General features: G+C 39.3%; 3 protein-coding genes across 4 annotated transcripts; all 3 read right to left on the bottom strand.

The window, feature by feature from the left end:
* Nucleotides 1-13,733: 13,733 nt before the first annotated feature.
* On the bottom strand, nucleotides 13,734-20,522 carry PSMA4 (proteasome 20S subunit alpha 4). Its single transcript, XM_036844438.1, has 9 exons — nucleotides 20,396-20,522; nucleotides 18,948-18,974; nucleotides 18,680-18,722; nucleotides 18,234-18,396; nucleotides 16,882-16,959; nucleotides 16,471-16,559; nucleotides 15,878-16,008; nucleotides 15,265-15,388; nucleotides 13,734-14,154 (listed from the first exon to the last, which is right to left on the bottom strand). Exons 2-9 carry the CDS (start codon nucleotides 18,948-18,950, stop codon nucleotides 13,976-13,978), a joined length of 810 nt encoding a protein of 269 aa, XP_036700333.1. The 5' UTR covers nucleotides 18,951-18,974; nucleotides 20,396-20,522; the 3' UTR covers nucleotides 13,734-13,975.
* A 3,381-nt stretch (nucleotides 20,523-23,903) lies between these two features.
* Nucleotides 23,904-48,989, bottom strand: HYKK (hydroxylysine kinase). 2 transcript variants are annotated; one of them, XM_036844042.1, is made up of 5 exons: nucleotides 48,609-48,988; nucleotides 44,460-44,810; nucleotides 43,412-43,551; nucleotides 34,524-34,707; nucleotides 23,904-26,670 (listed from the first exon to the last, which is right to left on the bottom strand). In XM_036844042.1, the coding sequence occupies exons 2-5, from the start codon at nucleotides 44,803-44,805 to the stop codon at nucleotides 26,210-26,212; spliced, it is 1,131 nt and encodes a 376-aa protein (XP_036699937.1). In that variant the 5' UTR covers nucleotides 44,806-44,810; nucleotides 48,609-48,988; the 3' UTR covers nucleotides 23,904-26,209. The 2 variants fall into 2 exon arrangements, with proteins under 2 accessions (XP_036699937.1, XP_036699938.1); XM_036844043.1 differs by lacking the exon at nucleotides 23,904-26,670 and adding an exon at nucleotides 30,180-31,503 and having other exon boundaries at nucleotides 48,609-48,989.
* Nucleotides 48,990-51,881: 2,892 nt separating this feature from the next.
* Nucleotides 51,882-108,261, bottom strand: IREB2 (iron responsive element binding protein 2). The gene is given in 23 exon segments (XM_036842485.1): nucleotides 51,882-55,012; nucleotides 55,727-55,747; nucleotides 55,749-55,913; nucleotides 58,697-58,819; nucleotides 58,905-59,052; nucleotides 62,342-62,484; nucleotides 62,581-62,685; nucleotides 64,336-64,460; nucleotides 64,770-64,926; nucleotides 65,306-65,390; nucleotides 66,575-66,710; nucleotides 67,501-67,660; nucleotides 68,738-68,854; nucleotides 70,887-70,987; nucleotides 72,926-73,097; nucleotides 75,573-75,712; nucleotides 76,546-76,729; nucleotides 77,228-77,297; nucleotides 79,647-79,865; nucleotides 80,766-80,903; nucleotides 82,317-82,482; nucleotides 106,202-106,291; nucleotides 108,145-108,261. Coding segments are annotated over 23 exon segments (2,895 nt in total). The 5' UTR covers nucleotides 108,164-108,261; the 3' UTR covers nucleotides 51,882-54,901.
* Nucleotides 108,262-129,421: the final 21,160 nt, after the last annotated feature.

Raw genomic sequence — 129,421 nt, 5'->3', positions numbered from 1 at the left:
CAACAGGAGAAGCCCCTGCAATAAGAAGCCCACCCACTGCAACGAAGAGTAGTAGCCCCTGCTCACCGCAACTAGAGAAAGCCCGCGCACAGCAACGAAGACCCAATGTAGCCAAAAATAAACAAATAAATAAATAATTTTTAAAAAATGATTAAAGGGGTAAAATTATTTAAAAAAAATAACCACGAGAACAACAGTTATTTACATAATCTGTGAAAAAAATAATACTCGTTGTTACTGTTCTTAAGTGAAAGGCAAAGTGTGTAATTTGTTGGGCACTTTAAAATCCAAGCAAATAATTATAGAATATAATGTATGCATCTTGGATGGTTTTTTCTAGAATGATACACCAATTACTCTCGGTTGCTGGATATGGTGGCAGCACCTGACTCTGATAACAGGCGTTTTCACACTGCTAGGAAACGCTGGCTGATCAAATGACAATGGAAACTGGTGCTGTTGCTGTGGCCACCACCTACAAAGGTTCCCTAAAGTAGCATCTGTCTACCAACTTTCTGAGATTTGACCAAAGGGACTGTCATACAGTCTACAGTGCACCCATATCCCAGACATCACATTTCCTCTGAAGATTATGGAATTTTTGTTAAACTTTCCTGCCTTCACCCATCCTACTCCTCCCTTTCCCTGAATATCCAAACCCACCCTTTCTTCAAGACCCATTTCAAATGCCGCTTGCCCCTTGAAGCCTAGCCTGGTTCCCCCACCAGACACAGCCTCTCCCTTCTCTGAACTTCCAGAACACTTTTATTTCTCTCACAGCACTTACCACGTTCCATCTTTTGGTCCATTTCTCTATACATATTATGTCCTCTACTAGATAATGAGGTCCTAGGCTTAGAGTCTATGTCTTATTCATCTTTATAATACCCACTAGCCAGTCAGTGCCTTGCCATAGAAAGTGGAATATAACAATTATCATATTAACCTTGCTAGGTAGTGGGAGAATATAATGCTCTAAGCACTTTTTAATATACTAGCACATTTAAACTCCAGCAGTATTAGAAGTGTGGTACTTTTATTACCCTTGTTTTGTTTTGACCTCTCCTTCTCACTGCTCTTGGCAGGTTCCTCTTCTTTCACCCAGACTCCACATGTTGGGAATTCCACAGGCTGAAATCTGGGACCTATCTCTTTCTCTGTACACTCTGCCCCTGCCTCCACCCTACTCCCCCCACTTCTGTGATCTTATCCATTTCCCTGGCTTTAAATACCTTCCACATACTGGCAATGACCAGATTCACACTCAGGTGCTAATCTCAACTCTGTGTCTCTGTGTATGTGACATCATCGTCACTTGGACATGTCAGTTAATTATGTCCCAAAACATTTTGTCCTCTTAGTCTCCCCATCTCAATCCATGGTACCACCATCCAACTAATTATTCAAGCGAAAAACCAGGAGGTCATCATTGGTTCTACCCTCTGCTTCACCATCCAACTAATTATTCAAGCGAAAAACCTGGAGGTCATCATTGGTTCTACCCTCTGCTTCACCCACCAAGTCTAATTCAACCTTAAGTGCTGTTTACCTTGAATCTATCTGGAATCCATATCTTAATCCTCCTCTCCTACTACTATAGTCAAGTCCATGCTTATCTCTAGCTTAGACTCCACGTGCACTCTCCAGCACATTCTGAGGGAAGCCTGAGTGATCGTCTTAAAACAGAAACAAAATCCCAAGTCCTTGCCACCCGTTAGAGTGGCCCCTGCTGCCTGCATTGACATTCCCCCCCCCCACACACACACACCCCGTGTTCCTGGGTCACTGGCCCCTTTCAGTCTCTGGAACCAGCCAGCATGGTCCTGCCTCGACATGAACTGCTCCCTCTGCCTGCCCTATTCTCTCCCCAGCCCTCCTCCTCCCCTGCTTTGCCTAATTCCTACTCCTCCTTCAGGACTGAGCTTATTTGTCACCTCTTGAGAGACAAACCAACCTAAGCTGGGTCTTCCACTCCCTCTGCCTATTACTCTGTATGACTGTGCCCTGTCCCCTCCCCTCACCACATTTGTCACAATTTTTAATGACATAATTTTAGTGTGCCTGATTTTCCCTATAGAAAATTAGCTCCAGATGGGCAACAGCTGTGTGTGTTATCCACCGGTGGGTGCCCAGTATATGGAGCACACAGTTGATGCTCAAAATGTTTGTTGGATGAATAAATGAATGTTAAGTAGTTTGCCCAAGATCTCTGAGCTAGCGAGGTAGAAAATGGTGAGCAGGGATTCAAACCCAGGTGGCCTGACTTCAAACTAAACTGAATCTCTCTCTGTAGACCCCATCCCTAATCTTTAAACCAGAGCCTTAAAAGCTGCCTTGCAGGACATAAAGCTGGTAAAGCAAGCACTCAGCTGCAGGGCCCAAGTGTTCAATAGCTGGCAGCTATTATTATTTGTGTGGCAGTTATTCTCTGATGTGCTTTTGCACTTACGAAACCCTTAAGCAAAGGGGAGTTGGTGCTTTGGAGTTAAAAAAGAGCACATGAGAAGGGAATTAGGGGGCCAAATAAATAAGAGGAATCAAAAATAAACATTGTCGTTTGCAAGTGGTATGACCTAATGAGTTGGCTTTTATATCAATGTTGTTGTTGACTTTTCTTTTTTATAACGGGGTCAACTGAGCTAAATTCAGAGCTAGGCAGATTCTCTGAATCTTCCATTCAGCATTTCCATTATGGCTTGGTGATAAATTCTGCTGTGAGACTTGGAGAGCCAAACTGAAAAGGTAATTAAAGATAAAAATGGATGCTGTCAATTTTACTGTTGAAGTTAAATGCATTTTCACAGATTAAAGGAAAAAAAGCAAGTATTGATAGGATATTAAAATCCAATTCTTCAAAAGAAATGATATAAAAATAAAAGGCCCCTTTCAGGGGCTATTTCAATGGCTGTGATCAAAATGTAAAAGAGCAGACATATTTTAATGCAGAGAGCTTTAAAAGAAAATTAATTGGCCACATTTTTATTAGATTGTAATAGCTAAATAGCACATAAAATCAAATATCACAAAAAGTATAAACAATGGGGCTTCCCTGGTGGCGCAGTGGTTGAGAGTCTGCCTGCCAATGCAGGGGACACGGGTTCCAGCCCTGGTCTGGGAAGATCCCGCGTGCCGCGGAGCAGCTGGGCCCGTGATCCACAATTACTGAGCCTGCGCGTCTGGAGCCTGTGCTCCACAACAAGAGAGGCCGCGACAGTGAGAGGCCCGTGCACCGCGATGAAGAGTGGCCCCCGCTTGCCGCAACTAGAGAGGGCCCTCGCTCAGAAACGAAGACCCAACACAGCCATAAATAAATTAATTAATTAATTAAAAAAAAAAAGTATAAACCATGTATAAAACTGAGCTGTCTCAATAGAATTTAATAATAGCATATATGCGTATATATATACACCACAATGTCACAGACCCAATTACCAATAGAAAAACACAAGAGAACAAAGAAATGGCAGTTCATTACAAAACAAAATAAATTATAATGTGTCCTGAACAAATACCAGCTCTTGTTATAAATGAAGATACTGTTTTCCACCTTAAGAAAGTACACTGTAATATCCCATGCCCTCTAAATGTTGAAAACTTTTATATCTGGAAGTGATGAATCATATCATGGAAGAATTTTTTTAAAGACAAATATGAACAATACTCTATTGTGTACTTGTAACTTGCAAAAGGATAGATCTTAAATCTTCTCCACACACACACACAAAATGGTAACTATGTAGAGGTAATGGATATGTTAATTAGCTTGATTGTGGTGATCATTTCACAATTATATGTATATTAAACATCAAATTTGTATACATCAATGACAGCTCCATAAAGCTGCTAAAATATAATTTCTACAGTAAAAAAACCACAAATATGGATTTCTATAGATAAATTCCTTCAGCAGATTTGCAATTACTATGCAAAAGCTCAATATTTGTGTATTAGATCAACACAATTTATTAGAAATATGTAAATATTGATTGCATTAAATGAAATGTTCTTCATAGGTGACATACTATTATACGTTTTAAAAAGAAACTTATGCCCTTACTTAATGACCACAAAACACAATTGCAAATGTTTGACTCTGTGCAAAAGGTAGAATTTAAATATTCTTATCAAATATACAGCCTATATCTCACTCTCTTTCTATTCTAGAAATGAGAGGCATTTATAGACACTGCCACATATACCAAAAATAAATCCAAAGGACAAATTATACTGTAGGTATAGACCACAAATGCTCCAGAAATTTGTAGCTATGCACCAGGAGAATTGTCCTCTTAGAATTTAATTCATTGATTGCCAATTTAATTGTCTCTAGACTATTCCCACCTCAATCAAGGGATATTAAGAAATTATGATCCTCAAAAGCACTCAAAAAATTCAAAATTAAATATATTTCTCTTCCATTTGTAATTTGTAAGCTGCCATGTAATGCGTTTAGGGATGTGAGGATAAATTAAAACCAAAATGGAGCTGTTTCTCTACTATGTTTGGGACTTTGCTCTAATTATCTGCTCCTCTAATTTATTTAGCAAGGTTCACTTTCTCATCTAGCTAGTGATTACTAATTGATGTCAAGTTTTCTATATGCATAAGAAGCAAGACCAGATGAGCAACCTTTTAGCAATACAAAAAACTTCCTCTGAAAGTTAATGTATGGCACTGATTGTTCCAGAGAATCGATTTTCTTTAACCTAATTCTAAGCCACCTGATCCAAGTCTCTCAAATTGGAAATCATTTGGTAATTTCCAGTTCCACAGCTGTCTCACACGAGACACAATCTCTCCTTGCTCTTCTATAACACGCCTGATTAATAATCTTATTTATTTTCTGCTTTCCTCCCCTAGACAGTAAGTTCCGTGAAAGCAGAGACATTACCTATCTTGTTCACTGTATCATCCTGAGAACTTGACAAATAGCTGATTCTCAAATAATTGTTGAATGAATAGCTAGGAGGTGACAGAGCAAGGATTCACACTGGTGTTTATCTGACATCAAAGACCAAAGACTGCACTCCCCAATATGTCAAGAACTTTCTGTATTTCCCAATCTACTATCTCACAGAGTGTTGGAGAGATCAAATGGGCATCAAAAGCACAAGCGGGCTTCCCTGGTGGCGCGGTGGCTGAGAATCTGCCTGCCAATGCAGGGGACACGGGTTCGAGCCCTGGTCTGGGAAGATCCCACATGCCGCGGAGCAGCTGGGCCCGTGAGCCACAATTACTGAGCCTGCGCGTCTGGAGCCTGTGCCCCGCAATAAGAGAGGCCGCGACAGTGAGAGGCCCGCGCACCGCGATGAAGAGTGGCCCCCGCTTGCCGCAACTAGAGAAAGCCCTCGCACAGAAACGAAGACCCAACACAGCCAAAAATAAATAAATAAATAAATAAATTGAAAAAACCACCAAAAAACTGCTTTGTTTAAAAAAAAAAAAAGCACAACAAGCAATTTCAACTCTGCTTCACCAGTGACTGAGAAGATCTGATGTAACCAAGGATCAAATATATCCTTTTCCTTACAGATGACTTCAAGTATTCTTTAGTTTTCAACAAGTTGAAAACACTCTAGAAGTTAAGGGGAAAAGGGCTGGAGAGGGACAAGTGTGGGAGGCTCCCATAGAAGCCCAGGCCAGGGATGACAGCAATGGCTTGCACTGCAGTGGTGGCACTGGAGCTGTGTGACTTGGCACAAGTGACTCACCTCTTCTGAGCTTTGGTTTTCTCAGCTACATAAATAGAAAGTTTGCCTCTAAATCACTGGGCACATTGTAGGCCCTCAGTGCTACAATTATACTAAATGTTTTACAAGGTTATGGTGAGAATTAGCACTGATAAATATACAGTAACTGACACATTTGTGTACTCAACAAATGATAGCTTCTATTCTGTTGTATTGAGAAACAGGGTGTTCTAAGGCTGCAAAATGCTTTAGAAGAGCAATGAAAAGGAAAAAACGTATTTTAAATTCTCCTTTAAGACTATTTTAAAATAGTTTTTCTACCTACTGTATACCTCAGGGAACTCTACTCAGTGCTCTGTGGTGACCAAACTGAGAAGGAAATCCAAAAAAGAGGGGATATATGTATACATATAGCTGATTCACTTTGCTTTACAGTATAAACTAACACAACATTGTAAAGCAACTATACTCCAATAAAAATTAATTTAAAAATAAATAAATAAACCTCACATTAAACCTAAAATAAATAAATAAATAAAATAGCTTTTCTGTAATTTGCCAGAGTCTACCAGTACACTTATTCTGCAGCTAAACTGGGCCAGTGAAATAAGTTAACAGTGGCTAACTCTGGGCAAGATAGTAAGGGCAATTATTATTTAATTGTTTGTGTATTTTCCAAAGTGAGCATGTACTGCTTTTGTGATCGGGAAAAGCAAGTTGTTAGATTGTTTAGGACTCAGAAGACAATTTACCCCGGATTCTCTCGTTCTGTATTCTCTCAAAGTAATTCGGTCTGACTTTTTCAGAGACTCTTATTATATAAGGCTGTTGGGTACAGAATCAAAGACGTGGCCTTTCCTAGTGTTAGGCATAAAGGAACTTAGAGAAGACATTCTTCCTGCCAGGATGAAAGGATGCCAAAATCCTCTCCAACTGTGAGACCCACTTCAAGGATAACAAATGAATTCATATATGTACATTTACTCAAGGGGTCAATCCAGTTCCCATTTTTATTGGGCTCTTACAGGAGAAAATAGGGGAAAGTACTCCTTTTAAAATCTGAATTGTTAATATGAATGTATAGTATAAAGATGGATTAAAAATTAACCAAGATATGACCCATCAATTCCACTACTAGGTATATAGAGAAAGAGAAATTAAAACACATGTCCACACAGAAACATATACATGAGTATTCAAAGCAGCAATACTCATAATAACCAAAAAACAGAAACAACCCTAATGTCCCCAAACTGATGAATAGATAAAATGTGGTATAATCACACAATGGAATATTATTCAGTAATAAAAGGAGATGAATTCATGCTATTATTTCTCTCATTTAGTAAACAAAGAAATGAAATACCAATACACACTACAACGTGGATGAACCTTGAAAACATTACACTAAGTGAAAGGGGCCAGTCACAGAGGACCACATAGTATATGATTCCATTTATATGAAATTCCCAGAATAGGCAACTCTGTATAGACAGAAAGTAGATTAGTGGTTGTGTAGGGCTGAGGAGGGACCTGGGGGTGATGGCAAATTGGTACAAGATTTCTTTCCCAGATGATGAAAATGTTCTAAGATTGTGGTGATAGTCGTACGACTCTGTGACTATACTAAAAGTCATTGACGTGGAGCCTTTAAGTGAGTGAATTGTATGGTCTATGAATTATATCTCAATAAGGCTGTTACCAAAAAATTAATAAGTAAATAAACCAAGAAAGGCAAATAACTATCTTATTTCATGTCATTCTGAATTCATTCATTTTCTTTTTCCTCCATTAATCAGTTCATTAGAAATATTTTAAATTCAACTATTTTGTGAAGATATGAGTTCTGGAAAGGAAAGGTAACATCGGAAGAATTATCAGAAGTTATTTAAAGCAGCTATAAGATGGTCTTTCTCTCTTTTTCTTCTCCAGTTGAGTCATACCTTCAAACTTTTTCTTTGAAAGTTTAGGGAAGACTCATTTTTTTTTAATACTGGAAAAAAAATCAGGCTTTCTTCCTCCCCCCAAATATCTTGGACAAATCACATCTGTTTAAAATTTATTCTTGTATTTATTGGTTTTGCAAAAGAAGGCATCGTCTTACACAGTATTTATAATTAAAAGCAAATCATTTGTTTAAAAAAAGGGCAGTTTGCAAAAAAATGGTTTTGGTCTTTTATAATTCTCATTAAAACAATATCTAGCCAAAAAAAAAAAGAATGGACAATTCCCAATTAGCCTGAACAATGGAATTAAAGTTGCATGATTAACTTAAATAGTGTCTTTTAAAAATAGATACCAATTGTATATTTAAAAGTGCGCATGATAGGGGCTTCCCTGGTGGCACAGTGGTTAAGAATCTGCCGGCCAATGCAGGGGACACGGGTTCGAGCCCTGGTCTGGGAAGTTCCCACATGCCATGGAGCAACTATGCCCATGCACCACAACTACAAAGCCTGCGCTCTAGAGCCTGTGTGCCACAACTACTGAGCCCACACGCCACAACTACTGAAGCCCAAGTGCCTAGAGCCCATGCTCCACAACAAGAAAAGTCACCACAATGAGAAGACTGCACACCGCAACGAAGAGTAGCCCCCGCTCACCACAACTAGAGAAAGCCCGCGTGCAGCAACGAAGACCCAATGTGGCCAAAAATAAAATAAAATAAAATAAATTAAATTCAAACAATAAATAAATAAAATTGTGCATGATAGAAGTGATAAAACCACAAATTTACTAGAAGTATGTTATAGACTTTGGCATGGGGAATATCTTTATATGCATGATACTAGCAACAAGAACTATAAATGATAGTTTTGCCTGCATAAACACAAAAAGCCTTCAGTATACCTGCATCAAAAATGAATTTTTTAGAAGTTAAATGCTCTGATAGAAAACTGAGCAAAGGAGATGGACAGTGCACAAAAGAATACAAATGAACACTATCTGGAAGAAAAAGAAAAATAAAGCATTTGACGTGGTTTTACTCACTGTGTAATGTGCAATATTGTTTGCAGAATTCTTCCCTCCCAGGGATATTGGTTTTAAGCCAAAACAGCAATAAGAAAAAAGACGTTAGGAAATTTTAAGAGTAGTTCATCATATTCACTTAATGTCTTTTTAAATTAGATTGTAACTACTTATCTGAGTTAGAGACCCTAGTCATCCTCTACTCCCTCTCTCTCATCCCTCACTGTGTGGGAGCCTCCCTCCTCTCTGTTCTTAGACCCTCATCCTTCCTTGCCTGACTATTTCGGTAGCCTCCTATCTGGTTTCCCTGCCTTATGTCTCTTCCTACTTAATCCATCTTCTGGACTCCAAGAGTTAGAGTGTTAATTGTTTCTCTCATTTACTTAAGAATCTCAGCAGCCTCTGCATTGTATCGAGCACAAACTCCAAGATCTGTGAAGCTGTCTTCTCTCCTTAGCGTACGTGTCCAACCTCATCTCTTGTTCCTCTTCTCCCCCTAACGAGCTATGCTCTAGCTCTGCTCAGCGACAGATTTTCCATAAAAATGTGAAGCTTTCCCACTGCCAGGCCTTTACACAAGCAGTTCCTTCTGCCTTTACTCCCTAACCTCAGTGTACAGCCACCTGGAGTCTAGCACATCCTCCACATTGTTAAGTAGTTGATGACAGCCCTGCCTTTCCTGCAAGACTGCACATTAAGAACTGAGGATGAGGGGAGGGGTAAATTGGGTATTTGAGATTAACATATACACACTACTATATATAAAACTGATAAACGTCAAGGACCTAGTGTATAGCACAGGGAATTATATTCAATGCCTTGTAATAACCTATAATGGAAAAGAATCTGAAATAGAATATATGTATATATGTAACTGAATCACTTTGCTGTACACGTGAATCATTATAAATCAACCGTACTTCAATTAAAAAAAAAAAAGAATTGAGGACATGTCTTACTCATCCATGAATCCACATCACCTAAAATTACCAGGAACATGGTAAATATAAAGAAATAAAGAAATGAATCCACTTTCTGATTTTTTTCCAGAATGTAGAATATTTTTTCACTGCTAAAACAAATACTTTCATGGAACTTTCAAAGTGCTGGACTGTAGAAATTCCATAGTCTTATTTTCTGATTAAGAAAAACACCAGCAATAAAATTATATGGAGGAACATGATTTTTTCCCACGATTTATTTTTAAAAACGTGATTTGTAACTCACCAAAATGAAATCAACTCAAGATTTTGATTTTAAAGTTTGACTCAATATTTGAAACTTTTAGCCTTTTGGTTTCCTATTTTTTTCTGTTAAGGTGCTCTTGTACCCGTAGTGCCCCTGTGAGAACCCACAAGTTTTGCCCAGGTGAGAGGATGAAATGCCTGCTGTAGGTGGAGGAGTGCCCCTGTTCAGATGAGGATTGCTAAGCTTACATTTGGGATGCGTCATCAGGAACCAGAGGGGTCTGCAATCTAGGGCTAAAAATACACCACAGAACAGAGGAAAAAGAAGCTGGGTGAGAATCTAGGCTAGCAGTCAGCCCGAGAGCAGGAAAAAACCCAGTTATAGAAAAGCCCCTGCTGCAACCCCACCTTCTACTTTTCCCCCACAGTATGAAATTATTTCAACAAAAGGGTGAATATGTCAAAATTTGCCCATCTTTTGGGTGAAGTTCTGAAGACTTGCTTCTAATGTGGTGGTAAAATATGCTAAGCTGTCTTACCCACTACAGTCTTTGAAGTTGTCACAACTTTAAGCACGTGTTGAAAGGGTGATCAGAATATGGAAAATCCACCAGTTCTACTGACCTGGATGGAAAAGAGGTGTATTTTAGGATTTCACTCCACCATATCAAGAGCCACTATTCATTCCTTCATCAATATTTATTTGTTGCCTAATAGGTACCAGTTTCTGTTCTAGGTACTGGAACATAGCTGTTGAATGAAACAAAGTCCTTGCTCTGGAAGCTTATATTCCAGTGGGGTAGACAGACAGTAAACAGGCCAGGTGGTGTTGAGTGCTATGGAGGAAACTCAGCAGGGAGAAGGAGAACGTGAGTGTGTGGGGAATAGACTGCTCTTCTGTAGGAAGTAGCCAAATAAGGTGACATTGAAAGAGAGACCTGCACGAGATGAGTGGGCCATACTGATGTTCCCAGGGGAAGAGTATTCCCAAGTCAGAGGGAATGGCAAGTGCAAAGACCCTGGGATGGAAGAGGGCTTGGTATTTCAAGGAACAAGGGGGCTCATCTGATGAACACAGAGTGAGGAAGGGAGCACAAGGTGGAAGGGAAGGCAGCAGAGGGGCCAGAGTATGGGGCACCTTGTAAACCAGTGTAAAGAATCTGGCTTTTACTGAGCAAGAAGGGAAGCCATTGGAGAGTTTCGACCAAACCAGTAGCACAATCTTACATTTCGAAAGGCTGCTGTGTTGAGAATTGGCTGAAGGGAAGGAAGCAGATGGAGGCTGTAGCAATAGTCCAAGTGAGAGAGAATGGTGGCATGAATCAGTGTACCTGCAGTGGTAAATGGTTGGATTCCAGATACATTCTGGAGATAAAGCCAACAGGATTTATCAGTTCACTTCTCCATCTACCTCTACTTCCGTGCATAGCGAGACTGAAAGGTCATTTTACGACATAGTCAACCCTCATTATGTACAGATTCTGCATTTGCAAGTTTGCCTTTAACCCCAAAACCAATACTCACAGTGCTCTCCTGGTCACTGTGGACACGCACAGAGCCATGGACATATTTGTTGCCTGATGTCCATTTTCCCAGCTGAAGTCAAACAAGGGGCCACTCTGCCTTCTTGCTTCAGCTCATACTGTAAACAAGTGTTCTTTTGGTCATTTTTGTGCTATGCTTTTTGAATTTTTGTGTTTTGTTGGTGATCTCACTTTTTAAAATGTCCCTTCAGTATAGTGCTCGCTAGTGTTCCTAAACACAAGGCGGCTGTGATGTGCCTTACATAGAAAACATATGCGTTAGATAAGCTTCATTTAGGTATGAGTTAAAGTGCTGTTGGCCATGAGTTCAATATTAATTAAGTACCAACGTACATTAAATGTCTCTAAACAGAAACACACATAAAACAAGGTTATGTATTGATCTGTTGATGAAAGTGTTGTAACCAGAGGCTAAAGGAACCTAACCTGTTATTTCACTAGGAGCAATGGCTCAGAATTTGCTAATTCAGCGTTCATGCTGACTTTACAGAACATGGCTACCACAAACAAGAATCAACTGTATAAAGAGAAATTTAGAAGATTCAAAAAGCACTATGTCAAAGGGGCTTGGAAATAGCTTGAACACCACCACGTGCAGAAAACTCCAAGACACTGCTATTCCTTAAGAGCACTTAATGAGGGATTAGGCTGGGACCCCGTATCTGATTGACAACACTGCTACGGCTCAATGCACTGGTTCTCATCCCTGGCTGTCCATTAGATCACCCGGGGAGATTTGGAGCAATGGTAATGCCAGGGTCCACTGCAGAGATTGCTTTAATTGGTATGGGGTATAGCCTGGGTACAAAGAAATTTAAAAGCTTTTCAGATGATTCCAATATGCAGCAAAGCACTTCTCAAACTTCAGCATGAATTAGAAACACATGCAGAGCTTGGTAAAACAGACTGCTGGGCTCTATGCCAAGATATTTATTCAGGAGGCCTGGGATGGGACGCTAGAATTTGCATTTCTAGCAAACACCCAGGTGACGCTCCACAGACCACACTTTTAAGTAGCACTGCCCTACAGCACTTCCATCAGAGGGTTCTATTCTAAGTGACAGCATCCTAAGCAAAGCTCAGCGATGGAGCTCCCTTTGGCCAAACTGAACTATTCTCATCTTTTGGTTCCTTTTCCCCTGTGGCCTTAGTTTCTCTTGCATAACCTTCCACATAGCTTGGGCTGCCGACTGGGAAGAGCTGGTCCTAATGCAAAATCCTCAGTATTCTTTCCTCACCATCCTCACATCAAGCCTGGCTTGGCTCAGTCCACACGTTCATTCTCAAACCCATCCCTGGAGACAGACATGGTAATCTGGCCAGACTGAGTGATGTGCTCACCTTTGTGAAAGGAGTGGGATTATCTGATTGACAGACCTACCAGGACCACCTGGAGTAGAGGGGCAGAAAACCAGAGTGGAAAACCCGTAGCTTACAGGAATGATGAGCTCAAGGCAGTGGTCACCTCTCGGGGGTAGAGGGAAACAGAGAAGAATGAGACCTGAAAGGGACACACAGGGGGCTTCAAAAGTACTGATTAATTTGTTTCTGAAGCTGGGTAGTGGATACACAGGGCTTTCATTTTAATTCTACCTTTCACGTTTTACTATGTTTGCACATATGTATGTGCATACACACACACACACACAACTTTTAAGTCCAGTATGAACATCCATCAATATCAAAGGCTGGCAAACGACTCTTATTTCACTAGATAGACTTCTGATAGGGTAGTATCAGATGAGACCTAAAAGAAGGACAGCTCTCCGTTTTGCTCAAATTGGGCTACAGGTTCTCCAAGACGGTAGGGGAACAACGAATAGAAAATCTTCACTGCACAGTTCCCATCTTTCTCTTTTTATGATGTTTACATTTCTGTCCATTTTAACATCTTATTTAAAAGTAACTGGGACTTCCCTGGTGGCGCAGTGGTTAAGGATCCGCCTGCCAATGCAGGGGACATGGGTTCGATCCCTGGTCCGGGAAGATCCCACATGCTGCAGAGCAACTAAGTCTGTGTGCCACAACTACTGAGCCTGCGCTCTAGAGCCGCGAGCCACAACTACTGAGCCCATGGGTCACAACTACTGAAGCCTGTGCCTAGAGCCCGTGCTCTGCAACAAGAGAAGCCACCGCAATGAGAAGCCCATGCACCGCAATGAAAAGTAGCCCCGGCTCGGCGGCAACGAGAGAAAGCCCACGCGCAGCAATGAAGACGCAACGCAGCCAAAAAAAAAGTAACTGCAAGAGCAGCCACAGTACACATAAAGCGTGAAAAGACCACAGCCCTATTAATCCTGCTATCTTTAACAGTTATTGCTAGAGAATTTTTTCTTTCACCATTTCCATTCTTTCCAAGTTTTATTCAAAAAAAAAAAAAAAAAAAAAAAAAGAGGGGGAGGGTGATTAAGATGTCCATAAAGAGTAATCATCATTACAATATTCACCTGGACAGCAATAACAAGGACCCGATCAGTTGGGTACCATCCTATTTTCCCACTAGACAAGTTAAAAAAAAAAGTCAAAGCTTTCTCAATGTGGAAGAATAGGACCGCTTTTACACTGAAATGGTGCCCCAAATGAGTTATAAAATCCCTGATTTTTGTCTCCTATTTATCCTTTTCTTTCTGTCTTTTTCTTTCTTCTCACGCTCAGCTTTCGCTTCTTCTTCCTCATGTTTTTTGATCAACTGTTCCACTTCCTTTTGTTTGAGAACTCTGATGACTGTCTTTCCATTCTCTCTTGTTAGTGTGGCAATTTCCACTAGAAGCAAACACACACACTTGTAATACAGGCAGCCATACATAGCCAACACACTTAATAAGCAACCAGTTTAATCTCTTCATACCATTTGAGCCTTAGTACACCACTTTCCAAGTTTTCTGCTTAATATAGTCATGGATACTTTCATGGAAACAAAATACCTTCAATATTGTAATGTTTTTATGAATATTTTTACTTTAATATCATCTTTATCTTCACCCATACTAACTTTCTGAGCTGCTGTTCTGTTACTTTTTTGGAAAAAGTACAACCAGCCAATTGCTCTAGCTGGCCTGACCAGAAGGAACCAGTTTCCTTGTTAGAACTCTGAAGGCTCAGCCAAATCTTTAACCAGTACTTACACTTATTTTTCATGAACTTTTTCAAATCTCTTTTCAAAACAAAGGCATGAAAGCAGCTCCCATGAATATGGATGAGAAAAGCAGACTAATGCCAAAAGGAGAAATTTTGAGAAGGGAAAATTGAGTAGTGCCTCCTTGAAATTAGGTAGAAGTAGACAAGAGGACAATCTGCAAGTAAATGGCATTTTTTAAAGCAACACCAGGAGCTAAGTTACCCTAAACTAAATCAATACATTAATTTACTATGATTTTTGAAAAACATTATTTACAATATTGTTTTATATGGTCATATAACTTTAGCTAAATAAAGCATTTATAATTGCAAACATGGGCTTAACATAAGAGATCAGTAGATTCAGAAGAACAGAGGGTACAACTCATGCAAATGTTATACCTCTCATAAAGTACCCCAAACATATATAACCATATAATTACTTTCATATTCTTTCTTATATGTACACATGAGCATAGATATCATTGTCAAGAAGTCGATAAGATAAAATAGCATAGATCAGATTTAACTATGAATATTGAGAACATTCAGGCTCAAGTCCTTAAGCTTGTTATGTAGTGTGGGATGGTGGCTCCAGAACTCGTCAGTGTTGACCTTGGTCAAGTCTTAGGAAATAGCTGTAAGGTCACCTAACTTATAAGGCTGCTGTTTCAGTGCACTATGATAACATGTTAAAGGCCTACTCAATCAATTCCCTCACTAAGCAAACAAATTAGAGGAGTGGACATAAATTACCTTTTTCAGCAGAGAGCTTACTAACATCCATGGTCTTATTGAGGACTTTGATAGCTAAAGCAAGAGCTGACTTCAAAGTCATTTCTCCTTCTTTGTAATCTTGTTTTAACATCGACACAGCTGCCTATAAAACATAAGGAAGAATCAACATAGAGAATTTCCTTAAAATTTTTGCGTTTTTTAGGAACATGAATAATGCCTGAATTATTACTGGCATTATAACCAACATAAACAATTTTGATGGCAGGAAGGGTTGACATGGGATAGGGGTGCGAAGGAGGGATGTTGATGATCTATGAATGAATCCCAGGTATCCATGATAGAATTCAGGGGGTCTGTGAACTAGTATGTGGGAGACTGGGGAACTAGATCTTATTTTCACAACTTCTAACTGAAAATTAGCACTTCCTTTCATTATTACTGTAGGCAATAAACCCTAGCAGTATTAGTAGTACCTGTGACTTCATCACCAATAGAAATCACAGATATTTTCATATCACATTAAGGCTGTTGCAGCTACCTTAAAATGTTGTTTACACTCATCACTACTTTAAAAAACTATGGCAGTTACTAGACCCTTTGCTACATTCTATAGCAACACAAAAATACTCACAGCGCTATTATTTCCAATGCATGTAGCTTTCCATCCTCCATAATTTCCGCTAGGGTCACTCTGATAGAGCTGAAAGCCATAGTGCTTATCCCAGCCAATGTAAAGCAATGAAACACCAAAGGGACGTTTTCCTTTAACAGAGAAAAAAAAAGCCAAACATACCAACAATCTAAATTTAGTATCACTATGGTTACTTGAGCTCAGTGGCTAACCCCTTTTCTGTGAAGTTAAGCATTCATAAACTGTTCTGTGTTCTGGCCACCATAGATAAGCTCCATCAAAAATTCCACTTTTGTTTCTAGGATTTGGATGCAGCCAGGAGAGGGAATAAAGACAAAGAGGACCAGTGCTAAATTTCATCATTATGTAAAAAGCAATTTGTTTCCTGATTTGAAAATGTTATTTTGGCCTTTCAATAGTCTATTAATAAAATGTTTGATAGTCCACATAGTGAAAGCCAGTTAGTTCATGAAGTGAGAATGTATGAAAAGTGTCTACTTATTTCATTTTCCAATTTCATTTTACCATCTCAAAAGGTTATTACTCATAAAACGTTTTATCTTTTGGGAATAAAATTTCCAAAAGTTCAGTACCTCCAAACTGTGTATAAGCTTGTTTGATATCACACAGTGCTGTGACCAACTGCTCACAAGGAATTGGCTCCTGATACTGCAACAAATACCTAGGATAAAGAAACTGGCATATGAATAGTTTTCTCTAAAACACTCTATATACACACTCTAAGCAAAATACCCTCTGAAAAGAAATCTCTGCCATGGGGTCAACATAATAGTCACTTATAAATAATCTAAAGGGGAGAGTAGAGGGCATGGCAACATCTTAATAATCATACAGTAACTAATATTTTACAAGTTTGGTTAAAGAAAAAACCACTGTAATTGCAATTAATAGGTTTTTAATGACTTTAATCTTTACAAAAATGAGTTCTTAGAAACATCGAAACTAATTTTACATATCATCAATTATCTTATTTATGACCATACCTTTGAGCAATGAGCCTCAGTTCATTAGTCAGAACATTAGCATCAGAAGTTATGCCTGCCACACTGCAGGCCATATCCCTTGAGGAAAAGAAAGACATTTATCTGTAAGCAGGGAAGATGTTTACCAGGGGTATTTTACAAGTTTTAGAAAGTACTAAGCTCTATTAGAAATTCACCATGCTTCCTCTCAGCTGCTACACCCTTCAGACAAAACCTATGTGTGTTTTATCTTTGTAGGAAACTTTCAACTTGATGTCATTCAACACATAAGATAAACAAATGCACACTTTAGTTCTTCACAACAGATCTATTTACCATCACCACCTGTGAACAGGGCAAGAGAATAAACACTAGGAAGCTAGGGTAAATCCCAAGAAGATTCAACCACGAAGAAGAAAAAGGTTTTGCGAGACAGAGACAGACTACCGCACGCTCTTGGGTAGTAAGTACTCTCACCTCCTAAGGCCTAACTTGATGGGGGTGAGGGTGAGGGGACCCGAAGGGCAGGATATTTTATGAGCCTGCCTAGAAGCGCAGGGGCTAGGCTTACAGGGAGTATGCATTTCCTTCCTCTAGCCCCCGTTCCCTGAAAGCTGCCCCGGCTCTACTACAGCCTCGACACCCTCTGCACTGGCACTGGCCTAATCAAGCCTGCAAGCTGCTGAGGGGCCCAACACTGACTCTGTGGAGGGATGACACTTTCTTGGGTGAGTGTATCAAAAAGGCCCTATAACCAGAATTCACCTGGCTCACCACTGAAGGGAAGTCTCCAATGAGCAAATCCAGCTCTCTGCTAGCTGCAAAGCCCTGAAACACCCCAACTGTAACAGAAACTTCACTAAGTGTACAGGGCTTGTCTAAACTTTTCCCAGACCTTCAGGAGGCCTGTTCTTTGGTAAGAACAGTATAATTCAAAATAATTCCTGAATAACCATTATAAACAATACCTTGAGGGCCTCCTATATGCCAAACACTGTGCTAGTTTATCTCATTCATTTTATTTTATTTCATTAAACTGCCACAACCACTCTAGTAGGCTCTGAAGCCCAGAGAAGTTAAACAATGGGTGTGAAGTCACAGCTTGCATCGGTGGAGCCCAGATTTAACCCAAAGCTGTGTGACTACCAAGCTTGTACTCTTATCACTATACAACGCTGTTTCTCCACTAAGTACTTGACCCTGCACTTAAAAAGAATAACATATGGTCCTGGGTCTCAAGGAAGTTTCAAGCAAATAAGTTAAAAGGAAAAAATTTCAGAAGTAAAAACAGAACAAACTGTTCAATTCTATCATGTCACGTGGAATAGCCCTCCGAAAATATGATGAGATGTTTTCCCTAAGATTTCACTTACTCATTCAGTTTATAAATTTTTTCAGAAAAAAAGACTTCATCAAGAAGCTTGTGGATGTTACGTCTCTCTGCTGCAAGCAGAACACCATCATTTGCTAAAATTCCCAAACAGGTGCCTGCGTGTCCTATAGCTTCCATGGCATATTCAACTTGGTACAAGCGACCTACAAGACAAAAGCAGTAAAAACCAAGACTCTCTTCCTTGTTCTTGCACAACTGGTTCAAGAGAAATCAGCAACAACACTGGAGGGCTACAAACAAGAGTCCCACTTTTACTCATAGTCCTATGATGTACATAATCAACCTGGTGATCATCACTTCAAACTACACAAAGGATGAACAACTTAGTATTAAAAAAAGTTTGCAGATTCCCCACCCACCCCTAAAATTCAAACACTTAAAAAAAATTTTTTTTATTTGAGACAGACCAAACAATTTATATTTTACCTTCTGGAGAAAATATAGTGGTCCTGGAGTCATATCTTCGAGACTGCAAAGGAAAAACATACAAGTGATTCCTACCCACTTTTAGTAAGCCAACTCCTGTAAACCCACAAATCATTTTACAGAACACATCCTGGTATACAAAATTCAGAGAGTGGGAGGAAACTGGTAAGACATCATTCCATTTCAATTTTCTCATGCAAGTCTGTAAGCTGAGTACAAGCAATACAATTTATCAGGCAATAGCTTACTGGCATGTGTATTAACTCACCATGTTTTCTGAACTTTATGATAATTCCTGTAAAAAGAAAATAGGATGATTAGTAAAACGAAACTTACAATTTAAAAAGCATTTCTTGACTTGAAAAAAAAATGTTTTCTTCACTCTCTTCATTCAGCCAACATTTACGGTGCACCAGGCACTATGCTAAATGCTGGAATGCCAGCATGGGTAAGAGCAATCCCTTTCCTAAAGAGCATACAGTCTGGTGGCCAGGTGAGGGAGGAAGACACAGAAGGACAATTATAAAGCAATGTGGAAACAGAGGCACTAAGAATAGAGTGGGAAGAGGTTTGGAGAAAATCAAGAAAGTATTTTTTGCAAAACACATACAGAAAATGAGCCCAAATTAGAGATGGGAGAGGCAGAAATAAGGCTGATAACATTTAGGTCTAAGAGGAAGAACAGGGGAAGAAAGAAGGGAAAGGCATCAGGCAGAGGAGAAACCTTGAGCAAAAGGCACTGAGGCAGGATAGCTTAATGGGCGAGAGAAATTGCTTAAGTTAAAAAAAATATGAAAAAACGAAAGAACTAAGCAAGTATCCAGACCATGTAGAGCTTTGAATGCCAAGCTAAGAGGATTAGGCTTTCTCCAGAGACTGATACGGGGTCCTGAACTATCAAGGGGAGGAGCGGGATGGTAATCTTTGGCATCATTACTATTACTGCAAAAGACAACACTGGGGCTCAGCGTGATTTGGTGGAAAAGCCAAACTTCGGCCTCCAGAGCCAATTTTCCCAAATTCTAGAATATCGGTAATTAAAAATGGAAAGATAAGTAGGGATCAGGTCCCGAAGGCCCGCGTGCCCAGGTAAAAACTATGAATTCTATCTCTTAAGCAATGGGGCTCCAAAGAATGATGCTGGGCCAAAAAGCCACAGGAGCTGACCGGCATTTTAGAAAGATCGCTCTGGCTGGTGAAGACTGGGGCAGGGTAACCAGTTATGAGGCTGCTGCAACACGCAGGTGAAAGGTAAGGCTAGCCCTGAGCAGAGAGCCAGGAAAGCACAGAGAGGAGACGGCCGGGGCTTCTGATTCGCGAGAGAACACAACTTTCTCATCTCCACGCCAGACACAGGACAACGGCCCGAGGCGAGTTCACCTGCACCTCCTTTCCCGCAGGTTTACTTTCACTACGGACTCTCATAGTGACGGAGGCAGCCCTACAACTCTGTCCTGCCCACCGGCCCCGCGCCCGCCCCGCCGCTCGAGCGTCCCCAGCCCCGTGGTGCCTGCTCAGTGCAGAAAAGCCCGACGGCGGCCGTCCGGAGTCAGTCCCGCGGCCGGTCCATCACCAAGGAGCCGGTGCAGAGTCATCATGTCCACGGTTCCTCGGCGGCCGCTGCAGGCCGGGACCAGCTCTGCCGCGACGCTCAGGATCCCCGCCCGCGGGGAGAGCGGCCAAGCTTCCGCGAGTGCGCAAGGGGCAAAGGCTCACCGAGGGGAGACGCTGAAGAGCCTACACGGAGCTCTTTCTCCGCGAGAGAAAATCCACCACCACTGCCTGAGTATCCGCTGCTAATATGGCCCCCGCGCGTGCGCAGAGCCACCGCGGGGGGGCGGGGCAGCCGAGGACGCGGAACTCCTTCTGGGGGGCGGAGCGAGCGCCGGTTGTCCTCGTGGGAGCTGGGGAATCGAGGTTCGGAGGCACTGGCAGGGATCCTCAGCCCGATGAGGGGGCACTAGAACACGGGGAGCGGGGCAGGAAGACCCTGGCCAAGGAGGAAGTGGAATTATAGCTCATGTCCCTTTTCCACTGTTTGCGCTTTATTTTCACTTTCGCTTTCTATTCAGCACTAAGCCATAGGCCCAGGAGAGCACTGGTGTGGGACCGCCTGTTAATTTCCTGCCTTTCCTGCCCTGTTCTCAAAACGGACCCAAGCACGTCAGACGTTACCGTTCACTCTGCCTCTTATCATCTCCCTTCTTGAATCTGTCTTCCACTTTTATTGCTGATACATGCCTTTTGGGGCATATAAAGCATATTATGATGGGGTTTACACCTTTCGGAGAACTTTCACCTTAGTCTCCTCCTCTGTCTTTAACCTCGTTAGAAAGGATTCCCCTGACCAACCTAGTTAAAGCAATACCCTACCATCACCGTACACACACCGTTATCTTCTATACAGAAATTGTCATGTTTATTTATGTGTTCATTATCCATCTCTCCTTTCCACTCTTTTTTCCATCTGGCTTCAGTCTCTACGCAAACTATCTACTATTCATGTTTTAAGTTTCTTCGAGCTAGACGCTTGACTAGGTCTGAATTGATGTGTAGTCATTTGCTCATAGTCTCCTCCAAGAAGAGGTCCACAGGGTAGGGACTTCGTCCTCTTCATGTTGGGCAAAAAATTATTATTGAGGGATCTGAGCTTTGAAAAGGAGGTAACCTGGGAATGAGTTGTGGTTTGAGGTCTCTCCTTTCATTTCTGCTTCCCAGGCACACAGGGAGGTGAGCCAAGGCAAAATGGCAAGGGCCACACCCAGACAGGTGGTGTTCTGAAAGCATCCTTAGGTGGCAGTGTAACTTATGGAAGCTCTCTGAGGATCCCTGCCACCTTAGTTCATTCTGACGAATTGAGCATTAAGAGTTTTAAATGAGAGGTAGAATTTATTAGGTCAAAAGAAGAGGGATCAGTTGAGATAAAAGAGCAGAAGTAAAAATGAGTTTAACAAGTTTGGGTGACAGAGTAGCTCAGTCTGGCTAGAGCGAAGACGTCAATGAAGGGAGGAAAGGAGGAAAGGCATTTTAGGCCAAACTGTAGAATGCCTTCAATGCCAGAATTTTTTCTCTGTAGGTGGTGGGAAAAGAGGATTAAAGTGATGTTTTAGGATGATGAAGCCTCATGATCTCCCATCCCACATGTTCCTCCTACAATGTGGCATGGATGCTTCCCATTGAGAGGTTTTGTGTCCCCTTCCCCTGAATCTGGGTGGGCCTGTGACTGCAACGGAAGTAACATCATATGACTTCCAAACGCAGGTCATAAAAAATAAATTTGTCTTGTTCTCTTGGGAAGGTGTTTCTTGGAACCCTGGCACCATGCCATGAGCGAGCAGAGACCAAATGGAGAGATATTCCACCAACAGCCCGGATGAGGTTCCAGCATGACTGGCCAGATTTGTGAGTGAGGATTCCTCTAGATGATTTTAGTCCCCCATCATTGAATCTCCCCCCCAGCACTGAGGTCTTCCCAGCTGAGGCCCCAGGCATTGTGGAGTGGAGACAAGCTGTCCCAGGGCCTGTCTGAATTCGTGACCTGAAGAATCCATAAGATATAAAAAATTGAGCTTTTAATCTACTATGTTTTTGGTTAAATTGTCACACAGCAATGTATTGTAATGAGAGTTTTTATCTGGCCCTAATATGAAGGCTGTAAGGTGGAGAGATGAAGGATAATAACGCCAGAAAGTAAAGTTCTGTTGCAGTCTAGAGGGGATAAAAACCCGGACAGAAAAAGATACTTGCAAGAGTAGAGTCTTTGCTGGAGGTATGGTATTGATTCCCAAATCTAGAACTGGTTTTCCTCCTCATTGGTGGAAAGAACCAAAGACCAGCACTTGTAGGCGTGCGTTCATTCTAACAGTTCATCAGACGGTTCTCTATTAAGGCTGTGCTAGGGGCCTGGCACCAAGCTAGGTTCTGAAGATAATGAAATAAATATTATTCAATTTATGCCACCAAAGAGTTTATAAACTACATTGACCTGATTGATTGGAGATAAGCTAGGGCAAACACCAAATAGTAAAATATCAATGCAAGGCAGCCCATATTCAAATATCTAAAGAGTTGGTCAGCAATATTTGCATTAAGATAATTCAGTGGAAGAGAATCCATGTTAGCAGGAGGAGCAAGCAAGCAGGAAATCTGTAGAGTTTCATGGTATAAGAAAATGAACACTGGTCTGGGAGTGAAATGCAAGTTTTAGTTCATTTTTCTAGTCCCCAGTTTCCTGAATGGTCAAGCCAGATAAAAATCACAACCCCTTAAATTTGAGAAGCATAAGTGATTTCCTGTGAATGATCTCATTTGATCCTCCTAACACAGGTGTGTATGTGAGCCCATAGGGAGGAGAGGAGGGGAGGGGAGAAAGGAGGAGAGGAGGAAGTGGTATGGGTCCCTGGCTCTCTTGGAGCAAATTGCTTCAACTTTTTAAGCATCTATTTCCTTATCTGAAAATGGGGATTAATCACAACAGTACTATTTACACTCCCACCAACAGTGCAGGAGGGATCCCTTTTCACCACACCCTTTCCAGCATTTATTGTTTCTAGATTTTTTGATAATGGTCATTCTCACTGGTGTGAGGTGATAACCTCATTGTAGTTTTGATTTGCATTTCTCTGATAATTAGTGACGTTGAGCATCTTTTCACGTGCCTCTTGGCCATCTGTATGTCTTCCTTGGCGAAATGTCTATTTAGGCCTTCCGCCCATTTTTTAATTGGATTTTTTGTTTTTTTGATATTGAGCTCCGTGAGCTGTTTGTATATTTTGGAGATTAATCCTTTGTCTGTTGTTTCATTCACAAATATTTTCTCCCATTCTGAGGGTTGTCTTTTTGGCTTGTTTATGGTTTCCTTTGCTGTGCAGAAGCTTTTAAGTTTACTTAAGTCCCATATATACACTACCAAATGTAAAATAGTTAGCTAGTGGGAAGCAGCAGCATAGCACAGGGAGATCAGCTTGGTGCTTTGCGATGACCTAGAAGGGTGGGATAGGGAGGATGGGAGGGAGGCTCAAGAGGGAGGGGATATGGGGACATATGATTCACTTTGGTGTACAACAGAAACTAACACAGTATTGTGAAGCAATTATACTCCAATAAAGATCTATTAAAAAATCATAACAGTACTTTTCTCACAGGTTTTTTTGTGGAGATTAAATGAGATAATGCATGTAAAGTCCTGTGATATAATATGAAATATATGTTTGGTCTTTGTCCCCGGTTCTGGCACAAAGCTTCTAAAACTCCTGTAATTTCTTGAGCAGTAGGGGAGAGAGGAGCGTCTTTTTTATTCATAATAAGACCCTTTCAGCTACATATGAATTTATGCTAATGAAGTGAGTCTTGGAGGATGGGGGCTGATTATTAGAGGAACCAACCAAGTGACTAGAGGGCTGGAACTTCAGTCTCACCCCCCACCTTCTGGGGAGGGGAGATGATTTGATCAACCAGGGGTCAATGATCTGATTAACCGAAGCCAGCATAAAAGCCCTAACCAAAGAGGTTGAAGAGCTTCTGGCTTGGTGAGCAGATCTACATGCCAGGAGCATGGTGCACCCCCAACTCCACAGAGACAGAAGCTTCTGTGCTCAGGACCCTTCTGGATCTCACCTTACGTATTTCTTCCTCTGTCTGTTCATTTATTATCATACCCTTAAAATAAACTAATAAACATAAGTAAGCATTTCCCCGAGTTCTTTGGGCTGTACTTGCAAATTATAGAACCTGAGGAGGGGGTCATGGGAACCCCCAACTTACAGCCAGTTGGTCAGAAGTACAACCTAGGACTTGAGGCTGGCATCTGAAGTGGAGGCAGTTTTGTGGGACTGAGCCCTTAACCTGGGGGTCTGCTCTAGCTCCAAACAGTTAGTGTCAGGATTGTTTAATGCGAAGGAAAACTCCACATGTTTAGCGTCAGAAGTGTTGTGAGAATAGAGAGAGTTTTCTTTTAAATACTTAGTGCTCAATAAATATTTGTTTTTATTATATATTGTTAAACAGTAAGGCAGGAAGGACAGGGATTTGATCATCGTTTACTGATCTAAAATTCTGATTCCTAAGAATCAGATCACTGATTGGATATGAGAGAGGCAAAAAGAAAACTTCTCCAATATTTTGGGTTTGGGTAACCTGGTTCATTCATTTAGTAAGTATTTATTAAGTCTTTTCTATGTGCCAAGCCCTGTGCTAAGAACTTTGCATTAATTTCTAAGAAATCCTCACAACTAACTCTATGAGGTACCACAGGCACTATAAGATAGGTACTACTTCACCTTTACAGATAAGGAAATTGAGGTGCAGAGAAGTTAAAGGTGAATATAAGAATGATACAAGAAAATTCAGAGAGAGACCTAGTTTGGGGAGTATAGATAGCTCTATAGGTAGGTCATTAGATGGAGAGATACAGAATCAATGTGTTCTCATTTATATTGAAAGAGATAACTACTGAGAAGGTGTTTGAATGGCCAGGGTTCTAGACTTGAGTCATCTGTAGAGAATGGAGGGTTAAAATGACAAGAAGTAAACAGCTATTTACTATATCATACTAAGGGGGACATGAAGAGAAATCAGTGAAGGAAATACAGTGGTATGATTAAAGTCAAGTACATGTGAGCTATGTTCTTCAATATTACATATTCATACGAAAAGAAACATAAATTGTAGAGAATTTAAAAATATCCGCTTAGGGTCTTTCTTAGTATCGATGTGAAAACTATTTCAGTACTTCAGGAGTCAGTGGCCTTGCCTGGGTGTGTTATTTGCTTCCTTGCAGTTCCAGTGAGTTCTGGCATCTATCTGTGGAGTTACAGTTTCAACTGCTCTCTCAAACAAGTTAAAGGTTTCTCTTATGAATACCATCTGTGTTTCCTCCTAAGGCATTATGTGTGCCTTATTTTCTCCAGCCTTTCTTCTAGGATACATTAATTTTGTAAATATTTTTAAAGACCATGGGAAAGGCACTATACCGGGTGTAAGAAGGGATGAAAGACAAAAAAAGTTTTACATAGTTTTTGCCCTCAAATAGCTCTTAGGCTAGATGACTACACAGCCATCATCCATGATACCAAGTGACGTGCCATACAGAAGACAGGGTACAATGGGATTCTGGACAACAAAGAGATGGGAGAAGGCTTCATAGAGTTGGTGATATGTTAACTAGGTCTGCGTGTTACATCCACTTATTTAAAATATGTGAATATGTCTATACATATATATTCCTTTCAAAGTTTAAAAAAATCATTGATCTCAGGGCTGCAACAGACCTTGAGAGATTATCTGATTCAGAATATCACTCTACACATTTGATACACAAGGCAAGTGAGACCCATAGAAAGACATGCTTGTTCATGTAGTACTTTCTTAGGTTTAAAAAATGGTCATGAAATTGCTAGAAGACCTTAGTGGTTTCATGTGCATTGCAATGTTTCATCAATTCATCTTTAACTATGCAGGGAAACCCTTTATGGAATTAGATTTGGTCCTATTGGTTTTTAATTACCCAAGTTAGTGTGAATTTTTATCTGGTCACGTGGAGATCCCAGATTCATAGGACTTGGCAGTTTCAAACCAGATTTCTTCTACAGCTTTCTGGCCCATGTCAAACATTTGCTGCAAGTGCTTCCACCCAGTTTTTGCAGTAATCATGAGATACTCTTCGTTCTCTGGGTATAGCTGGCAAGAGTGTGCAGCTAAGACAAGTGACTGACAAAAACGACTGCATACAAGTAGAAACAAAGCACCCCTCTCCACAGGTGTCAGTGGGACTACACTTTCAAACCCTGCAAGGACATGACCTCCTACTTGTATAGGAGTCTTGCTTTCAATCATCATGTACATGATGGTGATTGCCACTTCAAACACATAGTAGCCATAGCTCATGTCATCAAAATCTAAAATCCCAGACACTTGATATACAGCATCTCCAAAGGCTGACTTGCTGGACTCTATTAAAATGTTATGGTCGTTAAGATCTCCATGATTGATACCTGAAAGGAGAAAAATCAAGCCAAGTAAAAACAGTTGTTCAATACCCTAGTTCATTCTCTTTCCTTTTCTCTTCCTCAGGTATGGACATTCAGATAATTTGATAAGCCGTCAGAGATAAAGAGCTAATCCCTCTTTTTCTTGAAATAAAATAATTTCCTCTGAAAAGGATAAAAGCAGTTAATTTTGGTGGTTGTTTTTTGCTTTTGCTTCTCATCAATACAAGGCCAGAAGATGGAGACTGTAGTCATTGTGAACACCTGATTTTGGCTATGAGCCAAGTAAAGGGAAAATAACTGTATACACACACATACACACACACCTACGTGTGTGTGTGTGTGTGTGTGTGTGTATTCATATTATTATAAGAAGCAAAGGGTCCTGGAATGAACCAGATGTGCCTTATTTTAACCTAGGATTTCTAAAAGAAATTTCTGATGACAAGGTAATTCCGAATGTCCCCAGTCTTTTGATTACTGGAAAAGGTGATGTTATTTTAAGTCAGTACCACTCGAAGTGGGGGGCCTGTGGCTAGTGCTGGCCCACAAACTGTTATTAGTCTGCATGAAATAAAAACAGAAATTGAGACTGTTTAGATAATTTCATAGTGATTTTTCATCAAAGAGTATGACAGGGGCCTTATCTCATTAACAGTGTAGGCCAGTTTGGGTGTTGTCAAATGTGCATGGTAAGTCATATGTGGTGTGAGCCGTGAACTAATCTTGAACAGTAGGGCCATGTATCAGGCTGCAGTGGGTTGGGAGAAAAATCCAAACTTTTACCATGGATAGTTTGAGAAGCACTGATTTAAACTACTGAGTGAGGGGACTTCCCTGGTGGTGCAGTGGTTAAGAATCCACTTGCCAATGCAGGGGACACGGGTTTGAGCCCTGGTCCAGGAAGATCCCACATGCCACGGAGCAACTAAGTCCGTGCGCCACAACTACTGAGCCTGTGCCACAACTACTGAAGCCTGCATGCCTAGAGCTCATGCTCCACAACAAGAGAAGCCACCGCAATGAGAAGCCCACACACTGCAATGAAGAGTAGCCCCTGCTCGCCGCAACTAGAGAAAGCCTGCGTGCAGCAACAAATACCCAACGCAGCCAAAAATAAATAAATAAATAAATGTATTTAATAAATAAATAAATAAACCTCTGAGTGAGGATTAGGAGGAGATGGGGATGTCCATGCCTACTGAAGCAGTGAGTCATGTACTTTATAATAAGTACATGATATAAAGTCCACAATATTAGCTTCTAAATATAATGCTGATTTCTTCTATATGAGTTAGTATTGTGTAATTCATGTTAAATGATATGGCACAGTTGGTGGCCTGTAAAAGCAATGAATATTACTGTAAACTACATGCTTCTGATATTGGGGTTCATCATACAATTGATGCCATGTCATAGTTTCACTGGCAATATTTTTTCTTCCTAGAGGTTCACAAAGTAATTGGATATCTTGTACAGTCAAATGGCGTTTTAGAATCAATGAAATGTTACTTCACTAATGCAATCTGTACATGCAAGAACCTCTCTTATTTTGTTGCTTCTCTTCACATGTCCAATGGCCTATTAAGAAATGATACAGCAACTTAATGCTTGGAATAAAATGACAAAATTTGTTGAATTTGAGAATTAACAAAAGAAAAGAAAGAGTTCTGATCCAGATGGCAGAGTGAATTCATTCTTTGATAACCCCAATATACATAGCAATGATAAAAGTAAAAAGAGTAAACAATAAATATACAGCCAGCCTCAAAACAAAGATAGATTTATACACTAAAAACAGAATAGAAATGCCAAGCACAAGCAGGGCAGTGAGCAGGAATAAAGCCACAGGTTTGTCTATTGTGTTCCAGATCAGCAGTGTGCTTTCCCCCTTTGGGAGAAGGAACTTAAAATGCTACCTGCTGGTTGGGAAACAGACTCACCACATGAAGCTGGAGGCAGTGATGAGGGCTTCCCAACTCTTAAAAGGATGACAAAATCTGCTACAACCCACTGTTTAGACTACTGCAGGTCCAAAGAGGCAGAAGGACAAAATATAGCCTTGAAACCAAATGCCAAACCAGGCTGCTGTGTGACTATATTCTGTGCCTGATCATTGTAGTTACTGAAGTCTTTGGTTCAGTGTCTATAGTCAGTTTCTTGTTCTTGCTCATGGTACCTTATTTCCCTGTGTGCTGATATAGAGTATGTTCTCTGGCCACAAGGCAGTTACTCTAGAAAAATAATCAAGAAGAACTTCTAAAACTGAAAAACACAATGAAAAAATTAAAAACACAATGGTTGGGTTTAAGAGTTTAGACATAGCTAAAGAGAGAATCGATAAACTAGAAAATTGTTGAAAATGCAGCACGGGCAGAGAAAAAGATTAACACACACACACACACACACACACACACGAGAAGGTAATATACATAGAGGATTCAGTGAGAAGGTCTAACATGAGCTTAATTGGAGTCTCAAAAGGAGAAGAAAGAAAGGTGCAGAGGCAAGAATTTTCCATAAACGATGAAAGACCATGTCCACACACAGATTTGAGAAACCTGAGTAGATCAAGAAAGAAAATTATTATTATTATTATTATTTTTTAATAAATTTATTTATTTATTTAGTTTTGGCTGTGTTGGGTCTTCGTTTCTGTGTGAGGGCTTTCTCCAGTTGCGGCGAGCGAGGGCCACTCTTCATCGCGGTGCGCGGGCCTCTCACTGTCACGGCCTCTCTTGTTGCGGAGCACAGGCTCCAGACACGCAGGCTCAGTAGTTGTGGCTCACGGGCTCAGTTGCTCCGCGGCATGTGGGATCTTCCCAGACCAGGGCTCGAACCCGTGTCCCCTGCATTGGCAGGCAGATTCTTAACCACTGCGCCACCAGGGAAGCCCCCAGAAAATTATTTTAAGAAAACATCTGAAAAGCATCCCAAAGGAGAAAAAGACAAAAGCAACAGACTGACAGCTGGCCTCTCAGCAGCAATGGAAGCTAGAAGACAGTGGAATTCTAAAATTCTAAACCCATGAAATCTAAAATTCTATAGGCTGTGAAAACCTCCTTCAGGAACGAAGACAAAATAAAAAACATTTTCAGACAAAATCAGAGAGAGTTCACCATTAGAGAACTGCATTAAAGGAAATTCAGAAGGTTGTATTTCAGGCAGGAATAAAATAACTCCAGACAGAAGGTTTGGGGTGCTGGAAGATTAAAAGGGAACATATAAGTAAATCTAAATAAACTAGACTCTAAAACAAAAATAATAATGTCTTTTGTGGTAAAAATATAGAATTAAAGTTTACTAAAACAGCAGCATATGAGTCAGGAAAGAGATAAATGGAATGAAAGTATTTTAAGGTCCTTGTATTGTCTTGAATAATATCAGACTTTGATAAGTTAAAGTCGCATGTTAGAATTCCTAAGGTAATCATTCAAAGAATAGAGAGTATATAATTTTCAAACTGCTGGAGAGAGAGAAAAAAAAAAAGACAAAAATAATTAGCACAAAAACAATTCACTCAAAAGAAGGGGGAAAAGGAAAAGAAAAAATGGAAAAGAGAAAAAATCAAGAGAACAAAATATGATGGGATAGCTATATAATGTCAGATGGAGTAGACATTAAGGCAGAAAACAATGGCAGAGATAAAGAAGGCTACTTTATGTTGATAAAAGATACAATTTCCTAGTAAGACAACAATTCAAATTTTATATGCATGTTGCCTTGAAATATATAAAGCAAAATTTGACAGAAATACAAATAAAAATAGACAATCCACAATCAGACTGGGAGATTTTAAATATACTTTTCTTAATAATTATTAGAACAAGCAGACAAAAAGATAACTCAATAGTATAGAAAACTTAAACAACATGATTAACAAATTTGACCTACTGGACATATACATAACTCTGTACCCAGCATCTACTGAATAAATTCTTTTTAGCACACAGGGAACATTTTTAAAAAATTACCAAATGCTTCATTATAAAGTAAATCAACAAATTTCAGAGTAATGAACTCATATAGAGCTGCTCTGTCCCACATAATAGCCACTTGCCATAAGTTACCATTTAAATTCATTAAGATTAAATAAAATAAAAAAATCCAATTCCTTAGTTGCACTAGTCATTCAAGTGCTCAGTAGCCACACAAAAGCTAGTGTGTTAGACATCACAAATACAGAACATTTCCATCGAAGAAAATTCTACTCGACAGCACGGATACAAAATATGTTCTCTGACCATAATGCAATTACAGTAGAAGTCAACAGTAAAAGGATAATCAAAAATTTCATCATATATATCTTTTATTGATCTATATCAATGGAGAGGTAGACCAATGTTCACGGATTATCTTACTCAATCTTATAATATAAATATATATACCCATTTTCTCCAAATGTGTATATAGATTCAATTCTAGCCAAAATCTAGCCAAAATCTCAACAAAATTTGTCTTTAAACATGACATGCTGATTCCAAAATTGATATGGAAATGTAAAGGACCAAAAATACTCAAGACCCTCTTATAGAAGAACAAGAAGGTGGGAGGACATGTTCTACCAGATATGAAGACTTTAAAAGTTAAAGAAATTAAGATACTACGGTAATCTTTAGGGATGCTCAAAAATATTCCAGTTATCTTCCTTCTAGGAACATGCTGGGTTGCAATTCCCTGCTTCCCCAAAAGCTGTATGCAGCCGTGCAGCTTTTTTTGGTCACTTACATATGAACAGAAATGATATCACTTCAGGGCAGAAGCTTTAAGATCCAGTGTACAATTTACTACATTTTCTTTCCCCATAGCAACATTCCAGTTGGTGAAAGTTCCATCAGTCTAAATCCCAAAGTGAGAAAACACAGAGCCCTAGTCAATCCATGATAGACCTGCAGCTTGAGTTGGAACTAAACCTTTGTTATTACAGTCCACAAGAATTTGGGGGTTATTTGTTACTGCAGCATGACCTAGCCTAGCTGATACACAGTGTGGTATGGGTGCAGAGACTGACAAATAGACCAATAGAGTAAAATAGAGTCCAAAGACATATTTGACTTACAACAGAGGTAGTACTGGAAAACAAAAGGAAAAACATGGCTTTTCAATAAATGTTGGTGAGAAAATTTATCAGCCATAAGAAAAATTCACACCATATATAAAAATAAATTCCAGATGGATTATAGGCCTATTATGAAAGGCAAAAAACTAAAACTTTAGGAAGATAATATAGGGTAGTATCTCATGACCACAGGTAGGGAAAAATTTTTTCAGAAAACACTAACCTTGAGGTAAGAGATTGATATATTTGAAACCAATAAATTAAGGATTATTCATCAAAACATATCATGAAGAGAGTGAAAAGACAAGCCACAGAATGGAACAAAATATCTGTAACACATATAACCAACCAGGGGCTTGTATCCAGAAAATATTTTGAACTTCTAAAGTCAATGAGAAAAAAATCCCAAGAGAAAAACAAGCAAAAGACTTGAAAAGGCACTTCACAAAAGAATATATCCAAATGGCCAATAATTGGGAAATGTATATTAAAACCACAATAAGCAACCATTACACACACATCAGATTGGCAAAAATTAAAGTCTGATAGTACCAAGGTTGTAGAGGAATATAAATTTTATTCTCTGCTAGTAGTGGTACAAAGTCATACAACCACCTTGGCATTAATAATGCCACCTTGTTTGGCATTATCTCTGAAGCTGAAAATGGACATGAACTATGACTTAGCAATCCTACCCCTGAGCTCATGAAGTCATATACCCAAAGAACTCATGAACATGTATACCAAGAGACACAAGAATATTCACAGAGCACTGTTCTTAACAGACCAAAACTGGAAAGAACTCAAATATCTTTGAAGAGTAGAATAGCTAAAGTGTGGTATATTTATGAATCGCATACTCTACAGTAATAAAAGTTAAAATAAGCTATAGCCACATGCAACAACGTGGATAATCTTACAGAAGTAATATTAAGAAAAAAAAAAAAAAGGGAAGACACAAGTGAATATATACTGCAGGGAGGCAGATGGGACAGGGAGACCAGTTAGGAGGCTACAGCAATAATCCATTTGAGAAATGATGGTATTTTGGACCAAGTGGTGGTAGTAAATGTGGGGAACAGGGTTAGAAGTAGGGTATTCTTTGAAGTTAGAACTGATAGAATTTGACTGGATGTGAAGTGTGGGAGAAAGAACAAAGTCAAGCTGATGACTTGTAAGTTTTTGGTCAGATAAACTAAGCGAATGGTGGGTACTATTTTAACAGGATGAAGATGACTGGGAGGGGGAAACAGGTTTGAGGGGGAAAAAAATCAACTCCTTTTTTTTTTTTTTTTTAACCATATTGTGTTTACACAAAGTAAGTGCTATTGGATTGAACTGTGCCCGCTCACACCCCCACAACGAGTTTCCTGCAAATCATATGTTGAAGCCCTAACCCTCAGTGCAATGGTATTGGGAGATGAGGCCTTTGGGAAATAATTAGGTTTAGGGGAGGTCCTGAGGGTGGAGCCTTCATGATGGGATTAGTATCTTCATGAGAAGAGATACTGGAGAGCTTGCTGGCTCTCTCTCCACCATGTGAGGAGGACACAGAGAGAAGAGAGTCCTTACTAGAACCTGACCGTGCTGGCACCCTGATCTCAGACATCTAGTCTCCAGAGCTATGAGAAACACATTTCTGTTGTTTAAGCCACCCAGTCGTTTGTGTTTTTTTAATGGCAGCCTAAGCTGACTATTACAGAAAGCAGAGGACAAAAAGGATGTGCAAAGACTATCCTTGGCTTTGCTAGAAATGCCTCCTCAGTTCCTTGCCTTTTGACCAGTACTTCATTCTGGGTCAGAAGGTTTGTTACACACTAAAGAAATTGTTGGGCTTCCCTGGTGGCGCAGTGGTTGAGAATCTGCCTGCCAATGCAGGGGACACGGGTTCGAGCCCTGGTCTGGGAAGATCCCACATGCCACGGAGCAACTAGGCCCGTGAGCCACAATTACTGAGCCTGCACGTCTGGAGCCTGTGCTCTGCAACAAGAGAGGCCGCAACAGTGAGAGGCCCGCGCACCATGATGAAGAGTGGCCCCCACTTGCCGCAACTAGAGAAAGCCCTCGCACAGAAACGAAGACCCAACACAGCCATAAATAAATAAATAAATAAATAAACCCAAAAAGTTTAAAAAAAAAAAAATTGTTGTGCATGTGCATAAGGAGTTATGCCCTAGCATGCTCATTGCAGCATCATTTATACAGAAAAAAAAAAGGAACCAACTAAAATTCCATTAACAAGAGGATAGACCCAAAAATATTACATTAAAATAAATTATGGAACACACACACACACACACACACACACACACACAATGGAATATTATTCAGCAGTTTAAAGCTAACCAACTAAATGAACTAGAACTACACATATTAAATGGATCAATCTGAAAAACAATGTTGAATAAAAAAGCAGGTTGTAGAATGATAATATACAGTGTGATGCCATTTATCTAAAGTTTGAAAGCATGCAAAATACTACTGTAGGTAATTTATGAATACATATAATTTATGAATTCATAAATATAATTTATGAATTACTACATATGTAGTAATATTAAACATGTATGCAAATTTAGTAGGGAGAGGAGAGGTAGAATCATGTAAAGTTTAGAGGGGGCTTCAAATGTAGCAATTTTAAGGGAAGTGAAAGTATTATTCTTTAAAAGCAACAGGAGCAAATCTGACAAAGTTTTAAGATTTGATAAAGCTAAGTTGTACCTCCATACTTTGCTGATGGTTTGAAATTTGACAATTTAAAAATCAAGAAAAATACTGATTTGAATGGGGGAATACTCACATTCTCGAAAATGACTTAATTTGGTCATTACTTCATCCTTGAACAGCTGAACAACCTGTTCAACCATCTCTCGATTCCGATTCTGGCCCAAGGCATACAGGTATTTCTCCAAAAGAGGAACATTTTTCAGATTCCAGATGAAGTTCTCCCGATGAAGACTACTTAACTTTGGGTGATGGAATTTCTAAATCAAAAGCAAAGAACCTCTTAGACTCTTAACAGCACAACCACTATGGAGAGGTCCGCACCCTCCAAAGGGTGGGCTGGGTGTGCCTTAGGGAAAGAGCTGGCATTCTCTCATGGTCACTGACTTGCTCCATTTACCTTAATCCACAAAGTGGTAATAACATCATATTTCTAGAGGATCTCATAGTTTTGAGAACACATTCCCATCTTCCCCGATCCTCACAACTGGGCAAAGACAGGTGTCACTATCTGCAGCCTACCAAAGGAATGGAGGCAGCTCTAAAGAACTCTGCACTGGGCCCCCTGCTCCCTCTCTGACTTCATCTTCAACAACTTTTTTTCACTCTCCTCTAACCACACTGACACTGGCCTCCCTGCTGTTCAAGGAACGTGCCAGGCACGTTCCCACCCTTTTACGTTTGCTGTTTCCTCCTCCTGGGGACCCCAGGAATCCGTATGGCTAATGCCCTCGTTTCTACCAGGTCTTTACTCAAACATCAACTTCTGGGGGAGGACTCCTTGACCACTCCATCTAAAATTTCAGCCCTCTCTCCAATATTTCATATCCCTCCTCTCTGCTTATTTTTTCTTTGTAAGCACTTGGCACAAAATGCTGTCTAACAGTCACCATGATTCCCTTACTTACCTTGCTATCCTTGCTAGAACGTAAGCTCCATGAGGGTCAGGAGCTTGTTTTGGGCCTGTTTTGTTCACTACTGTATCCCCACATCTAGAACAGTGCCTGGCACATAGAAGGCACTGCTCAAGCAATATCTGTTGAATAAATGAATGTTTTTAGCATAGAAAATTCTAGAATTGGAAAGGCCTTTAGATGTTGACCACTCTATCTAAAGTTCTAAATGACTTTGACCATCATTGCACAAATGAAGAGAAGTTCAGAGAAGGATGATGAGTTGCCACTATGGGGCTGAGGAAGGACCCGGGTCTGCAGACTCCAGTCCAGACCTCTTTCACACAGTGAGTGCCTGAAGGGGTCTTGGTGTCCACCCAGTGGAGTGGCTTTCAAATTTTTTTGACCATGACTTGCAGTAAGAAATATGTTTTACATTGCAACCTGGTATACAGGTAACACACACCTAGGGGAAAAATGTTTCTGTTAACAATACTTACACCCTTACATGTGCTGTATTCTGAGATTTTTCACTTTATTCTATTTCTTTAAAAATGTTCCTCTAAATTGATTTTAACACCCACTCTCATGACCTGGAGTTTGAAAACCTCCCCCTGATGCTCCTGTTACCATTATCATGTCCTTGCTAAGTGGTCATGTAGCCTCTGTTTGAATACTTCCTGCAGGAGGTACTTTTTACCCTTATTGAGATGGCTCTGTGTTCTCTCTTTTGCAGAGCTAAAATCTGCCTCTCCCATAGTGTCTATGCAATGGGTTCCAACTGTGACCTCTGGGGCCACGGGAACAGGATTAGTTCTCTCCCACATGACTGTCCTCCTGATATCTGAAGACAGCACTTCTGCCCCTCAGTCTCTTCTGTAGAGTAAACCTTTCTAGTTCCTTCAGTTGTTCCTCACATGACATGGTTTTGAATCTCCTGACCATCTGCTGTGTTAAATGTCACTGTGGATCACAAAAATACTCTGCATAGAAAGCACTGAAAATAGTTAGGAGTTGTGACTTCTGGGGAGTAGGACTGGAAAGGAACTAACAATGAAAATGATGGTAGAGAGAAAAATGGTTCATTTTACACCTTTCAGTACTGCTTCAGTACTGATATTTTTACCATGTGCATATATTACTTTTATTTTTAAAGAAGGAAAAATATAACACTCTTGTTGGGTTTGCAATGGAGCAACTGTCCATTCAGGGAAGGCTCCGAGTCAGTTTCTAAAATGGTAGCACTGTTACCCCGTGCATCCCACTCTGGTATGGAGTAGTGGGAAGAATACTTGGGATCTGGACTTGGAATCAGACAGATCTGGGTTTCAACTGGCTTTATCACTTAATATCTCAGATCTTAGTTTCCTTAACAGTAAGATCAGGTATCAATACAAACCTCACAGGGAATGTAAATTGGTGTAGCCACTATGGAAAACAGCATGGAGGTTCCTCAAAAAACTAGAGTTGCCATATGATCTAGCAATCCCACTCCGGGTCATATACCCAGACAAAACTATAATTTGAAAAGATACATACACCCCTTTGTTCATAGCAGCACTATTTACAATAGCCAACCTAAATGCAACCTAAAGCCAACCTAGGAAGTAACTTAAATGTCCATCAACAGATGAATGGATAAAGAAGATGTGATACATGTATACAATGGAATATTACTCAGCCATAAAAAGAATGAAATAATGCCATTTGCAGCAACATGAATGGACCTAGATATTATCATATTAAGTGAAGTAAGTCAGAAAGAGAAAGACAAATACCATACGATATTACTTACATGTGAATCTAAAATATGACACAAGTGAACTTATCTATGAAACATTAACAGACTCACAGATAGAGAGGACAGACTTGTGGTTGTCAAGCGAAGGGGGGGTGGGGGAGGGAAGGACTGGGAGTTTGGGATTAGCAGATGCAAACTATTATATACAGGACAGATAAACAGCAAGGTCCCGCTGTATAGCACAGGGAACTATATTCAATATCCTGTAATAAACCATAATGGAAAAGAATATGAAAAAGAATATATATATATACACAAGTATAACTGAATCACTTTATTATACAGCAGAAATTAATACAACATTGTAAATCAACTATACTTCAAAAAAATAAAATTTAAAAAATACCAACCTCATAGTCATCTGTTGATAAACTAAGACATGAAATAAAGATTTCATACATAATAGGTTCTAAATAAATGTTTATTGAATGTGAACCTTGCAGCTTATGTGCCTGGCTTCTCTGGCCTTTCCATCCTTTGGCTCCTTAGCACACCAACCTGAGTTTCTGATACGTTAATCATTACCCTTTATTAGCCTATCTAAGCCTACCTCTTTTCAGCTTCCTCACTCTACCTCTCACAGCAATTCCCATTTCTCAAGCACCTTGTTTTCTCTGCTATGAAGCTCTGACCACACTCATACTCATAAGCCCACCCTATATTTTCTTCTTTCTTATACTTAAATGAATCTCCTAAGATTGACCTCCAGCCCATTTGTGAACCAAGCAGCAACCAAATTCCAGTACAGATCAGTTGGTCCCTTCACTTGTGAACACTCAATTCTGGCAACAACCAGAACTGCGTTGGACTCTGGGCTCCTTGTACTCTGGGTCCCCCAGGCCTGCCCAGCCACTGGAAGCTTCAATGGCCCAGCCACATCCCCAGCAGAGCAGTCACAGCCTCTGCCACACCCCTGGGATTAAAATTCTGCACCTGTGTGGTATCTTGTGCAGACTCCGTGGTTCCTAGTGCTTATACAGAAATTAAAAACTTACCACCTGCAAAGGCATGGGGGGAGGTTAGGTGAGGGGATGAACAATGGGAATAAAGCATGATAAAATGCATTATAATACCTAGTGAGGAATGCTTCTCTTGGTTTCCTCTATAACTCCCCTGTCCCCTGCGAGACAACTTAAGATAAGTTGCACAGCAGAGCGGCAGATGGTTAACTACACAGCAGAACTCACTGTCAGCAATAATGTGGTGCTATCTCCCCCTGAGAACTGTATTTTCCATTTCAGAATTTAGCAGCAAAAGTTGAAACCTCAATGGCAATGGGCATATTAATAAAGGCCACAGGTAGTGTAGAAGGAAAGATCAGTAATAAAGAAGTCTTCTGTAACAGACACTCATCTCAACAGCTCATTTTGTAGATTGGATTCTGAGGATGGTAGAGAGACTTTCCTGAGCCTTCCAATCCGTTCAAAGGTCTTTCTAAATAAAAGTAATATATGAAGAAAATTTCCTAAATGTACACTTAATTAGGAGAGCCTACCTCAATCCAAATTATATTAATGTTCAGAAATTGATGTTTTTAATGGATGTCCACAAATGGATTTGCCCCAAATTAATTGAAAACTATTATGACAGAAATGCTTAAACATTTACTAACCAAACCCTCAGTAAATATCTATTGAATAAACAAATAGAGTGCAAGGTGAAATGGTAATTATTGTCAACATAGAGAAAAGTCTTTCAGTTGACAAACATTTACTGAGCACTAACTATGGGATAGTGTGGTCTCAGACTCACAGAATGTATAGTTTAGTGACTCATTTTGGGGTGATGGGATTACTATTAACTTAAAATTTTTTTGTATGTTTATCTGACTTTCTTTAATGAGTCACTGAAAGGGCTTTTAATCAGAAAAGAGAGTTATTTCTATTTGGGGATAAAAAGGTAAATAAATACTAAATATTTTGAGTGTAATATAGATTTCAGTTTCTGGCCAAGAGGGAGTAACAGGGTTTACCCTCCTGGTTGAAATAGTTACAACACTGGACAAAATATATAAAACAATAGTTTTAAAGTTACTAGACATCAGGCAATGAAGGACAGGGATCCCTGAGAGATGGAGAACAAACGAGGTGAGTTTGTTTCGGATTTTGGCCTTGATAGAGGTGGAAGTGCAGGGAGGGAAGACCCAGGCAGAGCCCAGGGAACTCTCTGAGTTGAGGAGGCAGAGCATCTAGGAAGACCAAAGCTGCTAGAGTTTGCAGGATAGATGACCAGAAAACAGTTTGCTACAGAGAGAGAGAGAGCACTCTAGAGATCGGCAGAATGTTCCCTTTGAGAATCTGGCAGATCAGTGTATGAGTATGAGGAAGCTACTCAATGCTGGGGAAAGAACCACCTGAAAGGATTAGAGGGAATAGTACTTGGATACACAGGGTCAGAAATAGCGCCTGTTCCCACCAATCATACTCATAGTTCATGGGACATTGGGTAGAGAACTCAGAAGGGTCTTGCATTAATAGCGGGAAATAATTGTCCCTAGACTAAACCCAGCCCTGGTCCCACCCAGCAAGTATTGAAAGCAAGACACAAAAGCACCAAACTGCTTCAACTGCATCCACTCAAGGAAGCTCAATGAACACCAAGCACAAGAAACATGACCAAAACTATACCAAGACACATCATGATCAAATTGCTCAAAAGTAGAGATAGAGAAAATCTTAAGGACACACACACCCACACAGAGGACATATTACATTTAGAGGAACCATCTGACAGCAGATTTCTTGTCAGAAACAATGCAGGAGAAGAAAGTAGTGCAATGTGTTTAAAGCACGTTGGAAAAGACAGTCAACCTAGAAGTTTATGTCCAATGAAAATATCTTTCAAAAATGAAGGTGAAACAAAGACATAAGAAAGCTGAAAAAATTCATTACCAGCAGCCCCACACTGCAAGAAATATTAAAGGAAGTCCTTTAGGTAGAAGGAAATAATACGGATCTACAAAAAGTATGAAGAGCACTGGAAAAGGTAACCATATAGGCAAATATATCATTTTTTCCTAATTAAATCTCTTTAGAAGATAATTGAAAGTTTAAACAAAAATAATAACAATGTATAAGTAAAAGGTATGACAACAATAGAATAAGGACAGGAAGGAAGAAACAGAAGTATACTATGTCAGGTGCATATACCATACATGAAGTGATATAACTTGAAGATAGACTGTGATGTTAAAGATGTATTCTATAAACCCTAAAGTAACCACTAAAATAAACAGAGTTATAGCTATAAGCCAACAAAGGAGATTAAATGAAATCACAAAAAATACACGGACCAAAAGAAGGCAGAAAAAAAAGCAAATTCGAGAATAAAGAATAGATGTGACAAATAGAAAACAAATAACAAGATGATAGGCTTAAACCTAACCATATAAAAAATCATATTAAATGTAAATGGTCTAAACATCCCAACTGGAGGTCACAGATTATCAGATTGGATAAAAAAGCAAGAGTCATGTATATGCTGCCTACAAGAAATACACTTCTACTATAAAGTAGCAAAGAATTTTTCCCTCGTTCCCAGAAGACTATAAATATCAAGTCTATGAAGGTAGAGAGAATTTAAAAAATCTCCTAAAGCTTATTGTTAAAGTGTTCTCAGCCCTGTCTCATCTCTCACTTAACTCTCCTTAAGGCTCTACCTTACTCTTTTCTCTAAAGCACCAACCAGATAGGAAAAAAAATTGTGGACAGAATCAGGGAGTGGGAGCAGGCAGGCTGATCCCACCGGGTACTAATGGAGCACATGTGAAATGCGTAGAGGCTGATCTGCTTTCCTGTACGGCAGGAAGCCTCAGCTTCCACAGATCTCAACACTTTCTAGACCCCATCTCTGATATTTTCCCCCTTCCCCTCCCTCTGGTCCTTTGTTCCAGGCTGTGGAGGCAACCACTTGATTGCTACCAGAGGAGAGCCCTGCCTACTTTAGAATGGAGTTGTGTCCCAGCAGACCCAGGCTACAGTCTATGTCCTGCTCAGTCCTTTCCTCTCTCACACCCTTAACATTAAATCAGTCACCAAATTTGGTTGGCTCTGTCTCTTAAATATATCTTGAACCTTTTCTTGGTTCAAGCCCTCAATCAGCTTTTTCCTGATTACTGCATTAGCTTCCTAGATGCATTCCCTGCCTCCATTCTGGCTTTCTGCCAATCTACCTATCATATTGGCCCTCAGAGGGCTATAAATTAGAATTTCTTTTTCCTGTTTAAAAACCCTCCAAGTCTCCCTGCTGAGCAAGCAAATAAGACAAAATTCAAACTCCTTAGTGTCATATATGATAACATATTTTATAATCTGACTCCACCTTATGTTTCCAACTTTATCCCCTGTCTCTCTCAGGTTTAACCCCTATACTCCAGCCACAGTGAATTATTCAGAGGTTCTAGAACATAGTCATTGTACTGCCATGAGTTTTTCATGCTCTTTCCTTTCACTGAGCACCCTTCCTCCTTTTCTCTGACTGACTGATGGATTTGAAACTTTTAAGAACTAGCTCAAAAGTTTTTTTTTAGTTAAAAATTTTTTTTTATGAAGCCCTCCTTGAATACCTACTATGTGTTTGACATTGCTAGACATGAAGGATAAAAGACGAGTAATTAAGATGTAGACCAATTTCTTAAGAAGGTCATTTCTTCTTATGTAGCATATGTAACAGGAAGCACAAGCAACAAAATTACAACATCATACATGATAGACTGTTACCCTCATGGCTCCCTATGAACAATGCCTCCTGGTGTGCATGCCCTTGTGCAGCTTCTCCCGGTTGACTTTGGGATTAGACATGTCACTTGTTTTGGCCAATGGAATATGAGCTAGCATGATTCAAGCAGAGGCTTGATAAGCATTTGTACACTGGGGCTTGTCCTCTTGGCACTCTCTCTTGGAAGCCAGCAGCTGTGTTGTAAGGATGTTCAAGGCCATCCTGGAGGATGAGACACCAGGTGAAGAGAAGAGGACACATGGAGAGGATCTGAAGCACTGCAGCTGAACTCCCAGCTGAATATAGCTGCATGAGTGACCCCAATTAACACCAAGAAGAGCAGAGAGGCCAGTCAACCCACAGAATCATATGGGTTGACAAGATGTACAAGTTCCGATGAAGCAAAGAGAAGGAAGTGATCCTCTTCGTACAGCCTGGGAAGAGAAAGAAGGGTCCAGGGAAGATTTCACAGAGGAGGTGGTGCCTGAGCTGTGTGTTGAAGGATAAGTAGGAATTTTGCAGAGCAGGGGAAAAGGTATTACTGGTTGAGAAGATGGCATATGCAAAGGCGCAGATGCATGAAACAGAAAGGCACATTCAGGGAATGACGGAAAGTTCTATTCTGGTGGTAAGAGAAGCATGAAAGGGGAGACATGGACAATGAGACTGAGCAGGGGAGAGGCAGGGATGAGGCCACACAGTGCCTTGTCTGAAAGGAACGTGGAGGACCTTGGCCTTTACTTTGAAGTCAGTGAGAGGCCACTGAAAGGTTTTAACTATAGAACTGACATAGTCAGATCTGTAATTTTAAAAAGTAACTCTGAACTGGTATAAAGAATACATTGAAGGAGAAAAACACCTGAATGCAGGGAGGGATAGTCAAGGCAGGAATGGAAAGAAGAAGATGGACTGTAGAGACATTTGAGAGGTAGACTGGCTAGGATTTAGTGAGTAATTGGAAGTGTTTTACTCATATAAACTGTGGTTTGCTTTTTCAAGAAAGTGTCTATCTGTCCCCCTGGAGCACACTCCTCTAGGACAGGAGAGTCTTTACCTTTCCCGCAGTGCCTGCCATAGAAGAGGTACTTAGTGAACATTTGTTGATTAAATGAAGATGTTTCGGTAGGTCTGGAAAAATATTTGTCAAACAAGGTACCATTTCTATAGGACCACAACATCCTTAACACAAGTCATTTCAATCCATTTGTAACACAGCTATTGCTTCATATAGAGGTCTGGCTACGTCTTATCTGGATGAAAACTTCAGGATTTAATTTGTGAATGCAGACTGTTTTCAGTGAGCAGCATAAAGAATACCATGGATTTCTAAAGATGTAGGTAATCTTGCTAATACACTAGTAAAGTACAGACCTGGGCAGAAAGAAATCTTTTACTGTCATAAAATGTATGCATCTACTACACTATTTCCTTCCTAACACATGTTAAGAGGCGCCATATAAAAAGAGAGTCTGACCCTAGGTGTATTTAAAATAAAATAAATCAAAACCAACAAATAAAAAATTCTTATAAGCAAAATAAAACCTCAAATCTTACCTCCAGTGTTTTATCCAATTTGGCAGCTACCCTTCCAATTTCATATAATAGCTGGGGGCTGATGGGAATCTCAGCTATAGGTCTTCCTGGGAGATAAGTCAGCAGCCTCACCAAGTAGCTTTTGATTTCAGAGCCGCTATCTAGATGGATGGAAGTATATATCCTGTCAATTATTCTTGGAAAAAAAAAAAAGAGTAGAAGCTATTCTGCCTTTCCAATTACTATTGCAAAGAATAATACAGAACAAGAGAAAAAACACGCTAACCTAGGACAAGTCAGCAGGATTCTGTGAAGCAGGGCCGAATGGATCAAGCAAGCAGGTACAACAGACAGACATTAGAACATTGGGACCAGCCATTTACATACTAACATAACTGTGGCCCCAAGTCTGCTGGCCTTAGCTCTAAACATAAATCACCAGCTCTGGTAAGTGAAGGCCTAAAAAACATTTTTTATAAATTTAAAATCGAGGAAGGTATGATAAAGAAATGAGTGTTTCAGAATCACAGGCTTCTTTAGGGACAAACTGCTGCTTGGAGAACTCTATTAGATACACCTTAAAAAAAAAAAAGATACATCTTAGCATTTAGAATTGAGAGGAACCAAGTTTCACAGATGAGGGTTCCTTAAGAATTTAAGTTGTGCACCCAAGGTCACATGTACAGTAATTACAGAGCTGGGATCTAAAATTCCTGATTCTGTGTTCTTTCTACAAGATCACAGCACTGAAATATACAGCTGATCTGATGAATAAAAATATTTAATTATTTTCCTAATTAAAAATAAAAGTTCCCTTAGTTTCCACATGTCTCCTTAGTTGTTCATCCATCAGATCCTTCCCAGGCAGAAGAGTTACACCAGACCCAGGCTCTAACCACTTCTGAATCACAGCCCCAGTCTCTACTTGGGTGATGCTGTGGCTTCTCCCAACTGCTGAAAAAGTGACCCTGTCTACACTTGGAATGACGTACCTGTTCTTGATATTTCTACTTGTAGCCAAAATGCAGTAATGCACATGGACAGGTGACGACCAGTGGTAGTCTCGTACCTACTGACATGAGAGAGGTTATGTTGTCTCCTTTAGTACGACACACGGAGGCCGTTGGAAATCCAGCCGCTCTCAGAAATATGATGATGTGACTCTGCACTTCAATCAGGTCTGGAGTTTTGCTTGACTCGCTGTTGCTTATTTTGAGGACATACTCGTTTGGGCCATCTGTAGTGTCTTTGGTTCTTGAAATGCATACATGAAAGTTTTGGTCATCATAGCTAGGAAGTGGCTGGATCTTGGAAACTTTTAATCCAAATACCGATTCCACTAATGCAGAGGCTTGTACCTCACTGAAAGTGGGTTTGGTAAGAGCCTGTGATTGCTGACCATCTCCAGTTGACATTATTTCTAAGGAAAAAAAAACCCCAAACAAATAAACTAGAAAGGGGACATATAATGAATATACTTATTTAAAATATTTTTCTTAAGACAGACCAATAATGTTTCCCAGTACTGATTCTGTACTTCTCTTGATTATGAATTTTCACTCATAAAGTTAAAAAAATCAAATGAGTGTATGAGATAAAAAAGCAGTGAATAAAAATTCCTGTACCATAAATGATTTCTAAACTCACCTCGCAAGCAAAAGGTATGTTTCCAGGGACAGAATGAAGACCAGGAAAGCACCTTGGTATCACCAATTCCTCCACCCCTCCCAGTACCATGAACTTCATTTAAAGGGGGAAGTTAGGTCCTGAGAGGTTAAGTGTCTTGCCCAAAGTTATATATAAAGTTACAGTGAGAACTCAGCGCTCTAGACTCCTAATCCATAATTATGTACTTTGGAGTACATTACCATCAGTTTTGGTTTAAAATATAAATTCAAATACAGTGATCTTACTTTTCTGTGTTAAATTATAAAGGTCATCATCTAGCTTATTGCACATACTTTGAAGGGTGTACTGATGTGCAAAGCATCACGTGAAGTGCTGTGGGAGACAGGAAATGCACTTAGAGGGCTCTGAAAAGTCAACTCAGAGTCACAGATATCCCAAATAATAAAAAAACATAAAAGCTGTTCAAAACAAGTTATAAGGCAGTAAGTGATAAACTGATAGAATGCCAAAGAAAACACTGAATTGAGTATAAACCTGAAATGACTGAATTATCACTGAAGTGACTGAGTTTACCTTAAATTGTAAAGAATAAAATTTCTACTGTTAAGCAGAATAGGGGCTTAAAATAAAAATTAAGGTTGCTTACAAAAAGTAAAGGTGCTTCTGAGTTTATGACCTATGAAATTAATATCTACAAAAACTGTGGTAGAAATTCAGGGGAGACAGAAATTACTACAGCCTAAGGATATTCTTGAGAAGATGGATTTGAATTGAGTTAGTAAATATGAGTTGGATATATAGGATGGGGGAGACTGTTTTCTTCCCCTTGATAATGCCACCCTCTGCTGCACATACTTGGCATATTTTCTGAGCACATATATATATAGAAGGCAATGTAAGGCTTCTGAATATCCTTTAGGACCCAAATATTTAAGATCCTTGCAATCTCGCTTCCCCCTTTTCCCAAAATAGTTTTATTCCAATCTTTCCTTCATAGTAAATTGTAAATAATTAATAACATCTTGGGGATGGGTTGCATTTTAGGGTGCAATTTAGATTGCTGTTCAAAGGATGTAATGTTATATAAAAAGAATCTCATAAACAGCTCTTGTTGATAGAAATCAGAACAGCTGTTGCTTCTGGCAAGAAGGTGGCATGAGGGAACAACTTTCTGGGAGGCAAATGTTCTGTATCTTGACTAGGCTTTGGTTACATGGGTGTAAACATTTGTCAAAACTTAGCTTAAAACTTAGGTCAGAGTAAGATCTGTGAATGTCACTGTATATAAATTTTACCTTAAAAAAAAAAAGGCTTTGTGAGAGACTGGCTAGGACAGGTGGTGGGGTGGGTCTTAGGACTTTCTCACAGCTCCCCAAATCAGAGCATATGCCTGTTAATGTCTAATCACTTCAGATCTATGACAGCCAAAGTCCAACTTATTCCAGTGAAGGGAAAGGGATAAAATTCAGGGAGGTACACTAGGGCTCTCCTATATGACCCCCTCCCTGACTCAGCCCCAAGACTATAGCCTGATGACTCAAGTGATAAGAGTATAAACCCCAAATGCCAGTCCCCTCCCCATCCCTCCTTGCCTGATCCTCCTAACCTAAGTGATTCCTCCTGCCTCTAAACTTGCATAGCCCCTTGTGCCACTGTAGGTTTCCACCACCTGTTATAGTTATTGCATTCTTGCCAATTGCTTCTCATGTCTGCTTTCTGACCAGTGCATTTGCTTTCAGAAGCAAATTAAGTCGTTCAGATTTTGTTTACTAAAGACATGTGACAAAGTCTAAATGGGGTTTGAAACCATCTTTGCACCTGAAACTTCTGGGAACCAATATATCCCGTCACATTGTATATGGGCTTAAGACTTCACATGGGATTTTAACATTCCTTCTGGAGATTTATAAACAGGTGTAAGGCCCATATTCAGAATGTAATATGAACTAAAGCTTTAAATTCAAGATGAAATCCTGGAGTAATTTTTCAAATCCTAAAGCATTAAAGTTGTCAGGATAATTCTGAATTTGATATGAATTATAAATACTTAAAGTTGGAAGGACCCTTAGAGGCAGTTAGTGAAGGCCAATCTGCCTTCCAGTCTAGAAAATGTTTCTATAACATTCTTGAATGGGGTTTGTTAAGCCTCTACATGAAGCGCCCTTGTTTTCTAAAGCAATGTAAAGCAATGTTGGCAGCTCTAGCCATCAAAAGACAGCCTGGTGTAAGAAAAAGTTGTGCTGGTTAAGTGTATTTTACCACAATTTTTTTTTAAATGAAGAAAAGAGTTGCTCTGCTGGGAGAAATAAAACATATTTTATACCTAGCCTCTGAAATTTTGGACTATTCACATCTCCTCTAAAAGGGAGTTGGACTAGGTCATCCCTAAAAATCCCTTCTAGTGCTAACATTCTCTTTCTAAAGTTCTTTCTTTTTGAGCTTAAATTTGCCTTTTTTTCTCTGTCTACAAAGACTCCAAATTATGGAACTAATGACACAGATCACGTCAGCTGCTGTAAGTAAGTAAATACAGAGAAATATGTTAGGAGATGTCAGTCTTAACCAAATGTCTTTTGTATGGGTGAAGGGGGCAAAGAAGGGACCTCAAATCCTGTAGGTAGTTGATCTGTATTTCCTGCCAACAGTGTTTCACTTGGCTTCTGAGAAAGCACTCAGCAAGCAAATGTTTTCCAACTCCAGGGCTTATGCCAGAATCTCGAAACCTTTGTCCTACAACCAGGGGAGCTGGACCTTAAACTCTGCACTTTGTGTAAAGTATGCCAGAAAAGAAACAGGAGTCATTCTTGATTCCCCTCCCTCACTCTCAAAGTGTTACCAAGTCTAGTAAATTCTACCTTAGCATGTCTTCCAAATTGCCCTTCTTGACCTGCAATTCTTTCTATGTCCTTCCAAGGTTGGAGAGCAAGGATTATACCCAGTAAATCTCTGTATCCCCAGCCCAGACTCTAGCCCAGAGTCTTATTAAATATCAGAGGAACTAACGAAAGGAGGGTTGCCTTTACTCAATAGGCTTATGGGGCCGTTTACCCTCAAAGGGGATCAGGAAACAGGCAGGGAAACTAGAATTTGTAGTCTTTCAGACAACAACAACGGGTGCTGTGAGTGTCTTCCTTCTGGGTGAGAGGGAAAGAGTGGTGGGCGAGCGGGCTGCAGAAGAGTCAGGAAAATAAGGGAGGAGGAGGACGCACAAGTTCAGAGCGTTATTACGTTAGTGAGGTCCAGTCGAGCCCTAGAAATTGTTCCCACCAGACACCTGGCCGTGAGTGCCAGGCGCCGTACCTCCCCTCTGTCAGGGTCTCCACACAGGTCTGGCAGGGTTGGACCAGATGGCTTCTCGGGTCCCTCGCCCCAATTCTGGGATCTCAACCCAGCCCTTCTGGGTTACAGGTGCGATCCAGGGAGGAAGGTGACTTGCGCATCACCTACGCAGCGAGTCTGACGTGGATCAAGGACGGGAGAAGCCCGAGGCTCATGACTCCTGGCCCGACTTGCAGCAAGCCTCCCTGCTCTCTGGGCCAGCCTCCCAGAGGGTTCTGGGGTTCGTCTCTGCTTTCCCCACCCAGCTCACCCGCAACGACCCGAGGTCCTGAGGTGACTCCCGCTCTCCAGCAGCCAGGGACTCTAGCCGCAGTCCTGCGCTCTACATCGGAGGTCTCGCCTGACTCACAGCTCCTGGGTCCGCCCGTCGTCCGGGACCGAGAGTCCTGACTTCTGATTGGCTCCTCGAGATCCCACCGCCGCCAATCAGCGCAGACTCTTGGAAGGCGAGGCCCGTCCAGGCCGACCTGGGCTATTTCAGCCCCGTCCCCGGCCTGCCTAAGAGGCTGCGAACAGAAATTCCGAGATCGGGTTTCGGATGGTCTTTCTGCAATCCTGCCCCGCCTTCTCTCGGTGGTCACCCCAGTCAGAACTCGGCTACCTCACTACAAAACTGGATTTCTTGTTTATGATTGGCTCTTCCAGATTCGGCCCCGCCCCTCCCTTTGGTGAGTAGCCATTTAGCAGGCTTTCAGCTCTTGAGTGGCACCTTGCAGTTCCTCCCAGTCCACGTAGCTGTGGAGGCTTCTTGGCCTTATCTCAGGATTCTAGTTGTCTGGATAGAATTCGCGTCCTCGTTTTTCTTTCCTCGCCCTCCCTTCCCTCCTGCTGGAAACACGTATCCCAGAGGCTTCGCAAGCGTGGCCGAGGTGGCCTCAAACCCATCGTGTCCCCCAAAACAGCAAGAGTTCCGCTCAGAGGACCTGGGAGTTTGGCCTGGCAGCGTTCTGCACAGGACCTAGCTCTCCCGGGATACTGGAATGTTAGAACGTGAAACTGTGTAATTTATCAGTTATGTCCACACGTTCCTTGTATTGATGGGGAAACTGAAGTCTAGAGGGCACAAAGCCTCAACCAGACCTGGTCACCCAACTTCTAGTTTAAGCTCTTGCACAGTGCCGAGTTTTCTATTCCCAAGATGTAAAGGAAGCGTGAAGGCCGCCCTAACAGGTCACCCCAGGGGCTGAGGTGACCACAGTTCAGGTCTGGTGTGATAAGTAATTCATTTACACTGAGAAATAGAACTGGTAATTGGATCAGAATCCTTATTTAGGTAGTTCAATCAGTGGATTCTCTCTCTGCAGGGAAGTGCAGAACCACATGATTATCAGGAGGCTGCCTTGGGAATCATGGCATAACAGCCAGGCTGGCTGGGTGACCTTAATTGTCAAAGGCACCTGGCTCTGATAGCCAGTTTGATATACGTCTGCAACCAAGCAGAACCTGATAGTACAGAGCACTCTCTCTACTGGAGGAGAGTTCTAGACATAACTCATGTCTGCAACTTGGTCTGTTTTTGTCCATGCACACCTCCCTCTCCCCCTGTGCCCCCGCCCAGGATACAGCACACTCTGGTTAGAGTGACCTTGATTGATTGACTTGGTGGTTTCCCAAACCGCTATCAACCACCTATTGAGAGATCGCCTCTTTTCTCCCTTTAGATATGGTTCTTAATCTGTTTCACTTCTAATTTCCAAGTAGCAGGGCTTTTTTACAGCCCTAGGGCGGTATTCTTGATGTCTCATTCCTTTAGGGTGTCAAAGACAAACTTTGATTTGGATTATCTGTAACCAGAATCTGACTCCCAATGGCCTTGTTAGGCCCCTCTGCATTCTCTTCCCTCAGGCAGGTCCTGAATTCTCTCCACCCTCTCACTATTCCACCTCTATTGATCTGGTTAATGTCTTTAAGATACACTGCTCAGTCATATTACTGGGTCTAAGAGAATGAACATTTCTAAGGCTCTTAATACATGCTACCAAATCATGTTTTTCCTCAATAATGCCAATATTGGATACCATGATAATGAAAAAAGTTCCACCAATCTGATAGACAAGAAATGTCATGTCACTGTTGTATTAACAAGTTTTTTCCTTCTCCACCTGGCCACTAGGACACTTAGGTATTGGCTCTCAAAGAGTTTAGTGATCAAAAATTGGAGTGAAACAAAATGAACAATCTGCAGAGTGAGATTATAGGTATGATTTTATATTATAAAACATCCTATAAAACATAATAGCCCACTAGTTTTATGATACAACTATATATTGCAGGTTGTTTAAAATGCTAAAAATTCAGTGCCATCATCATGTAAACACAAAATTCAGAGACAACACAACTGTCATTACACAAGCAAATTCTGTGGGGATTACATATACATCTGCTTCTGCAATAAATGTTCCGTTTTTGTATACTAAACACAAGCTTTATAATCTGATATTTTGGAAAACTTATCAGCCAAACAACTCACATCAAATTAAAACAAGCTGCAGCTAAACTAATTTATAATTAAAAAGCAAAAGTGGCATCAAGTGAAAACCATAAACTAAGAAAACACAACACTGGTGTTGCACTAGGCTTCCTCGAAAACTCTGGATATTCAAATATTCAAACTATCACCATGTGTCTGTGTTGATATTGTAAAGCAAATAAATCTTAGGATACTGAATTGGAATCCTTAGAAAACTAATAATGTACTAATTTTAGTTTATGAATACCAAATTTCAGTAGATTTCAATTACTCATTTAGGTTGCTATTCAGAGTGGGAGAAAGGGCAGATAATTTTTAGATCAGTGGGCAGCTGACCATACTTACAAAACATTACTTTAGAGGCTCATGGCCCTGGCTCCCAGCTCCAGATGACTTGCTTCAAGAGAGTGCTGATGAATAGCCAGTGGAAGGAGGAAGTAACACCACCAGCTGGTCCTAAAGCATAGAGGCTCATGAAAACATAGCACCTCCATCCTGCAACCATCAGAGAAAAGGCCTTCTTTCCTCCTGTAATACACAACTTTGTAGCATGAGATGAATTCAGTCCTAATGTTCACTTTAACATAAATTACCTCCATAAAAAAAGATCTAGAGTATGGAGGTTATGTTCAGGGGCAACTTGTGGGAGGGTTCCAACTTATTCATCAGAATGGGTTGCCTAGCACAGTCTCCCATCTCTTGAATGTTCAAGAAAACTTTGCCCAGTTAGATGTTATTTAGACAAGGGATCCTGCTTTGGGTGAGATATTAGTCTTTTCAAACTCTAAAAATGTTATTCCATGATCTCAGTACCTGTTGGAACAACCCTTGAATCAAGTTCAACTTTACTTATTGTTTCCTCGAGGCTATTCCTACTGCAAACTTTACCTTGGTTTTCATTCTCATTTTGGCAGTTATATTGGGAATAACTAATGTCTGAACATTTAAGTAACATGTTTGAAGAGAAATTTCTGGATGGTATCCTGTTTCTTTTTAAGTTATCATATTTTATTTTTCAATTACCACAAAATATTTTATAACAAGAGTCAAATATGTGATAATACAATTTTCTTTATTAAAAATAATTTACAGCATCAGTAACATATACACAATTGTCATCAACTGAACTTTGCCTCCAATATATTTCTATACAATACTTAAAATTATTGAACTTAAAACTGTTATACTGTTTTGTTGGCTTTAAATAATAGACAATGATTTATATTTACTTAAGTGAGATATATGGTTTCATAATTACATACTATGTGTAAAATTGATAGAAACATCAGCACTATCACACTTTAGGGGAAAAGTCACTAAAGAAGACTAAGTCCACCTCCTTCCCCTCTCTTTTATAACTCCAAATCAAACTAAGATAGGGTCAACACCCAGTATCTTAGCACTTTCTCCTAAACCTAAAGGCAAAAGAAAGGTGTCTTTTAATTCAACCACAGAAAAATGTCAGTCAAATAATTTCTCCTCATCCTCTCACTCAACACTGAGAAGGCGAACGCACACAACACTGTTACCGTATATGCAAAACAACTAGAATTCTGACTTAGTCTTAGCTGTACTTTTTGTCCTTTAGTACCACTGAAGTTGATTCCCAGTGAAAAACTGAGCAATTTAGCTAAAGGGAGTCTAATACCTCTCATTCAAGTGTCAGCTTGGAGATAAAACAGGAAGTAACAACTGTCATCTTGAAACTTTTTAGGTATACTAATGGCAAATTCAGTGACTGGATGACATTTTCAGCGATTAGCAACCCGAAGGCATGAAATATGGCAATGGTATGTAGCATAATGTTTCTTAAAATATAACAAAAATGCTGCTGTTGATAATGACCTTTGAAATTGTACTTTTAAATTCACAACACTAATTTGCTTCTCTAAGGGGCCTATTATACTTCCTGCCACAATATTTGTGTATTTTTTTTAGAACACAAAATTATCCAGGTATATTCAACAAAGGAGATAAGTAAAACAATAAAAACCAACAGGGGCCACATTTTTGCAAACACAGAATTTGGCTGGAGGCAGAAATACAGGTATGCTCTGGGACATACATCCATGACTCTCCTCAAAAATTGATAGCCATTGCTTACCAAGCTTTTTGGTTCATTGTATATAAGCAAGAGATTAAGAGAACCTTGATTTTGTTCCTGAAATACAAGATCTGCTTGTGTTATTTATTACTGGACTAGGTAGACTGGAAATATAAATGCTTAATTCATAGCTGGCTAGCTTTATCATCTCTTCATCTCCCAGATGTGCTGTTTATGATCATGCCCAGGCCTCTGCCCATAGGTTACATATTATATAACAGTATGGCTTAAAAATAAAACAGAATGTTTTCCCCACCACATAATCTGGATTATCATTTCTTCAAAGCCTGTAACAGATATTTTAATGTTCAACTTGTAAATTCTCCATCCCTAATTCATGTTTCATGTAAATTAAAAACATATGCACTGACAAATACACAGCATTATAAAATATCAAGAACACAATGTGATTTGAAAGTATCAAAGAAAATATTTATAAAAAATTTAAAATAAAAGGGAAATCGTTTTGCCAAACTCTAGTCCATCTAATTGTCTAAACACATATTTGCAGAATATTTTCGAAAGATTGTATGATTTGATTATGTGCAAAGTTCTCAGTGGTCTTTACCCACTGGTTTGGTAATTTCAGCATTTTAGCTTAAAACAATTCTTTATTCTGTGCAATGTGAGCTAATTCTGAATTGCAGTAACTTAACTAGGTCATATGATGATCTCCATGTGGGAAAAAAAATCACTACAATTAACCTTCTGCCTGCTAAGTTTAATTTCTTAATTTAAAAAAAAAAGGTATAGGACTTTTTGGAATTAATTATCCAACCTTTTTCTTAAAAGTTGACAAACTTCTTGTTGACATAACATTTGATGTGATAAACAGACATGCAAATAGAGAAAATACAGTATTCAGACAGCAATAACTTAAGTGTTTTATCCTGACGGTTAGCAAAAGCATACATAATTAATAGTATCATGCATCCCAGGTAAAATGATTCAAAATGACAGGAAATCGATTTAAATAATTAAGAATTAACCAACATTTAAAAAATGTTTAGGGTTGAGCAACCATATAATTTAGGGTGGATAATTTAAAAATCTAGAGGAAATCATGTTAGCGTTTAATGATTAAATAAAGTTCTCTTTAGCAACCATAAATGAGTGTGGAATTTTAGTTAATAATACCTAAAATATTAGGTTACAGGAAGTTACAGTATCACACAGAGTGAGCAAAATAATCCAACTGATATAATGCCATCTGAGGCTCGCCAGGGTCACAGTAGCAAATTACTGAAAAATTAAGGGCTGCATGTGTGATACATATTTTCACTGCCAATACACGGTGCTACGCAATCAACTGTGTTCTGTTAACAGTCCACCTTCTGGTGTGGGGGAAGCCTTGGCTGGATTGGACAGAATGATTGTGTCTGGGGCAGGTTCTACCCCTTGCAGTTAGACTGAGACTTAGGATAACCCTGGCTTATATTACAAACTAAGAATGACAACTATGTGCAACTCAATTCTGAAAAGGAACGAATATATCTGAAAATCCACGTATAAATCAGACTTCACCTTCCACAATTTTGAAGTTATCTGGCTTGTTATACTCCAATCTGCTACTCTTAAACCAACAAACAGTAGTATACAGTTTTATAGGTGCAAAACTAAACGAAAGACTTCAGGAAGGTTACTCATATAAGAATCTTTAACACAAGTTCAAATTCTGCCTTTATTTACAAAATGGTCTGATAAAATATCCCCCCATACTTACAGGCCTCTTCCACAACACACTTCACACGCTGATTTTAGCAATGTTAATAGCACCATTCGTATATTATTTAAAATCAAGAAGATTTCATTTCAGTCACTACGTTGATTCATAATCATTTACATCCATGGATGAGATAAGTGAGCATACTGGGACTATCTGCAGCTCCATGGTAAGGGTTCCTGGGTCCAGCACAAAAGGCTTTGTTTGCAGTTACCAGTTATGAAAGGTATCCATGGTGAGTAGATACTATGAGAATTTTCGTGCCACAAAGTTTAATAATCCTCCATGTTTGAACAATGTTATTTCCACATCATTTTCAAAGGAAGCAATCACGCTGAATACTTTTCCAGTGCTTGTCTTTAAACAAACAAAAACATCTCACATGAGTGGTAAAATCTACAAAGTTTTACTTAGTGGTTAAGACCATCTGTCTTCATATTCAGTGACTATACTCATATTCTGTCTGAGAAACATTTCTCCTGCTTGAAAACACCTAATATACCAAACCACAGACTTCACAGCTAAGTAGAAAAAACATGTTATTTTCGTCCCTAATTCTAAATAACAAGTATTGTATCCCTAAAACATTAAATCAAATGATTTAGATTTTGACTTACTAATTAGGGAAGTTGTTACTCATGTTCATTTTATGTTAAATTAAATATTCATTGCATATAATATTGCTACTCTTTTTCCTTTTTCTTGGTTGTAAAGTCTGTGTTACTCTAACCCTGAACACTCAATTTTGGCTTCTCCTAAAGTGGTGTAAGTGCCTGGGATAATTAGATCAGGCAGAGAGAGCTGATAATGAGGAAAAGGAAGTTAACGCGTGTAACTGCAAGTCCATGTCTTCTTTCTGGACTAAGTATACAGTGTTTTCTACTTTTCCTCGGAGAACATCAACTATATTAACATCGGTTTAAGTACAGAGAAAACAGAGCCTTCTTAAACTACAATTTGTTCACTAACTAACATTAGTATGCAATTTACAGTAATTGTTTTTCACTCAATTTACAACCATCTATTTAAATATATAGTACACAATCATATATTTGAGAATTTTAGATATACCTTTATATTTAATGTAACTCCCAGGAGACAGTTCTTCAGGAAATGTTAAAGAAAATGTTTCTCTGCCAGAGAGGCCCAAAGAATCTGCATTTTCTCCTGGAAGGAACTGAAGTGGAGCTATGCCAATTCCAATCAAATGATCTTTGTGAATTTTTTCATAACTTTCAGCCAAAACAGCTTTCACACCCTGTAACACACATGCATTTATTTCCTCCATTCATCTCTGAAAGTTGCTTACTGAGCATTTTTATAAGGGAAAAACATTCTACTACTTTTGGCTTTTCTGTAAAAACTTAAACCCAATACCCCATACTAAAGGTCAATGGTACATCAAAGTATTTAAAGAAGTCTTTTATAGGTTATTTTTCTCTAAGTAGCTCCTTAACTCCTTCTAACTGCCCCTCGGCCACTCCAGGGTTACGTACTGCCAGTGCCTACCATATAGTAAGCGCTCTCTATAACTGGGGGCGGCTGCTTTAAACTCAAAAAGGGCTCAGGAGGATTTCTGTTTAATTATGGTAGATCTAACGTATGTGTTCATCAACACTCCCTTTTAAATTGCCACTAAAATAAAAGAATAAAGAAGTGTAAACCCATAGCAACAAAGGGAATAGGATGTGCAAATTCTATAAATATTCAGAAAACAGAGACAGGTAACTGACTTAGCAGACAATGTTGAAACTACAAACTGATAAACTGAAACTAGGGTGATACCAGTAAGATTTGAGTCAATTTTGCAACAAAATAACCTAGAAAAGGCTTGAGACTCAGAGGCATGAGGTTCTCAGAACACTGGGATACTAGTTAGAAGTCTATAAAAAGCAGTAAGATCTCCAGCTCAGTTCCCACTCAAGAGAGGAGGCTATTCTCCGGACAAAATCAGCTAAAGACCCATGTTTCTCTACTTTTTTTCATTATTATCTTCCTAAGGAGTTTTAGACATTTCCCTTCTAATCACATCTTCCTCCTCATCACCCCCCCCCAAAATTTAATGTCACAAATATACTGTGTATCTGTTTATGTATGTATATGTATATCTATACTTCATACATAAAAAGAGTAAGATTTTGTTCCACCCCTTGGGAGTGCCAGCACCCTGCAGAGGATGGATGCTCTAGACTGAGGAGGAACACTAGGCTCACGGGAAGGCTGGGTGAGAATACTATCAGAAATGGGGGGAGTAAGTCTGTTTCTTCAATGGGTCTCCTTCCATGAAGAAACTGAATGGCCCAGAGAAAATATTTACAGATACTAACATATAGGGCTATCTCAATGAAAAAGGTAGCTTATCATTAGTAAGGCCGACTAACAAAACGCAGCTCACAACTACAGCTTGTAATCAGTTTTTTAATGTCCAACTGAATGGACAGCCAAGGATCAACAGCTATACGAGGAAAGCCTGCAACAACAACAAAAAAAGCTAAAAAAACTTCAGGAAAAAAAAGGGAACCTATACCTATAATTAATATTCACGATATAGACATACCTTGTTTTTATTGAGCTTTGCAGATACTATGTTTTTAACAAATTGAAGTTTTTTGGCAACTCTGTGTCAAGCAAGTCTACAGGCTCCATTTTTCCAACAGCATTTGCTCACTTCATGTGTGTGTCACATTTTGGTAATTCTTGTAATATTTCAAATGTTTTCACTATTATTTTGTTATGGTGATCTGTGACAAGTGATCTTTGATGTTACTATACGACTTGCTGAAGGCTCAGATGATGGTTAGCATTTTTTAGCAATAAAGTATTTTTTAATTAAAGTATGTATGATTTTTTAAAAATTAATTAATTAATTAATTTATTTTTGGCTGTGTTGGGTCTTAGTTTCTGTGCGAGGGCTTTCTCTAGTTGCGGCAAGTGGGGGCCACTCTTCATCGCGGTGTGGGGGCTTCTCACTATCGCGGCCTCTCTTGTTGTGGAGCACAGGCTCCAGACGCGCAGGCTCAGTAATTGTGGCTCACGGGCCTAGTTGCTCCGTGGCATGTGGGATCTTCCCAGACCAGGGCTCGAACCCGTGTCCCCTGCATTGGCAGGCAGATTCTCAACCACTGCGCCACCAGGGACGCCCTGTACAATTTTTTTTTAGATATGCTGTTGCACACTTAATAGACTGCAGTACAGTGTAAACGTAACTTTTTATATGCACTGGGAAACCAAAAAACTTGTGCAGCTCGCTTTATTGTGATAATCACTTCCTTGCAGTGGTGAAGAACTGAGACTGGAGTATCTCTGAAGTATGTTGGTACTTAAAATTATTATCTTACAAAGACGGAAGAATTAGACTTATTCCCACAACTCCTTAGAGTATTTACATTTTTAGGGGGAGGGGAATTAAAGATTCAAAACAAATGACGTTTGTATGATTATGATAGCTATGAGGGCTGTATTTTGACCAGCCTCTTCAACAACTACAATTGTAAAGAGAAGCACAGTATGAGTATGAAATGGCAGAGAGCACACGTCACAGGACTATTCTCTCCAACAGATCCCCTATTTGCTCTTCAACAAGGAAACAGTCTCAACAGAAATGTCTTCCTAGCAGACAGCCAGGGACCAATATCACCTATTTGGAAAAAGATAAAAGTAAAATGTGGCCCACTATCTCTGAGTCATTAACCTTTGATGGAGCAAATCAGAGAAAATTAAATGAAAAGGGGGCAAGTAAAACTACCAATGGGTATAAATAATTATTATTATAAAGCAATAATTTAAGACAGAATATCCTTTCCCTCTACCACATTTATTTTCACAAATAAGACTGATGTAGGTTTAATTAAATTCAGAGTATTAAAATGCAACTAGATTAGTACAACGTATTATATAAGGTCACTTAAAAAACACCCACAGATGAGATCCAAGTAGGCATAAAAAGTCTAAATGAACAAAATGAACTTTGACAGGATGTTACTGACAAAAGGGAATATTTAAAACTCTTTGAAGTTTAACATAAAATTTAAGAATCAATACCAGCAAGTATGGTCCTTTGGCAGCCCAATCTCTTGAATTTCCTGAACCATATTTCTTCCCTGCTAAAATAATCAGTGGGATGCCTTCCTTCTGGTACAGCTCTGCAGCCTCAAATACATCTAGCTGTAGATTAAAACAAACATAAGAAATTTTAATACAAATTTTGATCTAGTTAGCAACTGCCTAAATACTCTGTATACATCCTTACCGTCTGTCCTGATGGAAAATGAACTGTTTTGGGAGCTGGTTTTCCAATGAACTTATTAAAAAGCTTGATATTTGCGAAAGTGCCTCTTGTCATCACAGCATCATTACCTCTTCGGGCTCCATAAGAGTTGAATTCACGAGGGGTAAGGCTGCAACAAAGTTATGGAAGTTAGTTTTTATTTTAGATGGAAAATAATCACATTATTAAATTGTAAAACTTACTCATAAACACTTTTTTATTATGGAAAATTTCAAGCATGCACAAAAGTAGAGAAAACAGAACAGTGAATGCCCAGGAGCCTATCACTACTCTACAATAATCAATTCATGGAATCTTTGTTTCTCCTATAATCATCCTCCATTAGACTGTTTTGAAGAAAACTCAGATATCATATTTTAACTGTATACATTTCAGTATGTTTCTCTAAAAGATACAGACTTAAAAATACTACCTTGTTACAAACAAAACCCTCCGAACTTCTTAATACCAGCTAGCCAGTCAATATTCAAATGTCCCTGGTTTTCCTACTACTTTTTTAGTTGTTGGTTTGCTCCAATCAGATCCAAATATGGTTTATAAATTCATCCAGTTGATCTCAAGTCTTTTTTTTTTTTTAATGTGTGTATTTATTTATTTTTAAATTTATGGCTGTGTTGGGTCTTCGTTTCTGTGCGAGGGCTTTCTCTAGTTGTGGCAAGCAGGGGCCACTCTTCATCGCGGTGCACGGGCCTCTCACCATCGCGGCCTCTCTTGTCGCGGAGCACAGGCTCCAGACGCGCAGGCTCAGTAGTTGTGGCTCACTGGCCCAGTTGCTCCACGGCATGTGGGATCCTCCCAGACCAGGGCTCGAACCCGTGTCCCCTGCATTGGCAGGCAGATTCTCAACCACTGTGCCACCAGGGAAGCCCCCCTCAAGTCTTTTTTAATCTATATGTTCCCTCTCCTTTTTTGTCTCCTCTTATACTTTATCTAAAGAAATTAGGTCATTTGTAGTGTAGTTTCCTATATGTAGACTGCGCTCACTGCATCTCCACAGTATCATTTCATATGTTGTTCTCCCTCCTGTATTTCTTGTTAACCAGATGTCAAATCTAGTGACTTGACAAGATTTGGGTTTTTAATTTTTGCAACAATGCTGCATAGGTCATACTTCCATCAGGAGCACATGATACCCAGTTTTCTCTTTCTGGAATGCTACCAGTGATTGACCATCATTGTCTAGACTGCATTAGGGACTGCAAAATGATACTCTATTTCTCTTATTCCTTCTTCATTTTTTAGCTGGAAAACTTCTATGAAGACAAACTTTCCTTCATCAATGATTTGGTTATAATGAAATACATTCCATACAGAAAAGACTTTCTTGTTAAATAATGAGATGGTTTCCCATCATCTTCCAAAGGCAACTTGGAGTTTTTAGTTTTTCTCTTTTAATATTATTATGAACTCATGGATTTAAACATATTCATTATGTTTCAACCCATTCCAGTTATTATTCTTTATTGATGCTCAACATGTCCCATCTTTGAGCAGTGACAGATTCAAGTTGGCTCCCGAGACCTTTTGACAGAAAGCCTGGTAGTTAATTGTAGTTTGGTGGGAATTAAAACACTCTTTGGTAGTCTCTATAGCTCTTTTGCTTTTGGTATAAGACATCTAGAATCATCTTGTATATTTTCCAGGGCCAAACCTGGAATCAACCATTTCTCTAAGACGAATTGGTTGCTTGTCCTAAGAATTGGTATTTAGACACCATTATCTGTGTGCTATGGGTATTCATTGCTACAGGATTGGTTACTATATAAATGACCTTTTAGGGACAAGAGAAAACTGAGCATAAGCAGCTCAACAATCAACAACCAACTTCCATCAGTCTCTAATTTGGTCTTTTATGTAAAGACAACAAATATTCTTCTAATTTAAACATCTTATCTCAGGATGTACATTTAAACATTGTACTTCAGAATGGAGATGGTGAGGGGTTTGAGTGTCTTTAAAAATAAAATTTTTAACTGACGAAAACTACGGTATTAACTGTGCTAAGAAATCCATATCAGCAATTACAATAAATATAAAAATTGTGTATTTGAGAGAAGTGGTGGCTTTTTCTTTGGGGGGGGGGGGGGGTTGGAATCTTTGTCACAATTACGACCAAGATGGAAATCACCTTTTAAAAAATATTTGGGAGAAATAAAACTTATTTTATTTCTCACCACTATGAACAAAAGCCGTATGTAAAACAAACTGATTTATCTTCAGCAAATTACACCAAATGGAGTTGCTATTAGCAATTTCTACCAAAAAGTGTTTTAATTCCTACCAAACTACAATTAACTAGAAAATAAATTCAAACACAGATTTCACAATAGCACTAATGAGATTAAAGTAAGAGCTATGCAGTATTACATGTCAAACCAAGCTATGTAGCACTGATTTTTATAACATATTTCAATGAAGAGTCTTATCATTTGCATAGCTCAAGCATCAAAAAGCTAATCAGGCAGCAATACCACAAATTCTACCTTTAGCAAAATTTTGTCTCTGGTGTCAAAACAGTTCTTTGATAACAGAGCAACTCTACGTTATTAATCACACAGAAATGAAACAAAATCTTTCTAGTTTTGGATTTATATATCTTATGTAAATGATCTCCTTTACATTCACATTTATTATTCTTGTGAAATTTTACACTAAAGAAGCAGAAATTCACTGTCTTTTGATTTGATACAGATCAAGCCTAGCCTCACGCATGTACATTTTATAGCCCAAAATACACACATTTAAATTGTGCAGTCCAACACTGGAAGATGGTTAGAACCATCAGGCTTTGTTTGGTAGGTCAAACCAATCTGACTTTTCAACAAAGTAGCACTGAAAAAGAAAACTCCTGTTTCCAATTAGTTGTTTATTTAATGGACAAGGGCTCAATTTAAAATAGCAATTTCAGGGCTTCCCTGGTGGCGCAGTGGTTGAGAATCTGCCTGCCAATGCAGGGGACACGGGTTCGAGCCCTGGTCTGGGAAGATCCCACATGCCACAGAGCAACTGGGCCCGTGAGCCACAATTACTGAGCCTGCACGTCTGGAGCCTGTGCTCCGCAACAAGAGAGGCCGCGATGGTGAGAGGCCCGCGCACCGCGATGACGAGTGGTCCCCACTTGCCGCAACTAGAGAAAGCCCTCGCACAGAAACGAAGACTCAACACAGTCATAAATAAATAAATTCTAAAAAAAAAAAAAAAAAAAGCAATTTCAATTTCTAAAGTTACAAGCAAAAGCAGGTACAACAGGTATCCCAGTTATTGCTTAGGTCAAATACATAGACAATCAGACACCCATGATAGCATGTAATTTACTGGATAAAGGAACATGACCACTAAAAGCCTCTTAATTAATGAGAAAGATAAAACAAAAACAGCCTATAACCATGTACACATACCCTCTGTTTGTCAAATACTTAGCAGCAGGACTACTCCTAGCAATGCTTCCAGCAGGTGATATATGATCTGTCGTGACAGAGTCTCCCAGATATAATAAGACATGGGCATTTTCAATAGGCTGGAGTGCAACTGGTTCTTTGGTCTAAAAGGTAAAAAATGTTGAAGGCATTTAACTCTTCATGAGGTTTTTTAAACTTCAAACAATTTTTTAAATATCAAATAGTAAAAAAGTACTCACAAGCTTATCAAAAAATGAAGGACATCTGATATAAGTAGACTTTAAATCCCATGGAAACAAAACTGAATCTGGTACTTCTAAAGAATTCCACCGTTTATTTCCCATCTGTGAGTATGGTTTTGGTTGATAAACCAAAAGAAAGATAAAATGGAGTCAGAAAAAGAGGTTTATGAAAATGAGGAAATTAACATAGTACTTAGGTTAGAATTAAGAAAAGAAAATAGGCCTCATCCATTTGGAAAGAAAGCTAAGATACTGCATTCTATAAAATTATGACATTTTTGGACTGAACTGATAAAATTTGCTCATCGAATTCCAGCACACCAGATTTTCAGGAATGCCCTAAGAGTTAAGTTTCAATACAAACTGAATATGAAAGACTTTACAGAGCCCCAGAAAAGCTAAAGAAGTTAGAAAAATCTAAACATGTTGCTTAACTTAAACAAAACATTAAGTGTGTTTTGGGGTATACTTTTAATATTTAAGAATATTATCATGGAGAAAACCTTTTTTTTTTCCCAACATATTTGTCCTACATCACTGTATTATTAGTCCTGCCTTCAAACTATGTTCAAAATCTCACCATTACTCACCACCTCCACTGCTACCCCAAATGTTCCATGCTATTACCATTTTTTACTTTGGACTACGACATACAATAGGTCCTCCTGACTCTATCCTTCATATTACCCAACCCTCTTGCCCCAATATAGTTTCAATTCAAAGACAGTGCAATCTTTTTGATTACGACACTCCTGTTCCACACCTTCCAATGGCTCCCCATCTCACTTCAGAGTACAAGATTAAATGTTAATAATGGCCTAAAATTCCCTATGTAATCTGGACGTCATTTCCTACCACCATCCTTCTTACTTCCTATGTTCTAGTCACACTGCCTTCATTATGGTTCCCTCCTTAAGGCCTTTACACTGGTCCCTCTACCTGGTAAGCCCTGTTCTTTGTTCAGATATATGACTAACTTGTTCACCTCCTTCAAAACTTTGCTCAAATACCATGTTTTCAACTATCCTATATAAAACTGCAATCTACTCCCCAAATTTCACACAATTGGTTCTTTACCCTGTTCTGTAATTTTCTACAGCACTCATTACTTTTTAACATATTGTATAATTTACCTAATTATTCTGTCTACAGTTTACTATCTGCCTCTCCCCTTGAGAACTTTGTGTTTTCTTCACTGATATATTCCAAACAGCTAGAAGAGTGCCTGGCACATACTAGGGGCTCAATAAATATTTGTTAAGTGAATAACTATCATTTTTGCTCTCATGTTTATATTCTAAGTTCTTTTTAAAAAGTGTGAATGTATGTATTAGCTTCTAGATACACAAAAACATCTCTGGAACAATGCTTAAGAAACTGACATAACTGGTTGCCTTTGAGGAGATAAAGTAGATGGCTAAGGAATGGGTGGGAGGGAGATATCAATGTCTGCTCTTATTTCTTTTGAATTTTGAACCATTTGAATGGGAACAACAAACAAGGGCAGTTTCTATGAAGTGTGTCCATGTTCAGGATGCCAAATATAAATGTTTTTGCTATACATTTCTAATGAGTAAATAAATAAAATTCTGATACTCTTAGATACTAGAGATTCCAGATACAAAATGTCACTCATTAAAAACTGTGTATTCAAAATAATGTAATTTTAATTTTGATTCTATTCAGAAAGATACGTGAAATAAGAAACACTGCCACTTTACTAAACCTTTTAAGAACAAATGAGAGTCTTACCTCTGTCTTCTCTTTTAATGCTTTAAACATGGATAACACAACATGTTCTTCCTCTATCTGATGAACTTCTTCTTGGCTAGGCCAAATATCATGTAGGTAAATATTCCTGCCAGTAGGGTCAGTACCTGGTTAAAAATTTTTCATATGAAATTTAGTATAAAAAGTAACTCCCTCAAAATGTTCACATCTTTTCAAAGACACATCATAGAAACCAAGTATATATTCAACAAGAGTGCTTCAGGTGTAAGCAGCTGAAAGAACTAATTACTTGCACATTATATATTCTTCATATGATCAAAAATTAATAATGCATCGTGATAAGATTTTCTGAAATAATTCAAAAATGAACAGTCTAGGAAACATTTCAAAAGTACAACTTTTGGGGAAAAAAGTGTGCGCCAGGTATATATGTATACATATAAAGGAAAAGATACCTAAAGGCTCTGTCTGGAAATCTATATTCACTGTGCCTGCTATGGCATAAGCTACCACTAAGGGTGGAGAGGCAAGATAATTGGCACGAACACAATCACAAAGACGTCCTTCAAAATTTTTATTTCCAGATAAAACTCCACAAGTAACCAAATCACCCTGAAAAACAAAAAAACAAAAAAACAAAAAGCACAAATGAATATATTCAATTCAAGAGATGGTACAAATTTGGATAATCACATATAAGAAATCTCAAATATTACACTTCTGAGGGCATGATAAACAAAAGCATTATTTCCAATTATTAGGTACAGAACTATCAATACTGTAAATAAACTAAAATAATTCCTTACACTATTAAGGAATTAGTTCAAGGTTCTAAAAATGGCTTCAAAGAATCATTTTATGATTGATAGGTTACTCTTCCCAAGAGATGCAAGGACTACAGAAATATAAATACATTAATATATATTTTTGATAATAGTGAAATACAGTTAAGAAAAACCATTTGGATGTCTTACTGATCCACACAGTTTACCTGTTTTACTGCATTTAAAACTGCTTCTGATAAGGGTGCTGTATTTCCCACACATGTTGAACATCCATAGCCAACTATTTCAAATCTGCATTTCAAAAAATAAATGTGATTGGACAGAAAATCACAACATTTGTAAAGAAAGGACAAGTCTTATCTTTCATTTCCATCACTGTAGTTAAGATTGCTGAAGAGAATATTCACAACACACGAACCTTCATCAACATGTTCATTTCACAGCTTTTGAGCAATCAAGTCTGACCCTCAGGCACGCTATCTGTACTGAATGCAAACCTCTGAAGAGTCCCGATAACTTAGGACACTCCCTAGTTAAATTTGGTTAACTAAATCTGACACAAAACTTATCACACTATGCAAGAAAATTCTTCAGATACTACTCGCTAGGAATATATAACATGACCATTCAAAAAATCAATATTATACTTTCCTCCAAAGGTGTTTAAACTGTCAAATATCAAGAGGACCTGGCTGCAACAATCCGACCAAAGGCCCCCAAAGAGGCACTGTAATTGGGTACTCTGATAGGAGTAATCTTTTAATTCTCAACCAACTAAACCCAAGAAAAGCTCCTGACAAAAACTCCAAGGTGATATAACTTAAAAATTACAGGTATAATCCTCAAAATTACTTTCAGCTGCTCGTCTAAACAAAGAAAAAAACCTAAAACTTGGCAGTTTTGCAAAAGAATCGATTTACGTAAGACACTATGTTCCAAAATACACAGTGAAAACACAGCTAGCATCAATGATTTTTTTGAGTACATAAGAAATATAAGTTATTTTCTCCAAAGTTCAGGGACAACTTAACCTATGCTTAATGGATACAATAATCTCACAAAACCTCAATTAAGACAATTTACTCAGTTAATAATGCAACCTATAAGATCTCACTCTGTTCTGAAAACTGATGATCTATATGACTCATGCAAATTATGCAGTACTTGGTACCATCCCTTACCTGTCTGTCACTGTTACTTGGTTTTACTTGTTTGTTTTGTGTTTCCATCTTTAAATTAGAGATCACATCTCCTACTTCTTTGTAGCCAACACAATGCCTTGCTGCTCATTGAATATGCCTAGTAAATGCCTGCTGAGTGATACGGCCTCAAAGATTTTGTGGTAATGGCAAGGCAACAAGTAGAACTAAAGCGTTTTTTTTCTATCTTCTTTTTGTATATGAAAGGTCTTAACAAGTAGTTTCAATCACTGCTGAATACCAATGTCAATATAAACAGTGGTAACCATCACTTACCCGAGCTTACTAAGATATGGTAATACTCCACTTGAACTGAGGTAATGTGTAACCATCCCACTGCCTGGAGATAAACTTGTTCTTATATAAGGTTTAACATGCAGACCAGCTTCAACAGCTTTTTTAGCCAAAAGACCTACAACAGTAAATAAACAATAATTTATTATGGCAATGTTTCTCTCCCTCTTTCCCTCCTATTAAAGTAGGAAGTAAGAAAGGGTTTATGGTTTATTTTACAGGTCACCTCCAATACAGGTTAGGGTAAAAGTCTAAAATTCACACATTTACTGTCATTATTTTGTTCACATTATTCTACTGATTTGTTTCATTTAAAACAAATAAAAAATTGTGGTAGATATAGTAGCTTTTACGTTATAAATTATTAAGATACAATCTGATATCATGGCATCATGCACACAAATGGAAAAGGATATATAATAACATCATGTACACATATAATACATATCATTAAATGAACCATTTTAAATGCTATAATTGTAATGAACTAATAGCAATTTAACATTTATACTTGATTTTATACAATTAATGAATTGTTCCACATACATATAATTGATTTCATTTATATTCCTTATCAATAATCTTTTACTTCCTTTGTGTCTAAACTGAATTTAGTACACTGCTATGGTAAATGTCTAGTAGATCAAGAGATCTGCTAATTAACTATACTTCTAAGTAGACAGAAATAACAGATACAACCTAAAACTCATAGATACATGTTATAATTTTAAAAATTCACCTTCTTTGTAATAAAACAAAATTAATAACATAAATCAAACTTAGGCTCCTTAAAACCTAATTAAAAACTCAGGTTCTCAATATCAAACACAGGCATCAATACTCATGCATAATCTAAGAAACAGAATGTGAACATAACAGAAAATGTATGGCTATAAACCACAACCTACCTGCAGCGAGCATGACAGATGGATTGCAATTATTGGTACAACTGATAACGGCAGCAATGACCACAGATCCATGAGACAGCTTATATTCACTTCCTTCATAATGAATAGAGACGGTATCATTTTGCTTTTCAGCTGCAATTTGGAAGCCTTTAAATCCAACCTATACAAATTTGCACATAAATATAAACTAAATATTGTGGATATGTATAGAAAAAAAGAATGGTAGAAAATATGGCAGATCCTTGACATTTGATAAGTTCTGACTATTTGTGAGTGATGCTGAAGGTCCATGACATTCAGTAGTTATAATTCAGCTGAAGCATGAATTTGAATAATCATGACAGGAGTCTGGTGGTGTTCCTAAGCTTTTATCTACTGAGTCCAGCCAGCTACTCAGGATCCAGATCTTATTTGGCTTTGCTGTTCTTTATTCATTCCTACTTAACAGTAATTCTCAAGAGATGGTACAAACTTTTTCTGTTAAAAATGGCCTTGAAGATTTGCTTCAAAATGATCCTGTGTGTCTACATGTATGTAGAACAGATGAAGCAAGATGGGTTATGAGTTGGTAATTGTTAAAGTGAGGGACACAGGAATTCATTACACTATTTTATTATTCCTGTACAAGTTTGACATTTTCCAAAAAAAAAAGAAAAAAGAAATTATAAAAAGAAAGGCTCTGAAAAGAAAGCCAGCTACTAGTTCTCAGAATAGAAAAAGTGACAAGATTGAAGCCATGATTCTCAAGACGGGAAGTACAAACCCTGAAAGTCAAAGAGGTCACTTGGTATTTAGTTAATTTACCAGACTTTAAGAGAGTAATCACAACAGTGTAGTGGTTTTGTCCTAGTCTGAGAAATCACAAAAGTCTAGAGCAGTGCTGCCCAACAGAATTTTCTGTGATGATGTAAATATTCAATAGTTATGCTGTCCAATACAAGAGCCATAGCCACATGTACCTATTCAACTTGAAATGAGGCTATCATGACTAAGAAACTCAATTTTTAACTTTAAATTTTTATTTAAATATACCCAATCAACCTCTGGTCCTCACAGTGGATCTGGGAACAAGCTCATGAAATGTCTGACTTGCACTTTGGACAGAGGCAAAGGAGGGGGCTGCTGGTGTGTGCCAATAACATATAAAAATACAGCAGTTGATTGAGTTCATGGGTCATCCTGCTAGTTCTTCACTACTTACTTAGCACAAAGTGTATTGACAAATAAGGTAATCTACCTTTTCATTTAAGCAAGCTTGGAAATCACTTTTCATATCTGTCAAAGCAACTCTATCCTGAGGTCTTTTTGGACCACTGACAGATGGAACTATTGAATTCAGAGTAATCTGGATCACCTAGGAAATGAGAGAAAAGTAATTAGAATTCGTAAGTACAGATTCCAACTTGAGTACTACTTTCTGATGCAGAATGAATATACTCACATTTGTTTGACTGCAATTTGTTTTAATGGTGATATACACTCCCAAGAAATATTTTAAAACAACGCCATTTAATTTATGAAACATAATATATAAAAATTTGCTAAAAGACTAGCAGACCAGTATGCAAACTAGCACAACAACCATACAGTCTATATAAAATTTTTTTCCCCCCAAATGGTTTTTTCCCACAAAGATAACACTGTCTTCACACATGCCTGATGATAAAGTAGATGCCTGTGCCAGGCTAAGTTTATTGGTTCTGAGCTCCAAAGTCATCCTTCTTTGCCTGCTCTGTGGTAACAGAGGTGGGCTTAGTAAACACTTCTCCTTTCTCAGCTTGTACGATGTTAAGTCTGGTCAATAGAGGGTGCTTGGGGGACGCAGCAGAAAAGGGTTTTTCTACTCCTGGTTCTAGTTTAGCTAGCCAGGCCCCTGCAGACCATGCTTTTATCCCTTGGTTTAAAAAAAAAACATTTTATAAAAATTCCACCTCCCAGCTAGGTTTCTATTAATTTCTTCTGGTATTTCTACCATTTCCCTATGTACATTTTATTTGTGTATAATCAATTCAAACAAGTTTTTCTTCACTATGGCTTTCATCATTATTTAACAGCCCTGTTTATTCTGGTTGAGCACAACTGAAACACCTGCTTTTCTTACACTTTTATTTCACGGATCCAGGTGATCCTAGTCTGTGTCTAAGTATGTATGAGTTTCTCTTGAAATCAACATCCTGATGAATTTTAGTTTTATTTCTTATCATCTATCTGGTCAGGTTTTTAATAGGCACATTTATTCCATTTCATTTTACCACCAAAATGTTTCCATTTAACTGTTCTTATTCTTTCCCTTTTTAAAAAAAGTGTGGACAGAGCACTAGATTTGATAAATGGAACTGAAAGGGACCAGAAAATAATCAGAGAAGTTAAAAGATTTGCCCAGAACGTCACACAAATTCAATTCCTATGGGTTCTATATGGCACTCAATATACTATATGTATTCACTTATTCACCTAACATGTTACTGAACATCCACTATGTGCCACGCACTCTTCTAGGAGCTGGGGATAGAGTGCCAAACAAAGCAGGTGAAGTTCCTGTCCCCGTGGAGCCTACTTGTATTCATTCTAGTGAGGGAAAGACAGGCAAATAATTATACAAATTGATAGGTATCAGGCAGGGATACAAGCTATGAAGAAAAATAAAGCTGGGTGAGAAAATGGATTTCCCAAGAAAAAAGAGCTTAACAGTTAACCATACCAATGATAACATCAAGTTGATTTAGATCCCTGACACACTTCTAGAAAGTGAATTTTATTACAACTTTCCTGAAAGTGAATTCTACCTACTTCAATATAAATTTCCAAAAGATAAGAAATATTTGCTTAGACTGTAAAAATATCTTTAACATTTAAGATCAAATAACTGTATATCCCCTTCAAAACGGTGGATTTTTTCAAAGTATAGACATTAACCAGGTGCAGACATCATCAAAATTGATATTTGGGGAGTAGATTATAGTATTCTTATCCTAAAATAGAAAAAAATTAGACTGATAAATTGAGTCAATTTTATATTTTAAGTACTAAAAATTGAGACTTGATGAAATGTCACAAAATTTACTGTAATATAAATCTATGTAAAATTAATGAATAAAATCAGAGTTGGGTCACAAATAACATTAACTTGTTAAATAACAGCATCATTTATTGAGGACTTACTATGTGCTTGAAACTGTCATAATGAATTTGTACTTAACCTCTTAAGAATCCTATGAGGTAGATATTATCTTCATATTTCAGAGATGAGGAAACTGAGGCAAAAAGGTTAAAAAAGTGCCCAGGTTGTATAGCTGGTAAGTCTTAGAGCTGGGATTCAGACCCAGGTGGTCAGGCTCCAGAATTTACAGTCTTAACTACTATTAGGAGGGTTATTGTGTATATACCTGGGAATACTCAGGTTCTCCTGAATTATCCTGGTCATTTCGAAACAATTTCACAGCTTTAAGGTATGTTTCCATTGACTTGAGTTTGGCTTTGTCAAAACCTAAAAAGATGATTAACAACAATAAAAATCCTTTCAGAAATTTTTAAATCTTTGGGGGTAACGATGCCGAATTTCAGTGATGAGCAAGAAACAAATATTACTTATTACTAAGCACTCAGAAAAGATTTCTTTACAAATTGATATTATTCCCAATAGTAAAAATTTTATCCTTCACGAAAACTCTTTATAAAATATATACCAGAACCCCCCCTTTTAAAAGTTACTCAATCACAGACAAGATCAGAAATACTGAGCCAGTTATATAAAACTCACAAAAATAGTTTGCAAGAGAAAAACCAATAACAAAATTCAACATAATAAATTACTAGCCACCGAGAAAGATGAAATTCATTACTTTCCCTAAACAATAAGCAACATTAATATAATAGTCACAATGAAAGAATAAAGTAAATGAAAGTTAAGAATAGTTTTACAGAGCAGAAGGATAGAGATTTAACAAGATCTTCCAGAAATTAAAAGAACTTAGATGTTAACAATAAAGTTTCCAATTAAACATTTTGGTAGTTATCTGTAAGCTTGATGAGAAGTAAGTAACTGTGGCAGATTATATTTGCCAATGATTGCCACAACAATATCTATCCCAAGTTATATGTTCTCTTACAATGTGACATTGACATTCATCCATCAAGAGGTAGAATCTTTGTTCATTCCTCTTAAACCTGAGCAATGTAACTTCTAGCCGGCTAGCTGGCTAACTGGCATGTACCTTCTCTCTCCCCAACCCCCCACACCCCTGCTCTCTCAGGTTACTAACCCTTGAAAAGCCACCATGTGAGAAAGCCCAGATTATATATTCAGAAACCACAAATAGGTGTTCTGGCTGACAGTCCCAGCTGAGTTCCCAGCTGACGGCCAGCATTCACTGCCAGACATTCAAGTGAAAAAACCTTCAGGATTCCTGGCCCTAGCTTTGAAGTCTTGCAGTTGAGGCTCCAGACATCATGAAGCAGAGACAATCTGTACCTGTCTGAATTACTGACCCACTGAAACTATGCAGCAATAAATAATTATTGCTGTTTTAAGCCACTAAGTTTTAGGACAATTTATTACACAGTGACAGATCATTATGACATTAACTCATATCAATATGTAAGGAATAAGGCATTTCTCTCTTGAACATTCTACCACCCAAAATCCAGTTTAGAGAAAACTCTGTATTCTATGAGGACCATTCCTTCCAAGGTTCCAAAGGACCAGTCATCCACTTTGCCATCTGACTTATCATAATCTGCCCCCAAACTGAAGAATACTAGAATATATCTCCCCAATATACTTATGATGAGATTAGTAGTTCAGTAATGATCTCTTAAAAAAAAAGAAGTGGATCAAATAAACAGACCCTGCTTTTTAAAGAATAGGGGCCTTATAAAACCAACACATTCTGGTTTTGCAAATATTTTCTATATTAGTCAACAGAAGAGTGGTCAAAGTTCCTAGTTAATCAGGCTACAATAAGAATTTGGAAGCTGTAACCCTATGCTGCTTTTCACAAAATTATGTGCTTATTCTTTAGATAGAGCACTGGTTCCCAAACTCTGTCTCGTGGCTCCTCTCTTCCTGGATGTAGAAGAGAACAGCTGTGAATGTGCGCAAGCCTGACTTCCATTAAATTGCAACCTCTGATCACTAACAGGGTGGAGGTATCCATTATTAATTACTGGGAAAAAGTGAGGCAAAGATCAGCAGTTTGAATAACTCCTCTAAACTGCTGTAAATGGGTCGCAGTGGACTAGGGTTTGAGGACACAACACTCTTTAAACACATCCAATGCAGTTTATTTCAAAGCTGCTGTTTTAAAATAAGATAATTTCATGAACATTAAATAGCATGTACAAGGTAGTAATTTATTATACAATATTTCAGATAGACACATTGGAAATGTAACACATTTATCCTAGTGATCTTATATCTTCTTACCTGTATGTTCTAAATGTTTTAATGTCACATTGTCAACAGGGAAAAAGCTGAGGATAGCACCATATTCTGGACACATGTTTGCTATTGTAGTTCGATCTACTATAGATAACTGTGAAACTCCACTTCCAAAAAACTCAACAAACTTTCCAGCCACTCCTACTTGCCTGAGGTGCTATATAAAGAGATACATAGAAACACACATAAAATTAGCATGGATTTTCTGAAAACTATAAAATCTAATTTTTAATCCATTACTACTGACAGTGAAAGAGGTCCTCTGTTATTTTTATGAAACATCAACTCATTCTGGTTTTCCAGGTATTTTAAGGTAAACAGTCATTAGAAGAGTGGTCAAATGTTACTACTTAGGGTAGAAAAGGGCTTGAAAGTTCAAAATGGCTGATTCCCATTTTAATGTCTCTGTAATCAGCGTATACCTTAGACTCTATGGTGTGTCTATTATCTGGCAGTCTTCTTTCTTTCTTAGCAGCACATAAAACAGCGGTGCTTCTAACCAATGATGGCATCTTAGATTTAGTGAAATACTAATATACTGATGAAACTGTGTATTTAAATTCAAAAAATTATATACTGCTATAAAAATTCTTTGAATTCCAACTACTGATCCAAATATTTACAGCATCATTAATTATAGGTAAATTTTTTTTTTTAAGATTTTTTGTTTTTGATAGGGACCATTTTTAAAGTCTTTATTGAATTTGTTACAATATTACTTCTGTTTTATGTTTTTGGTTTTTTTGGCCACGATGCATGTGGGATCTTAGCTCCCTGACCAGGGATCGAACCCGCACCCCCTGCACTGGAGGGCGAACTCTTAACCACTGGACCACCAGGGAAGTCCCCCTAGGTAAATTTCATTTTGATAGGATTTAACATGTGGCCTCAAACTTAAGTCCTTCTAAAATCATTTTTCTTATTACTCATTTTTAAGTAACCAAAACAGCTACCCACCTTCTCTCAATTGTAAAATGGTGTCAGAATGGTATAGAGAGACTGCTCAGCACAGTGATGAAGTATGAAACAACATTCAACCTATGAATAATGTTAAGCTCTAACATTTTATAAGTGCTAAGGATCACTTAATCCAAACGTTTTATAGATGCAGAAACTCAACCCTAAAAGAAAGATGTTTCCTAATTTTCACTGTTTTATTTTTGAGGATAAGAGCAATACAGATTAGATACAGCAAGCCAAATGCTGCTTTCCCCAAATTAATGAGGTACCACAATATACATTTTGAAAAACAATATATGATTAATCCTACAAAGATCATGAATAAAACAGGACCTCAAATATGCGACAAAATAATCAAAAAGGTACACCTACATAATAGATTTAATTTTTGCATCAATAAGCCAAAATGTCAAAAGTATATGTAGAACATTGTTAAGAAAAAATATAGCTGGAGGAATCTAAAAAGCACCATTAATTTTCAGGATGTGTGAAGGAAAAGAATTGATTTTTCTAAAATTATAATGGGATATTCCTTTTCCTTTAGGAATAATCCTTCAATTCCCTATTTAACTTCTTGATCTTTTGGTACCACACACTGAATCAATCATTTCTGCAAGACGTCAATTTTTTTTCTAATTAGGGAAGAGGGATCAATACTAAATGGTGAGAGGGAGGCAATACCATTTACTTTCCCTGTGGAGTATTCTGAAAGCCTTCAGACCAGTAATCTAACCGAAAATGCTGAGATGCTAGGATCCAAATTGGAATTATTTGTGGAACATTTCCCAGGTTCATTCATTTAACGAAATGGGACTTAATCATTACAATAAAGTTAGTGAAAACTAGAAATTTAGGATGGAGAGTTACAAATTATTGTCTTTAGGAAACCCTACAGTATATATATTAAATGTATGCAGCCAATATTTTAAAAATTCAGAGAAAAAATTTCTATATAATACTTTTACCATTTCTTTTTATTTTTAATTGAAGTATAGTGGATTTACAATGTTGTGTTAGTTTCAGGTGTACAGCAGAGTGACATTTTTTTTTAAAATGTTAAAATAGCCAATAGAAAAATTTGACACTACCACATTTTTACAGCCTATATTTTTTAAAGTACTATCTAATACAGTAATAGTTTTCAGGGGACAAATGATTCAAATAAGTGTTAAAGGAGATGCAATTAGACATTTCCTAAATACGATTTTTTTTTTTTTTAAATTCACGAAGGCAACAAACATTCACTGAGGCAATAAGGCATAATGGTTAAGAGCATGGACTTAAGAACCCGACTGCCTGGGTGGGAAACCTTGTTCTACACTGACCATTCAGCCCTATGACCCTCTGGTTAAGTCATTAAACCTTACTGTGTCTCAGTTTTCACAGAATTAAAATAAGGATGGTAACAGTAACAATCTCATAGGCTTGTAATGAGGAATAAATGAGTTAACATGTCAAGCGAACAACGACACAACAAACTGTTTTGTACTTACTAGTATAAAGGGTTAAATTTTGCTATTATTACTATGATGATAACTATGATGAAATAGCTAATAACATCAGAGTGCTGAGGATGAGCTGATGAACCCAAATCCCTGCTCTTATGGGGCTCTTCTACTTACAAAAAAAATCATATCCAGTAAGTTATACAGCTAGCAAAATTTTAACTTACCTTTGTAATGCCAAGAACAACATCTATGGATGTAACAAAAGGATTCGATGAGCCAGTTAATTCACATCCAACCACCTCTGGTAAAGTAAGAGAAGCTGGCAGACCAAGCATAACTGCTTCTGTTTCAATACCTCCAACCCCTAATGTAATAAAGATAGGTATATGAGTATAGCGCATTTAAAGATAATTTATCTTTGTAACATCTAAATCTCTAGGTGTTTCACGAGCTTGTCTTACACAGTACCTTGCACAGAACTGCTATAATGCTATTACTGTAGATTTGGAACTCAAGTCTTCTCAAAAGAATGACTCCACTCACATGGTTGAAAAAACCTGATTTTTACCTTTATTTTAAATTCAGAAAACATTTAGTATCTATTATGCTAGGTACTATGCTATGCTCAAGATACAGTATGAATAGAACCCAGCCCCTGTCAACCTCAAGAAGCTCAGTCTAATGATAAAGACAAAAAGCCAACAATTATAGCACTCTGTAAAAGAGTACATGCACTCTGCCAGAGGGAATAGCTGATGCAAAGCCATGACGTGTAATAGCACAGCCCACTCAGGGAAATAAAAGATGTATTTGGGTAAATGGCTAAAGAGGCAACAGGTTGTGAAGGGCCCTATAAAAAACATGAAGAAATTTGGATTTACAAAGAATGCTAGGAGAAGCCACTGAAGGACTTTAAATAAGGGAGTAAGCACATCACCTTCATAGACATCATCATCATCACTAACCACTCCACAAATGGTAATGCTGTGCTGGGCACGGTCCACATTTCTTTTCATAAATTCTCTCTTATACCACACTGTCCACAAACACTTGAATTAAGATTTACTTTTGTTGCTGCTGTTATAGGTGAAAAAACAGCCTCATAGAGGCTATAAAGACCCTGCTATTTATGTTCTTTTATAAATTTCCTGACATCCTCTCCCCAAAAGAATTAAATATATTTAGTCATTTACTTACCCCACCCCAGAATCCCCAAACCATTCACCATGGTTATATGAGAATCTGTGCCAACGACACTGTCCGGAAAGAGGAGGTCCTTTTCTTCAAAAACCACTCTCGACAAATACTCTAAGTTTACTTGATGAGCCATTCCAGTTCCAGGAGGGATTACAGCCACATTCTTAAAAACTCTTGAACTCCACTATATTTTATTTAAATTTAAGAAATCCAACTGTTAGCATATATCTGAATTTGCCTCATAATCAACATATAAATAAATACTGACACTAAAAATATTTTACCAATGTTCATCATGGTCAAAGTTTACAGTACATAAAAACAAATACACAGATACTAAACCTAAATATATTCATTTTGCAAATTATTAAAACAAAATTAAGTCAAAGAAAAATGTTCTAATAGTCCAGATAAACAGTAGCTTTCAACTACGTTCCAAGGATTCTCAGGGATGGGAAAAGGGGTAGGCCCAAGTAGAAGACCCTCCAAGCTCACTTGAATTAGAGCCACTGTTTTTAATATTTTGTTATACACTAGGGTTTCTGATTAAGATTTTATTTGAAGGAAAAAAAGTAAAAAAGGGTTCTACTGCCAGTGTTTAAAAACTTCTAAAGATATAAAAATCAAACCTTTCAATATTTCATAAACTCCTATTAAAAAATTTCCCCCAAATCATTTATACCTTGAAAAATTGAAGCCTCTCTCGATTTCTGCCAAATTCTACTTCTTGATTTTTTAATACTGTTTCAGGTCTAAAAAGAAGAAGAACTGGCATTAAATATATGTATTACAGAAAAGACTTGCCTTGTTTCTAAGTCTACATATTTAAAAAATTCTGGGAATAGCAGTTTACTAGACTTCTCAGAATCAGTTATTTTCTTTTCAACAAGGAAGCTCTGCTTTAAGTAACACTAGAAAGCTACTGCAAGGACTTTATTATTTAAGCCATGGTCCACACCAGTGTCCCAAACTGTACTTAACATGTATCACTGTGAGATTTGGCTAAAATATTAAAAGTAGCATGGTAACCTTTGTTGGATTTTCCACTGCAAGGAAAAAGAAGGGTTGTAGCTTAATGAAAAATAAGCATGTACATCTCCACCCACTTAACTCTTGTATCAGTTAAAGTAGGAGATGCTTGTTGATTATCACAATGTAGCAATGACAAACAACTCAACGTCACTTTATAGTTTAAAAAGAGCTTTTGGTAAAAATTTTATATTCATCTCACCCAAAATGGAAGGTTCTATTTTATATAAAGTAGTATTTTACTTTATATGGATTATAAATATATTTTACATGAATTATGTAAACTAAGAGATAAAAACAATTCACTGCCAAGCAGTAAACATAGTGCCATTTTTAGGAAGCTATTTTTATCTAATGGATATTTTAAAAAAAATTATTTCTAACAGCTTTAAGTTATTTCACTTGCCAGCTGGTGATTTAAGTGTTGACTAGAATATCAATATAACTTAAATTATACATGTCCTCCAGGGTCCAGATAATTATAGTTGTTTGTCAACTTTTTTAAAAAAAACAAAGATTAATAATTCATTGCTGAGTGATCATTTGAAGCCATAGCACATCTTAATGAGATTTTTCTTAGGACCTCAGGGAACATAGCTTTCTAGAGCCACTCCAATTATCTTACCTTTTCATAGTATATATAGCTACAAAGTACCACACAAACATTTATTAGCTCATAACCTGACTTCAAATCAGGCAGTGATTTCAAGTGCCAAATGTATGCTCTCAACTCTCTATCCCTCAATTTCTTGTCTGAGTCTATAATTAATACTTCACTGATGCATTAAAGCACATGAAAGAGTTACTATTTTCATACAACCAGGGACTGTAACATATCTGATCTTAATACTTTGTAATTTAGAGTCAAAATTCAGGGGAAATGTTACACCAGATTGGATTTTTAGAAATAAAAACTTACCATCTTAGCACTTCATACCAGTTATAAAAAGATACCCAAGAAAATCAGTGATTTTTTGAATCAATAAATCTTCCTTTTCAGGAAATTAATTTCTAAGTAAGAAGAGAAATTAATCTCAAAATTCAACATGTCCCTAACAATCAGGACAGCCAGGTAGGGAATAAGGAGTACTTACATAAATGTAAAACTGTCATGATTTGATGGCAAAGGACCCACAGATTATATTGAATTCTTAGAAAGCAAGAGCACCTGAGTTCACTTATAACCTGAGGCTTTACAGCTATACTGAGCACAAAATTTACAACTACCCAGAATTTAAAAGATCCAAATTAGGGACAAATGAACTAATATATTATTTGGTACTTATGATGAAACATGTGTTGATATTATTCTTAGCTAGCCTAAATCTTAAATGTGTTAAATTTTTTTCAATTTGAAAAAGTGTAAGTCATTTTTAACTCATCTTTAAAACACTTGACAGTCTAGTAAACAATGGGATAAACAACATAACTCTCTTAAAGACTAAGACTTTGGAAACTTTATAGCATATAAAAATTCAAATTATAGAACTCTTTTTTTTTATTTTGAAAAATTACCTATTAGGAAATTTAACCAACTCTTAAGAACGGGATTCTTTTCCAGGCAGGTTTACTACTTTCCAGGGTACCATATAGGAAATTGCTTATCTAAAAGGGCTTATTAAGTTTATAACATATGATAATGATAATATTCTTAACATAGAGGTCTCAATGCAATAAGAAAGAACAAGAAATCTCCTAATAGGAAAATAAAGCTAAAAATATAAATAGAGATTTCATAAAAGAAATCTGAATGAATAATGAGCATGTGAATGGTATAAATTCACTAAAATAAAAAATTTACAGTTCAAGATAATTTTCTGTCTATATTAGTTACAAAAATTAAATATATTTATAGAAAATTCTTAAGAAAAGTTTTCTTAGAAGGAACAGAAATAAATCATGGTATTTAGACACTACCATTTTAATTAACTTTGCTTCTTTCAGTACAATAGGAAGCACAGTTAAATATGAAGGCAATGTAATAGGAATTAGGAGGGGAAGGAGAATAAACGTGATTTCCTTAACTGAAAAATAATCTGGTACTAATAAATATTTTTAAAAACATCTCATACTCAGGCACTGGTTGCAAATGAAAAGGACATAGAATGGGTGTATTTTCGATCTGCGAAGAAAATCTTCCTGAGTTTCGGCCTAGTTCTCCAGAATCACACGATCCTCGGCACGTAGTCTGGCCTCTGCAGGGAAGCTTCTTAGGCTGCACTCTAAGTGGAGAAAGCTTTCCTGCTTTCTGTAGGTCACCACCACCAGGATTTGGAGCATTCTGTATTGCACTATCGTTCCAAAAAAGGAAACAAAATAAAACCATTTAAAAGTTACAGAAATTTAGCTCTTCAAAAAGCACACAACAGCAATGCTATCTGGAAGTAACAACTGAATGTTATTCAAAGGTTAATATATCATTTATTTCAGGTTTCAAAAGCAAATCTCAGATTACCAAAAAAAAAAAAAAAAAGTTGATTTATATAAATCTATGGAGATTAAAAAAAAATTGTAAGTGCCACTAAAATCATTTTCATATAGTAACTTTTGGCAAGTAGCAAAATCGATTTTTTTCCCCATCTAATAACTTAAAAGAAGTTCAGAGCCATCGTTTAATCTAGAGGGCAAAGGCTCTCACAGGTTTTAATAAATTGTAGCCTTAGTCCATTACTCCAGGAAATGTAAAAAGAAAGCTAGTACATGAAAACAGAATCATGTCTTCTCTAGTTTGACTTCGGTCAAAAGGACCTTTTAAATATAAGAAATTTATTTCAGTGAAAGGAAAATACAGCTGTAGTAAGCTCAGTGTTTTCAATCACCAATTTAGACATTAAAGGCTCACATCTTTAAATTCTCTCTGGAAGTTAAAAAACAAAAAGGAAATGAAGCCTTAATTCAGATATTCACGCCAAAAAGCAGGTTCTAGGCTCACACATATCTATAAAAGATGGCAGCAGAAATATACAAACATGAAAATCACTTTAAATTTAGACTGAGTTAAAAAGAAAATTCAACAATACATAAAAGTTTTCACCAGTTTTTCTTTTTGTACATTAGTCAATACTAACTGTAGCAAACTTTACTCTGGCACAAATTATCTCTATTCCCTTTCTTCTATACCACACACTCCCAGTGGACTGGCTGCCAGTCAACGTGCGTGGCTGTCTTTATAAATATGTGTATTAAAGTACCATTTGTTGAAGTCAATTTGTAAAGAATGATCAACCGTGAGATCTGTTGGACAGGCAGGATGGACTTTCTTAGGGTCACCTCCGAGAGTTTTCACTGCCTCCCTCATAGCAGCAAAATCCACCATTGCCGGTATTCCACTAAAAAATAAAGAATGATCAACTTCTAATTCTTCTTTTATATATGCTCAGATGATCAATATGCATTTTTAAATTTAAAAAGTATCCCTTTTTAATTTGCATTCATGTTTGATAATGTACAGGTTATCCAAAGTTAGATGTATCCTGGTTTAATGAGAATATTAAATATTATCTGAGAATTTGAGGGCTCAAAGGTAGATGTGCCAAAAATACAACAGATGATTTTTAGAGGCATAGGAGAACTTCAAGGGAAATGCCTATGGAATTCTTTCTCTTGCCTTAAGTTTTAAGATACCCCTCCCTTTTCCCCAGCTCCAGCCCCTTCACTCCCAGTGCCTTCTTGTCTCCAAAGTTATCCACTAAATATATGGATATATAGATGGATCTATATCTATATATCTATATCTACATATGTATCTCCAGCCAACTATATAAGAAGCATTTACCAAATGCCTTCAATGTGCTAGATACCAATGGTATAAGGCCAAATAAGGGAGAGTAACTGTTCTCAAGGAATTTGTAGGGAAGATAAAGTAGCAATTATAGAATAGTAGTATAAGTACTACAGTAGCAGCATATACAGGGTACACAGAGCAGTAGCTTGCAAACCAGATTTAGGTGGGTGGGTGAAGGGGATGTTCTTATTTGCCTAGCTAAGTCCTACACCTCCTTCAAAACTCAGCTAAAGGTTAATTCTTCCAATAAGTAATCCCTGGACACACAGATTAGGCAGAATCTTTCAAGCTATGGTAAAGACTTTATTCTAAGTGTAATGGAAGCCAATTGGAGAACAGGGGAGTGATATGACCTTGATTAACATCTTTTCACCAAGTCACTTCACCTACTGTGAAAAGACAAGACTGTACATTCCAAGTATGGAAGCAGGGATACCAGCTAACAGAGTGCTATAGTTACAGTCCAGGTAAGTGAGAATGGGGCTAGAATCAGGATGACTGTGGTGGAGTTGGATTCAGGATATGTATATTTCAAAGGTAGAGTTGACAGAACCTGCTGATAGACTGGATTATGTATGAAGGAGAGGAACCAAGGTTAACTCCTAGAGTTTTGCTCTAAACAAACAGGAGACTACAGCGCCATTCAATATGACAGAAAAAACTTGGAAAAGAATACATGAGGGGGGCTGAGCAATGAAGTTTTGGATATGTTAAGACTGAGAAGCCTACTGGCTACGTGCAGATGACAAGTAGGCAGTTAGATAAAAGTAGTTTTTAAATAAATGGTACAAAAAAAAAGTGCCTAATTTTTAACAAATGGCTTCAGTTTAGAAAAAGCAACTTTTTAAATTTATAAACTAATCTTCACAATTAAAAAACAAGAGAGCCATCAGGGAGTCTGAATTTTAAAAAGCGAACACTCTGAAAATTCATCATGAAAAATAAACCTATCACTCACGTAAAATCTTGAAGAAGAACACGGGCAGGGAAAAAGGGCACTTCAACATTGCTTTGTTTGGTTTTCCAGTCTAAAATGTTCATAACATCTTCCCTTTTCATTAAAAAGCCATCACAATTTCGCACAGCAGCTTCCAACAGGACCCGTATTGAGTAAGGCAGAACATCTGATTCAAGAGAAAATATTACTATTAATAAGGGATTAATCATAACTACATATTGTAAAAATTACAATAGCAAAATGATAAAGACACAGATGCTTTGTTTTCTCAATTAAAAAAATTTTAGTCTAGTCAATAAGCAACAAGGATTTGCTGTATAGCATAGGGAATTATATTCAATATCTTGTAATAACCTATATGGAATATAATCTGAAAAATATATATATAACTGAATCACTCTGTGTACACCTGAAACAAAATATTGTAAATTAACTATATTTCAATATAAAAAAAATTTTTAGTCTAGTAAACAGGGAGTGAAACACCATTCTTGTTAATACCAGGCTTTCTATAAATTTGACTTTCCTGTATGTAAGCTGAGGTCCTGAAAAAGCAGAGATAAAACCTTCACCTAAACTTTAATAGAATGAAAAATTAATTAATTAATTAAAAAAAAAACTTCACACAACAGCTGTACTGACTTGGGCATATGAGACTGACAAGTACTTAACATTCAGGGAAAACACGGGAAAACACAGGAAAACTGAAAAGCACAGAAAATTAGAATTAAATACAATAATGAAAACATCCCAATTATGACAAAAAATGTTTAAATTGTGTAAAAGTTTGTAATAAATTTAAAGGATTTCCATCAAAAATAGTTAAGGTTTAAAAATAAACCAGGGTGCTTAGGTGAATAAAATTCATTTCACGAAAATTGTCATTAACTCTTGATTACCAGTTTAAGGAGAGAAATAGATTTCAATATTTAAAAAATTTTTGATCCTATTAAATTCTCACACTGGATTTTGCCACGAAGAAGTATTTCCTTAGGACTTAAATGGAAGACTGAATCAGTATGAAATTAGCTAAGTCATGGTAACCCACATAATAGATTACTATGCAGCTGTTTAAAGGAATGATGAGCTCTGCATGCTGATAAGAAGTGATCTCCAGGGCTTCCCTGGTGGCGCAGTGGTTAGGAACCTGCCTGCCAACACAGGGGACATGGGTTCGAAACCCTGGTCCAGGAAGATCCCACATGCCGCAGAGCAACTAAGCCCATGTGCCGCAACTGCTGAAGCCCGTGCATCTAGAGCCCGTGCTCCGCAACAAGAGAAGCCCGCGCACTGCAACCAAGAGTAGCCCCCGCTCGCCGCAACTAGAGAAAGCCCATGCCCAGCAACGAAGACCCAGAGCAGCCAAAAAAATAAATAAATAAATAAAATAAGAAGTGATCTCGGGGCTTCCCGGGTGGCGCATTGGTTGAGAGTCTGCCTGCCAGTGCAGGGGACACGGGTTCGCGCCCTGGTCTGGGAGGATCCCGCATGCCGCGGAGCGGCCAGGCCCGTGAGCCACGGTTACTGAGCCTGCGAACCTGTGCGTCTGGAGCCTGTGCTCCGCAACGGGAGAGGCCCGCGCACTGCGATGAAGAGTGGCCCCCGCTTGCCGCAGCTGGAGGGGGCCCTCGCACGGAAACGAGGACCCAGCACAGCCATAAATAAATAAAAATAAATATTAAAAAAAAAAAAAAAAAAAGAAGTGATCTCCAGACTGTACCATTAAGAGAGAAAGCAATGCAAAACAATATTTATAGTATATACCTTTACAGTAAGAAAGGGAGTAAAAAAAAATATGTATAAGAATATGTACTATTATATATTAAATATAAAATTAAAAACTATAATTTTAAATATATTAAATATATAATTTAAAATACTATATATTAAATATATAATAATATATACTCCCCCCCCAAGAAAGAACAATGAAAGGATAAAATAAAAAACTTAGTATATATGCCATACAGTATTTTGGTTGTATCTCCCTAGCAGGATATATACTAAGGGCAAAAAGATCCACAAAGAAAACAAATTATGTTCAGTCATTAGTACTGATATTGTAGTTTTGAAATTGTCATATATACAATGAGAAGAAAGCAAAAAGTACTTTTGTTACTATGGTTGGGAACCAAGATTTAAGAGTAATGACGTACAAGTATAAAATCAGAGTAGCTAAGTTTAAAAAAAACCTTACATTTCAATAGGTATCATCAGTACAAACTCATGATTTTTCTCTTTCTAAAAAATATGTACGTATTTCCTATCTCTGATCAGTGAAAATGCCTAAAATGATGACAATCCAATAGTACTGAACCACTAGCAACTCAGGCTGCTGTTTCTAAATACTATTTCCCATTTTTAAAAAAACAGAGTTCCTTGGAGAAATGGTTAATTCCGTATTTGGGGAAGGATATGCACAAAATGAGCCTGGAACATCCTGTGTCAGAAACCAAAGAAGTTATCAAAGACTAATGGGGACACTAATGGATCAATCTGAGCAACAAAATGAATAATGACTATAATACACTAAAATATATCATATATATAAATAGCCCTTAGTTCATAATGACTCTTTTGCTACAGAAACTCGTTACTCTGAAAACTCACAAATAAAGGGGGGAAAATCAATCATTAATCTTGTCTTTCCTGATTTCAAGTGACAAAACAGTAAAGAGGAGAAAGTTCCTCGTAATAGCAGAATTACAGCTAATAAATGTAGAAGGGCAGTGATATAATTAGAAAAATCACCAATGTGCAGCACCTAATGAAATAATGGATCTGTACAATAATCATAAGTGGATGCTAAAATCCTGAGGTGATAATATGAATGGGGAACTTATAATGGATGGATCAAGCTGAGAACAACTATACCCAACTCAGCATCACCAAAAGTAGGACATTATAGATATTATTTGCCTCCTGATGAAATAGGAAATATAAGCTAGGAGATGTTCTTTGCAAAAATAAATACATACATAAATAAACCTGAATCTAATCAAACATCCAGCTCTAACTTCTAGATAACAAGAAATATGGGGGATAGTACAACAATAAAATAAAACCATGAAGAAGCAATCAAATCCAGAATGTGGTACATTCTACAGAACAAAGAACCTGATTTCTTCAAAATAAAAATGGCATGGAAAAAGGAGAGAGGATGAATTTTATAGATTAAAAGAGATTTAAGAGCCAAAAAGACCAAATGCTACATGTGGATCCTATCTGGATACCGTGTGAACAAACCAACTGAATAAATGTATTTTTGAGACAACCAGAGAAATCTGAACTTGGACTGGGTTTTAGATCACACTAAGGAATTACTGTTAATTTTGTTAGTTATAAGAAGTCCTTTCGTACATCAGAGATGTATACTGGAGTACATTTACAAATTTTAAAAATGGTGGAATATTTGAAACAAAAGATTGACAAAATGTTGATAACTAGCTGACAAATACATGGTGGGTTATTATACTATTCTCTCCCTACTTTTATGCTTGAAAATTTTAACACACACAAATTGAAGATTAATGAAGTTGTAAGTAAAGAGGATAAAGGACTACATAATCAGAAATACTAGATTCAAAGCCAGTATTTGCTATTTACAATAGGTATGACCTTTGGAAAGCAACTCAAGTTGATGCATTTTCTCATTTAAATTGGGAATGCCAGCTACCTAACATATGTGAAGAATATCTTACCTCAGCATCTATCTAGTACATGTAAAACCCTCAAACAAACATATTATGACAAACAGTAGGTACTTAACAAATATTAGTTTCCATTCTTACCTAAATGAAAAACATAATGAAGCCCCCAAAACCAAGAGGAATGACAGGGGGGACATTTTTTTTTTAACAGAACATTTGGAAATGATGAGAAGTAAAATATTATCCCAGAAGCAAACACTAAATTAACTTTGGTTAATTATTCTGGAAAAACAATCTCAGGAATATTTTTTGTTTTAAATATCTTCATAAAAAGCATTTTGTCAGATTTCTAGTAAAATATGGTAAAATAAACACCAGTAATTATCTCCACTCTCTCCTGCAACCCACTAAGATAATAGTAAAGAAATAAAAAAATTATAAACTCACAAGAACAAAGGAAGAAACAGAAGCAAAACTAACAAAATTTTGGAAAATAGTCCTTGGTTGACTGGTAATGGACTGAGCAGAATAGAGAAAGCTGAAACTAAATGTCTACATAGGGGAAAGGCAATCAGAAACAAAGACTAGGACCCAGGATAGCCTGCAATTTCTTAAGAGGAGTGTAAGAAACTAGAATGCAATGTAACAATACCTTCAAAATTCCAAGAGAAAATAATTTCCAACCTAGAAATCTGTAAACAGGTAAACTATCAATTAATCAGGCAACATCTCAAAAATTTACTTCTCAGGCACCCTTTCTTAGGAAGCTACTGGGATATGTTCTATAAAACAAGGAAGTAAGTGGAAAATAAAAAATCATGAAATCTAGGAAATAGTCTCTGACACAGGAAAGCGCAGAGACTCTTCTAGGGCAACACCGTGTAAACCACAGTGCAATAGAAGATGGAGTCCAGATGGTATGCTGCTAAGAGAAGGGAAAAAAATTAATTGATAGATTACCTGATTATACCAGAAGGAGTTTAGTTCTTTTGGAGAGTTTGGAGATGAAGTATTGATAAAGACATAGAAAACTAAGCAAACAAAAAAAGACAGTCATTAATTCCAGAAAAAAAATACAAAGTTGCAAGAGAAACGAGATGCAATCATCATTTACTACATGGATTGGCTGAGAATATTTACAGTCATAATATAAGCACTGAACATTGATTTAACCAAAAATTATAACTATACTAGGAAGAGGTACATGGGATATATGTAAGGGAGAAGAAAAGCGCTAAATTCTCATTTTCCATAGTAAAAAGTAAAGTCTAAAATGGAAAAATCAAGAAACAGCTGTATAAGCAAGGCTATTTAATAATATGGAGGACATTACCAAAACAAATAGCCAAAAGAATTAAAAATAAGTATTCTCTGCAGAGTAGAAATTTTGGGCAAGGTTACTCTTTTGGTTATAATTTCGGTGGTCTTACTGTTTTTTAACTCTATCATTTGAAAATTAATATTAAATTAAAAAGCAATATCAGATAAGAGTGTGCTAAGAAAAAAAGAATCACAAATGTTAACTGGACATTTTGTCACTAAGGAGCACTAACTTGCAGATCTGTCTAATTTCATAATAACTACTAGAGGCCTACAGCAAGGGAAGATGCAAATAAACACCCTCTCCCCCAAACAAAAACAATTTATTTCTTATTTCTCTCTGTGGTAGCCAGCCTCCAAGATGATACCAGTAATCTTCACCTCCTGGCATTCATGCTCTCACATAACCTACACTGAAGATCAGTTGTTTGTATTACCAAGAGTATGGCAGAAATGACAGTGGAGGACTTTCTTCCTCTCTCTCTCTCTTTCTTTCATTGAAGTATAGTTGATTTACACTGTTGTGTGAGTTTCCGGTATACAGCAAAGTGACTCAGATATAGATATAGATGTATTTCTCATTATGGTTTATTACAAGATATTGAATCTAGCTCCCTGTGCTATACAGTAGGTGCTTGTTGTTTATCTATTTTATATATAGTAGTACATATCTGCTAATCCCAAACTCCTAATTTATCCCTCTCCCCTGCCCTTTCCCCAATGGTGACCATAAGTTTGTTTTCTATGTCTGTGAGTCTATTTGTTTTGTAAAAAAGTTCATTTGTATCATTCTTTTAGATTCTACATATAAGTGATAACATACTGTATTTGTCTTTCTCTGTCTTACTTCACTTAGTATGATACTTTCTAGGTCCATGACAGTGTGTGACTTCTAAGGCTAGGTTATAAAAGTATTCCAGCATTAGCCTTCCTCTCTCAGACTGCTCACTCTGGGAGAAGCTGGCAGCCTGTTACAAGGACAATCAAGCAGCACTGATGAGAGGCTCATGTGGAGCAAAACTGAGGCCTCTGTGCCAACAGCAAGCACTGACTTGCCAGCCATGTGTGAATGGGCCGCATTAGAAGCAGATCCTCTAGCTCCAGTCAGGCCTTCGGATGACTGCAGCCCCAACTAACCCCTGTTGTAACCTCATGAGAGATCCTGAGCCAGAACTATTCAACTAAGCCATTTTCCAATTCCTGACCCACAGAAACTGTGAGATAATAAATGTTTACTAATGCTTTAACCACAAAGCTTTTGGTTTAATGTATTACGTAGTGAGGGAAAACTAATACAATTCTCTTCCTCAACTTTTTAAACAGTAATGTCTACAGTTATTTACTTAGGATCTACTAAGGAGAAAATATCAATGTGTTTTACCTACATTATCTCATTTAATCCTTAAAGTAAATCTATAGGTAGATACTCCAGAGCCCTAACAGTAGAGAATAAGCTAGCAGGTGTGGAAAAATGGACACATGTGCTCTAGTTTGTTTTTAGCAATATTAATTCCATATCGCCACTCTGGATCAGGCACAAAGTTCACCAAGGCCCTTAATCTCTTTCTTCTTCCCTATTCTCCCTATGGCTCCCCACCACATACTATCTCATGCTCCAATTATACCATCGTAAAAGTTCCTTCTCCAAACCTCTCTGATCCCCATTCTCACACCTGTTCTTCAACACCATGAGGACTTACTTTCTCCCTTATCCATCAGCACCTGCTTGTCTGTACCTCCCCTCACATAAGCAGTTTAGGTTCTATGTGGTCAAATCTCTCGTTTCCCCAAACTGTACACTTTTTCCCCTTTGTTCTTTTATCCTATCTGTCCATCAAAACACCAAAACACCAACCTGTTTTGTCCTTTCAGTTGGTGAACCCCACATCACTTTCCCACTTATGAAGAACTGTTCTTTCTTTTTAAAAAGAACTTCATTGAGGCATATTTTACACATAATTCACCCTTTCCAAGGATACAATTCAATGATTTTTTTTTAGCAAATTTACCAAGTTGTACAATCAGCACCATAAATCAGTTTTAGAATATTTCATCACTTAATTAGATTCCTCATGCCCATCTGCTGTTAATCCCTGTCCTCTCCTTGCCCACACCTGGAAACTACTGATCTACTCTGTCTCTATAGCTTTGTCTTTTCTGGATATTTCATACAAATGGAATCATCCAATAAGGTCTCCTGTGGCTGGCTTATTTCACTGAGCATTCCATTGTATGGCTATCCCAAATTTTGTCTATCCATTCACCCAGTGAAGGACATCTAGATTGTTTCAAATTTTCAGCTATTATGAATAATGCTGCTGAGATGATTCATTTGCCAATCTTGGTGTAGAGAACGTTTCTATTTCTCTTGGGTAGATTCCTAAGAATGGAATTGCTGGGTCATATGTTAAATTTATGTTTAATGTTTTAAGAAACTGTCAAACTATTTTCCAAAGTGGCCACACCACTTTACATTCCCACCAGCAGTGTATGAAGTGACTTCATTTCTCCATATCCTTCCCAACATTTGTTATTGTCTGTTTTTTATATAATACCCATTCTAGTGGTTGCGAAGTAGTTCACTGTGGTTTTATTGGTGGTGATGTGTAAAGGAGGAGGAAGGAAAAAACAAATCCCTAAAATATCACCCAGAGAAACTGGTACCAATATAAATACACGATTACAACCTCAGTTGGGTCCTCACCATTCACTCAGAAATTCTACTTTGTTTCTCTGATCTGCTTGTTTTCCCACACTCCACAATAATTCATTCATACTTTCAACTACTCTCCTTAAAATCAAATCTCTATTTGCCTCCTACAGGATCTAGCCCCACTTCCTACCTCCTAGATAAATAAAAACTAATAGTTCCTATCTTCACTTCCTCCTACTTTACACACAAGCCTAGATACCTCTCGATTTATCCTTTTCCCAGTTAAGAAGGCAGCTGTGGACCTCCTCCTCCTAAATGCCAACTTTTATAGGAGCTCCGCATCCAATTCCCAGTGATACATTTTAGGACCCATGAGTCATCAATTCTCTCTCCTTTTTCTGTAATCTATCCCTCAACTGGATTCTTCCCATCAGCATTTGAAGTCTCTAGCCCCAGTTTCACACACACACACGTGTGTACACACACACACACACACAGCTTCCAAGTACTATTTTCTTCAAACTCTCAACCAAGTTTTTTGAAAGAGTCACCTATATTCCCAATGTCCACTTTTCTACACATTGTGTTTTATACTTCTACACTTCCATTCACTCTTCAGCCCAGCCCAATCTGATTTCTTAAAATATCAATGAAACAGCTCTAACTAGAGTTTCAATATTCTCTCAACAATACTAAATGGAGCTAACAATTTCCTCCTTCTTGAAACACTCTTTCTACTGGCTTTCACAATACCATTCTCCATGTCTCCAATCTCACATTTCTGCCTTACTTGCAAGCAGAAGCAATGACTGCCTTTGTTCCAGACTATCTTGAAAAAGATGTTAATATAGTGAATAGCCTTGGAAGATAAAGATAGGGTCTCTTTCTGGAGCAAAGGGCAGGCATGCTTACTGTCCATTATAAGAGATTTGGGTTCCCTAAGTCAGACTTCCTTTTCTGTAACACAATCTCTGTGTGCAGGTATTACCTGGCCCTCTTCAACAAATGTTGGTACCAAGCACACTGCTTTGCTATGGGTAATAAACTGTCCATTGTCTCTGATCCAAGAGTTTTGTGTCTTCTGCCAGCATCTATGAAACTGTCAGTTTAACTTACAAGGAGAGTGAAATTTTGGCACTTTTACAGTTCTCAACACTTTCTGGCAGTACTGTTTCGGTTTCCTGGCTCACCTCTACTCCTTTAGCTGATCTTTAAATGTAGGAGTTCCTCAGAGTTCATATCTAGGCTTACTTCTTTTCTCACTCCATATCGTCTCCTCTCAGGAGTTTCAACTGATCCTATGGCTTCAATGGACTATCTCTACACCAATAACTCCAAAAGATTTTTCTACAGTCCAGATCTGTCTTCTGAGCTCCAGAACCATGCAGCTAATTACCTCACAAACATCTCTACTTGAATACTGATATGTTCCCAAATTCACTAGTACCTAAACTGAACTCTGATTTCCCCTCTGCCCCTGTCCCATATCACTACCACCTCTGTGTTCCCTAGCTCAGTAAACAGCACCACCTTCCACCCAGATGCTTATGCCAAAGCATCTAGGCAACATCCTTGACACCTCTTTCATATATCTTTTGAGTTTGTCTACTTCTATCACCACCACCACTAAAACTAGTACAAGCCACCACTATGTCATCTCTCACCCAGATTCTTTAGTTCATCTTTCTATCTCCATAGATGCCCCATACGAGTGGTTTTCAAAGTGTGGTCCCTGGACTCCTGGGGGGCCCTGAAACTATTTCAGGGAATCTGCAAGGTCAACTAAGACATTATTTGCTTTTTCCACCATTTTGATATATGTGCTGAAGGTTCAAATACAATAGTGGATAAAACTGCTGATGCCTTAGCAGGACTCAAAGCAGTGGCACCAAATTGTACTTGTACTCACTGTATCGTTCATTTTCAGGCAAAATACCAGTTTCACTTAAGAATGTCCTTGGGGGAGGAACCAAGATGGCGGAGTAGAAGGACGTGCTCTCACTCCCTCTTGCGAGAACACCAGAATCACAACTAGCTGCTGGACAATCATCGACAGGAAGACGCTGCAACTCACCAAAAAAGATACCCCACATCCAAAGACAAAGGAGAAGCCACAGTGAGACGGTAGGAGGGGCACAATCAGAGTAAAATCAAATCCCATAACTGGTGGGTGGGTGACTCACAGACTGGCGAACACTTACACCACAGAAGTCCACCCACTGGAGTGAAGGTTCTGAGCCCCACGTCAGGCTTCCCAACCTGGGGGTCCAGCAACGGGAGGAGGAATTCATAGAGAATCAGACTTTGAAGCCTAGTGGGAACTGACTGCAGGACTTGGACAGGACTGGGGGAAACAGAGACCCCACTCTCGGAGGGTGCACACAAAATAGTGTGTGCATTGGGACCCAGGGGAAGGAGCAGTGACCCCGGGGGGAGACTGAACCAGACCTACCTGCTAGTGTTGGAAGGTCTCCTGCAGAGGCGGGGGGTGGCTCTGTTTCACCATGGGGACAACGACACTGGCAGCAGAAGTTCTGGGAAGTACTCCTTGGCGTGAGCCCTCCCAGAGTCTGTCATTAGCCCCACCAAAGAGCCCAGGTAGGCTCCAGTGTTGGGCTGCCTCAGGCAAAACAACCAACAGGGAGGGAACCCAGCCCCACCCATCAACAGTCAAGTGGATTAAAGTTTTACTGAGCTCTGACCACCACAGCAACAGTCAGCTCTACCCACCACCAGAGCCTCCCATCAAGCCTCTTAGATAGCCTCAACCACCAGAGGGCAGACAGCAGAAGCAAGAAGAACTACAGTCCTGTAGCCTGTGGAACAAAAACCACATTCACACAAAGATAGACAAGATGAAAAGGCAGAGGGCTATGTACCAGATGAAGGAAAAAGATATAACCCCAGAAAAACAACTAAATGAAGTGGAGATAGGCAACGTTCCAGAATAAGAATTCAGAATAATGATAGTGAAGATGATCCAGGACCTCAGAATAAGAATGGAGGGAAAGATTGAGAAGATGCAAGAAATGATTAACAAAGACCTAGAAGAATTAAAGAACAAACAGAGATGAACAATACAATAACTGAAATGAAAACTGCACTAGAAGGAATCAACAGCAGAATAACTGAGGCAGAAGAATGGATAAGTGACCTGGAAGACAGAATGGTGGAATTCACTGCTGTGGAACAGACTAAAGAAAAAAGAATGAAAAGAAATGAAGACAGCCTAAGAGACCTCTGGGACAACATTAAACGCAACAACAATCGCATTATAGGGGTCCCAGAAGGAGAAGAGAGAGAGAAAGGACCAGAGAAAATATTTGAAGAGATTATAGTCGAAAACTTCCCTAACATGGGAAAGGAAATAGCCACCCAAGTCCAGGAAGCACAGAGAGTCCCATACAGGATAAACCCAAGGAGAAACACTCTGAGACACACAGTAATCAAATTGGCAAAAATTAAAGACAAAAAAAATTATTGAAAGCAGCAAGGGAAAAACGACAAATAATATACAAGGGAACTCCCATAAGGTTAACAGCTGATTCTCAGCAGAAACTTTACAAGCCAGAAGGGAGTGGCATGATCTACTTAAAGTGATGAAAGGGAAGAACCTACAACCAAGATTACTCTACCCGGCAAGGATCTCATTTAGATTTGATGGAGAAATCAAAAGCTTTACAGACAAGCAAAAGCTAAGAGAATTCAGCACCACTAAACCAGCTCTACAACAAATGCTAAAGGAACTTCTCTAAGTGGGAAACACAAGAGAAGAAAAGGACCTACAAAAACAAACCCAAAACAATCCAGAAAATGGTCATAGGAACAGACATATCGATAATTACCTTAAACGTGAATGGATTAAATGCTCCAAACAAAAGACACAGGCTTGCTGAATGGATACAAAAACAAGGCCCATATATATGCTGTCTACAAGAGACCCACTTCAGACCTAGGGACACATAGAGACTGAAAGTGAGGGGATGGAAAAAGATATTCCATGCAAATGGAAATCAAAAGAAAGCTGGAGTAGCTATACTCATATCAGATAAAATAGACCTTAAAATAAAGAATGTTACAAGAGACAAGAAAGGACACTACATAATGATCAAGGGGTCAATCCAAGAAGAAGCTATAACAATTATAAATATATATGCACCCAACACAGGAGCACCTCAATACATAAGGCAACTGCTAACAGCTATAAAAGAGGAAATCGACAGTAACACAATAATAGTGGGGGACTTTAACACCTCACTTACACCAATGGACAGATCATCCAAAATGAAAATAAATAAGGAAACAGAAGCTTTAAATGACACAATAGACCAGATAGATTTAATTGATATTTATAGGACATTCCATCCAAAAAGAGCAGATTACACGTTCTTCTCAAGTGTGCACGGAACATTCTCCAGGATAGATCACATCTTGGGTCACAAATCAAGCCTCAGTAAATTTAAGAAAATTGAAATCATATCAAGCATCTTTTCTGACCACAACGCTATCAGATTAGAAATGAATTACAGGGATAAAAACGTAAAAAACACAAACACATGGAGGCTAAACAATACGTTACTACATAACCAAGAGATCACTGAAGAAATCAAAGAGGAAATCAAAAAATACCTAGAGACAAATGACAATGAAAACACGACGATCCAAAACCTATGGGATGCCGCAAAAGCAGTTCTAAGAGGGAAGTTTATAGCTATACAAGCCAACCTAAAGAAACAAGAAACATCTCAAGTAAACAATCTAACCTTACACCTAAAGGAACTAGAGAAAGAAGAACAAACAAAACCCAAAGTTAGCAGAAGGAAAGAAACCATAAAGATCAGAGCGGAGATAAATGAAATAGAAACAAAGAAAACAATAGCAAAGATCAATAAAACTAAAAGCTGGTTCTTTGAGAAGATAAAGAAAATTGATAAGCCATTAGCCAGACTCATCAAGAAAAAGAGGGAGAGGACTCAAATCAATAAACTTAGAAATGAAAAAGGAGAAGTTACAACAGACACCACAGAAATACAAAGCATTCTAAGAGACTACCACAAGCAACTCTATGCCAATAAAATGGACAACCTGGAAGAAATGGACAAATCCTTAGAAAGGTATAACCTTCCAAGACTGAACCAGGAAGAAATAGAAAATATGAACAGACCAATCACAAGTAATGAAATTGAAACTGGGATTAAAAATCTTCCAACAAACAAAAGTCCAGGACCAGATGGCTTCACAGGTGAATTCTATCAAACATTTAGAGAAGAGCTAACACCCATCCTTCTCAAACTCTTCCAAAAAATTGCAGAGGAAGGAACACTCCCAAACTCATTCTATGAGGCCACCATCACCCTGATACCAAAACCAAAGACACTACAAAAAAAGAAAATTACAGACCAATACCACTGATGAATATAGATGCAAAAATCCTCAACAAAATACTAGCAAACAGAATCCAACAACACATTAAAAGGATCATACACCACGATCAAGTGGGATTTATCCCAGGGATGCAAGGATTCTTCAATATACGGAAATCAATCAATGTGATACACCATATTAACGAATTGAAGGGCTTCTCTGGTGGCACAGTGGTTGGGAGTCTGCCTGCCAATGCAGGGGACACAGGTTCGAGACCTGGCCTGGGAGGATCCCACATGCCGCGGAGCGACTAGGCCCGTGAGCCACAATTGCTGAGCCTGCGCGTCTGGAGCCTGTGCTCCGCAACAAGAGAGGCCGCAATAATGAGGCCCGTGCACCGCGATTAAGAGTGGCCCCCACTTGCCGCAACTAGAGAAAGCCCTCGCACAGAAACGAAGACCCAACATAGCCATAAATTAAAAAAAAAAAAAAAAAAAGCTATAAGGATATATTGTACCACATGGGGAATATAGCCAATATTAAAAAAAAAAAAAAACAAATTGAAGAATAAATACCATATGATCATCTCAATAGATGCAGAAAAAGCTTTTGACAAAATTCAACACCCATCTATGATAAAAACTCTCCAGAAAGTGGGCACAGAGGGAACCTACCTCAACATAATAAAGGCCATACACGACAAACCCACAGCAAACATCATTCTCAACAGTGAAAAACTGAAAGCATTTCCTCTAAGATCAGGAATGAGACAAGGATGTCCACTCTCACCAGTATTGTTCAACATAGTTTTGGAAGTCCTAGCCACGGCAATCAGAGAAGAAAAAGAAATAAAAGGAATACAAATTGGAAAAGAAGAAGTAAAACTGTCACTATTTGCAGATGACATGATACTATATATAGAGAATCCTAAAAATGCCACCAGAAAACTACTAGAGCTAATCAATGAATTTGGTAAAGTTGCAGGATACAAAATTAATGCACAGAAATCTCTTGCATTCCTATACACTAATGATGGAAAATCTGAAAGAGAAATTATGGAAACCCTCCCATTTACCATTGCAACAAAAAGAATAAAATACCTAGGAATATACCTACCTAGGGAGACAAAAGACCTGTATGCAGAAAACTATAAGACACTGATGAAAGAAATTAAAGATTATACCAACAGATGGAGAGATATACCATGTTCTTGGATTGGAAGAATCAATATTGTGAAAATGACCATACTACCCAAAGCAATCTTCAGATTCAATGCAATCCCTATCAAATTACCAATAGCATTTTTTACGGAACTAGAACAAATCATCTTAAAATTCGTATGGAGACGCAAAAGACCCTGAATAGCCAAAGCAGTCTTGAGGGAAAAAAATGGAGCTGTAGGAATCAGACTCCCTGACTTCAGACTATACTACAAAGCTACAGTAATCAAGACAATATGGTACTGGCACAAAAACAGAAACATAGATCAATGGAACAAGATAGAAAGCCCAGAGATAAACCCACGCACCTATGGTCAACTAATCTATGACAAAGGAGGCAAAGATATACAATGGAGAAAAGACAGTCTCTTCAATAAGTGGTACTGGGAAAACTGGACAGCTACATGTAAAAGAATGAAATTAGAATACTCCCTAACACCATACACAAAAATAAACTCAAAATGGATTAGAGACCTAAATGTAAGACTGGACACTATAAAACTCTTAGAGGAAAACATAGGAAGAACACTCTTTGACATAAATCGCAGCAAGATCTTTCTTGATCCACCTCCTAGAGTAATGGAAATAAAACCAAAAACAAACAAATGGGACCTAATGAAACTTCCAAGCTTTTGCACAGCAAAGGAAACCATAAACAAGACGAAAAGACAACCCTCAGAATGGGAGAAAATATTTGCAAACGAATCAACGGACAAAGGATTAATCTCCAAAATATATAAACAGCTCATTCAGCTCAATATTAAAGAAACAAACACCCTAATCCAAAAATGGGCAGAAGACCTAAATAGACATTTCTCCAAAGAAGACATACAGATGGCCAAGAAGCACATGAAAAGCTGCTCAACATCACTAATTATTAGAGAAATGCAAATCAAAACTACAATGAGGTATCACCTCACACCAGTCAGAATGGGCACCATCAGAAAATCTACAAAGAACAAATGCTGGAGAGGGTGTGGAGAAAAGGGAACCCTCTTTCACTGTTGGTGGGAATGTAAATTCATACAGCCACTATGGAGAACAATATGGAGGTTCCTTAAAAAACTAAAAATAGAATTACCATATGACCCAGCAATCCCACTACTGGGCATATACCCAGAGAAAACTGTAATTCAAATAGACACATGCACCCCAATGTTCATTGCAGCACTATTTACAATAGCCAGGTCATGGAAGCAACCTAAATGCCCATCGACAGACGAATGGATAAAGAAGTTGTGGTACATATATACAATGGAATATTACTCAGCCATAAAAAGGAACGAAACTGAGTCATTTGTTTTGACATGGATGGATCTAGAGACTGTCATACAGAGTGAAGTAAGTCAGAAAGAGAAAAACAAATATCGTATATAAACGCATGTATGTGGAACCTAGAAAAATGGTACAGATGAAGCGGTTTGCAGGGCAGAAGTTGAGACACAGATGTAGAGAACAAACGTATGGACACCAAGGGGGAAAACTGCAGTGGGGTGGGGATGGTGGTGTGCTCAATTGGGCGATTGGGATTGACATGTATACAGTGATGTGTATAAAATTGATGACTGATTAAAAAAAAAAAAAAAGGAAAAAAAAAATGTCCTTGACAAAGCAGAAAAAGTGTTAATTATATTAAATCTCAACCACTGAGGTCAAGTCTCAATATTCTGTGTGACAACAATGAAGTGTATATAGCATTTCTGCTCAAAACCACAGTACAATCGTTGTTCAAGGGAAAAACACTTGTATGATTGAATTACAAGCTAAATTAGCCACTTTTTCCAAAGAACACCATTTTCACTTGAAAGAACAAATGACCAACTATGATTATTCAAATATGGATATCTGGCAGACATTTTCTCAAAAATGAATGAAGCCTGTCTGCTCATTATCTTGTCCCACCACTCTCTGCTCACTGTGTTCACTGAAGATCTTTGAGAAATAAAGGTTCACTGAGTTATGCAGATCTTCCAAATGTGGACACATTTTATTATACAATATATAAAAAATACAGACATGCACATTTGTTATCATCACCGTAGCCCTTTCAACACGGGAACCAGAGCTCCTATGAAGCTGTGCACTCTGAAAGACTCCTCCTGCCTGTGCCAGAACCTGGACCAAGATGCTCCACGCAGAAGACCCTTTACCCTGCCACTGCCTGGACTTCCCTTGCAAGCTGCCTGGAGGGTCACACAACGAGCTGCTGCTGCTTCTGCAAGCCCCCACGTGTCCCATGCATCATGAAGGGCTCTTGCCCCTGCCAGCATCTGTTCTCTCAATACACGTTCACAGTACCAGTTGCTGGTTGCCTACTCCCCTGCATGTACTCAAGATGATGGCCTACTGCCTGCCCAGCAACTCCAGACCAGCTCCAGTCTGACCAAACCAGCAAACTTCTCTGCGATCTAATGAGCTGAACCACACCTTCTCCAATGGTACCTGACCCACCCCCTTCCAATTTTTCCTTCCTTGGGTATTCTCTGTCAGCCCTACAGGTACCATAAAGAATTTCCTTACATCTTACAATTACTCTTTTATCACAGTTAATAATTATTTACATTAAAGTTCCCCTATTCTATGTCCTGATTGGACTGAGACTGCTACAACATACTAAGGCACTGTAGTTACATTTTCCATTACTAAACTGTGTGCTTTCTTTAGCACAAAGATGCTATCTTAGCCATCTTTCACTCGCCAGAAACATGTGAGTACTCAATCTTAGCTGAATGAATTAAACAGCGTTGTTGAGAGATGCATGCACCAAGTATCAATAGAAAACTGGGCTGGATTAATACCACCTCTTCTAACCAGGAATTTCCAAAATCCTATGAATCTGGAAAGCTAATCCTCTAAAGATAGGTAATCAAAAAGACATGTGGGGAACCAGAACAAGCCTGTGACTTAAACTGAAAAAGTACGACAATGTTTGTTATCATGCTTCTGAAATGAACTGCTAACAACAGATATCCTTTTGATCAATTACTCACTGTAAGATCCAAGAGGTGGTTCAGGCTTTAAAAAAAGATGCCAAGGTCTGCTATTTTACATGGGAGGCAGCTGATGAAAGGCATATCCAGGTTTCCAGGACAGTAGATCTTTCCACTCAAGGCTAAGTGGCTGCTACTATGATTAGGCAATATAATTTATCTCTCAGTGCAGAGGTCGCAAACTGTTGGCCTGCAGATGTGTTTCGTTTGTTCTACACAGTTTTAACATTTTAAAGTTTAATTGCCAACACTGAAAAACCAGAGATTTTTTTTACATGAAAATCCAAATTTCTGGCTTAAGATAAATAGAAAGTTTTACAACACCAACCTCACATTTCTGCTGGAACTGAGTAGCACCTACTCTTTTATATAGGGCATTTGCTCTCCTGCTTGCCACAATTCCAGCCAGGGCCATTTCACTTGTTTATGGTGCCTCTATGGTCCTTATAAGCATGAGCATACAACCCCCAGTGTAGCAGTTTTACAAGCATAGACTTCGGAATCTCAGATTTTTGATCAAGTTTCTCCTCTATCATTTATTAGGTAATGGTACTTAGTAGCGGGACCCTGGCCAAGTGGGTAATAACAGAATTTATAGAATGGATATAGTAAATAATCAATAAACACTAGCACTTTATTACTGCCCTTATTAAGCTGGGAAACAGAATGGTATTAAGGGGGGAAAAGTGTTGGTCTGAAGTCAGAAGATATGAGTCTAAGACCAGATCTCCTCACTTAGAAGATATGTGACCTTAGGCATATTACTGAGATTTTTAGCCTCATTTTCCTCATGTGCATAAAACTATCCTCCTTGCCTAACATAAAGCAATGTAGTGAAGACAGATAATGTAAAAGGGTTTTGTTATTTCTCAAAAGTGATTAATTCCAGGTTTAAACAGTAGATGGAGAAATTACCCATAGGAAATATCAATATTAACAACAGGCTTTAGATAAGCTAAATATGAAAGAGAAATACACTGAAGACTGATGGAAAGGGGGAAACACTCAAACACTCTAGGCCTGCCTAAAGCCTCAAGGAGGCTATCTTTGGAGTCCAGGCTAAGAAAGCAAGGAGACTGGTAGAGTAGCTTTAGGGTAAACCTAAAAACCCTGTTCAAGGCCAGGAGCCTGGAGAAAAGATTAAGAAACTGTTCTAGAAGGCCCTGTAACCCCAGACTTTGCAACAGGATTAACTCACACCCATGTCTCACTAGTCAAGGTACTGTTTATATCTCTAACCGGTACCAGGCTGGAATGGAACTGATTTCCAATAAAGAACTCTGACCTTTGTTTTTTTGTTTTGTTTTGTTTTTTAATATCGCCATGGAGAGTCCAAGAAGGCAGAAAGAGAAAACAGATTCCTGCTTCTTTAAGATTTTTTTTTCACTCACTGACAAAGGTAGAGAAAACCAGAAAAATAATATCTATTATTGATAAAGGTACAGACACACTCACTCTTCTCATTTGCTCCTGGTAAGCATGTCATCTAGCACTATCTGCTGACATAACAGGCATACTTCATGGTGCTTGTCCAAACCCCCATCCATGAAATGGACAGTGCTCAGTGCCCCATTACCTCCCTGGCTACAGTGCTGAAGCAAGAGCCAACCCCTTGGCAGGTGAATGACCAACAGCCTGGTGGAAAAAATATAGATTCCTCTCTCAGGAATTTGCAATCAGAACACAGGCTGAACCAGAAAGTTGTTAAGAGCTAAGCTAGAGACAGAGGTTGCCATTTGTGGCCATGTAAAAAGTTAGTAGGCAGAGGCAGCTTGTCTGCAGTGAAGTAGAGGGAGCAGAAGAGTGGAGGAGGGCCAGGAATCTGAAGCCCTGAAAGAAAAAATAAAGAGCTCCCTCACTTCTGGCTCATTGCCCATTTTCTTGAGATACAGCCACCTTTCATTTGCCCGGGAGCTCTGCATCATTACAATAAATCTTTCTTCACTTGAGCTAGTGGGTGTCTGTTCTCTGCTACCAAAAGGACCTAATCTAGAATAGAAATTGTCTACAAAAGCCCAGTTAAAACCAACAGACCATTGGACAAAATGTGGAGGGTTGGTGAGTGCATGATTGTAGATGGAATAGAATCACATTAGGTAAAGGTAATCCTTAGAAAGTTATGTATTGTGTGTAAACATTACAAGCAAACTATTTCATTGCTTACCAAACTTACAGCCCTTTCCAGAGTCCATGGAAGAGACAAGGTTAGAAAATATGGACTTCTGTTCCTACCAGCAAGATAACTGACCAGCAACAGACGCCTGACTTGCCCAGCCAAACCACAGGTTAACTATAGGTTAAAACAATAGTAGAAAAAGTCATCTAGAGATACAGTCTTAACTGGCTGGTAAGCTAATCATAACACACAAAGAATGGCTGGTAGTGGCTATACTGGGTATTACACAATACCAGTAAGTAAAGTGGGCTGTGGAGACAGAAGACTGGAGAGTAGATCTTCAAAAAGAAACAGGTGACAGAAAGAACAGCCTCTGGCTTAGAAATTCTAGTTCCCATGAGGCCTGACTGTGCTTTCTTCCTTTGCCTTTGGATGTTTGGAAACTGTAACAACATCTTCTTTCTTGAGTGCTGAGTTAAGTGAGTTTCTGTTCCTTATATTCAAGGACAAAGACTGGAAAAGACAGTACATATACAGTAAAAGTGAAAAAGAAAAGTGATGCGGGTGGAGGAAACAATACTTTCAACCGGTAACTATATAATAAGGTTGCATGAAAATTTAACTACTACACACACACAGCGGCTTTATTTATAAATAGGGAAAAGTTGGTAACCTCAATATTCAAAGATCTGCTAACTAAACCATGATGCATTCATATAGGTAATACCGTGCAGCCAGTACAGTAGAAGCTGTACAAAAGTACAGGTATCCCCTTCTACTCAAACTCATAATCCCTGACTCAGAAACCGAACAGATTCAGATAGCAAGGGATACTTGTATTCAATGACATGGAAAGATGTTCATGATATACTAAATAAAAAAAGGTTACAAAACAATATATACTGTATTTTTTGTTAAGTAGCACATTTACATATATTTGTATATGCACGTAAAAATGAAACTGTTTCTACACTACCTATAATGTTTTTGTCTTTGATTACCAATCCCAACCTAATTTCTTATAATTAAAACTCTCCTAAAAAATTAAATACAGATTTTCTTTCAGAGATTACAAGGTAGGATTTGGAAAACCAAGTCTTGGCTCTACTACAGGACTAAGCAGTACCATGGTTAAAAAGCAAGCAGTTAGGAAGGAAAAAGGAAAGATGAATGAGATAACCTGAGATAAAGAAAGGGGCCTGAGGCTTTACACCAGGCTGAAGGCCCTCTTGCCCAATAACAGCTACTCTCTAAAATATGTTTCACTAGAGCCAGGCCAGTCTCTTCACTGTCTTCCCCCTTACTCATTTTCCATTATGCTTGCTGGTCATTCTAATTCCCCAAGTGTTGACTGGCCTCTGTGATCCCTCTGTTTAACATCAATTCAAGTCCTCCTTCCTTCAGAAAGCAGTCTCTGACTATTCCAGGCAACTGTGATTTCTCTCTTCCTTGGAACCAGGTATATTTTCAAATTCAGAGATCTACTTAAGAGAGTCACTCAAAATCTCTAAGGTTGTAGTCAATGCACTGGAGTGCCAGACAGGCAGCTCCAGATCATTAAAAAGACATTTTGCCACTAGTGAAATTATGAAAGTTTAAAATGTGGTCAACGTGTACCATATGCCCACTTCCATAAAGATACTTTGAGTATAGGACTTCCCTGGTGGCGCAGTGGTTAAGAATCCACCTGCCAATGCAGGGGACACGGGTTTGAGCCCTGGTCTGGGAAGATCCCACATGTCACGGAGCAACTAAGCCCGTGCGCCACAACTACTGAGCCTGCGTTCTAGAGCCCGCAAGCCACAACTACTGAGCCTGCATGCCACAACTACTGAAGCCCGAGCGCCTAGAGACCGTGTTCTGCAGCAAGAGAAGCCACTGCAATGAGAAGCCCATGCGCCACAACAAAGAGTAGCCCCTGCGCAGCCACGAAGACCCAACGTAGCCAAAAAAAAAAAAAAAAAAGACTAAGTGGCTCTCAAAATATGGCCCCAAGCCAGCAGCATCAGTATCACCTGGCAACTTGTTAGAAATCCAAATTTTCAGTCTCTACCCCAGATCAGAACTCCGGAGATGGGGCCCAGCAAGCCTCCAGCTGATCCTGATGCACACTGAAGTTTGAGAACTACTGACTAAGGAAACAGCTGGCATTAACTAATTAAAAAAAAAAAAAACCTTGAGTATAAACTTGGGAAGCAAAAAGATAAAATGGCAATAAAAAAGGAGAAATCAAGTAATTTGTGCTGTATTCTATCTAAAGACAGACTTAATAAGGGAAGGTACTGTTAGTGAGGCAGATAGTCTAGGCTAGTTCACTCACTACCCACTCCCAACCACTTCAACCACTTCTCCCTTGTCTTTCTCTACTGCAAAATCCAGAAAGCTAAATACACCATCTTTCAGCCTTTAAAGCCGAGAGTGGAGATGACATTTTGGCCAAGGAGATACAGGCAAAAGCTCCTGGGGTGGGCTTTTCTTTCTGTTTTGCTCTTCCAGCTGCCTAGAACATGGACCTAATGCAGGTACATCAGCTATTTGCAACCCAAAAAATGAAAGCAAAACAGAAAAAAGTGAGAAGCCTAGGTCCTTGCTGATGTTGGTGCTATACAGTCCCAGTATGTCCACATCCAGACTTCTTGTTAGGTGAGAAAAATAAACCCCTATTTGTTAGAGTCACTGTACAGTAGGTTTTCAGTTCCTTGCAGCTGCAGGCATTCCTGATACAGTTAGCAGGGAGCTTAGAAGAGTGCTCTCAACTATCTTTCCTCACCAACATATAAGAGAGCTAGAACACTTGCCCTTCATTAAGTTACTCACTACAACTGTGATTCTCAGCCTGGTAGGCATCCGAATGTGGGAAGCAGAGAGGGCAGTGGTCCAGAACCCTGGTGATTACCAAAGCAATGTCTCCTAAGCACATGTCTGGGAGGCCATTCAATCTGGTCCCTCCAAAAATGCAGCAAGGATTTTTTGTTTTTCTACTCAAGTTGCTCCTTTCTTTCAAAGTCAATTCTTCTTTCAAATTTTATTCCCTACTAAGTAATTACTAAGAAATTATTTAGGTAATTACTTAATAAACCTCTCATAAAACCATTCTATTAAAAACAATGTTTTAATCCCACAGAAATAAAAACCAAATTTCTGTTTTAAAGGCATTTGTATTTACAGGCATTCTCTTATTAATTTATCATGGTTATAAAAACCCTGGTACTCTGGAACTCAGTTATGTACAGATGCCTGTGACAGCTTATTTTCCAGAGATAATATAGCTCTTACTTTTTAAATCACTCTTTCAATGCATTTTACAGTTGTTTTGATAGTTTCCCACTGATTTCCTGCATTTGGGAAATACAGGCTATCTTCAAGTAGGCACATTTCCACAAATTATCCATAGAAAGAACTTATACTCAAATTAAAAAACATCCTCATATATGTTCTTTTACTTTACTAAACTATAAAATGTGGGTTAAGAAACTTCCAGGCCAGAATCACTAGATATTTGAGAGAAGGGAAATAAAAGATCTTTCTTGTATATAATCAACTTAGCTGTTGCCTTTTCAAAATTAATACAAACTCATCTTCAGTGAAGAAATAAAATAAATGTGAATGAAAGACACATGGCACTAAGAAAAGACCAACCTCTCAATACAAATCACAGCAACTAAACATGCAAGGTAAAGGATTTTGGTGAAATGTTTATTTTTAAATGGCAACCTAATTCTAGGATAGGGATCTTCTCCAAAATATACTCTAAAATATCCAAATCTTCTCAGAATGTACAAGAAAATACTGCTAGTCTAGAATATTTAAACCCACCAAAATCTACAGAAAAATCACAAAAGCAATCTTAAGTAACACAAGAAGAAGGAAAAACAAAAACAAAAACAAAACCAAGGTTAAGGAAAAGCTCCCTCCAAAACTGCAACAGATTTGGCATTTAATTTTTCTTTTCACTGAAAAATCAGAAAAGAATAATCTAAATCACTCTTCCAAACAGGTCTTCCCTTCACCGGCCTGGTTGAGAAAATTACTCAGTGGTCAATAAAGTAAAGACTTCCATCCAATACTCTGAGGTTCCGCCAAGTTCACTCTTCTGAAACCTCAGTGAAAGGTTTGATCCTGGTCAGGCGCCTGCAAAGGTCTGCCAAGAGTGTCAGGGCACAAGCCAGGGCAAACCATGCCCTGGTCAACAACTCAAATCAGTGGGCCCTGCTGATGATTCTTGTTCAAAGGATAGTGGCACTGTTCACTTGGAAAATTAAAATATACATTTAATAGCTCTAGAATATCATCCGGCAGGTTTCTATTGTTTTTAAAATTATACTAGTAATTTCTTGGGGGTAAAAATCATTACTAAACTAACTTAGATTTTAAAATGAGAAGCTATGGTATGGGCTTACATCCTCCTCAAACAAAAGCTAGCCTAAGAAGCTTTTAAAATGTTAGACATATGTGTAGGTGTACCTGCTACGACATGGTGGGAATAAATTTAAAATTTCTTCAACTCAGCTCAACAAATGCATTTTTATTATTAGAAACTAAACAAATCCAAGAAAATTTAAGCAACATTACCATACTTGGTGCCTCCAAGTCTAGGTACATTGAAGAACTTCTTATGTGAACTGTCATTTAATGTTTCAATAAGGTACTCAAAGGCATATCCTGAAAAAAAAAATTATACTTTCATTAAACACTGCTACAAATTACCTTATTCAAAGTGAAAATACCTAGAAACCAGCTTTGTCCAAAAGAATTTTCTGTAATGGCGCAAATTTTCTATATTTGCGCTATATTACCTATATTTTCTATAGGTAGCCGTGGCCATTGAGCACTTGAAATGTGGTTACAGCGACTGAGGAACAGAGTTTTTAATTTTATTTAATTAATTTAAATTTAAATAGTCACATGTGGCTAGTGTCCACTGTATTTCAGTAAAACTCTAAGCCATAACTCTTGTCAAATAAAAACTGAAAAAAAAATTATACTTTCATTGAACACTGCTACAAATTACCTTATTCAAAGTGAAAATACCTAGAAACCAGCTTTGTCCAAAAGAATTTTCTGTAATGGCGCAAATTTTCTATATTTGCGCTATATTACCTATATTTTCTATAGGTAGCCGTGGCCATTGAGCACTTGAAATGTGGTTACAGCGACTGAGGAACAGAGTTTTTAATTTTATTTAATTAATTTAAATTTAAATAGTCACATGTGGCTGGTGTCCACTGTATTGGATAGTAAAACTCTAAGCCATGACCCTTGTCAAATAAAAACTGGTAAAATAATTAACTCCTGAAAATGTGATAATAAAGAATACCTAGAAAGGGACAAGAATACCTAGAAAGTAAAATAATTAACTCCTGAAAATGTGATAATAAAGAATACCTAGAAAGGGACAATAAGAATGATTTAAAGGATGAATAGGCATGTTTTGTGAAGACATGTCCTGAAAATTGCATAAATACAGACAGGACAACGCCACAATTATGTTAGAAGAACTGATTTTTAAAAAAATAACCAAAAGATGGACTTTTACACAGCATTCAACAACAGGAATAAAATCAAAACCAAACCAAAACAAACAACTTATCAGGTAAGACCTTCACAGGCCTTAAGACTAAAGGTAAAGGTGAACAACAAAATATCTGGGTAAATTAGCAGATTCTCCCTAAAAGACACGTCTTCCTGGTTTTGTACGAATTGAAGCTTAACTACAAAGTCAAAGACCCAGGGGACTTATTTGAAAGTGCCCCAGCTCCTAAGGTTCTTGGGGGAAGTGGCGGGGAGGCAGCCTTGAGGTTAAAGAACCTTCAGATCTTTTGTGCAGATTCACTGCAGTAGGTGGGCAGGACCCCCAACACTGCTAGGACCTTGGTCCGAAATGAGAAGCGATAAGCACTGTTCACTTTTTGAGACTATATAATGTTTTTTCCCTTTTTTATTGAGGGTTAAGCGAGGGAGGTGGATGGGGGGAGGAGATCCAGCGCTGCAATAAATGGTCCGAGAACTGGCTGACCAGTGTTCGGCCTTGACCACCCCCCACCTCTGCTTCTAGAGGCAAAGAGAGAGGGAGGGGCTCGAGGCTGGACAGCGGAATAAACAACTAGCTACGTGAGACGCCACCAAGGAGACACTAGCCCCCACCCTCATCTCTTACAAATGGGGGGCGGGGAGAAGATGGTGGGCCTTTCCTCGACCCTAGTGCTACTGAGGAGTACCGAGAAGCCGCTGGCAGCCAGCAGTGGCCAACGGGCCGAGGCCGGCACGGGTCAAGGCCAGCGGCGGAGCGGACGGCCCTTGGTGGGGTCACGCTGAGGGGCGAGGGCGGCGAGGCCGGGCCCTCGAGGCCTGGGCGCAGAGAGTGCGGCCCAGCAGGCAGGCCCCAAGGGAGCACAACCTGAGCCCGGAGGGCCCCGGCGCCGGCCGAGCAACTCCAGGAGAGAGAAGCAAAGAACTCGGGGCCGGGGCAGCGCGCGTCTCCAGCTGCCAGATCCAGTCGGTGAACTGAAACTAACCTGCACTTGGGGCGTCCATCGCCGGAGACCATATTATCCCTGCGGGGAGGGGGCCCGCGGGGGAAGGAGGGGGAGGTCGGGCGGGGAAGAGGGGGAGGAAAGCAGCTGGACCGGCAAGGGAAGCAGGAAAGGAGCCGTCTCGCCCAAACACCGCGAGAACCGCAGAACCGGCCCCAGGTCTCAGCTCGCGGGATTTGCCGCCCAACTCTCGCGAGATCCTCGGGCTTGGAAACAAAGAAAGGAAAGGGGCGGAGCCAACCAGGCGATTCTTTGCGTAATCGCTTCTGTTCTCGCGAGCTGGGGCGAAACGCCGGGGAGGCTGTGGCGTTGGCGTCACTAGTTTGGCCCTCTTAGAGACCCGTTAGTTGTGGCTTCAAGTGTCCAATTGAGGTTGTGAGATCCAGCGGTGTTGGGGCCCCTTCGGGGTATCCGGTGATGTGGGGGGTAGGGTGGGGGGAGGGGTAGAGGGTCAGAATTGGAACTCCTACGAAAAACAGCTTGAGACCCTCTTTCCCTTGAAGATAAAGCCTTAGGTTAAACCTGTCATATGTGTAGCCTACACGCGTATTCTCTGGAGAGGATGGGAGAACTGATCTGGCACGTAGGAAGCGCTCAACTAATTGTTGAATGAATTTTCCTTACATTCCTGTAGCTTCAGTCTCTCCCTTTCTACTGGCTCCTTCCCAGTGGCAGTTAATCATGCTTAAGCCTCCATCCTTCCTCCACCTCCGCTCCTCAAGTCCCTACGTTCTTCTCTGCCGTCTTATCTCCCGTTGGCAGCCAACTTTGCAGAAAGAGCTGCTTGTGTTCGTCCTTCCCCTCCCACTCCTTATCTCTCTCCAATCTGCCTTCCACCCCCTAGAAACGCCTCTGGTCAAGGTCAGCCATAACTCCACTTGTTAATCTCACGTTTCTCAACCCTTACTCTACTTGATCTCTCCCCTTGTTGAGAAATATTCTTCTATCAGCTTTCGTGATCTCAGACGCTACTTCTTGTTTTTTCTTCCTATCCTTAAGGGTGCTCCGTCTCAGTTTCCTCTGCAGGCCCCTCTTCCTCTGCCCAGCCATTAAATGTCCTGGGTATTACATATACCTCAGGGCTCTGGCCTTACACCACCTCTCACCATTTGTCCTGGCACATCCCACCTTCTCCTTTGGTTTCAGTTATTAGTTATATGCTGTTGCTTCCCTGTCTACCCGCAACCCAAACACATCTCCTAAGCTCAGAGGTGTATATTCTAGTACCTATTGGATGCCTCCACATCCCACAGGCACCCCAGACTCAAAATCTGCAAAACGGAACCCCGTAATTTCCCCCTTAAAATCCACTACTCCTTTTGTATTGCCTGGAACAGTGAATGGCACATCAACCACTCAGTTACCCATGCCAGAAACCAACACATTATCCTTGATCCTGTACCCTCTCCCTTTAAACACTGACTCAACAAGCCTTGTCGAAGCAAACCCCAGTATGTTTCCTCTATTTATGCACCTTTATAACCACCCAGGTCTAGGTTTGAACATATCCTGTCTAGATGATTGTGACAATCTTCTCCTCAAAAAGACCCTAGGACATGAAAACTACCATAACTGTCATTTTCATGATGATGAAACTGGAACTCAGAGAGGCTAAGTAACTTACAGTTACCAAGTGACTGAGTCAGGATTTGATCTGGTATCTCATACCTATTGTTTATACCTTTTTCAGGAAACCTCCTTTCTGGCAGAATCATTGCTCTGTCACTCTGTAGTATTTCACTTGCTGTTCTCTCTATATGGAACACTCTCCTGTGCCCTGTCCTGCTAACCCCCTACTCATTCTTCAGGCCTTAGACCAGGTATTTCCTACAGGAAATATTCACTGACAACCCCCCACCCCCAGTTTGGGTTGGGAATGTGAAGAAATGCTTCCCTATCTTCCTCTATTTCAATTAGAGCACTTTATTATACTTGATTGTAATTGCCCATTTACTGTATTCTCCATATCTTGGTTAGATACTTTTAGCTGCGTGCAAGAGAATACCTGACTAACAGTGGGTTAAACAATGCAGACCTATAATTATCCACAGCCGGCAGTTCTAGGATTAGTGCCACAGATCAGTGACACCATTAAATACCCAGGCTCGTTCCATACTTCTTGTTTTTTGGCCCCACACTTCTCAGCATTTTAATTTTTGTTTCTCAGACTTGTTGCCTCCTGGTTGCAAGATGACTGCATCATACAGAAGCATTATGTTGTCCTAGAACTTCCAAAAGAGGGAGGGAAAGTGGTGCAGAGCCCCTCTCTTTTTTTTATCGGAGAAGAAAATATTTTCCTGAAGATCCTCCACAGACCTCTCATTGACCAGAAATTAGACTAGTAGTTCTCCACTCTATCAAACTCAACACCCTCTTTTCAAGACACATATTTTGTAATGTCTCCTTTACTCATCCTGGCATGAAACTCATAGATAATGTAACTTACATATATTACAAATATGTGTAATGTAATGTGTAATATTACACATATTACAAATAATCTATACAATGCCCTAACTGTAATATAAAGGAGAAATAAAAGTAATTTTTTAGAAACTTATTAGAAAGTATTAAAAGTATTTTAATAGTATTTTAAAAGTATTAAAAGTAATTTATTAGAAAATAATATGTATTACAATATGGAGGTACACAGGCACATCTACATTACACAAAATGATGCAATCAGATGCTTACATCTACTTATAATGATTTTACAGAACATAAGATAATATTTAACCAAATATAGTCAACACTTTATATTTGACATTTCAAAATAAGGACTAAATACATATATCATTCAAAAATATATATCATGGGACTACCCTGGTGGTTCAGTGGTTACAACTCTGCACTTCCACTGCAGGGGGCACGGGTTTGATCTCTGGTCAGGGAACTAAGATCCTGCATGCCATGTGGCAAAAAAAAAAAAATATATATATATATATATTTATATACATATATATAATGAATGCATGTATATAATAAATGCATTTATATAATAAATTACATATGTGTATATATATCATGAATGACCAGCTTAAATGGAGGCTAATGAAATGTACTGGTGACTCAAATATTATTGGAAGCATTGTTATTGTTGATTTTCTGGAACGAGGAACAATTCTTGGCAAAGTTCCAAGCAAAACAAAATAACAACTTTTCCTCTTTTTACACAATATTAGCATTCCTGGAAAATTCAGAGTGTATTAAAATAATACACAGATTACTTTTACATTTATTTGTAAATGGGATTAAGTTCTAGGTTCAGATAAGTATAAACATATATGTTGTTACTGTTCTTCTGTTTGTGTGTGTGTTATCTACCTGAATATCTGGCAGCATGTTCCATGGGGGAGGTTGATTCTTTGTTGTAAAATTCTGTCCTATGGAATATGGGAATCTCACATCCATTAAATTCTAAAAGTGCTTCCCTCCCATGGTGACAATCAAAAACACCCTCCCATTTTCTGGTGTGTGTGTGTGTGTGTGTGTTTTAACAGCTTTACTGAGATTTAAGTCACCCATATAAAACACTTTTTATTTTGTGATAATTGTAGATTTACATGCAGTTATAAGAAGTAATGGAGGGCTTCCCTGGTGGCGCAGTGGTTAAGAATCCGCCTGCCAGTGCAGGGCACTCGGGTTCGAGCCCTGGTCCTGGAAGATCCCACCTGCCGTGGAGCAACTAAGCCCGTGCGCCACAACTACTGAGCCCATGTGCCACAACTACTGAGCCCATGTGCCACAACTACTGAGCCTGCACTCTAGAGCCTGTGCTCTGCAACAAGAGAAGCCACCACAATGAGAAGCCTGCGCACAGCAACCAAGAGTAGCCCCCGCTCGCCACAACTAGAGAAAGCCCGCGCGCAGCAACGAAAACCCAACGCAGCCAAAAATAAATAAAATAAAAATAAATTAAAAAAAAAAAAGGAGTAATGGAGATTCCATACAACACTTCACCCAGTCTTCCCCAGTTCTTAAACAGATTTCAGCAGTTTTACAAGCACTCTTTTGTTGGGAACATGTGTGTATTTAATTCTATGTGATTTTATCACATGTGTAGATTTGTGTGACCACCACCACAGTGAAGATACAGAACATTTCCAAAGATCCCACATGTTGCCCTTTTATAACCACATCCACATTTCTTCTAGGCTATACTCCATCATCCCCCTAACCCATGGTAACCACCAATCTGTTCTCCATTTCTATAATTTGTCATTTCAAGAATGTTATACAAATGGAATCACACTGTATATAACGTTTTGGGATTGGCTTTTTTTCACACAGCATCATTCCCTGGGGATCTATCCAGGTTGTTGTATCACTAGGTGGTTCATTTTTATTGCTGGATGTATTCCATGATGTGGTTGTACCACAGTTTGTTCAACTATCACTGAAAAACATTTGGGTTGACTTAAGTTTGGGGCTATTATGAATAAAGCTGCTTTGAACATTCATGTACAAGTTTTTGCATAAACATAAATGTTTACTTCTCTGTAGTAAATGCCCAAGAGTGCAGTTGTTGAGTTGTATGGTAGTTGCCTATTTAGTGCTTAAAGAACCTACCAAACTGTTCCAAAGTGACTGTGCCATTTTACATTCCCACTAGCAAGATATGAGTGGTCCATTGATCCAGTTTTTCCACATCCTTACCAGCATTTGGTGATGTCACTATTTTTATGTTAGCCATTCTGATAAGGATGAAGTGATATCTCATTGTGGTTTTAATTTCCAGTTTGCTAATGACTAATGCGATTGAATACCTTTTCGTGTGGTTATTTGCCATCTCTATATCCACTTTGGTAAAATGTGTGTTATGTTTTTGCCCATTTTCTAATTGGAGTGATTTCTTTCTCCCTTCCTTTCTTTCTTTCTCCCTCCCTTTCTTCCTCCCTCCCTTCCTTCCTTCCTTCCTTCCTTCCTTCCTTCCTTCCTTCCTTCCTTCCTTCCTTTCTTTCTTCCTTCCTTCCTTCCTTTCATTACTTTTGAGAGCTCCTTATACATTCTAGATACTAGTCCTTCGTCAGATATGTGGTTTGCAAGTATTTTCTCCCAATCTGTAGCACACATGGCTTTCCCCCTCACACATTGCTTTCTGCAAAATTGGAGTTTTATTAGCAAGGAAGAAAAGGAAATTCCTGTAATGTTGGCAACCCCTAGTATCTGTCACATATCACTGCTCTGTAAACTCCATGAGGGCAGGTGCCATATATATGTTATTCAATGCCAAGTCTCCAACATCTAAACAGTACCTGGCACAGAGTGGGTACTAAATAAACGTTTGTTGAATGGATGAAGTGACTTGTTCAAGGTTGTACAACTGGCAGAACCAGATTAAAAAGAGAGGCTGGTAATTTGGTTCTCTTTTAAACATTAAAAAAAAAAAAGTAATTCATTTTTATTTAGAAGAGAGACTGAGAACTTCACAGGGGAGCAGTAGAGAAGGAGGACCTTCCCTAAAAATCCAAAAATGACAGTAACTGTCCATGGATCCTTCGCTTTGCCCTTAGGAACTTCATCTCTCGACCACAAGTGAGTTGTATAAGCATTTTTTCCCAATCACATTTGTATTCTCCAAAGAGAAGTTTTCACAGTACGTTTTTTTCAAGTTACATTTCTAGTTAGATTTTTAACACTCCAGTAATACATTTGCACCTTTTTAGCTCAGTGTCTTGGACAATATCCAGTCTGGTTCATCTCTTCTTTTTTAATTAAACTTTTTATTTTGGAAAAATTCAAGGATAGAGAAAAATTGTGAGAAAATTATAGTAAATTTTCTAATACACTTCACCTAGATTTATTTAATGTTAACCCTTTGCCACATTTGCTTTCTCTCTCTCTCTCTATTTACATATTACATAAATAAGCTCCTGATTATTTTGGGGGGGTTATTTATTTATTTTTCAGCTTAATTGATGTACAATTCACATACAACACTGTGTAAGTTTAAGGTGCACAACGTGATGATTTGATAATACATATATGTTGTAAAATGATTACTACAATAAAGTTAGTTAACACATCCATCACCTCACATAGTTACCTTTTTCTCTGGTAGTGAGAACTTTTAAGATTTACTCTCTTAGTGACTTTCAAATATCAGTGCAGTATTTTTAAGTATAATTACCAATCCTCATTATTTTTTATTCTAGTTTTCTTCCTGAACCACTTAAGAGTAAATTACAGAAATTATTACCCTTCAACCCTAAATACATCATGTATCTCCCCAAAACAAGGAAAATCTCTTACATAACCACAGCATGATGATCAAATTCAGGAAACTTAACATTGCTACAATACTATTATCTAATTTATAATCCATATTCAAATTTTGCCAATTTTCCCAATATTGCTCTTTCAAGAAACTTTTTCCCCCAATCCAGAATCTAATTCAGGATCAAGTATTGCATTAGATGTCATGTCTCTTTAGTCTCCTATAATCTGGAACAGTTCCTCTACCTTTCATTTTCTTTTCTTTTTTTAATATTTATTTATTTATTTGGCTGCACTGGGTCTTAGTTGCAGTATTCGGGATCTAGTTCCCTGAACAGGGATCAAACCCGGGCCCCCTGCATTGGGAGTGCGGAGTCTTACCCACTGGACCACCAGGGAAGTTCCTGCCTTTCATTTTCTTTTATGACATTGACGTTTTCAAAGAATACCTATTGTTCTGCAGCATGTCCTTTAATTTGGGCTTGCCCAGTTGTTTCTCTATGATTAAATTTAGATTATGCGCTTTTGGTGGGGGCACTATATAAGCAATGTTGTGTCCTTTTCAGTGCATCATATCAGGAGGTACCTGATTTTACTTAGTTCCCTTTTTGATAACTAAGCCAACTCTTAATGTAAAATCAGGGCAGAGTTTCAAGCCCAAGTCTGTGGGACTCTAGAGCCCATGTTTTTACCCATCCACAGCTTTGTGGTTAAACATGGTCTCAGTTACTGTGAGTGGTGGGGTGGAGACTCCAACACTTTTCTAAATCTTCTCAGTAAGGCCTCTCAATAGCTAAGCCCTGAGTGTCCTTCTAACCTACATTTTAATTCTACCCAGAGAAAGCCTATCTGATTATTGATAGTTCCAAAATAAAGGCCATGTCTTAAAAAACCAACATCATGATGAACACGAACACCTGCCATTCCTCAGCTCCCCTTGGAAGCCACTGCTGAGCCTGATCACAGGTAAAGTAAGAGCAGTTGGCTGCCTGCCCTTGGCATATGAAATCAAAGGGAACCATTGTACACCCAAAGCAGGTAACCACATGTTCTGCCCATCTAGTCAAATGGAATGCAGTTAAGAGTTTTTTCTTTCCGCCAATAAGAGTAGACCACACAGTAAAATTTTTAGAAGCTCACTGAAATCCCTGTCTCTTGCCAGCAGGTATGTCAACACAGACTTGAAGGGTAGAACGCTATCCTTGGCATTGTGATAAGATATAAAGGAAAGAGAAAAGACTCTTATTCCTCAGATCCGTATTTCCTTTTCCAAGGGAAAAGACAGAATTACCACCAGTAACATGACATAGGACTTTCAGAAGTAGTGTTATGAGTTGAACTGTGCCCCCCTCCAAATTCATATGTTGAAGCCCTAACCCCCAGTACCTCAGAATGTGACCTTATTTGGAAATAGGGTCGTTGAAGATGTAATTAGTTTAGATGATGTCATACTGGAGTGGGGTGGGTCTTATGACTGTGTCCTTATGACTGTGTCTCCTGTGGGGACACTAAGGACTGATGTCCTTATAAGAGAAAACAGGGACATGGATATACAAAGTGGAGGCAGCCATGTGAAGAGACGGGCACACACACACATACACACACTCAGGGAGAATGCCATGTGAACATGAAGGCAAAGATCAGGGTGATGTGCCTACAAACTAAGGAGAAAGGCCTGGAACAGAATCTCCCCCACAGCCCTCTGAAGGAACCAACACTATCAACACCTTGTTTTCAGGTTTCCAGCCTCCAAAACTGTGAGACAATAAATTTCTGTTGTTTAAGCCACCCAGTTAGTTGTATTTTGTTATGGTAGCCCCAGGAAACTAACACAAATATCTTCTTGGAATATCCAAGGTGCAGTGAAGCTAGAATAGTAGAATAGTCAGGAGACCTGGGTTTCAATCCCAACTCAGCCCCAAACACACTGTGTTGCTGTATCCAAATGAATGAATTTATCAGTCCTCAGCTGTAAAACTAATTGAAGTAACTGTTCTTCTAGGTTCAAGAATTATTTTATATAGTCTGTGATTGTATATTTCCAGTTTAGGACATATGCCCTTTCCTTTTTCCCTCTCACCAAAGAAATCATGGTATCCTATCAAATTAGACTTCCTAAATGTCTCTTGGTTTCATCTCCTCTGCCTCTGCCTTCACTGGGGCTCTGATCATTTCTTACCTGGACCATGTATTAGGTTGAACCATATGGAATTGATGACATTTGACCATTTTCTAAAAAAAAAAAAATCATGATTTTACATGGTTCCACCTAACAGTCATTTCCTAACTGGTCTCCCCCTGACTGCTTCAGGCTTGCCTCCTCTACCCTCTTGCCACAGCTCCAATCACCCTTTTTATCACCACCAAGATAGTCTTTCTGAAACACGAATCTGATCGTGTTTGCTTAAAATCCCTCAAAGTTCTCCCCATTGTCTTCAAGATAAAATCTGAACTTTCCCGCACAGCATTTGAGGCCCTTTGGACCTCATCCTTGCCTATTCTCCGTCTTACCTCTTGACACAAGCGCCATTCTTACATAAGCTGTACCCATACAGAACAAATGCTGTCAATACTTGGATTTCCCTGAAAATAAGCTTTATGTTACCTCAAGCCTTTGCACATTCACCAGCTAACTTCTAGTTGTCCTTCAGGAACAGTAGAGGCTCCTCTTTATGAAGCTTTCACTGCTTTCACCCACTTCCCACCACCTCTGCCCTGGGCTTCCTCTTTCTTGCGCTCCTAGCCACCTTGCTGTAATTCTTGGTTTATTGTCTGTTCATTCATTAGACTGTGAACTCCCTGAACACAGGGGCCAAGTTTTAACTCTATCTCCCTATGTCCTAGCACAGGGCTTGGCATATGACAGTTGCTCCAAAAAGTTGCTGAGTAAATGAATGGATGAGTGAACTACTGAATGAATGAAAGAAACCTGATCATGCATATAAGAATTTCCAAATTTGTACAACAGGCGAATTAAACATAAATGATTTGAATTATGAAATGACTTATCTTTGAAAAATAATTTTCTACAGGAAAATTCTGTAAATAGCAAGTTATCTTAGTGAATTTGAAAATATAACTCGCATTTAAAAATTCGATTGATGGAAACGTAACCCTTGTAAAGTGGTGCCCTGGATACTTCAATTTGTTTCAACCATTACTTAAATATTATTAGCTACATTCCAGAATGGGCAGGATTCAACCTGCCCTTGAGGAACTCATAAATAATGTCATTATAAGTGGTAATAAAAATAATAATAGCTAACACCTGTTAAACGTGTTTAAATACTTTACATGCATTATCTCATTTAAATCCTCACAACACCCACCCCATAAGGCATTTGTAACTGTTAGGATGTTTTTAGCTGCAAGTAAAAGAAACATCCAACTCAAACTGGCTTGAATCCAGGCCACTGCTTATATCCATTGGAGTACTTACATTTTCTCAGAAACATTTAGCTTGCTTAAGCACCATCACAGCTTCACACAGAATCAGAGAAAGGTAACACTTCCTAAATGGCTCACTTCCCTGGAGAGAGCAGCCGCAGTGACCAACAAACATTTCTCTGATGATCGATCTCAGCTAGGCCATGGGGTAGGGGCTGGGAACACAGAGGAGATTAGGATGGCTCCAGGCTTGTCCCTTAGTCTCACTGAAAGATAAACAGACAATGACCATGTGTCCAAAGAGTCAGAAGATGACTTTACTGGGAAGCAGTAGTGTTTGAACTCAGAAACTTTGTGGTGGACCTTTCCTTGCCAGCACTGTGGACATTTGATATCAGTTTCCTGTTTCTCCTGCCCAAAGGACTCTGATCTCCTTTCAGGCAATTCAACCCTTCCCCACCTCTCATTTACAGGTCCACCATGGGGCTCAGTATTTAGCCCAGGAATTGGGGTTTAACATAATTAGAAGCAAAAAATTACTACAAGAGTTTTGCTGGGCCGTCTGAAAAAGGGAAGCTTTCTTTTTTCCTCTAGAAGTTGTGGGGAGTGAGGTTGTGACATCTGGAATTGCTGTAGCCATTTTTGCCACCACAGTGGTGAGCCTGGAGCCATGGGGTCCACTGTGTGGAACCTGAGAATGAAGCCAAGATTCTGAAAACAGACACAAGAGATAGAGAAATACTGGACTTTTGGTGTCATCCTTTTAGCTTGTGGATCAAGCCTTGCCTGGTCTCCACAAGTACCTCCTCTGGAATTTTTTTTCAGTTATATGAGCCAATACCCACCCTCCGACAGGTTGAGCCAATACCCACTCCCCCTGATAGGTTGAGCCAATTTGTGTTTTGTTTGTTTTCTGTAACTTGCATTGAAAGATCTGATAGCTATTTATTAGCTGTGCAGTTTTCGACAAATTACTTCTCTGAGCTGCAGGTTTTTCAATTGTAAAGTGGTAACAATAACAATGATGACTTGGATAATTGTACAAATTAGATGTATGTGAGGGGTTGTATTAGTTCCTAACAGTGGCTGTAACAAATTACCACAAATTTAGTGGCTTAAAACAACACAGTTTTATTATCTTATAGCTCTGGAGACCAGAAGTCTGAAATGGGTCTCACTGGGTTAAAATCAAGGAGTCAGCAGGGCTGCATTCCTGCTGGAAGCTCTAGGGGAGAATCCATTTTCTTACCTTTTCTGGTTTCTAGAGGCTGCTCTCATTCCTTGGCTCCGCTCTCCCTTTCATCTTCAATGCCAGCAATGGTCTCACTCAGACCTCTGCTTCTGTCATCACATCTCTTCCTCTGACTCTCCTGCCTCCCTCTTTTACTTTTTAAGGAGATTTGTGATTATATTGGGCCAACTGGATAATCCAGGATAATCTCTCCATCTTAAAGTCAGCTGATTAACAAACTTAATTCCATCTGCAGCCTTAATTCCCTCTTGCCATGTAAGGTAACATACCCACAGGTTCCAGGGATTAGGATGTGGACATCTTGGGAGTCGGGGGTAGAGGGGATTATTCTGCTGACCATAGGTGTCTAGCCTGTTGTGGACATATATCCAGTACTCAATGAATTACTTCCATAGTCTTTAAAGCACAGATGACAAACATTTAACCCCACTTGGTGGGAATCAAAGAAGATTTCTTAGAGAAGATGATGTCTAAGCTGAGTCCATTCTAGACTAATGTCTGCCATTTATCGAATACCTCAGACACTCTGCCAGACAGTTTGCATAAAGAATTTGTAATCCTCATAATAACCCTGAAGATAAATATTATTATTAGCTGTGTTGTACAGATTTAAAAACCGAGGTTCCAGAGATGTGGAAAAATATGATCCCTCATTAGCACTCATTAGTTAGTTGATGGAACTAGGAGTGGTCAGTTTTGATGAGCAAAAGAAGAAAAAAAGCTCCAAAAATCTTGGGGTACAGGCAGGAAAGGCAGGCCCAGAAGGAGCCTTGCAGTGTGGTTTCCCAGGTTTCCTTGGGTGCCAGGAGGGATGTTTGGGGAGAGAGAGATGAAGGGTGCAAGAATCTCAAAGGAATTGGGGATGATATGGAGACCATACTCCATTTAATGTATAGATTCCATAAGCACTTTTAAAATGTCAGAGCAGGAAGGGAAAATGAGAAACTGTCCAGTGTGAGGGCTTGCTATTTGAGCATGGGTCTTGGTTGAGTTCCACGGTGAGTTATCCAGTGAGATGAGAGCCAAACAGGAATGGGAAACCAGATTCTGGGCCCCCAGTCCCACATCCCTTACGGGAATGCAGGCCAGATGCCCCGAGGTTGGGCATCTTAGAGAGTCACCCCTCTGGTCTCAGTTCTCTGAGGGCTCTGCCATGCTGCTGTGCACGTGGAGCCCATGGTTTGTGCTCAGAAAACACGGTGAAGTCCGAGAGGTACAGCCTGGGCTGCAATTAGACTAGTAGCCTCTGGGGGGCAGCAGCATGAGGCACTGTCCCTTCGAATGACAGCGACATTAAGGACTGAATGACCTTGGCACCAGTGGTGAATGAAACACTGAGGGAGCAATCAGGGAATGAAGTTCCCAATTGTGTCCTCTAACGTGGCAATGAAAACTGATTTTCTTTTTTACACTTAGGACACCCAGAAGGCCCTTTCAAAGCAGCCATCCTGCTAGGCTTGATATCTATTCTAAAAGAGTTTGTCCCTGGGCTTCCCTGGTGGCGCAGTGGTTAAGAATCCGCCTGCCAATGCAGGGGACACGGGTTCGAGCCCTGGTCCGGGAAGATCCCTCATGCCGCAGAGCAACTAAGCCCGTGCGTCACAACTACTGAGCCTGCGCTCTAGAGCCTGCAAGCCACAACTACTAAGCCCATGTGCCATAATTACTGAAGCCCGTGCGCCTAGAGCCCACGCACTGCAACAAAGACCCAATGCAGCAAAAAATAAATTAATTAATTAAAAAAGAGAAAAAGTTTGTCCCCACTCAGAACACTGCAGCAGCTCTTCTCTCAGAACAGCCCTCAGAGCCCAGGGCTGGACTAGAAGGGTCAGGCTTGAGGGCGAGCAGCTGTTCGGGGGCTGTTCATCTAAAGCTCATAATGTTAAAATCTGACCTTTCCTCCCCAAATCTCAGGTGCCCTGGGCCTTACTCCTACAAACGTCTGCTCTTCCCCCACTGATAAGATCACCCTGATCTGAACAACCACCAGATTATGGTAGTGGCCTCCTGATTGGTCTCAAAACAACAGCCAGAGGGAGTCTGTCCAGATGGGAACCAGCTCTTGTCATCCTCTGCTCAGAAGTCCACACCGGCTCTCATCTCACTTGGAGAAAAAGCCAAAGTCCTTACCGTGGCCTCCAAGGCCCTCCGCGATCTGCCCGCTCCTTCTTGACCTCACCTCCTACCCCTCTCCCCCCCTGACTCCACATTAGCCTCACTGGCCTCTTTGCTATTCCTTGAGCACCCAGCACGATCCAGTCTCCAGGCCTCTGCACTTGCAGGTCTCTCTGCCTGGAACACTCCTCCCAGACACCCATATGACTTGCCCTTCACTTTCTCTGGGTCCCCGCTCCAATTTGACCTGCTCATTGAGGCCCATCCTGACCACCCAACACAAATGGCAAATCCCAGCATTGCTTATGCTTATTATTCTGCTTTATTCCTCTCTGTAGCACTTATCATGATCTCACGTGCTGTACATTTAACTCACTGTTTGTTGTCTATCCCCTACTAGAATGTGGACTCCATGGGGACAGGGACTTGATTGTTTCATTCACTCTTGTATCCCCAGTGCCTAGAATTGGCACATGGTAGGTGTTCAGTTCATATTTGTTGAGTGGATACATGAATCAATTCACCCCATACGCAAGCTCAGAGAGTACTTACTTCGTTTTTCTGAACACAGAGTGGAGAACATCAGAGGCAGGGACCTCTACTGATCTCTGGTCAGAACCGTCTCTGTGACCTTAGTTAGCTGAGTGCTTAAAGTTTCAAATTGGAAAGGTTTTTCCCGGTTGAGAGTATGCCTATGGTGTCAGCAGCAGTGATGGTGGGAAAATGTTTAAAAGCAGAAGCCAGACAAGCTGAGACTCCTCAAATCCATGCAGCAGAGAGCCCCATAGCTCTAGGGAAGACTTCTCAGTGCTGGGCCAGAGGTCACAAAAGCTCACACTCTCTCTTAGTTTTAGGACCCAGAATACTTTTGTGTGTTCCTAAAGCAAGAAGCTTTGTCTCTGGAAATGGGGTGACTTGGTCCTGACATTCAGAAAGAACTGTAGGGGATCAACATAGTGTTACATGGAAGGAACTGAAGTTTGGTTCCCAGGTACCTGAGCTCGGAGCATGCTGCATCCTTCTCCTACCTTCTCCCTTTCCATGCTCTCACCACTACCCCATCTGGGACCTGGATTATCTCTAGCCTGGGTTCCTGTCTGACCTCCTAACTGGCATCCACCTGCACCCCACTGACCAGCTGGGCTTCCAGGAGAATCAACTTTGATTACAGTAATTTTCCTGCTCAAAACCCCTAGTCTCTACACAAAGGCCAAAGTCCAAAGTCTCTAGCCTGATATTTGAGCCTTCTGGTACCTGGCTCAGGACACCTGTTTCCAGAAAGGTAATGTCTCACCTTCCCGGCTCACCTGGCCATCTAACAGGTCCTGAGCTTCCCCACCTCAGCATTTCTGCTTTTGCTCTTTTTGCCCCGCCTCCCACTTGTCTCCCATGCCAGAATGCTGCCCCCATCCTCCCCGGCTATGCAGACCCACCCAGCACCCTTGTTCTCCCTGAAGTCTTCCCAACCTTCCACATCTCAGTAGGATCACTTCTCTCTCAACGTAGATGACATAATTATCTGAGCCTTTTCTGAAGATCTCTTTGCAGACCTAGGGGAAAGGCCCTTTAAGACCAAGCAGTGCTGAGCAGAAGGGTGGTTGGGTTGGAGGGCGCTTGGCAGGGTTGCTGAGGACCCCTTCAGCATCACTGCGTCACTTTGGCCTGATCTCTGGAGCCCCTCCCCCAACATGCTGGCCTTTGACCTTTTGGAGTCCCACCCTACACACTCCCCCTGCTCCTGGTGTCAAGGACCATTCCTGTCCTTCCCCTGGACTTCCCTTTGCCTGCCCAGCCCCTGCATCTCTCCCCTCAGTGGAACTCAACCTTTCATAACGTGAGCATCTATCTCCCAGCACTGGATGTGTCTATAGCTTTGAACATTTTCTATTTTCATACAACACAGCCCCCAGACACAAGCCCACTACTATATTTGGTGTTCAAATATCCCAAACTAGAGGAAAAACTGGCTGTATTGATCTTATTGAAAGATGATATTGTCACGCAATGCAGATACAACCTTGGGGATTTTCAAGAGTAATTTTGACTAAAGAGGATTTTTACTTTAAGTCCTGACTTTAAGACCTAGCCCTGTATGAGCTATGAGTCCAATATGTATAGTTCGTGAGCTCATTAGGAATGAAGACTCTGTTTGAACAAATAGCTGCTCTGCATAGGTAGAGACCTTTGCCTTTGTATACTATCTCCTGAGTCCCAGGATGATTCCCCTCTAGGGCGTGAGCCCACCATTAAGCCTTGGAATCACAGATCTGAGCACTGGGAGGGAGGTGGGGACTGGCACGAGGATATAACAGTCTTCTAGCCCTCTTTTTTTTTTTTTTTGGGCGGGGGAGTGGCATGCGGGACCTTAGTTCCTGACCAGGGATCGAACCCGTGCCCCCTGCAGTGGAAGCGTGGAGTCTTATCCACTGGACCACCAGGGAAGTCCCTCTAGCCCTAGCCCTTTTTGTTAGATGAAGCAACTGAGGCCCAGAGAGAGAGAAAAGGGGAGGTGAGATCTAGCTTTCCAGTGATTCCTGGGGCACAACTCTTTCCTCTGAGCCTCACCAGTTGTCCCTGGAAAGAATAAGAAAGAAGTCAGAATTGGGAGAGCCTGTGTTTCCCGTGGGAAACATCAAACTGCCCTAAGTTGAAGGCTTCCTTTGGTTCAGCTCCAAGTCATACATCTTAGGAACAGTTCTCAGTCAGTGTGTGCTCCTGCAACAGGTCCTAATGGACCTCCCTTCTGCTTCATAATGAATAAGCACCAAATTTATGGAAGGCACTAAACTTTCCCAGTAACTCTCATCTTAGATATAGCTTACACTGGGGCATTTGCCTGAAAAATTGCCAACATAAGAATGGGCCTGGAGATGTTTGCAGGCTTATGCAATAACTGAAGGGTTAAGTTTCCATGGCAAATTCTGAGAATTCTAAATTCTGTTGCTCTTTTAGGAAATATCTTCATGTTGCATAAAAATATAACTACATGTTGACTGAATACCAAAGAGTTGGGAATCACAGGACTAATAATTTATTGAGCACTTACTGTATGTCAGGTGCTTTTGACATTTCACTCTTTGCAAAAACCCATTAAAACAGACATTACAATTGCCCACTTTGCTCAAGAGGAAACTGAAGCTCGGAGAGGGTAAGTGACTTGCCTAAGGCCACACCGACGACATGTAGCGGGTCAGGATTTGAAACCAGTTTAGCCTAACTCACAGGAAAGAAGTTTTCCAAATCCCATAGTGTTTCCTTTTGGAAAAATGATATGGATCCCTGGACACTGTGTATATATGGTCTAGACTTCCAACAAATGCAGGGATTCCTTCTGGAACCCGTCAGAGTTTCAGAGGGAGAAAGTGGAGCAGGTAGGCAGGGTCAGATGTTCGTACTCATGGATTTTGTCTCTAACCAGCTGTAATTTTGACTCTAACTTGGACAACCCCAGTTCATCTGTCTCTGAAGGCTGAACTATCCTCCTCTCTAAAATCTCTCCCAGCCCTAAAAGTCAGTGATTCTGTAGTACATACTGTGGACTGGCTCACATGATTCCTTTCTGAACTGTAGAGGCTAAACCACTAATGACTACGTTTCCAAGGCTCCTCTGCAGGTCAGGATCTGGTTGTGATTTATATTCTGCTGGTCAAATGCATCCGTGTGAGACTCTGTTTCAGAACTGAATTATGTGGAGAAGGAGGTGGCGCATGGACATCTGTTTTGCTGGCACAGGACGGGGTAGATTTGGCATGATTCTGGGGTGAGCAGGTGAGGACAGAGTCCTGATTGTCACATAATAACAGCTCCCTTGGTAGCTCAGATCTGCAGGGTAGTTTTGTGAATTGTTCCTGTAAACTCACCCTAGACAGAGTCCCAGTGATTTGTTAGGCTCTATGTATCTTTTTGTATCGGCTAGGGCTCTGTAACAGAGGACAGAGTCCATTCTAGTTCATTTAAGCAGAAAATGATCCACTATAGGGTATGAAAGGGCTTAGAGTTGATGGCAGAGCTGTAGACACGACTCTAGGCTGAAGTCACGTGAATGACTCTCAGAGGGGCCAAGAGAGCTGCTACCTCGTCTGTGATCAGGACGCCACTGGTTCCAGCACCACACGGATGCTGCCACAGTCCAGAAGCCTCTATGGTTATCAAGCTGTCACAATCAGGACGCCACCATGATCAGAAACCACAACCAGCGCTGCAGCTCCACCACAGAGTCACACTGTGCCTGTTTGTCTACACCAGTGAATGCCTTGTGCTCTGCTTCCCAGTACTCATAAAGCTAGTGATTGGACACTGGAATTTCTGCAAGGGCCACTGAAAAAATCAGTAGACCCAGCAGAATTGTGGCTTCCTCCTCACCTCTACCTTCTGTGCCAGCCCATCTGCCAGCCTGGGAAACACAGACTAGCTTTCCGGCCTTGCCATTAGAGGAAGGCACACATGAAGGCAGAAGGGAGTCGACGTTAAGCACAGTCTACCTGTATAAACTCTTTTCTGTTAAAACTCACTGGAGCACATTTGGATGTCTACAAACCAAGGACCCTTGTCAAACAGGCTCTGTCTCTGGGGACAGGGCACTGACTACGAGATGCCCATTGAATATGCAAGTGTGGCTATGAAAACGTTTTCTATGTTGGGCTGAAACCTGTGCTTCTCTGTCTCACCTGTGCCAGTTTTGCTTTCTGGCACCAAACAGAATGAATCAGTTCCTGTGTCCATGTCCAGAGATCTAAGGATGGTGACGATGATGTTCCCCAAACTGCACAGCAGCACTGAAAAGCCTGGCTTTCAAATGGAAAACTGTCGAGGAGAGCAAAGCACCAAAGCAAAGGCAGAGAGATGGCCTGGCATGAAAAAGATGGCAGGGCTAACCACCAAGAGAATATATTCATGGTGGCTCAGCAAAGGCATAACCACCGTCATTTGGCAACTCCCAGTCTACCGAGAGGCAGTAGAAACTAATTAATTCAGAATGTATTATATACAATATGCTAAATTGGTCACCAGAGGGAGTCTAGATATAATAGGACTTTTGGCTAAAACCATCATTATAACAGTTAGTATCCGGAGAGCTTTATCCTCCTTCTTTCATCCAAAGTGCTCCAAGCACCTTGCTACCACTGGTCTCATTAATGAACTAGTGCCTCCGTGAGCTAGGCAGGTGGCCACTCTCATTATCCCACTTTTTAAAGAAGGGCACCTAGAGGTCAAGTGACTTTTTTTCACATCATGCTAATTAAAACCTTCTGTAGCTGTTATTTACAAGTTCATGGGCTCCTTAAAAGCTTTGTTAATGATTTTAAAAGCCCAATTCACTCACTGACTGCTTTGGCACTCTCACTGAGTCAAAAATGAAGAGAAAAGAGGCAGTTTCCCCCTCATTTTGGTGATGTATGAAGGCCAAAGAATTCGGTAAAATAAATTAACTGCCTCTGGTGCCAAATGTATTTATTCGTAATACTTCTTGGTTGCCTATGTTGAATAAATATTATGGATTATATAGAGACCAAGAACTTGACCCCGAAGAAACACAGTCCAGCTGGGAAGGGCTGTATGTGTGAGCCACTTCTGCCTGGGGTGATGTGGAAACGCTTCACAAAGAGATGGCAAAGGACAGGAAAAACAGCACAAAACAAAGCAGTGGACATTTGCTCCTTGCCCTGGGAGCATTCTGAGGAAGTGACCAAGGAGTTCTGGATGCCCTGGTCCTTCTCCTGGCTCCTGCTCTGCCTCCCGGTCTTCCCACGGATTCTGGTGCAGTTCAATAGCTTTCCAGTAAATTCCATTTTGACTTAAGCTCACCTGAGTCTCTGGCTGATAAAGAATACTTTCTGGGCAGAAGCAGTGAGTGAACAATGTCCTGGAGAAAGGAAAGACCAGGCCTTTCAGGGAGGGATGGAACAGAAGATTTGCAATGACAAGGTTTGAACCACTAAATCTTCTTTCTATACTAGATCCTTGCCCAGATGGTACAAGTACCAAACACATATTTTATTTATTTATTTATTTTATTTATTTATTTTTGGTTGCGTTGGGTGTTCGTTCTTGTGCAGGGGCTTTCTCTAGTTATGGCGAGCGGGGGCTACTATTCGTTGTGGTGCACGAGCTTCTCATTGCGGTGGCTTCTCTTGTGGAGCACGGGCTCTAGGCGCGCAGGTTTCAGTAGTTGTGGCTCACGGACTTAGATGCTCCGTGGCATGTGGCATCTTCCCGGACCAGGGCTCGAACCCGTGTCCCCTGCATTGGCAGGCGGAATCTCAACCACTGTGCCACCAGGGAAGCCCAAACACATATTTTAGAAGTGTAATGCTGACATGTAAAATGTCCCCATAGGAGGAAGCTGGGTGGAGGGTACATAGGACCTCTGTATTATTTTTGCAACTTTCTGCAAGATTATAATTATTTTAAAATAAAAGGGCTGTTTGTTTGTTTCTAAAGCACATTGTTTTTGATATGACTAGTGGAGACAGGGTCTGAATTCCCACCTCCTCTGCTAAGGTGTGTGGTTGGGGGAGGTTCCACAGTCAGACAAAGGAAGAAGCCAGCACCAGAGGTGTAAGCCAAACCGAAACCACACTGGGGAGCTGGCTGGGGGCCCTGTCAGGGAGTGGAGGAAATCCAGGCGCCTAAGGCAAGGCTCAAGCCAACTCAGTGTACCAGGCATTCAGGACCAGGGGGAGGGAGGGAGGACAGAACAGGTTGGAGCTTCAGGCTAAGACGTGAGCCGTTGCCTCTTGGGTCCATCACTGTCTGAAATATGCTCTTCCAAGCTGCTGGGGTGTGATGCAGGGGAGTGTTGGCCACAACTACAAAAAAGGCAACAGAGAGGTGAAGAGAAAAAGATAGGAAGAGGGATACACGGATAAACTGGAGAAGAGAAAAACCTTCACTGCTTGCTGGCCAGACACTAGACACTGAGCCAGGTCCTCCTGTGGATTTCATTTAATCCTCACGTCAACTCTTCATGGAAGGTGGTACCATCTTCAGTGAGCAGATGGAGAAAAGCAACTCAAAGTGACTTGTGTTAGACCATACAGCTAGTAGGTAGCAGAGCAGGGACGAATGGGCAGGTCTGCCAGATTCCAAGCCCTCCCAGAGTGGTCCCCTCGTGGCCAGGAGCTGCTCCCCAGCCCCAGCCCCCTCTGCGACTCTAGTGGCACAAAACTGTTTCCCCTCAAGGTACTAACAACGCCCATCACCTCACCCACACCCCAAAGAGTTCTAAGTGAAGCTGCCTCTGCCCACTCCGCCCTCGAGTGCGGGTGGCGTGTTTTATACCAAAGGAGCCGAGGTCGTTACCGCACTGGCGGAGGGGCCGTCTGCAACCAGCTACCACTAGTGCAATTGCTGCACCCAACAGCGTGGACATTACTGATTTTGATGACTCTTGCCAAGTTGCCCTCCTCGGACTTTGCACTGGATGCCCCCACTTCCCCACACCCATTGATACCTGTTTGTTACCAGGAATTTTGATCTTTACCAATTTCAGGGTAGTTTTGTTTTGTTTTTTTTTAACATCTTTATTGGAGTATAATTGCTTTACAATGGTGTGTTAGTTTCTGCTTTATAACAAAGTGAATCAGTTATACATATACATATGTCCCCATATCTCTTCCCATTTGCATCTCCCTCCCTCCCACCCTCCCTATCCCACCGCTCTAGGTGGTCACAAAGCACAGAGCTGATCTCCCTGTGCTATGCAGCTGCTTCCCACTAGCTAGCTATTTTCCGTTTGGTAGTGTATATATGTCCATGCCACTCTCTCACTTCATCCCAGCTTAACCTTTCCCCTCCCCATATCCTCAAGTCCATTCTCTGGTAGGTCTGTGGGTAGTTTTTTTAAAATTAGCTTTATTTAGGTATGATTTACGTACGATACTCAGGGTAGTTTTGATTCACACTTCTCCCTTTAACAAGTGAGACTCCTGTCTCTTCATATGCTTAAGTGATGGGGGAGTGTTTTAAGGTCCCTCAAGTAAAAAGAGTCCTGTCCTGCTAGGTATCTTACCTTAACCTAAATTCCCCGTTTTTGTGGGGCAATAACACTTCCTCTCTATCCCCATTAAAGTGCCAGCAGTTGTCACTTGGGCCTTTTCTAGTTTTAAGCCCAAGACAACATGAGTGCCATGTACATTATCCTGTCTGATGCTCACAGTTCTGTGAGGTGTTTATTATTTCCATTTCAGGGATGAGGAAGTGGAGGAGACACAGTGAGCCAGTGGCAATGCTGGGTTTAAATTCAGGTCAGTTTGAATCCATAGCCCAGACTCTTCTGACTCTCTCACT

The sequence above is a fragment of the Balaenoptera musculus genome, chromosome 2, assembly GCF_009873245.2.
Source record: "Balaenoptera musculus isolate JJ_BM4_2016_0621 chromosome 2, mBalMus1.pri.v3, whole genome shotgun sequence".
NCBI classification, from domain to species: Eukaryota; Metazoa; Chordata; class Mammalia; order Artiodactyla; family Balaenopteridae; genus Balaenoptera; species Balaenoptera musculus.
This window is presented reverse-complemented; position numbering and strand designations above follow the sequence as displayed.

What these genes read in the sequence shown, in the direction of transcription:
- PSMA4 (XM_036844438.1), bottom strand. An exon ending in CTGAGGCTCATTGCTCAAAG is followed by an intron (nt 16,560 to 16,881) that starts GTATGGTCATAA and finishes TCTTTATCCTAG; the next exon opens with GTATTTGTTGCAGTATCAGG. An exon ending in GCATTGGAAATAATAGCGCT is followed by an intron (nt 15,389 to 15,877) that starts GTGAGTATTTTT and finishes TATGTTTTATAG; the next exon opens with GCAGCTGTGTCGATGTTAAA.
- HYKK (XM_036844042.1), bottom strand. Translation starts at nt 44,805, where the DNA reads ATGTCAACTGGAGATGGTCAGCAATCACAGGCTCTTACCAAACCCACT. An exon ending in AACCTCTCTCATGTCAGTAG is followed by an intron (nt 43,552 to 44,459) that starts GTACGAGACTAC and finishes CCATCCATCTAG; the next exon opens with ATAGCGGCTCTGAAATCAAA. An exon ending in AATTGGATAAAACACTGGAG is followed by an intron (nt 34,708 to 43,411) that starts GTAAGATTTGAG and finishes CTTTTGATTTAG; the next exon opens with AAATTCCATCACCCAAAGTT.